The following is a 131,059-nucleotide window of genomic DNA, read 5'->3' as shown; positions in this document are numbered from 1 at the left end:
GATGCTAAATAATTCAGTGTCTTTCTGGAAGGTAGCAGCCCTACAACCTTTCAGTTCTCCTCACCAACCAATCTACAAAGAAATGTTGCTAGGAGAAACCATGGAGGAGTGTGGGAATGGCTTGGCTTCCAGGCATAAAAGTAACTGCTGGTATTGACAAAGGAAAATTAAAATAAGAGACATACAGCTGTAAAAGAAAATATATGCTCTACATGAAAGAACATCAACAGCTCCATCTGTAAATTTTCACTCACTCAACACGTTGGAACATGTACAGAAAAAGATAAAAGGGAGTGACAACAGTGCAAGTAACAAGACTTAGGTAACATCTGACAAGGTGGTAACAAATGCTCTGTTTTAGTGAAGCATGGAAAGGAAACCAATCTCACAGTACAGCTTGAAAAGCCAGGCCAGTCACCTGGGAAACAAGAAAAAAGGCAAACCAAGAAAATAGGCTATCAGCCTAAGCCTCTAAAACTACCACAGACCAGTAAGTTAGTGGTTAATAGCCTCTAAAATGATAGAATTTTCTGCACCACATGTGGAACAACAGGCGTGTGAGCCAACCCTAGCACTGAAGAAGATTACTGGAGCAGGAGGTTCAAAGTATATTGAAATGAAGACCTTTATAGGCATTTCTAGAGGCATTTTTCTGACTCCAATGAGCAGCTCAGTAATGGGTTTGAAACAGCCTGTCTTTCCATCCTGAAGTTAGGGCAAACAAGAGTTTATTGCCATTTAATGGGCAAATTTCCTCTTTCTCGCGAGCACAGTCAGGCCTGTGGACAGGCCTTCACGATGGACCTGGGCTGAACCCATGGACCTCCAGCTGTGAGAAATAAGGTGCCAAGGACCACAACCAAAGGCAAAGTGCGGCAGTGTCCTTCAGAAACAGTGGGAAGAATAATCCCTGAAGCAGGCTTGGACTGCCTGCCGTGGAAGGCGGCGCAAGGGGTGAGGAGAAGGCTTTTGACAACTGTATAAAAGTGCAGGTTCGGAGAAGCAGCCAGGATTTTTGAAATAGTGTTCCCCAACCCTGTGAGATAAGGGGAGTGTACCTTGCTAAAAAGCACGAGACACAGCAAGATGCTGCCAACAGCTTCAGATTGATCGGGAGAGCGGGAAGAGCCGATGTTCGATTTCTCGTCAGAGCACTTTGCCCTCCCTGTCACTCATTTTGCTCTGGAGCCTCAGAAGATCTTTAACCCAAAACAGGTGGTTTTGTCCCACTAATGACACTTAATTGGAAACCTTTTGTTTTTACAGAGAGACTCTTAGTTCTCCTCAATAGGCGGATCGAAATAACGTGAGGGAAAAAGGGATTTAAACTGAAAGACACGGGTGACATTTTGTCCATGTTATTACCTCAGCATTAAGTAGTTTATTTTTGTCTCTCTGTCTTGGGGAAAAATGATTTGAATTTGTCCTTTTAAATAAAAGAAGATAGAGAAATTTTAAACGGTTTAAATAAATACACAGTAAAAATTACTCTGGAAACAAATGAGAATGATTTGAAGCTACATAATAAAAAAATAGAGATATAGGAAAAATTCTACTTTTTCATTTTGAAGTCCATTTAGAAGGCTGGGAAAAGGTGTCTACTTCAGTCTCTTCTCTGAAGCCAGGAGCAAGTGTACAATGCAGAAAAAAAAGGAACCAAAAAAACCCCTTTATTTTTCTCTTTGATCCGTTCACGGATCCTTCAGGACAATATAAGAGAGCTTCAGACATTTTCTTTCTCTTAGTCTTGCACTTCTGGAAGACCTTTGAATTTCACATATTCTGTTTTTCCCAGTTGGCTTTTCTTTCTTATCTAGAAAATTTAGTCTAACATCTCTCACCATTTTTAGTCTGTCCCTTGTTTTGTGGCATTATAGACACAGTGACTGTCTCAAACTCACAGTCGAAAGAGAGCAACAATATCCCTCAGATGGCTTTTTGATCTCTTAAACAGCCCGAAATGCAGTTCTCTAAACCTCTCACTAATTTACATTGTTTCACGGGGCCTTCAAGGAAGACTGAGTAAAACTGGAGAGAGATGAGTATTCCTGTTACCTTTCCAGAATGGAAGGGGAGCTCCATTTAAGCCACCCTTAGGTGCTGCTGCCTCCTCCTGTGGTGCTCTGACTATGCCACTGTGACACAGTTGGTCACTGACCTCGTTGCTTCCCTTCCCTCCTTTGGGACCCACACAAGATGTGGGAGCCACTGACTTCCCAGACTGCTCACAGAACTGGTCTTGTGTTCCCCACAGGCATTGCTGATAAACAAATAAGCAATAAAACCCTAACCAACAAACCCCCTCAAAACTAAACCCAAAAAACCCAGCCGAAGAACCCCCAAAAAGCCCCCAAAAAGCAGAGCTACCTTCCTTGTGTGGATGCTGTGTTGATTAGCACAGATGTTAATGGCTGCCACAGGGATGCTAAAAGGTAAAAAAACCCCAGCTTCACCTCAGCTTTACAGCACAAGGCATAAAGGGAAAGGGAGGAACAACAAATATGTAAGAAGACAGTCCAAGGACCTGATTCACTTGTAGCAACTGAGTTTGCTGGCAGCAATTCCCGTGCTGTGGTGGGACAGCAAATCCTACAAATACACGATACTGCTTGCTTGTAAAGTACAAGAGACAACAACACTTTAGGTGTATCTGCTTGAAGGAGGTTAACAGGGATGCCATCTCTCTTCACAGTTCTGTCTCTGACTCTATTTCACCAGGTAAAAACTGTCCAGCAACAATTTATCACAACCTCATTAGCAATCTCTGACAACTGCTTTTTCTCTAGCTTTGCTTTCCCTCAGTTCTCACAGTCAAGAAAGAGGCAGTTCACAGTTTTCTCTTCCCTGATTTTCTTCTGTTTGTTGGTGAGTTTTTTTTTTATGAAAGCCCGCAGTATGTAATGAAGGATTGCTGCCAGGAGCACACTGTAAAATGTCTGTGTGACGATTATGTGAGAGGTTCACACAGTCTTTCACATTCCACAGTATAGAAGGGAGCCTTTGGGGCACCTCAAAAAGTTTTAAAACACTTGATTTCATTCAGGGAAGAATCAAAGAGTTTCACTAGAAGAAATTGTCTTTGCACACATAAAAAAAATGAAGGTTTCTAAAGGGATCTTTTAGTTAGATGACAGAAAACCTGCATTTTGAAATACCGCAGGGGTTCTTTTAATAAGTCACTGAAAAGTTCCATTTGACAAGTCAAACCTTGAATTTTTTTTTCATACTTATTATAGCCAAGGAGGTGCTAACCTAATACAATGGGCAAAGGAGTGTCATCACAATACAATAGACCAGACAGAGTTAGTACAATGCTGGGCAATAAGGGATCTCACTATAATGAGTGAGAGAAGCAGTGTCTGCAGCATAAGAAGGATGCTTCAGAAAAGAGAAAAGAAATGTGTTTGGTTTGTTACTGGTCATTTCATAGCTGCAATTGTAACCCAGTGCAATGACCTCTAGATGCTTAAGAGTCTTCTTTAAAAAGCAGGATGATGATTTCAAAGGTTCACAGGCCAAAAGAAATCATTATGGTACCTAAACTGGAGGCCTCAATAACACAGGCTATAGATTTTTGCACAATTTTGCCTCTATCTACCCTGATAATTCAGAGTTACATCAGTGGGGTAAGGCTGAGGCTCTGTATTGCTCACATATATATAAGCTCTATATTGGTCACATTGATGCTCTGTGAGAGCTACAGAAGTATTTAGAGGATGAGTTTTCTCTTGACTTCCGTTTAATTATATTTGTTAAAAATTCGCATAAATTAAGTCCAAAATCCCTGCTTTTTTGGCATACATTTCCATAATTATTTATTTAATTCCATTTATTATATTATTGGCCCTCAAATTACTTTATTCCATTTATACTTACTCTCAAATGTCAGGGCTCACTAGTTCCACCTCAGGATAATCCTGTAGAAAGTATGAAGGGTGTTTGGCTAGGAGAACATTCCCACCCACCACATCATTCTAAAGCACAACATGGGCAAAGGATGCTCACAGGAAATCCATACAATATGCTCTATGTAAATCTCCCCAGGTTTTCAGCAAACTACACTCTGCAAATTTATGTGACCTACTTTTGCAGATTGCTCAACACATAATAGTACTCTTGCTGTCAGTCAAACGAAAACTGCAAATATAATATATGCCCTTGATATGGGAAAAAGAGAACGATGGATAACTTGAATAAAACCTGGGCAAGGTGTGGAAGAGAATGGCACAGGTATGAGTCCAAATTTACAGCCCAGCTATGGGAATGCTTGGCTGGGGAAAAAGTGCTGCTCATTCACTTCAGAGCAGAATGAAATATGTGGGGTAGAATGGTGACATTAAGCATAATTGTAGTATACAGAGGTGCAATTTGGATCACTTAGATATACATATGACAGGCATCTGAAAGTCCAAGTAGCACCTTTCCTGATCACCCAGAAGCTCCAGTAAAAAGCTTCGTACAAAACAGGGACATGCTTGAAAATACCTGTCAGCAATCATAATGTGCAACACACCAACTTTTCTGATGTAGATTTGAAGAGGTGACAAAGTATGTTGGAGGTACTTGGTGCAGTACACTTTAAGGAGTGCACTTCTGGACCTGATTTTTTAAACATTTTTAATAGCTTAGTACTGATGAAAAATGGCTCTCTTATTTAGCACAGAAAAGCTGTAGTGGTATATAAATTTTAATTCAAACATGGCAAAACACTGCAAAGTTACAAAAAGAATGAATACACTAGAATGAAACCACCTTGGCTTCAGGAAGGCCCAATTTACAGCTACTAAGAAAAAGAAACTGTGAAATATTTCTGAGTTCCGAGTACTAAATGACCTGCAGGAGTCCTAAAACTTAGTTTTGTGGTTGAGGCAGTGGGTTAAGCCTGAGAAGAACTGGTTTCAATTTATGGATCCATGCTGGTCTTGGAGCAAATCACACTTAATACAAATTGTGGATAGTATGTCATGCCTGTTGGACTATAAATGTTTCAAGGCAGGGAAAACCTCTCACTAGGTGAAGCCTCAGCATCTGCCTCAAAGAAATATCTGTCTTGACTGAAAGGCTGAGGTATTTCTGTATTAGAAATACTGATCAATAACAAAAACAAATATTGCTGTCTTTTCCCAGCCTCCCCTGGTCGCTGGAGCTTATCTCGGATGTGAGACTGGGTACACAGATTTTCTCCTGCACTTAGCTTTGTTGTGATGCTGGAGGCAGACAGCTCCTGATTGCTGATCAAGATCAAGAAGGCTGGCAAAGAAGAAAATGAACCAGAGATGTGAGGGAAAACAGGAAGAAGGAGGAGCTGATGGAAGAAAATGAGCTGGTGAAGATATTCTGGTCTGCAGATGGTGAAGGGCTTGTCCCAAGCAATTTCCACTTCACCATCTAGCACTAGTTAGAAGAGAAAGTTCTCAGGGAACTAGAAAATGTTGTTTTCACCTCCAAAATAATCCAAATATAGGGCTAATGATTAAGGGGAAAAAATCTGATTATGTAGTCAAGCATCCAGAGTTCAGAAAGCAAGTAGAAAGCATAAGAAACAGCAAGGATGAGAGCTCTAAGTCTCTTTTTTCTAGTCAGCACTCAGTGAAAAAATTAACCCTTGCTCTGAATTCCTTTCACCTTGTTCCTGTGTTTGATGCTTCATGCAGTCCTCACCATCCTACTTCTCACATCCTTTCCTTTCAAAAATCCCTGCTCCTGCAATATTGCTGTGCCTTGCTTCTGGGCATAACCTGGCACATGGGATGAGGGATAATGGTTTCAGTGGACATATCTGCTTTTTGTTCTGAAGGGAGGTGGCCTAGGTTAGAAAAGGAATTGCCCCCTCTCTGTCAGTGTTCTACTCTCACTTCTCTGAGGGACATTTGGGGTATAATGTGGTGGGAAGACGTGTTACAGATGGATAAAACACGGTGAGAAGTTGGTTTTATCTGCCTCAAATTAGACATGGAGACAGAAAGGACAGCAGTTTCTGGACATTAGGAATAAGGTTTACTTGGCAGGGGGTTTGAAACTCGGTCACATATTTTTTGTTTAACAGCTTACAAGATAGTGTATTGTAAGATTGAGTGAGTGTTTATGATCTGTGTTGGAAAAGGACTACGGGATGAAAGTTGCTGCTGAATGTTTTCAACTTATGCCTGAAAAGCTGGCAAGGATGAAGGAGGCACTATTTAGTTTGGCCCTTAACCCTGGAGAACTGGACACTGACCACTCTACATCTGCTCCGTGGCTCCTCCTGGGGCGGAAGAGAAGTCGCTGCCATTTCACAGCAGGAATTCAACACACGGTAATTATTTCACTCTGATGTTTTTGGAGGAGGACAGCAACTTCCACTAGGTTTATACAGGCACATGCATTTATTGCTAAGGGAATGGAGCTTTCCATTAAGTGCCTCTCAACTCAAATAGCTCTGATTGTTCTGTCTTAAAGATGTGGTGTGTGCTTTCTTTTGTGAAAGCCTGTAGGAAAAGACCCATACTACCAAAGACAACTTTTCTTGCTTCTTATCCTTTAAAGGTTTGCAAAATGTTCTTATTTAAAAACAGTTATCTTTATGTAGTAGCTGGATCTTTTCATAAGCTAATAGTTGTAAAGCACTGTCTACTTTGCTTAATGATACTACTTTCCCAATATGAAACAGGGCTAATGGGTGTCAAATGTGAAAGTAATATTCCTGCAATTTATCACTTAAGCCTTCTTTCACGCTTTTGGGGTGAATAGTTGTATTTATAAGGGGAAGTTGATTGCCTTGAGTGAATTCTTTTATTCTTCTACATTAACAATTCATGAATGAAGCCAATAGCTGCAACACAATCTTCGGTTGCTTGTCCCACCAGTAACCTCAGCTGTATCCTGGAGGGTAAACTCACACTGCATCCATCAACTGTCTCGGTGATCTGTAGCACAACCATGTGAACTGTGGCTTACACTGTGTTCTTGTTTGCTCCCTTGACTTCTGGCAGTGGGGAACTCCACAAAAATGAATGAACTGTTACAAAGTTTTCTGCTGTGCTGTACTTCACACGATCGGAAAGTTACGTTATTAGAAAGAATATAGACACTTACTCTGAGGTTCAGAACCAAATGCCAAAGGTCAAGTGATCCTTGAGCACCTTTCTTCTCTGCTCTGCTCCTCTCTCAGTCACTGTTAAGCATTGGGCCAGTCCAGTTAAAGAGATTCTGGGAGATGAAAGAGATCTCAGTTAGGGGACATTTTGGACCACTTAATTTTTAAAATAACCCAACCCCAACCCAGCACTATAAAACTGAACTGAGAAAGGCAAAGAGGCCAGCACTTTAAAGGTACACTAAGATTGCACCTGCAAATGAGTTCATTCACTTCTTTCCATGAGCAAACCCGGTGCTTCCATTCCCAGATGAGAAATAAACGCACAACACTGAGCAGGTAGACATCCAAATGCCCAAAATAGCACTTTGTACAGCAAAAAAAATATTAATACTGCTGGTTTACACCCCACCCCCCCCCCAAAAAAAACCAAACCCCAATGAACAGTTACTCATTGTTTTCAGGAAAACAATAAATGAGGATGCAAATAAGTAGATCCCCCTTTGCCATTGAAACTGTATTTAAGAGTGGCTGCTGTGGCTTCAGTTCTTTTGACCTCAATGGCACAGAGGAGATACAATCTGCAAACAAATAATCTTTCGTAAGATAACAAGCAGAATATCTGAAAATACAAGTCTGAGATGACTTCTTACAAATGATCTTAGAAGAAGAGGAACAGGTACCAGAAAAGAAAAAAAAAATAAAAAATGAAAGAGGTAGAGAAAGGAATGAAAGACGTGCAGGTTGTATGAAAAAAATGCTAAGAAAAGTCCTGTGGAAAAGAATTGATTTTTCTGATTCACCACTGATATTTCTTAGAAGTTCCTGAGGAATTTCATGTCCATCTGAACCTAATTCTCTTTTCCTGGAATTATACACAATTTAAACAAATATTAAACAAATAAAAGTGTTTAATTTTATCTGAATTATTTTTTTAACTTTGATTTGAGGTATTTTCTCAAAGCAAAGACATCAAAAATTAAAATAAGAAGTACTTGAAAATAAAAGGATTGACTAATAGGGACTTAAGCATCACAGCTAAAATTGAAGAAGGAGAAGAACAAGTAATGATGGCACCTTTCACAAAACAGAGCAGGAACAAGGTCTGGGATGTGGAAAATTCAGGCTTAGATTTCACCTCTCCCAAAGCTGCAGTGCAGACATTAATCTATTTCTCCTTTCCTATCCTCACATAATTTATTCAGACAAACATTCAATAAGGGTTTGTTCACATGTTCACTTTTCAACACGTTACAAAACAATGTCTGTAGACCCCAGCTGAGATCAGGGTGCCACGTACACCAGAGAGCATCAGTGAGATGACCTCAGTGCACACGTTGGAGAGAGAAGATCTGCATCCTGTGGCCATACACAGAAAGACTAAAGGTTTCTTGTTTGTCCAAAGCAATCCCTGGAAAGCGGGGTCAGAAATCCCAAGCCTTGGTTCAGTGGTTTTTCTGAAAAACGTTCCGTAAGAAACACCACAAAGACTGTCTCTGATGTCCCTCCGCCCCTCTGCTCCTGCAGCTGGTTGTGCTGAGACCCCGGGAAAGCTCTGACCAGATAACCTTGATTGACAAAACATTTTACACGGACAAGGGCAAGGTAAACTTCCCTGGACTACTCTGCAGTGTCATAAATGTTTGCAGAATTGACTGTTCCCTCCAGAGGCAGCCCCGTGGCTCGCTGTCCTTGCTGCATACAAATGAAGTCACTGCTCAGCACAGCCCGGAGCCTGTGCTGGGGGGTGACCTCCTGCTTGGTGACATCCATCAGTGAAATGCTCCATGGTAGGGGCTGTCTGAAAATCATCTGGGATGTGAATTTTTACTCTGATTTCACTAAACCCCAATCGATAAGGGCACGTAGCTTTGGTGTTCTCATATACCTGCTCCCTGAATAAAGCAAATGAAATATTTGTGCAGACTTTTGGGATTTTGTGTTTGTTTTTTTTTTTTAAAGGCCTGACCAGGAATTGGAACGTGTCAGGAGCTCTAAGGAGGGGGCTGCTGACAAGCATCATTGCCTGCACAGGAACTGCAAAGTCCTCCCTTCTGAGCAGAGGAAAAGGAAAATCAACTGAAATATGAATAAGCACTTAGAAAAAAAAATCTTGAAAGATTAATTTGTCATAAGTCAATGTTGCGCTCTCTGATGCTGGACCCTAATGAGCGTGTAATTCTGATTAAAATAAAGGAACATTATAGACAGCTGTTCAAATATAAGCATATATCCCAGCTATATCTATATTTGCATAGGAATTTGTGAAAAAAAGTTCTCTGGGCATGATAATTATAAGTATTTTATGGAGGAATTTTGGTTTTTCCTTTAAAAAGCAAAACCATAAACCAGTCTGATTATGTTTTAATTATGGAAAGATTAGGTATGGAGTAGAAACAATGGCTCACTTTGTAATCTAATAAGAAAACTGGGACAAATCAAAGGAAAGTGCAAGTAGCAGTTTCAAAGCAAAAGGAGATTCCCCTGTATTCAATGTGTCATTAAGCACAATGTGCCCTGGCTACTGAAAAATTTCGGTGACTAATTGAAAAACTACTGAAAGAAATTGCCACTGAGGCTGATACAGAGCTATCCCACTTGGACCTAAAAAAGATCAAGTGCCCCTGGTGGCAACGCTGAGAAAATACAATAAATGCTTATTATTGTCTGAAGTTCATTCTTAAGTATTGTCTTTCAGTTAGAGACAGGATGTGTGGCTTTGTAAGAATAGCAGTGCCAGTGTGAGACAGGGGGGTTATTATCCCTAAATGTTACATTATTGGTCTTAAAACATTCTTCTGCTAAAAAATACACACCAAGATAAAAACAATGGTAGTATACTCAGGAGAAAAAACAATGGCTTTAGAAAAAAAAACAACTCTGGGAAATGGAGAGGAGGTTTTGCAAAAGAGCTCTTGTTTTGCTTTGCAAGGGATTACGTGGGACTGAAGACATGAAATGTCCAAGAGCAGAGACAAGAGCACTTAATGAGCTATTCAGATGTTTGGTAAATAGATATATGTCTTATGTCACGGAGAAATGATAGTAACTTTCCTTGCTCCGAGTTTTTGATTCTATTAAGGGTTTGGGTAAAAAATAAACATATCTGCTCATATTTATTATTGTTCTACTGAGAGAAAGACATTTGACTGAGACAGTCAGGCTTTCCAGCTACAGAAGTTACATGCTAGTCTTTGGTGTTCAATAAGTTTGTTAACCTGTCTCAAGCATTAAAATTGGTTGGTTCCCTGTCTAGACATCCTTCATCTTCTCTCCAGTTCTCTTACCTTTTGCTCCTGTTTTACTCCCTAACTCCTTTTCCAGCTGTCCACAATTATAAAAGTAAATGATTTCAATATGATGCAAAAGAGTAAACAAACCCTTACCCTGCAATTGTTCTAGGCACTGTGAAAGAACAAATAATCATTTTGACAGGTAGACAGGAGACAGGTCAAAGTGATCTGCTGAAAATCTGCCTTCAAGGAAGGTTAGCAATGCAAAGCTTCTTTCTCTTTTCTTCTACCTTTGTTTTCTTTCCTTCCCCCTCCCCCTCCAAAATTTCAGGGTGACCCCACAGCATTCACAGATACTGAGCTAAAAGAGTCAGTGACTTTGTTCACAGCAAACCACTTCTAAGGTAGATACTGCAGAAATATGTAATCTTTTCTGTATTTTTTCAAGTAGTAGTATGAGATCCCCTTGCTTTTGCATAATGATATAAAGAGCCATTACCATTTAATTAAAATATTACAATAAAATATACTCTGAACAGTAACTACTTAGAGATATGACAGTTAGAAACTTTATTCCAAGAGGAAAAGTCTGGACACTGGAATGAGAGTAGTTCAGTTCACCAACTTTTGCTTTCTACTTCTCAATATTGCAAGGAGAGATCCCATCCAGTTAAAACAAGGTACACGTTTGAAATTATAATTCAGAGCCCTAAAATATTGAGCTTGAAAAAACATGCAAGTACTGCAAAGTATTTATAGGGAAATCTAAATATGTTACATGTGTATCTATCTCTATATGAATAATATATTTTAAACTTCTTTTTAAGGACCTCCTGTCTCTTTTTCTGGAAATTCATTAACGTTCTCAAGCTTTGGCCCTCCCCCATGATATGAAGATTAGGCTTTTCTCCCTTCTGATGGCAGCTGGCACCAATCATCACTTTCCAGCTCCTGCCCTCTTTTAGCTGGTATGTGGACAGTTGGGACAAAGGGCACTTGGGACACCTGTCCTGGCACTGAGGGCCTCGTGTGATTCCCGGGGATTGCAGTGGGAGCTGGGGCAGGGAGAAGGCAGGGCCTGGGAGCAGGGTAGTGGCTGGAAGTCCTGGTGCCCCTCTGAGCGGGGCTGCCACGTGGGGAATGGAGGTGTCAGGGTGCACTGATGGCCCAGCACTGGTCACAGGCTTGGACTGTGTCTGTGTGTGCTGCAGGGTGGTGGATTCCAGGAGGCACCACCAACCCACATCACAGACCTTTGTATTCTGGTAGCTCTCAACTACACATTTGCTCGTGTTATTACTTCTCACGCTGGCAGGCTTAAACTACCAAGGGTAATTCTGGGACAAGCTACAATTACAATTTCTTTATGTTGTGGAGACATGACCTTTGACTATTTGATTGCAACTGGCTCTGAATCAGGGCCTGAAGCCAAAGCTTTGTCGCTGGCATAACATGTAACACTCTCTGCAGAGCCTCCAAGTATAAGCCATCACTTCTCTGATCTAAAATACACATAAGTGCAATGAGCTGCGAGATCCTCCAGTGTTTCACAGCATATAGAGGAGATTTATTATCAAAGATTTTCTGTTTGCAGATAATTATATAGAAGGCCAAATTTTTAGCTTCCATGAAGTGGTGAAGTATAGTGTGGAAGAAGGGGTGAACTCTGCATACACATGGGGACATACCTTTTCCATGTGCTCCCTGGTAGTTCTAAGAGGATAGACCTCTGAAGGAGCTGGAAAAACCTGACACAATGGCTGTGGGTTTACAGTCCAGTTTTGGTTGAAACATGACTGCTAGAAGAGGTGATATGGGCATTCCACATTCTGTTGCTAGAAAAATTTGGGTCATGCCTTTTACATACAGAGTGAGGGCAAATTCTTATTAGTAATCCATACATACAACAGTGTTGCAGTTCTGAGTTCATGGAAGAACTGTGGCTAAGAGTAGTTCAGCAATCAGAGTGCTTCAGGGGGTATGTCAGCATCTCAGCTCCAGGCACAACATGGGGCTGTCTGGATCACTGAGACTCTGCCCTGAGCTCTTCTGTGCTGTGTAAGCCAGGGACCAGCCTGCTGCAGCTCCAACAGCACAGTGGGCCTGTGAGAGGAGCACTGCAGCCACCAGTGCACTGAATAACATCGAAGCTATCAGCATCAAAAAACAACCCCAAAAAACTCTCTCAAAAGCAACTGCCTTGTCAACCTTCACACAATCCAGTTTGTCTGTCACACGTGCTTTGTGAAAAGATCAACCTATTAAACTCCACGGAGTCAACTTCCCACTTACTAAAAAGGGAACAGAACACAGTGAATATATTTTGGTCAGGCACGGTACAATATTTCTTCCCCACTACAGTTATGCTACAAATGCACTTTATGTGAGTAGATCTCGTTAGACAAGCAGGCGTTTGCAAAACATTACAAATGCAGCAGAGTATAATGAGTACACTTCCAGAGAGGATATTCTAGTACCCTCCAGGCCTTGATTGGGCAGCTTGTTTAAACATCAGGTTAAATCCTTTTTAAATGGAGTGCCTTATAGAAGTTTTTGCAGCAGTGCACTTAATGACTGCAAAAAAACCTGTCAGGAAAGAGAGCGAAGTCAGTTCTCATTTTCTTCCCCTTTTTCAGCTAACCACTCTAACAAACCTAATTCCCGATTTTTTTTTTCACACACATGAGTTCCGTGTGGACTTAAGACGCAAATACGTGTTTCCTTCTCCCTCTCTCACAACAAGCATCCCCGCGGTGCTGCCCCACCTCCACCGCCTCGGGCAGACTCTTGTGCCTCCAGACCCAAATCTTATGCCCCCTCCGCCTGGGGATGGGTTTCCCCCAGGCCGCTCAGTGCCCAGCGTTTTCCAGCTGTGCCCAGCGGTTTCCAGCTGCGCCATTCCCGGCAGGTGGCACTCGGGCTCCGCGCCTCTGCGATCGCGCCCTGCAGCGCCGGGACGGGGCAGAGAGGCTGAAATCCTGGGCTTAAATCGCCCTCAGCAGCATCAGCATCTCTGCCTCGAGCGCTCGGCGGGGGGAGGTCCCAGCCCCAGGGCCGGCAGCACCCTTTCTACAGCCAGGGGAGGCTCGTGGCTCAGCACACATCGCTGCAAACCCTCGTGGAAGCAGAATTTAAAGCACAGCTTGTTATCCTCAGGGGGAAATCTCTACATCGAGAGGGGAATATATATATATATATATATTTATTTATATATATATATATATATGCATTCTGTAACTCCTAATGGGAGTTATGTGTGTAAATCCCCAAATTCCAGAGTACAAAGATGAGAGTGTCCCCATAAGGGTCTGAATTATGCATTTGAATTAAACCCGACTGCTGGGAAACTCATAATGCTGCGGCACTTGTTATAGATTTATACTTACTAGGACTAAGTTTCACCTGAAACAACAGAGCCTGAAGTGTTATTTGTTCCAGCACATTATTTTGTTAGATGTGATAATCAGTTCACAGCAGGGCTGTGAGAGGCTACTCGGCTTGTTGACAATTCTGGGTTCCATCCAGCTTCAAGCAGCTACTGAAACATCTCCAAAGGTCACAGAGGGGACTCCAAAACCCAGCTCTGCTGTAAGACGTGGCCAGGACACGTCTGACTGTCCCAGTCAACAGGACAACCCTTTCCCAGGGGCAGAGTTGCCTGTTCTGCCAAGTGCTCTCCCAGGCCAAAGCAAAGAATACAGGTGAGACTCAGCAGAGGTGCTGATGTTTCCAACTCTATGTATTTTGCCAGGTGGATGAGATTTTTTTCTTATGAGCTAAATGCCTAAAAACCAGTCTGAGATGGAGGACAAGCTGAAAATCAGTTCTCCTTGACTTACTGGGCTCCTCTGTAGTTTATTTCAGTAATTATGTGACCTAAGGGTATAACTTCCATTAGCATCACCCTTGAATGGGGAAGATGCCTTTCACAGGAGCTTTTGTCCCACATTTATCGTCTCAACCTCAGACCAGATTTAATCCCAGGGTATCTCTTCTCTCAAGGCTGCACGTTTTCCCTCATGTTTGGAAGGAAGGAAACCCTTCCTGACCCTCACGTGCCAACAGCTGGATTTGGTGAGCAGCCACAGTGCTGCAGGAGAGATGCCATGGGGCTGGGGGGTTCCTAATGGGGAAACACATGCAAAGAAGCCACATCTATGGCTTCAGCCTGCCCTAGGTTACCTTCATCACCCTACTATATGGCCCAGCACCCAAGGGGATGAAAGCATAGAGGACAGCTGTGGAGGACCCGAGGCAGCAGTGCACTCATGGCAGGGAGGGGTCCCCTTTCCAGCTTACATGCCACAGGGATGCAATGCTGCTGGGTGCCAGCAGGAGCTTCAGGACCACTGTGTACAGAGACTGCCACAACCACGGTTGGAAACAACTGCCAAACAGCCCCTTGCCCCCTCCAGTTCTGTCATATTTTCTCCTCCTTCTTGTCTCTTTTTGTATCAGTGCTCAGGCTCTTCATTCCTCTGAGCTACCCCACAGGAGAGCAGCCTTGTGTGCCCTTTAATCCTGCACAGTCCCAAGGTCAGGCTGAAGCAGAGCAGCACGTAATGCCACCCTAGATTTAAATACCAATCACAGAGACCAGGAGTTGCTTTATTCTGAATGAACCCTTAATCTATTGAGTCATTTGGAACAGCGCAGTTAATTATTTTTAAACTCCACTCTCCTACCTTAAGCCTGGGTGTGACTCCAACAAATTCACTTTCAAATCCCTTAATGGAATAGAAGTATTGCCTGTCCTCATTAAAAACACCACAAAAGCCACAGCAGCAGTGCTGCGTTCCTTGTGATGATTTGTTTTACTGATAGATCAAACGGCCTGTTGACAATGGTTGACTGCATCCAACAGCCTCTTCTAATAAGATAAAGTTGTACATCTTATTGATTACAAGGCAAATTGGGTTTTTGTCCCTTTAAATTTTTTATTGGCTAAAAAAATGGAGGACTTAGGCCTTTGAAATTCCAGTTTGCCATGACATTACGATGAATTATAATCCTAACCCACTTGTGCTTCCTCAAAGGCCTGACCCATCTGACTGCCTTGCAAGCATGTTATAAAATGCCCTGCACTTACATACATATTTTCAGGAGCTTTTTATTCAAGAACTGTAGCAGACTGAGGAAAGAGGCTGAATGGGTAAGGGATCTTGAGGTCCTGGAATTTTGAGGGTCTTGCAATATCTTTTCTCAAGCTGCAAGCTCAGAGCAGACATTTTCAGATAAGGTTCTTAGTTTTTCATTACACAGGAGGTGAAATTTTTAATCCTTTCTGGCTCTGAAGATCTGTGTTCCTGAACATCCTGGGGATGGAGCTCACATTGCTGAAACAAAACTAATGCTTTCTAGATTAATATTTAGGGTCAGATCTTACAGAAGCTCAAGGCAAATCAAGGAGGTTTTTAAAGGCCAACCACCAAAATCAGGACCCCCAAATCTGCTCTCAGCATCTTTCTTGCAAACTCAGATGTCTCCCTGCCTGAACCCAAGCTGTGCAGGCATCTCGAGCTCTGCCTGTGCCTTTGCACATGGGGATCTGTGGTGAGGCAGTGCCTGAGGAGCTCTCAAGTCCTTTGTCTGGCACTGTTTGAAGGGGGAGGCCAGGGAACACCTACAAAAGAGAAAGGGAGAGAGAAGAATTTCTTGTCCCTTCCCTGACATGTCTTTGTGGGTAAGAAAGCTGGAGCACCTGACTGTCAGTAAAGCTGAACAGTTGAGACAGCAGCAAGAAGGAGCCCTGACTTCTGGTCTCAGGGCTATTTTTGTCCTGTCACTCTTCCTCCTCTTTTCCTGCTCACCCATAGCTGTGACAAATGGGGGTGGGGGGAAGTTTTGGAAGGAGCTGCCAGAGCACAGGCTTCCACCTACTGCCTCAGTGCATTTCCAAAGGGAGAGATGTTTGGGCCCCTCTTGGCCCCACGATTTTTTGCTTCAGCAGCTGAGATTTGTCAGGAAAACATATCCCAACTGTGCTGAGTACCAGCTCGTGGGCTGGTGTCTGGCAATCACTCCCAGGAAGTAAGAAGTGTAGCTTTGAACCCTTACAGCAGCTGGAGCATGTCCAGCTCCCTGGACCCACTGCTCCTGGCTACAAGGCACTTCAGAATGAGTGGATCAGTGTCACCATTGCTGTTGGCTATAAATTAGAAGTGTAAAAACCAACCCTTGCTCTGTTATGAAGCAATGGATGTAGGTTGTATCTCCCAGAAATGCTGGATCCAGCACACATGACCTTCCTAGCATTCACATCTGCATGGAGAGCTCAGAGTATCCCTGTGCTCCTCCATTTCCTATCTAGGTCTTGTAAATGAGAAAAATAATACAAAATATCAGGTAGAACACCAACCTGAAAACATCACTCTGGACCGAGCATTTTATCCATGTGACCCTTTGCATGTTCTCATCCTCAGTCTCTTTGAGTAAGGAGGAAAACACACACACACAGAGTCCACAGAGGTGACACGGGAAGCCCTGGATTGGAAACTCAGTTTCCAGTTGCTTTAGGGTGGGCAATTCATGAGCTGCTGCCCAGAAAGGGATGAGGCACCACAACCCAGGGCTGTTTGCCCAGGACAACTGTGGGACTTCGACCTCAGATGAGCCTCTGTCCCCACATGAGGACCAGCCCCCAGCTCTGCACATCTGCTCTGTCAGTGTGGAAACTGGACCTGAAATCCAGCTCTTCAAAGTGGCAATATTTCCAGGAGTGGTGACCAACTGTTGACACCCACAGCTTGGCACTTCTATACCTTATTTTATTTTAAGCTTAGTATCTGAAGCAGTTCAGTAACTCCACCACAGATTTGAGTGGGAGTGTTTGAGCTTAGGAGACTGGTTTGAAAATGTTGACTCAAGTGCATGGGTTATTCCCAGGTAACATCCACTGAGTCACAAAGAGGATCAGTTAAAAGCAGCTTGCAGTGCAACAGCTCATGCTATCTTAGTCCTACAGGGATTGAAAGTCCTTTGGTTTCCTGTTTGTTGATCGGGTGCTTTCTCCAGTGCTCAAGTCAGTCAAAGGAAGAAAAAAATTAACAGAGCTTCATAGAAATATTGCATTCTTTCCTAGAGTGGAGGCAAAACAAACAGAAGTTTAAAGTAAACAATCTCTACCAGCGGATCTTTTCCCCTTTTATTGCATGAATTACAATGCCCTTCAGCCAGCAGAAGGCAGAGAAAGTTCTGCCAGGAAAAAGAGTTATTTGAAAAAGTTTACTTTAAACTTTTGTTTGCTTTGCTGCATGCACACACACACACACAAAAAGAAAAAATAAAAAAGAATAGAGACTCTTTCTTCTTCCACTTCAGTGCTAGGCAGAAAGAAAATGGATTTCTCTTTATCGACTGGTATGTGGTTGGCAGAAGTAAAGGCAAGTTTCCTCATGGTCATGCCTCTGTGCTCAACCATGACCTGGAAGAACACTGTGAGAGGTAAAGCAGGACTGTCCTGTTCACCAAGGACATGCAGAGCAGTGTAAAAGAACAGATACGAATATCTCTTATCATTCCACTGAGATAAACAAGCATAAAGCTACCAGAGTCAAACAGCATAATTTTATTCTAATATAACTCTTCAATGAAACTTTTCCTTCTAAATCTCTGTCCCTTTTGTAATGATGACAAAAATTACACAGTCTCTTTTCATTCTCACACTTGCAAATCTGGAGTAACAGGAAAAGAGCTAAAAAAGCTCTTTGTTGGCTAGGACAAAATTCTGACTAAAAAGTTATATGTTCTCAAGACAAAACTCATCACCTATTGTGAAAAGTGTTCCCATTTCTGACTGGTTCTAATGTTTTCATTTGAAACAGGCTCCTTGATCAGAATTTAATAAAAGTGTGTTGTGAAATATGCAGAGCATTTTATAAAATGTATAAGAAAAATAGGGTGGTTTCCTGAAGACTTTATAATAGACAGAATAAGAAAAAGAGACAAAGGAAGATAAAAAGAGATTTGTAGCAATGTATAAGCAGGGGGGATAAAGCTGAATAGCAGTTGGATTAGTGCAGCATGAGTTTGTTTTTAAAGTACATCCCTTTTCTGCACTTCCACCCTCTCCTGTTTGCCCCACAACCCTGACCTTGCTCCTCCCCGTTTCAAAAGAGCCGTCCCTTCTTGTTTCCCTCCTGACCTGCATTCCTCACTGATGGCTGGAACGGGGCGATAAAGGCACCAGCAAACCCCGCTTACCCAAGATCAGAAGATACTGGAGGGTGATGTTAGCAAATTAACTGATTGGTATAAAACAAAAGAAGGGGGGGGGGGGGAAGTTGTCAGGAAGCCGAGAACTTTTGAACCCGTTTAAACAAATAAGTGGCAGAGGAGCAGCCTTATCTGTGACAGGAACAGCGCCTGCAAGAGCCAAGCCAGAGCTTGGAAGCTACGACCAGATGCAGCCTCTGAGAACAGCCCCTGGTAGGGGAACAGAGCTGCTTAAGAAAGAGGAGTTCTTGCCTTGCAAAAGGCAGGACACGATGGGATGTTCCCTGCTGCTGTTTCTGCCCCTCACAGACATGATCTCCACACCCTCCAGCCTGCAACACCTGTAAGGAGACACCAAAGTCTCTCTGTGCACTCCCTTTGTCCAAGGGCCCTGTGCTGGTAAAGAAAGGGTGCTGTACTGCAAATAATTGCAGTAAGGCTTTGAGACACACACAGGCTCATTTATTTAGTACTACTAACTGGCTTTCCTGCTTCTCCACCAGCACTAAGAGGGTTAATGCCTTCCTCCTGGGCTGGCCTCCAGAGATACTGCCCTCTGTGGCTCCAGATGGCTTTCAGAAATCTCCAAAGTTTTGCTGCCCTCATTGGTGACAGATGTGGGAGTTACAGTTTGAAATTTGGGGTCCCTAAAGCATAAAGAAGTCTCAGGAACCCCCAGAAGCACTCCCAACTGTGCCAGTGGAACAGATCACAGGAAACACGCTCTCACATAGTGCTGAACATGAGGCTTTAGTACCAACCACATCACTTCCCTTCTCCCCCACCACTTTATCTCAGAATTCCAGTGCAGCCTTCCCTTGGAGCCCCCTGCTTGGCTTTTGCTGCTCCCCCAGAGCCCCTCAGCCTGGCACCTCACTGCAGTGGGCACACTGCTTACAGGCCTGGCAGCACCGTCTCCTGAGCTGCATCCCACATGGCACCACCATCCCGAGGGCACAGCCTGCCTCAGCCAGAGCCACAGGCTAATTCTGCCCTGGAATCAGCCCTGCTATTCCAGCACATTTATTTCAGCTGACACCTAAAGTAACCTGAACCAGAACACATCTCAATCACTGCTTTTGTCATGACAGTTGGACATAATTTTTCATCACCTCTGTGCTTGAGAGCTACCTCCAGAGCATGCCTTTGTTCCAAGTTCTGTTCCTCTTTTCCTAATGTAGAAAGAGGAGATCTGTGAGGTGGCTGCAGCCCTGGAGAGGACACTTGCTTTGTTAAGCAGACTGGAACACTCACAAGCAGAACCTGACAAGCAAAGCCTCTGAGGTCAGCTGGCACTGGCACCACACAGGGCTTGGAGAACAGATTATTGCTTCATTGTCATTACATACAGCCCTTGACCAGCAGCTCTTGTGCATAGAACTGACATTTGTACCATCCTCCATTAGTATTGCTTCAATTTTGATCTGGGGAGGAGGCCTAAAGTAGCCATGAAACACGGGGTCATTTCTGAATGGGCTTGAAGTAGATGGCACATAGTAGGGAGAATCTAACTTTTTGCTCATTCAAGTAGTTAAATAACACTGACCCCCTGAAAGGATGGCTTACTTTAAAGCATGGGTTTATGTAACTGCTGTACGCTTCCTATGACCACAGAGCACATTTCTGCTCATCCTTCTCTGCACAGACACACAACAGGCACAGAGAAAATACCTCAGAAATGGATGTAGGCTGAGGTTGTCAGACCCAGAAGGATACTATTCATTTGTAGCTCACAGCCCATGTGTTCCACACACACAATGTCTTTCTGAAGAAAACAATAATTTTAAAGGAGAAAAAACCCAACCAAACAAGGACAAAACCTGACTAAACAAGACCATTCAAGCCATGCAACGGTATAAGCAGGTCTCACAGGCTCACATGGTTTCATGAAAGCTGTGCCCAGTCACTGGGTCTTTCCCTTTTTCTCTCTTTTTCCTGCTATTCCTGCAAGATTATACTGATTCACTAATCTGTTATGCTTTTAGTCTAGAAATGTTGCATACAAATCATTCATTAAAAAGATAACTTACAGGATATAAATGGGAGTTGCTTTAAGATTCAGTTGATTTTTTTTTTTTCACTTTTGTTTACCTGCAGGGGAGACATCCTTGCAAATTTACCATTTGATGCTTCTCTCATTTTCCCAATAATCCATAATCTATTTGTGTTTCCTCTAGACCCCAACCCTCCTCTTCTCCAGCAGTATTTCCCTTTTCTTTTGACAAATTCAGTTATTCAGGCAGGGAAATGTGTGGTTCTCTAGACAACATCACTCAACTATCTTTTTTGCCCCAGAATTTATTTTTTTTTCTGTTTTTCCCCCTTTTTGAAAACTTTACATGTTAGAATTAGGACACATTCATGCCTTTGTATGGTTACCCACCAAGCATCCCTGTTTTTACCTTTGTATCCTTGTTGCAGCACTGATGTCCCTTACTCCAAATCCAAATGTTGTGCTCCAGTCTTCTCAGCTGGGCTGGGGGTTGGATGGGGACTGGAAGGCAACTGCAGACAGGGTGTGGATGCACCACAGGGGGAAGGTTTTTGGGTATTTATGTCCTCATCAGTACCTGCCAGAGGACACATATTGCTGCCTCATCTATTTCCAGAGGGAGTGCAGGCACCAGGAACTGCTTCTGAGAACAAGGAGTCAACCCCCAAAGTCCTTAAGAATTGTGTTATAGGCACCAAAGCAGAGCTAAGCATCAGAGGGAAGATTATCCTTCACTAAGACATGCACTGTAATTTCAATGAGGATATATTCGGCTTTTATCTGCTTCAATGAGACCCACCTGCCAAGGAGGGGTACAAGCTGCCTCTCCCTTAGCTGGCATCTGCACTGCATGGGTTACAGCTGCTACTATTTTCATTTAGGGCCTAACCCCTTGACAACAGAGCACATGACTTGTGCACAGGATTTGGATGAGTCCTAGCTGGGCATTTGCAGTTGGTATTCTGCAGCTCTCTTACACAGGGAGGAGCACATTTTCAGTTTGAGGAGTGTGTGACCTGATCTTCCCTCTCTGACATAAATGAGCTGCTACCACACGGTTAAGGTGGGCATTTGTAAGTGGGGTGGAAACCCCCATATGTTAAGTGGCAGAGACAAAATCAGCAATGGCTGAGGAGTGGCAAGAAAAACAATTTGAAGTTCACTTCAAAGAGAAGAAAAGGCTCATAAACATGACTGAATGAAAAACAGCTGAACGAATTCCACCACTGATAATGAGCAGGAAGCCCAGTGCTTGGGATCATGAGTTTATGCAAATCTGTTATTACTGCAAATTGGCATCCTAAGACCCTGATCATACAACACTTGCACATATGCTTAACTTTATGCACATGAGCAGCCTCATTAACGCCAGAGACTTAGTCGTGCATAAAACTGAGCAAACACATGAGTGTTTGTAAGACTGGGATTTAAACACAAGGGAAAGAAAACAAATTTACTGTATCATCAACAATTATTTCTGAAACCCATCAGAAGCCAAGGTGGTGCCAGAAGTCTGCATAGTGCAGAAACATTCAAAGAGAGAGAGGAGTGGGACTTTGAAAATTGCTGCCTTTAACTCAATCCATTAGACAAAATAATGGTGGGTCAGGAAAATATCCCTGCTTAGATTCAAATATAACTGATTTTACAAAATAAACTGCATTGTCTCTTAAAAACAGTTTGAAAACTTAGTTATTGTAAAGAAGAGCTGTTTATAATCAACTTGGATTTGACTAAATTATTCAGCAGTGTCTCACAAAAGTCTTACAAAATTAATTTAAATGGTGTTAGGTTTATGTGGATTCAGAGCTGACTGCAGCATTTATATAAATAGTTACAATAAATACAAAGGCTTAAATTGGAGGGAGGTGCCTATTGCACTGCAGTGAAGACTGGTGGTCAGTCTTGGAGTTAATTTTCATTAGAATATTTGGCAATGCTTCAGAAAACAGAAGAGCTCCCTTATGTTAGGAAATTTGATGAAAAGATGCTTTTTCCTTGGGAATCTAACGGAGGAAACACAATAAATTTGAGTACGTACCAGCAAGACAAGAAAAAACAAAGAGCTGTAAAACAACATCTGTAGAAGTAAAGCTTCTGCCAAATTTAAAGGGATAGTTCAGGAAAAGGAATTCTGGGAAAAGTGCAACCCTGCACTGGGGAGATGTAAAACAAGGCCTCTCCAAAACATAGTTGTTATCACAAACAGAATCAGTCAAAATTCATGTTTATGTTTCATGATAATTTCTGTGTGCTTTTTAAGCATTTTCTTGGTTACACTTTGAAAAAAATGAGTACATTCTCAGCTGTCACTTTTACTGCTACTTTTTGGTGTGTCGGGATCTTTTTCTCGTACTTTCTGTCCCTCTCACCCAGCAGCATCGCTGCCGTCAGTTTAGCTGTGCAGCAGCAGAGCCGATGTAATTACCGTGCTTTGTGTTAGTCACACCTTGCAGCTCGTTTGGAAGCGGCAGCTCCGCGGCCCCTCGGGTTCCGTGGCCCTGGACCCGACTCCTGGCAAAGCCTGGGCGTGCCAAGGGCTCTTGGTTCTCCATGAGGTTTGTTCGGGAGGGTTGTCATGGAGATGGACAGGCTGCCCACGGCCAGGGCTGTGAGGGCTGGGCTGGCAGGGAGCCAGGCAGCTCGTGAAAATGCTTCAGCACGGCGGCACTCGGCGCTTGGGTTGGGTTTAACCGGAGCACGGGTGCTTCGGTGATCAGCTGTTTGCCAGTCTGCATCCATCTCAAAGGCTTGATTTTATGTAAAAATAGCGCGGGGGTGGGGTGTGACTCTGGCGAGGGAGCATCTTCACTTCTGTAATCTCACAGCACTGAGTGTATGAGCACAAAGTGAACAGAGTAACACAGGCTGGACCAGGGTCTTGTCCAGGAGCCCTCCTCCCACCACCTCTTATCCCAAAGGAAAGAAGGTTTAAACTTTCTTCATGGGTTAAGTTTTGACTTTTTTGTCTCACCTGTATGGATTTCAAAGAAGAAGTTAGGACTGAGACTGGATGTGGCATCAGTGCCATGGTCTGGGAACCACGGCGGGGTTGGATCAAGGGTTGGACTTGGTGGTCTCAGAGGGCTTTTCCAACCTGACTGATTCTATGATTCTATGATTCTGTGATTAACTGAGTGCGATTATGAACTGGCCTTTAAGGAACTATCATGATAAAGACATAAAAAATGGTATTATTGGTGAGAAGAGCGATGCTGGAGGTGTAGCAGCTGGAGGAATCAGACCTGAAAATATTTTTTCATTCTGCTTAATGTCAAAATGTGCAACATTGCTTCATGTGGTTGGTCAATAAGATGCACAAGTCTGCAAATTCCTGGCTTCAGAGTACCACCATGACCTGTGTTGAAGGTCTGTGACACCTGGAGAGTGAAGGAAAGCCTGAAATAAATTTGCACAGTATTCATCCTGTTTTAAATGCCTGCCTGCTTCATTCCAACAGGTAAAGAGCACAGAAGATCTGTTTATCAGCACAGCTCTAGCAGCTTAAACCTCCCAAAGGATGTGATGATAATATTGCAGATTCTTCTAAATACTTCTAAAACTTCTAAATGTTTTAGTTCTTTGAGGGAATATTTATTTCAGAATAAACAAGTCCTTACCTTATTTATTATATACTGAAGCCCACCTTGACATGCAACACTGAACACAAATTTCTGTTTGACTGCTTTCATGGAAACAGTTCTTCATCAAGCATTTACTTTCAGAGTGAAACCTTAACATTTTTCTTTTTCTCTGTCTGGTCCATCACTGATTTGTTTTTATTTTTTTTTTAATTTTTCCCGTTGGCCCTACTGGACGTGTCACATGCCTCTTAATACATATAATTACATTAAAAAAATGTTGAAACAAATTTTTATTTTTCAAACCAGTCAACTAGTTATTAGTTGATCTGATAAATAGATTAGATGAATTTGCTTTTGTAAAAACAGTTTGTTCAGCTGATCCTTAGCCCTTGGGGTGCAAGTCTGTGTAACAAAATCATAACTCATGCCCGATTATTATTTTTCTGATTTGATATTTCACACCATAGGCTCATAGAACAATTCAGGCTGGAAGGGATCTCGGGGGGTCACCTCACCCACCTTCCTGCTCAAAGCAGGGTCAGGTGTGAGATCAGGTTGCTGAGGGCTTTGTCCAGTCTTAAAAACCTGCAAAGATTTTAACACAATCGCACAAGCTCTCTCTGGGAGATCCTTTCCAACACTTTACTGTCCTCATGGTGAAAAGGTTTCTCCTCATGTCTTGCTGAAACCTCTCTTTTTTTCAGTTTATGCCCATTGTCTCTCCTCTCTCTCTTGGCTTTGGGCTCGTGTAACCGAGGGGCTGTGACAAATAAACCCTTTAATTTCTTGTCAGCATGTCTGCATGCATTAGGAAGGACAATTGCAATATCCTTCAGGGTCTAAGGCAGTGAATCTAAACAAAATTCTTCTGCTCTTTATGTGCTGTATTAAAAGATGAAAACTCATCCTTGTATGTAAGGAAAACAGCATTTCAGTGATGATCTGACCCAGAGACAGGAGACCAGTTTCCCTATGAAAGATGTTCTTTCATTACAAAGACTATTGTAGCCTAAACATTTTATGATGTATTTTCTTTCCAAGGAACTTTTTTCAATCTCACTGAGCATGCTGAAGTCATTACTAGAGATGCTTTGTCCAGACAGTCTTACTGTAGGTTACAGTTCTGCAGGAGATTAAAAATTATGTATTAGTAGATATCCTTCTAAAAATACTCTTTTAAGTAACATGTATCTTCATCTTCCCAAACCTAGAAGAACATATACAACAGCAAAGGAAATATAGCAAATAATTGAGGGCAAATGATATATAACAATGAGAACTTTTACTGCTGTATTTATTTAAATGAATGGAAATGTCAAAATGTGAAAGCAAAGCACTTCAGTTTGTTCACATATTTTACATTCAAAGGACCAGCAGATTTTTAGTTTTTCAGAAAAATAGACTCCTGTTGTGGTTTCAAAAAATTTGACAGAGACATGGAATATACTTAATGAAGCCTGTCACTGCAATGCATACAATGAAAACCTTGTGTATACAGAAAAAAGAAAAAGAAAACCAAACAAAATTGACCGTTACTAAAAAAAGAGTTCCTTTTAATATAAATAAAATTCAGCGTGGTGCTTTATTTTAACAGACAACACAGCAGTGGGATTTATTAACAACTACATATTTACAGTGCCTCACTGGTAAAAACATTGGGCTTCGCCTGAGATCCCAGGCACTTCCTGAGAAGGCAATGTGGGCAGGAGACTGCTGAGCACTTCACATAAACTGGGTGCTAGAAGGCTGAAATTAAAGCCTGCTTTTAAAGTAAATAAGATGCCATGGGTGGAACTGTTGATGCATCATGTTCATGCTCTGATCTGCCAAAGAGCACTTCAAGTGCTCCCTTTGCTTTCAGCAGATCTGTGGATACTCCTAAGGTTGAGTGCAGGATTGTTCCAAACCCAGGAGCCTCAGAGGAAGACAACTGCTTGACTCAAAGGTGCTCTGAGTAGAGAAAGCTGTTGTAACTGCAATTTTACAGGGGCACATTACCTTGAATTTAAATCTGTATTCTTTTGCATGGCTGATTTCTACCACTTTATTTTTAATTTGATCCTACAAAGTCTGGATTTCAAGTATCTCTTTGAAGTGACAAACCTGTGAAAGGATCTTCTTCCCACAGCCTCCAAAATCATAGTGCCAGTTTAGCAGATCTCAGCCTTTTTGGAAATTAAATAAAACAGGAACCAGATCTTTTTCAAAGTATTCACAAAATAATCTTTCTCTTATAAAATGGCTGTCCCACCATTCTTGTATCAGATCTGACCTCAGCTCTTTAGATCTAAACAGTTCTTTAGAAGTTATAAAAATAAAGCATTGATTAATATACAAATATATATTTCAGAGTGATAAGAGAATAATATTAAACAAATTCCTTTTTTAATCTACTTTAAATTAAAAGAAATGTTTTCAAAAGTCTAGGCCGAAGCAGATCTTTATCTATTGACTCTTTAATGGAACCCATTCCCTGCAGATGGTCACATGCAACTTAATGTAAGAAGCTCATTACTACAAAAGGACAGTGAAACATGTTTCCACCAGCAAAGCAATTCCTAAAATCTGCCGTGCCAGTTGGTTTTTGATATTTTGCTTTCAAGAATTGCAGATATTTTTAATATTGTTGAATTGTTGAGCTTCTTTAGAAATTAGCTTCTTTCCCTGGTCTTTATTAATACTTGTTTTGCAATAATCCATTTTTTTTTGGTATACTGTTTGTATACAAAATAATATAAATGTTCTGCAGGAATGCACACATATGTACAAAACCAGTCAGTAATTCAGTTAAGAGATATGCCTGCTCACTGGGTCATTTCATGCTTTCAAAATACCATATTTTGCTGTAATATCCATAACAACAACACGTGGGTTGCTCCCTTCTTCCACTGAGATGCTTATGGGTGTTTTCCTTCCGTTTATCTCAAGCAGCCGAAGCAGCAAGGAACATTTTTGAACAACCTGTAATACTCTTCCTGAATCTGAAATAAAAATGTTGAATTCAAATAGGAAATAGGTTTATTGCTAGGTCTAGACGTCTTTAAACTCATTTTGTACTGCTCCTGCCTCTAGATGTTTTAAGGTGGGGCTGGTTTTGACCTTAGGACAGAACAGTGAAGAAAGCATCGTCCCGGGGTAAGTGTGGGGACACACTGGATTATTTCATCAGGTTAATGGCACTATAACCAGTTTTACAATTAAAAAAACCCATTTCCCCATGTTTAACACATTAGTTTTAAAGCTGGGAGGAAATATGTGAGCAGGTAAAAACTAGACAGAGGTTCTGTCTCTGCTGGAGACAAAAGCTCAGTTTCTGGGCTGGCACCTGACTGTGTAGGTACATGAGACTGCCTGGGTCACTTCCCACAGGGACTGGAACACTCACCTTCCTGGACAGTACACAAAGGAAAATGAAGATGAACATCCCCTGGAATGCATTGAAGATTGTAAAAAGGTAGGCAGTAACCACGGATCCCTGGACCACGTGCAGCACCCCGAAGATCCAGGTGGCCCCGAGGAGGAACAGGAGGGCGAGGGCACCTCGGGCACAGGACCTGGGCAGGAGAGAAACGTCGTGAGCAACGTGCAGGCACAAACCACTTCCCTTCTGTCTCCACTTCGGGTCAGCAATCCCTTGGCAGCTGCAAAGGCCTGAGAAGTGCAAGTGCACGGGCTGCTCTTCAGGGTGTGCTGCAGCACCGTGGCACGGATGGGCTCACGGGACCCCTTGGGAACAGCAAAGGAGTAAAACTGGAGGGCCTTAAAACACTGGCTGCTTTAATCTTCAGATGTGTTCTCTCTGGTGTACTGCAGCACCATATGATTTGATTTAAATCTACTGTTAGTGTAATTCCCCAAGGAAAAACATATGCCTGTTATGAAGCATTCCCCCCACTTTTCCTCCTCCCCCTTATCTTCCTCAAAAAAATAACCCAGAAAAAATGTACAGTATGCTCTGAGGTCAGTGCATGTGCATGACATCAAAGGATTCCCTGGCTGCCTCTCAGGTTCACTGCAGAGGTGCCAGTTGTAAAACCAGACTTTCTTTCTTTCATTCTTTCTCTTTAAAAAAAAAAAAAAGAAAAAAAATTATTTTTGTTTTTAGAACACAAATACTCTCAAATAGCTCCTGGGTCAGCATATTGATGCTTTAAAATTGTAGGAACTGATTGGCTATGTCTTTTTTTTTTGTTCCAAGATGCTGTAGAGCACTGTTCACAGACTTGAGCAAATTACAGCATGTTGTCTTGGAAATGAAGCCACTGATTACTTTCTTATTCATTCTCAGCTCAGTCATTGCAGGACTTCCTTTGAACAGCAGACATTTTTAGCACTGTTCCCCTGAAAATGAATAATTTTCAACTTCATTAGAACCAGGTCACCACACGAAGCTATGAAGGGTGAGGAATAAGAGAAAGTAATCAATCAAACAATTGCTAAATCCTAACTATAAATCTAGTGCAATGCATTGAAACTGCAGGAGTGTTCCTAAGCAACACAAACAGTGAGTTGTTTTCAATGTTCCCTGTAGTACACTTCAGCTTTTCCTGCACAAACGGTTTTCAAGGTCCCTATAAATCAGTTTTAAGGAGAGTGAGTTGATGGAAAAATCATAGCAGCATGCAAAGTAAAATCCTGGAGAGGATCTACCCCATCCCCCCAACACCACAGGAGCACGATGTCTCACTGCAGACTTTTCCAAGGAACATGAATGGCTCGAGTCTCTTATCTCTGAATTACTTGTTACTTCCAGGCAAATATTTTGGTCCCATTTCAGGCACAAGTTTTGAGATCTGTTTTGGCTTGTATAGAAGCTATGGAAAGAAAAAAAAAAGGACAATTCCTTCTTTAACCTTGCCATCAGCCTTTACCCTCTGGTTGATGTGGGCTGCTGGGATTCCTCATGCACCTCTGACACCCCCCCAGTGTTACTGTACAAGGTATAGCTGGATGGGAATCATGATTGCAAAATGTACTTCCAACTATATATAAGGGGATAACAGGAAAAAAAAAGATCCTTCTTTTTCTACAAATCTTTCAGGAGATTAAACTGTTATTTTTGAATACTCACTATCACCTCTGCCTGCAGTCAAACTTACAGAAGGGAGAATTTGTGTTAAATGGCAAACTTACCTTATATTTTCGTAGCAACTAACTTCTGGCTTTAACATTGCAGTGTGTCGAAACACTTTATAAATAATCACTCCAAAAGCCAACAAATTAACCTGTGGGGAATGAAGAAAGGAACTTTTAGTTCAAACCAGGACGCTTTTGAAGGTCAATAACTGTTAAACATTTTAATGAAACAAGTCAGATAAAGTTTCTGTGTCTCCGAAACCTCCAGAATCCAGGGCCAGGAGGGGAAAAAAAGTGTTTTGATCCACTTCCATTAAAAAATATGGGCCCTGCAATAAACATTGATCACACAGGGATGGAATTCCACCTTATCTCAACTTTATCACTACTAACAGTCTGCAAATGTCCATTGATTTTATTGGTAAATCTCTTTGATTTCCTGCTGAGATTATTTTCCCTAAGCATAGATGTAGGGAAAAGGGAAAGATAGAGAGGAAGGAAGGAAAGGGAAGCAAGGCAAAGAAAGGAAAGGAGAGGAAAAGGAAAGAAAAAGGAAAGAAAAAGGGAAGGGAAGGAAAGAAAAAGGAAAGAAAAAGGAAGGGAAGGTTTGGGAAGGGAAGGTTTGGGAAGGGAAGGTTTGGGAAGGTTTGGGAAGGTTTGGGAAGGAAAGGAAAGGGAAAGGGAAAGGAAAGGGAAAGGAAAGGAAAGGAAAGGAAAGGGAAAGGGAAAGGAAAGGGAAAGGAAAGGAAAGGAAAGGGAAAGGGAAAGGGAGAAAAATCACCAAACCCTCTCTATCCCATGGGTTTTCTCTTCTCTGTCACGTTGATCTTGACAAATATGTGTCTTTTGTTGCTGAATAACATTAATAACATCATACATTCTGAGGTCTTTAGGGTGTGAAAACTTTCAAGTGGCACAAAAAAACTTTGAGGCTTGCACAAAGAATTTTTAAAAAAATCTAACTAATTGAGAGGCTTCTTGCTGTGTATTCTCTCTTATTTTTCATGTTTGTTTCATAGATGAATAATTTTGATTTTTTTTTCCCCTGCTGCCTGTATAATGGCATTGCTTTATTTGAGTTTGAAACAGAGAAAAGTAACTAAAAGAAGCAGTTTTGCAAATGATGCTCAATTATAGTTCTGATCCTCTCTTTGCTTCGCTAGGCTTCACTGATCTTTCATTTAAATTTATGCTGCATTCCTTTAAAAATGAGGATGGTTGCTTTCTTGCTTTTTAAAAAAGTATTGTATTTTGCTTTTCAGCATTTAACATCAGAATCTATTTAAAATGTTAGTAAATGAACCAAAACTTCACTGGATGTCATTCAGATAGTATTTGTAAATCCTTGGTTGTAATCTCTTGGTTGATTCCTGTGGGCTTCTAGCTGTAGGCTAAATAGAATTAATGCCCTTCCCAACTAGTTTCTCCAGGAAAACTGTATGATTTTTCCCCCTTCTTCTTTTTCTTTAAATAAAAAAACAAAACAACAAAACCCCTCACCCCTGAAAAGAAAACAAAAAGCTGCTGTATGGACACAGCATCATTGCAAAAGGTATCACTTTCATTTGTTAACACTCGTTAGCTATGTCCTTAGAACATTTTTGTTGTGTCAAGGGGGGAGCATCTGATATTAAAGCAGGCTCTACTTTAATTAGCTGCATGCTCATACTTTAATACAGCATAATATATTTACAATTTGATAAGACAGGAGATAGAGCTGATTAGCAGTTTAGGGAATTAATCCTTCACTGAATACCTTGTACTAGCGCTGATCATGAGAGCTATTCTGAAGCTCCTTATATTTAAAATTGTAATCTATGATATCTCCTAAACCAGCAATTTTTCAAAGTTAATTATAAGTCAGTCAGCAGTTGTGGGTAATTATATGCAGACTTACTTTTTATCTTATATTTGTTGGCGAATAATATATCAAATAACTCAGTGCACACACTGTAATCTGCATAACCCACCTAATGTACTTATTAAGCTGAAAAAGGTAGCTGGAAATCAAAGTACCAGGAGCATGGAGAACACACATTCCTACTTCTTCAGGAGCTGAGATGGAGCTCACAGCACAAACCAACATGGCCCAACTTCTCCTCTGGCAGCCCCTCACCACGACCACTGATGTCAAACTATTGCCAGGAATAGGTTCTGGGAGAAGCTCCTGGGCCAACTCCCCTTATTTTTCAGCCACATGAGCAGCTGCAGAACCAGGCAGGTTTTGCTGAGCAAGGCTGGGGCAGCACTTGGGCTCCATTTCTCTCTGTCCCAGCGGGGCTCCTTTACACAAACACTGTTTGCACTGTCCACTGCACAGGATAATAGGATTTGGCCCTCTGCATTAAAGTAATACCCATTAACCACGATCTTTTCATTCATCAATCCCTTCTAATGGGAATAATCTGTCCATCTCAGGGGAACAGGAGAGGTTAACACGGGCTCCTGGAACCAGCTGCCAGAGCACAACTGCTGCACCACACGTCTCAGGTAGCCTTGCAGGAGGCAGTGTTACAGGGTAATGAGGGTGAGCTTAACTTCTGAAGCACCAGGTCATTTCCAAGATTTATTAAAGCCTCAAGTCGGTCTTTGCCCCGTTTTGAAGCACTCCATTAATAAAAAAATACCTATAGCGAAGTGAAAGTGCCTAGACTGCCTTTATGCAATGTTTGGTGTCTCAAACCAGAGGTTTTTAGGCAACACAGCATTTTTTCCTCTTTTTTCTCTTCCCCCCACCCCTTTTCAACCTTAGCTAGAGGCCTGGGCAACTGCATTTTGTTCTTTGAGGGGGGGACAAAACGTGATGCAAAAAAGTAGTTGCAACTGTCCCGTCACACGGAGATGCAGCAAAACTTGAGGGAAAACAACAACATGAACTCATGGGTAAATCATCCAGGAGAAAAAAACTAGCTAATGTAAATAATGTGTCAATTGTGGCCTTTAGAGAAAACTGGTAATCCAAAAGGTATTCTAAACTTAATGTATTCTGCTTCAACCCATGAACGTACCAGTAGCCTCAACTATTTCTGGGAAATGTAAAGTAAAAAGTTCATATTGCGTGGCTGGGCTGAGTAGGAACACTGAGAAGCTGGACTTGGAAGGACTAAAGGGGAAATATAACTGATATCCCCAAAGAGTCATACGTATTCCAACAAATGTAATGGGAAGTCAAATCACCTAAAATGCCTGGCCAAAGGTACAAGCGCTTGAGACATTTGAATTTGTACTCAAAACTGAGTTTCAAGTGAGCAGAAATTGAAGTAGCAGGCTGTAAAAGTCATCCAAAATATAGAAAAAGACACAAGGAATCCTAGATCCCCAAACCTTCCGTCTGGAACAAGCTGAGTGACTTCTGGATGAGAGGCACTGAAAGATCTAAAAAGGTTTCAGCTGCCACTTGCCGCCAAATATTGTTTTATACTTACTTCGGTTGTAATCGTGTGTTTTCATTTTTATAATTAAAGCACAATCTTCAGATCTCGTTGAATAAACCTTCAATGACATTATAATTAAGGCTGCCTTGAGGTGACAGGCAAGGTGAATGAGAATGAAATGGCAAACATAAGGCGTGCTGTCTCCGGAGAGGGAGCGAGCTGGAGCGGAGCGGGATGTGCGGGGAAGTGTGGAAGGAAGCGAGCTCAGGACAGGCAGGGCCCGGGGCTGGAGAGGGGCCAGCCTGGGGACAGCTGCGGGGACCAGGTACCTGTGTAATGAGCAGAGTTGCTCTGCAGCTCTGGGCAAACCCCGAGGTGGCCGCAGTTTGATGGAGTGAATAACGATGTTACAGTGTGACACCGCCAGCCCTCGTGTCTTTGTTTGCGGTGTTATTACACGGCTGAGCAGTCACAGAAACCGCTGCGTGTCCTGAGAGGGGCTCCTCGGCAAGCCTAATAGTCTAAAGGGGAATTGCATTGATTCCAAGCCCAGAACTGAATTTTTTAAAAATTTTATTTCTTTAATAAACCACTCCAAACTGCTAGTGGGCAATCAGTGCCCTCAGTCCTTACTATTTCACAAAGGAAACCTCTGGCTTTCTCCCTGCCAGCCCAATTCTGTGAAGTGCTGAGCATCCTCAGCTCTGCCTCCCTGTAATTCAGTGGGAATCATGTTTCACTCTTCATGCTCAGGTGCACTACAGGACTAATTTTAATAATTAATCTATTCCTTTTTTTCTTTTCTTTTTTTAAGTGGTTAATCAAAGACAAGTGCTGATACAGAAACAGCCTCCACTCACAGCATCTTCAGGGGAATCAAGTCTCCTTAAAGGTATTTGTAAAAGTATTTTTAGCTTTCTTAAATTCTAGAAATGTTGTGGTATATTTATGAACAAATGGAAAACTTAAAATGTATTTATGTGAAATAGGCATTGAATAAGGGCAATTATTAGGATCCCATGGAATCAGGATTCTGTAGAATCCTGGGAAACTGCATTTATGTATTGTATAACCCCAGATAGTCTCTAAGGAGACACAAATCTCTATGAGTTGGATTTTATTGTACCCCTGTGACTGAGTTTAAAGGGAGGACTGTAAGTGTTCGGTACATCTCTCTCAGGGACGTCACCTGTGTGAAGGGTCAGAAAGATTTAGGACTTTGGAGTGACTTCTGGCCCCATTAAGCCCATGGTAGAACTCCAGTTAAATAGTAAAACTTCCACTGCCACCAGCATTGTCAAAGCTTTACCAGTACACACCACAGAAAATGCCAGTCTCAAGGGATTCACTGGCAACTGGGCACTGCTGCAGGTTCACTCTGCAGGTTAGCAATGGCATGTGTCATGGGTGCACACTGGGGCACAGAACAGGACAGGGAAATTTTCCCACAGCTGTTTTGGGGACCCCCATGGTGCAGTTCCCATGTTCAGAACTGTGATGCTGATGAGGAAGATCCAGCAGGCGCAGAAGGAAGAGCTCAGAGCTACCTGGAGTGGTACAAGCCCCAGGGGCAGATCTGACCCACAGCATCAGTCTGCATAATTTCCTCTTGTAGGAGAGAAAAAGCAACTGAAAATTCAAAGAGATTTCCTAATCACCTTGTCAATAACAAGGAGGCTTTGCCAAAAGAATTAGCTCTGTTCAATTAGTCATACGTATTTTAGGATAGGATGGGCAAAGCTCTGTGTGGAGTTAACCTGCCTCCACCTACAGCTAGGATGGCTCTGGGAATCTGTTTGCAGGTTTGCATCCCTCCCTCTGATCTCCTACTGCCACGGCTACCTGAACAGAGTGATCCTGCACAGGCTCCTGCAGGGAAGGAGAACTGTTGTGGTGTATTTATGAACAAATGGAAAACTTAGAATATATTTATGTGAAATAGGCATTGAATAAGGGCAAGTATTAGAATCCTGCATTTATGTATTGTATAACTCCAGATAGTCTCTAAGGAGACACAAATCTCTATGAGCTGGATTTTATTGTACCCCAACAGTGGGCATGGGTGGACCAGGATGCTGCTGCTCTGGCTTCTGCTCCTGGCAGGCTTGGGGCTGCCACAGCAGAGAGCACTGAGGAACAATCTCATCTGTCGTCTAAGAGAATTACAAACTTCTCTGTTGATTGCTAACTGTGTTCTGGAAACCAAGTAATAATATAAAACTGAGCATGTAGCTCCTAAATGTTCCAAGCCGTTGGAGTTCTGCTAATAGCCCATTGCTTAGCAACTGCTATATTTAAAATAGGTCCTTAATTCCAGTGTTAAATGTACGTGTTTTACATACTGGAAGGGTAACATAATGTTCTGTCCTCGAGTAAATATGATGTTAGTGCTTCACACTGCATGAAGCTCTCTCTGTGTAGGTTCAAAATGATAGTTATTTTTAGTTGAGTGCTGAATAGTATGAACTACACAAGATTTAATAAAACATGCAAAACATCTGTCTGCAAATAAAAATATTTGCACTCATGTTGAAGAGCTGTAGTTTCTTTCATAATTAATTACAATTAAATTGTAAGCTACTGAGTGAAGTGATATATCATCATTTTGCCCCTTCAAGATAGCTGACAGCTGTCAAATTTGACAAGACATCTTTTTTCCTTCTCTTCCCCTTTCCTATTTCCAAGCAAGACAAAAGAGCACTTGAAAGCTCAGAGGGGAATGGTCCATCTTTCATGGTGGTAGCTCAGTTAGCACCTGGGCACCTGGTGAAAGGAAAGGGATCAGGATGGGGCATTCAAAAAAGATTTGTCCAACACTTTTTTTTTTGTTGAAAAATGTCAGATCATTAGCACTGAAAGACATTTACTGTTTTAGACTGTGCTTTCACCAACTAGGACAGCTTTTCTGAATAAAACCAGAAAGGACTCTCCTGAACAATGAAAATCCCTGTGGACAGGGCATTTATAAGGGATGTTGGAGACATGGGCACAATTTTCTGTTCGACTTAATATTCAGACTGGGCTATGACCCTTGGTTTCTCCAGGCTCTCTACAGGTTGTTCACTGCTACTGCTGCATCTATTCCATGCCATATAAATAATTAAATATTCACTGGAGCAGGGAGACCTGGATTTCCCTCATCCCCCAGTTCCTCATCCAGGATTATCTAAAGACAGGTTTGTTTTTTTCACACCGGTGTAATCGTTTAATATGAGACTGAGTTTTTTGAGGGTACTTCCAAGACACATTATTTATAGAATGAAAAAGGAATAGGTAATTTCATATATGGTATCCCCGTGTAAAAGATACACCCCAGCCTTTCAAAAGTTATTAAAACATTTCAAATACCAGCCTTTAAAGGCTCTCTAGTGTTACAAAGAAGAGAAGGTATAAGAAAAAGGTAGCTAATTCTAAAGACTCAGACATACTAGTTCTGATTCAGTCTGAGCACTTTACATTCAAACTTCAAAAACGAAACCCCCAAATCATTCCCTTTCCCTTTCTTGGTCTCCGTCTCAATAATTGATGAAACCATCTATATGCTGATGTCAGATCTCACAAAAAAGAATGAGAAAATTTCCCCTGCTGCTCTCTTAGGCATATACTTGAATTTTTTACATATATCATATTGAATTTGGCTCTTTCAAAAAATGTCTGAAGTTCAGAGCAGCTGTATCTGTATCAGTCTGTACAATGACCCTCATTATGAGCGTTTGAATTAATGAGCTTGTGATGGTCTGAGTTCTGCCACGGAGAGCAATACATTTCTGTCTTTCTGGCTCTGTGGCTAATGGCTGGGTAAAATGACAACATCCAGTGGGTCATCGTTATTTCAGTCAGGGGAGGATGGAATTAAGCTATTTAACAATACAACAGTTTAAGCTTCAAAATGGAAATGTATGCTATATTAATTGCATAAAATTGGACACAAGCTGGCAGTCAAACAGTCTGGGTTTGTCTCCTGACTGATTTATCTCATTACCATGTCCCCAGTGAATATATCTCCTCAAATGCTTTAAGTATACAGCAGCAGTCTTCTCTGGGAGTAGAAAATGTAACAAAAACATTGATGAATCCCCTTTAGGCTATATTTTGGGGAAATAGTTTCAATTATGCAGGGTTAGAATGTTATGGTTCTAAGATTTTAATGATTTTGCTTGTTTTAAAAGTTAAAACATAACTAAACAAGTTTATTTCAAACCCTGTCAGGAAATATAAGATTTTCACATAGGATTGCATATGAGTACTTCAAAGTTTTCTTTTACATACCTCGAGCTATAGATTTAGACTCAATTAAGTAGTTCCTTTATATTTTTAGAACACTTATAACAAGTTGTAAACAAACAAACAAACAAACAAATAAATAAATAAATAAATTCCTATGCTTTTCATCAGTGTAAACAGCTTCTCAGACTCGTAGATTCTATGTTATTTCTCATTGGATTGCAAAGCTAAACACATACTGACCTAAATATTTTTATTTACCCTCAATTCTGCAGCCAAGGGAAGAAGGGATGAACCAACAGAGCTGTACCTGAGCTTAGCTATAAACATTAGCCCAGTTAGATCTGGTGGTAGGACTGGGGTCTATCTTGCTCCCAGTGTAATTAATTACTAGATTTACTCTTTTCCTTTTCCAAGAAACTTTTGAGAAGGTGCATTTTCTTGTGAGTTGGTAGTGACATAAATCAGGCTGTTTAATGAACTGATTCAAGGTGCATCAAAGACTTCAGACTACACATTCCTCCCTGCTATGGTTTCTTTGCATACACAGAAACCTTTGTTATGCTGCATTTGGAGCCTTATGCAGGATTTTTACCTGGCAAAGAGGAGTGAAATAGTTGTATATTATATTTTAGCACAACTTTCTTCAGTGAATGGGGGAGCTACTGGGAGGGAGGCAGCACCAGGAGCATGACTGAGATGTCAGGTCTGAAAACAAGCTATATTTGCCATTTTGGAGGTGTCAGTATTTGGCAGAAAGCTGTCCATGCCTTCCACAGTTTGCCAAATCCTCCAGAGGATTTGGCCTTTTGCTTTTTCAGAAATATCCATGATTCTGCTGTGAATGTGGTCCCAAAATCCCATGCTGTGCCTTATTCAAAGACACAAAAACTTCTTTCAGTGACCAAGTGAGATTTCCAAGCAGAGTATTCATGTGCAATTCCCACTGTGAATTTAAATTCACTTCTCTAAGTACCTGTCAGTGATAAATCAAAGGGGCAGTAGAATAGTGGAAGAAAATCTGATTTGAGTGAGAAAATGTCACGTGGATGCAGTCATTACTTAATTACTAAGAAAGTCCTAAAGACATCATCAGTCTATGCTAACTATCTAAAGCAAACCTACAGTGTCCTTTCAATGAACATTTTGGGGTAAGCATATATGTTTATAGCAATTGTGCTTACTGCAAGGCAATGTAAAGAATCACCCAAGAGGATATTAAGCAATAAAAAAAACCCCAAGAAACAAAACCCAAAAAAGCCAACCTATTTCAGACTCTTGACGTGGCTTTCCTGAAACAAAAATTCACTGTGGCTCATTACACATGGATCCATTAAAAGTGTGGGCACAGTTTATCTTCCTGGAATTGAAGGGAAGAGAGACATTACCCTGCACTGAGCTGTGGAATGGCTCAGGAAAGCTGCACAGCCAGCTGGCACCTGCAGGTGCTCTTCCCTTTCCCCTTGGCATCCACCTGTATTCCCTCACCTGCTGGGTCTGGTTGCTTCACTCCTGGTGACAGAGGACATGCTCGAGGCTCAAGTCTGATGTCCTTTCAATGGACATGAGGGACAACTTAATGTAATTTTCCTTATAACATTACTAAGCTGATTTTTAAAAAAAAATACTTTTATTTGGAACACTTAATGTACTTTTCCTTATAACACTACTAAGCTGATTTTTTAAAAAAACACTTTTGCTTTGAACATCTTTCACCCTCATGTGATAAATTTGTTCCTATGTGATGGCACAGGATCAAGTAATTTTCGTGTTATAAACTAATGGCCACAGCCTCTTTTTTCCAAGTATTTCCAGGAACCTTAGAACGGGGGCTTTAGTGGCAGAGGGAAGGAAATAAAAAACCTTAATTCAGGCTCTGGTCTTGGTGATAAACTGCATCCACTGGGTGTGGAAATATGGAAGCTGTGGTTTGGAGATTTTAGCTGATCCTGTCCACTGAGCAGGACAAGCATTTTCTGACTCAGTTATTATTTAGCACAGCAGGTATTGTTGTTGCTGAACAGCACTGTGGTTTGAACTAATCTGTTTCTAACAAAGTTGCAGACTCAGTCTTTAATGCCACTATATAATTCATTATCTCCACTTTATCCACAATGGCATGGGAAATGCAATGGAGACACCTTTAACTGAAGCCACAGAGGGGCTAATGAAAAGGGGGCTATTACTCTTTAATAAAGAAGAATAAAGCCATTGCTAGTCCCTGTAGGAAATTTATTTCCACTAAAAAGGCAGACTGAGGAACACCAGTGGATATAAAAAAATGTTTAAACCAGCTATTTTCCGAAAAACCTACAGTAAATGGTAGAGTATATTTTTCTCATCTATCTAAGAAATATAACTAGGCATTTATCACAAATAACCCTTTGGAAAAAAACCCCACAGAATTTTCAAAGCATAAATATTCACTAAAAAAATGTGAGATGGTGTTATATTTTGTCGTGATGGCAGTCAGAGGTCAAGCAAATTTTTGTTAGCAATTTTTAGCATATCCAGAAATAGCAAGAGTAACAAATACAAGATGCTTCACTGAAGGATGGGGATGATAAAGTGAGGAAGCCCAAAGACACAGTGGATTTGATTGCACCAGTGTGATGTGACTGACCTCAGACAGGCTGCTTTTTTCAAAATTATATTTTTTATTTTAATTTGTTTTTTTTTTTAAGTGGTAACAATGGTCTGTCAGACCACGTTCAATGTTGAAGCTTGGGAAAATGTAAAATCTTAAATTTTCTGAATATTTATTTCTCAATAAGAGAGATGTTCAGTTTGAATAGCCTATATTAAGTCCATGAAATCTGTGAGTATGTGAGAAAACAGCAGAGTAATGGATTTGCCAGGAAATTTTTCTGCATTCATTGCAGCAGTATTACTAATCCTGAATCAACCTAAATGTACAGAGCTGAATAAGTATTAGAGCTGTCCAATAAGATTTGATAAATGCACGATTCCATTAATTTTACCTTTTTTTGTTGAATAAATTATTTGACAAATAATGGTAAAATTCATCAAATAAATTATCTGATGAATGTATTTTTTAAGTAATCGACTGGCTCTAATGAATATGCAGGCAGTTCCTTAATGAAAAGCATTACTCTACTGTTAGCCAGCTTTCATCACTCATATGTCACTTTTTTTTGTATTTTGCAACTGCAATCTGTATATTTTATTCATTTACCCATTCATTTATACAAGAAAGGTTCAAAACAGTATGGTTAATCAATCATTGCAGTTTTTAGAATATTTTTGCTTTACAGTTGATTATTCATTACATTTATTAAAAAGGGCCTGGATTTTCTGAGGACAGCACTCCCAAGAATTATTCTTGGCTTGTGTGTTCCAAGTCAAGTGCACAAGAATGCTCTGAAAATTGCAGGGTTCATTTGTAAGCCATTTTTATAGTTGCAAACATTACAATTACCAATTGTTTCAAGAAAACTGGGACTTGAAGCCAAGCCAGACACCTTCAAAGTCCCTGAAAACACTCATTAGGGGAGTAAAACAAGGAACAGGGTAAAGGAGCTCTCTTCTCACTGCACAGCACTGGGATGTTTGGATAAAAGCCATCCAGAGGATTATTTGGATGATGTTCAATTTTGGAAACTCTCCAACCTCAAAGAGCGAGTCTGTATTTTGTCATTACAGAGGTGATCCCAGCAAATGATTCTGATGGATTTACACTATCAAATGGCAAATTGCACCTATTAATGTTACAACATGTCACACCTCTGAGGGCTGGCTCCTCACAGGGATATGCCAATTTATTGTGACAGTGGCAGTGGGTGCAGCAGCAGAGCCTGCACGACTGCAAAGGTGCAAATCGTGTTTTCATGGCTGAGCTGGAACTTGCTGCACAAGTCTCAGCTGAACAGATTTGATGGGAGAAAGTTGTAGGACACAGGCATGTTAAAAGGGTTGGCCATGACTGCACTTGGAGTTGCAGTGGTTCTCTTCCAAATTTTCATAACTGCACTGTTAAGAGTCTTTTGCCAACCTTTCCAAACACCATCATTTCATTAGTGGGATAACTAATATGTAACTGTCCCTCAACTAGGTACATAGGTACAAATTGGCCAACAGGTCCAAGGAAGTGATTCTTCCCCTGGACTCAGCACTGGTGAGGCCACCCCTGGAGTGCTGTGTCCAGTTCTGGGTCCCTCAGCTCAGGATGGATATTGAGGGGCTGGAGCAGGTCCAGAGAAGAGCAACAAGGCTGGGGAAGGGACTGGAGCACAAGTGCTGTGAGGAGAGGCTGAGGGAGCTGGGGGGGCTCAGCCTGGAGAAGAGGAGGCTCAGGGGAGACCTCCTCACTCTCTGCAACTCCCTGACAGGAGGGGGGAGCCAGGGGGGGTTGGTCTCTTTTCCCAGGCAACAATTAGCAAGACAAGAGGGCTGGGTCTTCAGCTGTGCCTGGGGAGGGTTAGGTTGGAGATTAGAAAGAATTTCTTTCCAGAGAGGGTGCTCAGCCATTGGAATGGGCTGCCCAGGGAGGTGGTGGATTCTCTGTCCCTGGAGGTTTTTAAGAAGAGACTGGATGTGGCATCAGTGCCATGGGCTGGGAACCACAGCGGGGTTGGATCAAGGGTTGGACTTGATGATCTCAGAGGTCCCTTCCAACCCAGCTGATTCTGGGATTCTATGATTCTAAGTGGAAGGACTTAAGCTGTGTCCAGAGAGTTTAAAAGATGAAGTTTCCAAAACACCAGTGGTGCAGAATAAAGCCCTTACACAGGTCTGCTTCCACTCAACAAGCTCTGATACCAGAGGTGGGGACAGCCACATTGAAGTCCTCCACAAGGGGAAGGGGTTTATTATTGACTCACATTACATGCTCATCGAAACTGCAGCCACGTTACCCTGGCAGCAAATAGTTATTGCCATTCTACACATTTCTTATTACAGGGAGATTATTATTGTAACAGTGCATTACAATAGAAAAGAAAGTGTTCTAGGGCTTCTTTTTATTCTCCTTTTTTTTTCTGTACCTTTTATCTCTGGAGTTTATATTTGTCTTTGCCTGAATCAGACATGGGTTGTGCTATGTGTGACTGTTTGTCCCTTAAAGCTTGAGATAAACTCACTTTTCTATTAAAAAGTTTAAATACTTGTTATAAATAATTTCTCCATACTTGTATGCTTTGATCTAATCTACTGCATAGTTTTAGGTAAAATGGTTGTGGTTCTAAAGATTACAAATATTAGGAGGAAGAAATAAGTTGTAGAAATTATCTTCAGCTTGCAGCTTGCTTTATAAAGGTTTAAAATGCCCTTTCTTTGCTAACTCCATCTAAAGAGCTTTTGACTCACTCCTTTTCATGTACAGTCACCAATCTTATAACAATAATAATAATTTTTAGATGGGATCAATAAGGCCGTTGCTTTGCACTTAAGACTTCTAATAGAACCTTAATATTAATAAGCAAACACCTTCAGAAGTAGTGTTTCTGCTTAGGCAATCAGAGGAGAACTTAATTTGTACTCCTGATAAACACTTAAGCTCCCTGTGCTTCATTATTGCTGCAGATTTACAGTGCAAGAGCGTGTTTGAAGCAATGTGCCCTGAGACAGATAACCCATTGGTACAGGACTGGTTCTGTTCTTCATCATTTACATGCTGTCTCAAAGGCATATTACAGTATAATCCAAACCACAAATCTCCTGGGCCCCTAACACACAGAAATGGAGAATACCATTTGGGTACAAGGGCATCTGTCCTGACGATGAGTTTAATATTTTTGTGCAAGAATCAGATTTGTGGTGAGGAGCTCTCCAGAGATTTGGTATCCACACTCTCCAGGCTGTCTTGGAAAACCTGCAAATTCAATGCTATTGGTAAATGAAGCTCAGGATTAAAGGTAAGCTTGAAGCTGCCAGATTTTTCAGCTTTCAATATGAGGGTTGCAGTGTCCTATCTGGTTATCCCAGAACAAAAATGACATTTTCATTTCAGAGTCCTTAATTAGTATTCGTTTTTCTTCTTTTTCTTTAATTAGCTGTGGGCAGAATGAAAATATAGGAAAAAAGATCAGCTCCTGGAATTAAAAGGACTTCCTGAGTGGCACTACTTTGGAAGGAGTTTAATCTTTGTCATGGTGGTGCCCGTGCAGTCTGCTCAGCAGGACTGGACAGTGGAAACAGAATCACCACAGCAATGTGCCTTCCACAGAGAAGAGATCTCACACCAACTTCATCTTCCAGCATCAGTGCCTATTTTCATAGGCTTTTCCATATTTTACCTAGACGATTACTTGGATAGAGCGTGGGCAAATTACCCAGCTCCCTGCAGTCCTTGAAAACATTCCTCTTGCATTTCAGGCTTCAGTTTGCTATCACTCCATCAAAACAAGCTGTCCAAACCCTCAACTTCCCCCCAGAGCAGCTGAAGCAGCTTGCTGAAAGCAGGTTGCCTTTCCCCCCGGGTCTAGTGGTGCGTGATTACGAAGAGACAATAATAAAGGTACGCGAATACTGGGAAAACAAGTTCGCACAAAATATTTCTATAACATGCAAAAAGTAGCTGAACAACCACAGGATTCTTTGCTGTCCAGCTACAGCTCTTCTGTGTGGCTTTGCTCAGGCAAAGGAGTGAGGGAAAAGGAAGAAACTGCCTGGCTGCTCTCCTCATCCATAGGATGCACTGGCACACAGGCCTGTATCAGCTTCTATCACCTCCCCTTTTCCTTTTAATTTTCAGGGATTGCTGGAAGATCTGGAGTGCTCAAAGAACAGCTACAGGCCTCAGAGCCCAGCTTGCAGGATTTGCTTCTGCAGCCAGCCAGACTTAGAGCAAAGCCACTGCAGAGCTGCTCTGCCTCTGTGCTGTGTCCCTGAGATCCCCACTGGGCACAGCTCGGCTGGAGCTGTAAACAGGGTTACAGATGCACACACTTGGGGCATTGTATGTGCTCTGATAATGCAGTTTTCTTGTGCTAACCGTGCAGGGATACATCACAGTGCATAAATCTTCACTTGAAGGTAGATGAGGAACAGGAATGAGAGAAACAACAGAAAAATCCTTGCCCCGCTGCCTCCATGGAATGAAGAGATAAGGTCCAGGGAGGAAACAGGAAGCTGTAAACTTAAACCTAAGAATCCTAAGAACTTCCTAATAAAGGATGATGCCTCCCCATGATTTTGTTTTACTGTGGTAACCTGCTGGCCACCAGGGCTATCTGAACCCAGAAGCACTGAGCCAGGGGAGGTCACAGTGCTTCACTCCTCTCCAAATTTGCTGTGCTCACCAGGAGGGTGAGACGGGGAGGCATCACCTTGCACTTGCACCTGGTAGGCTGTTCCCAGCTGTCCCCAGTCTGCAGTAGTAATCTGGGGGGGAATTCAACCAGAATTATACCTGACACTTTATCAAGCTTTGAAATGTCTAATGCCTTGAAAGAAAACTGTTTTACTACAAAGCTGTACGTGTTAGGCATTGCCACTTCTTTTTTTTACAAATCCTCACATTCTCACCAAATAGCTTAAAAAGCAACAAAGGGTTATAACTGACTTGACCACAGATGTCACGGAGCCTCACCATTGTACCTTCTCCTTCTGTTATCTCCAGCTATTGCCAGATCACCGTCAACAAAGTCATACACAATAATGCCCCATTACAGCTGGAATGGTTCCTTAAACTTTACAGCACTTAAAAATGCTCCCAAGGCCCCAAAAATGTCTCGATTCAGAATTGAACGTATAATACCTGCCAAATTCGCAGGTTTGAAACCACTTCCAATAAGAATTAAAAAGACCCTCTTCACAGCTGAAATAGGGCTATCAATACTTGACTTGTCTGCCCGTGTGAAATAGTGGGTTCTTTTCTCTGACGTCGCAATTTAGTTCAAAATGGCTTTGATGATGACAGGGTACATGCCAATGATAAAACCACAGAGATGACAGTCTAATCTTACAAAGATGACCGATCACTGATAAGAGATTAAGTCACACAACATTTGAAAAACCAGATTATCTGTCTGCTAGGATAGTGCCTGTGCAGACCTCCTGCTGAGCCATGCTGAGATGCCAGCAACATACAAAGATGCTTCTCCGTAAAAACCAGAAATGCTTCACAGAATTTCTCAAGCCATTGGGATAAAAGAAAGAAAGTGAGCAAGAGAAAAACCCCTCTGATATTACACTGAGCTTTTTTTGTCAAACATCCATTTTTCAGACTAGTAAAGTATTTAGATGTACAGCATATAAATAATTCAGAGGCACTATAAAAGGGACTAAATTAGTCAATTCTGCCCTATAATTAGCACTCACAGCTATGCTGGCAATGGGTGGGTGATTATTAAACACCATTTATTATCGGTTTTATGTACTACAATAAAAAAATTAAAATTATACTTACAAGAATTATTAGACATGCCGGTCCTATAAAACTCCATATAAAGTTATTCTTAGTGCTGAGCCAACATCTGAAAAATTAAACAGCAGAAAATGCCTTGAAACGTGCTATTTTGATTATCTGGGGCCAAGCAGGATGACTTGGACACAGAAACAGCGACTTACACTTCCGTGGTGCCGTAGTACTTGTATCCCAGTGCAGCTGAAATTCCGACCACCACGGCTGGGCTGACGTAGCCAAAGACATAGAAATTCTTGTGCAGGAAGCCCTTGTTGTAGATGACTCCCACCACTATAAGGTAGAGGTGAATGCCTTCAATGCACATCCACGCAAAAGCAGCTAGAAGGAAATAATGGAGCAATCCAGCAGTAATTGAACAGAAGAGCTGGAAATTCAACCAGAGAAACGAGAGTCATAATTCTATTCATATGCCTTTGTCAAGATAGTATAACAGTACACACACAGCAACTGAGTGACTCTGAAGTGGTGACTTAGCAGCCCATTTGTAATGGTTGACAAGATCTGGGCCTACACCCATGAGCACACTTGGTCATTAGTGTTGTCTGTAGCAATGTGGAAAATAAAGAGACTACATTCAACTTCTAAAACTGGTATATGTCTCCCCAGAAAAACTGTATAAACGATTTGACAAGGTTTATCCTATAGTTATAGCTGAGTAGTCTACATGCTGATCTACACAAAGCCCATTTTTAAGATTTTGATAACAGTTACATTGTTATCACCTTGTAATTGCATCGCAAGGAATTATTTCTGAAATAACTTTTGTTATAAAGAGCATTTGTAAAATGATATTTTTCAATCAATCAGTACTGGAATGCTACCTCAGGGACAGCAGCTCATATTTTTTTCAAGTACTTTTAAATCCTATTCAGCCACTTATAGTAGGGGTATTTTGATAATTTATGCACAACTTTATTTCCTAAAACCAATCTGCGATGCAAAAATCAACAGCTCGGCTTTCTGAAAAGCTCAGACGAAGGCCCTGCTGCTTTAAAGGACCATTTTTTATTTCCTGTTACTGTGCTGGGAAGTTGGGGTCACTGCTGTAGGTAGGAAATATAGGGAGTAGACAGAAGATCATATCTTACACTGTATATTTCCTGTGCAATACAAAATCAAGACACGAGTGAAAACTACCCACCTTATTATTGTTCATATTAATTCCAATCAGAAAAATAAGTTCCGCCAGGAAAAGGCTGCAGCAGAGGTTTTTGTGGATTGTCGTTCTAGTGCTTTGAATTTCACTGAAGAACCAGAATGTAAAAATGCACATGGAGAGGCAAATCAACGAAATAATTATTCCTAGCTGAGTGATTCTTGTAAGAATGTTATAATTTGTAACACCCTGGGGGAAAATTATAATATAGTATTTAAAAGAACAGCTTTATACCTTCTCAAGAAAAGACCTCATTCTATAATACAGCTCTTTTATTCTGTTCTACAAAATATTAATCAAAATTGTTTGTAGAGTTTCGCTGGAAATGAACACTTTGGATAATCCAAAAAGTACTGGGGTTTGGTGAGACAGGTATAATTCTAGGGGAAATTAGTAATAAACTGTATATATTCTGCTCTTGCATTTTCTGATATTTCTTAACAAAACTTTTTATTAACATCAGTATCTCCTAATAAGATTTTCAAAATCAGATCATTTTAGTGAATGACAAATACACTGGCAGTGGGACATATATTAATATGACATGAACATTTTCTAATATAAAAGGACTTATCACAGCAGTGACTTAGATAAGCAAAACTGAATAACTGTCTTACTGAATTTGCAACATGATCAAAACAAGACTCTGAAATAACAATCACTTCAAGCAAATGCTATTCCAGATACACAACGTGAACATTCTCCAAAGAAACACAGGGTATTTTAGTAGGGGATGTGGGTATTTTCTGTGTAAGAATACAGTTTCTTTTGCCTCTCGCTATTGTCACAAAGAACATCTGAAATACGTGACTGTACATCAGCAAAAGGAGAGCATTCAGCTGGCCATAAAATGTCTCTAAGTATTTTTTTCTTAATAAAAGATCAGAGATTATTCACCTCCCAGCCTTTCTTTTCAAAATAACTATATAAGTACCTGCAAAGGTTTTAAATTTGAACTGGAGACTTAGGATGCTATTTAGCAAGCAGGAAACAGCCTCTATCAGCATGAGATTCACAGTGTGAGAGAACTGCCTCAATAGAGTATATTCATGCTAATATTCTGCTTGCTGTCAGTTCTGTTAAAAAGCTGCCTCCTGAGGCAGGACCTAAGCTCCTGCAGATCCCCACTGAGATCCTGGAAATCTGTGGGGCTTCTTAATATAAGAAGGACATAAATTGAGTGGTCATTCTCCTGATTTTGTGCTGGTTGTGAGTTTCACGTTTAATAGTCATAAACTTCAAATTGATTATGCTGCTGCAAACTCTCAGGAGAGACTTTAAGCAGATTTTTAGATGCCAAAGTTAGGCAAATGGGTAGCAAAAGTTTTGTGAGAGAGAAATTCAAGGCCATATGGTTGCTGACCACCAATGAATGGCAGATAAATCCCACAGCAGTCTTAAAGTGGGATTTAAAATGAAAAGCAATGCTCCAAAAATAAGCACAACAGACTGTGTATTTGGAACAAGATACTTTGCTGCATCACTGCTCTGTAATACTGCAGAAAGGACATAAGGAAATTCAAACACATATGGGAGGAATTTTGTTTGCTCTGTGCACAATAAATTGCGTGTTTGCTGAATAAAACCAAGAGACAACCTAAAGGGGGAAACTACGTGGGTTGCACCAAAACAAAAACATAAGGGATGAAAACGGGGAAAAGTATCAGGTAAAACACTAAATTAAAATAGCACTTACAACAGAGCCACCTGAGGACATCAAAACAGCAAAATGAGTCAGATGATTACATTTGCATGAGATATGAGTGGAGTTGGAATGTGTCAGCTCACAGCCTTCTGTAGCCCAGTTGCCATTCATTGTGTCCGCTGAGTAGTTCCAAAATGCACATTTAATGTCTTTATCTGCAGTCTGGAACAGAAACAAGATGTTTTACTGATGGCAAAAGGCAGGATATTTCCCATCAAGAGACCTTTCTTACGCCAGCCAGAGCAATTCATTAAAAATTGTTTGTTGCCATTGGAAGGCTGGGAAACAAAAGGCACATTCTGCAAGGCCTGTTCCAAGCAATTAAAACATGGTTGGGGATGGAAACATTTTATCCACGCAGCTAAACCCCCACCAAACATGCAGTCTAATCAGATTACTGAACTCTTCTGGCACTTGCAAAGATGTTGGAATTTTTACCTACAGAAAACATTGTTAAATATACACTTGCACCTGCTGAACATGGACTAGACTGCAAGGTTACAGTCACATTGCTTGTCCTGCTCGTGGTCCATTCCAAACGAGCAGTCCAAAACCTGAGACCTATTCTGTTCATTTTACAAAGTAAGCTGGGATAAAGCCAGGCTCATCCCACACCTGTTGTGTCACCTGCCATACGACAGTGATGAGCCAGACCATTTGTATTATTTAGTACAGTTAGTGCTCACTAAATCCAGTCAAAGATAAGGTCCCAACTGAACTATAGGCTTTATAAATATATGTAAATTTATATACGAGTGATTTCTAACTCAGAAGGCAAGTAACAAATTTAAAAGCTGTGTAACCAAGGTCAGAACCTTGTCTCTCTGCTCACCTCCCTACAGAGCTGTTTTCTTGTTAAGTTTCTGATAATTCCTGGTGCCATGTAAAGTGATTCTTCACATATTAGTGAAACCAGCAAAAATCTTTATTTGCTGGAAGTAAACCTCTCAGTTCTAAATAAATGTGTTCAGAAATAACAAAGTTTCAAAGCCATGGGTTCTGCTATTAACTGCAGGTTAACTTTTTGTGTTAACTTTGAAGCATTTCTTCCCTTTTTTTGGTATACATGCTTAAATGTCTGATAAACTTTCAGGAAAAACCCCACCTAAATACAGAACAGTCAAGATCCTGTAATGTTCTCTGACTCAGGCATCTACATTTTATCCGTACTACAACCCCACAAAGATTATATTGTTGCCCTTGTTTTAGTCCCAGAGCAATTTTCCTCTGTATCATATTTAGTATATATTGTGCTTAGCACGTCACATTTGAGATTAATATCATTAGAGTAATAAATGGCAACCTCACACGAGCAAACAACAGAATCATGTCTCAGTTTATCACACGCTGCAGGTGTGGTTACATCACATAAAATGATTAGCTAATGCTTTGTTTTATTTGAAGCTGACAATAAAAATAAAACAAACAAACCAACCCTTACCTTGGCATACTTTAAGGTAAATGTTATTTTCTCGAGCTCATAGAGCGTGGGTGGGTTTGAGCTAATTGCAACAGCTATAACTGATGAGCTCACTGTCTGTCTCTGCTCTGAAGGATCTTTTGAGGAGTGGTTTTGAGGTGAAGAAAGCAAGGAACCAATGTTGCTGTACCGCAGAAAGACAACTGCCACCGTGCCTATCGATCAATCAAACACACCATGCTCAGTAGTTTGTGGGTTTTTTTATAGAGGAACAAAATTGAAGACATTGAGGAAACAATGAACAATAGACATTATTGCTGCTGTGGCATAAAACATGCAAAGCAGATGGAATGTGGAATACTTATAAAAATGTTTTAGGGACAATGAAATATAGCTTTATTTAAAACAATGTAACTGCCATTAGAAATAAAACTGCGTGTTTGCACTGGAAATACTGATTGGAGATATGCATATATATTTTTCCTAGAGTAATATATGCTTGCTGCTGTTCTGCAACTGGTTACACATATGGTGTCAGGGCTTACAAATTAAAATGTCTCAGATCTGAGGTAAATACTGGACCCTTCTGAAGCACCTGGCTTGCTTTGACTCCCATTATAGTGAACCAATATGGAAGACAACTAAGGAAAAAGGTATTTTAGGACGCACTGCTGATCTTAAAAAATGTAGTGACTTTCTCCCTGGTATCAAAGTAAACCACAATTTTAGATACTGATAGGTGGTGAGATACAGATTAGATAGAAGATGAAGATTTAAAAAATCCTTTCTGTGTTTATCGTTAGGTGGTTTAATTCCAGAGCTGTTTAAACACATTTATTTATCTTAAGTGCTGACAGTAGTTGTAAGCCCTTTCTGTAGCACTCTGAGGTCCAAGTCAAACCTGGGTCCTGCTGGTTTTGGTGCTGAAGATTGCATGTTTTTGCCCCAGTGAGCTACTCTCTAAATGAAAAAGATGCACCAATTTTTGGAGGAGAAGTAGCAGAGAGAGTTGAAGGGGCCACTCCAAAGTCATAGAGCAGATCTATGGCTGAGTGAAGGATAAAGCTCAGGTACCAGTGTGAAAACTCACTGGATACTCACTGTGCCACTGGAAATGTTGGAAATGTCAGTCTTGAGACAATAAAGGGGCAGGAGAAATGGTGATAAAAACACTTTGTCTCCTTTGTGGTTAAGCAGTGCTGAACCTCAGTCTTGGTAAACTGCACGTTTATTGCTAGAGGGTACAAGTCTATCCAAGGTGTTTATTAACCCCTCTGCTCTCTAACCTTTGTTTCTTACCATTAGGATGAGATTCCTTTCTCTTCTTTGGCGAGATCTTTATGTAATCTCCCCCTGTGTAAACGTGAGGGTGAATGTGTTTCATGTGGTGTGAATCAAAAGCAAAAACCTTGAGTGCTGTAAAAGAAGAAAAATGCAGTACAAATCACAGCTCCATTATGGTCTACCATAATTTACAGTTGGGTTAATAAATGTGTTATTGGATTGCATAATTACTGTGAATTTGAAGAATATATCATTGTGCAAAATATCTCAAGAAAAATGCTATTAGTATAACACGTTTGTTTAAACGTCTGTGTTTTTTTATTTTCATGCATACATTTTGCTCTCATACTTTTTACTTTTTTCATGAAAAATATGGGCTCTTATTTACCTTGCCTTAAATTAGGTACTGGAAAAACACAATGTAGGTTACTTTGGGAAGAGCTATTGCTTTATTAAAAATGCATTTCTGAAAGCAGCCACAAATCACAATTATAAAAAGCAAAGCATAAAATTCTCCACTGAATACTAACATTTGATAAAAGCCAATTTTTGAAGAGTATATATTTTATAGTTATCTATCCACGCTACCAAATGCACATTGCACCATGAACTAATGATGTGTCTTGTCAGAAAGCAAACAAACAAGCATCACCCCTCAGGACAAAAACTACATTAGAGGCCATTGAGCTCTTTACTTGCTTCATTACAGTGCTGAGTTTCAATCACCCGGGATGGGAACAAAAAAAAAAGTCAATCAGGCCTTTTCCTTTTTTAAAACAAAACAAAAAAACCCAACAACAAACAAATCCAAAACTTGACTGATGGAGGAATATCACTAAGCTAGACCATCTGCATTGCTTATAGCACAGCACACAAAAATAATATGAGCTATTCAATAGACCAGCTGTCAGAAAATGTCTGTCAGGGCATAAGAAATAGTTTTATTTGGCTGGAGTTTTGAAAAGCTCATAGTTCAAGGGCTTGCACCATAAAAAGCAGTGGAGAGAGAGAGACAGACATAACGTTGTAGGCCTTGTCCCAAAATAGTTATGTGTGGTACATGAGACCTGGGAAAAATTTATTCATGCTGAAAGACAATAACAAAAAATGTTAGTGTTTGGGTACAATTTGGAAATGAGCTCACACACAGTTTACCATTTTGGAACAAAAATAAACTGAAAAAATCATTAACCTTTTAATGTGGAAATTCCTCCCCGTTCTCTTTATCAGCTCTTTCTATCACCTTGGTGACTGATACCCACAGTGCCAGCAGAACCTGCACCTGAATCCTCTGCTCCTGACCTTCGCAGCCTCAGCTTCCAAGCAAGGGAGGTGGGGAAGGTGGGGTGAGGTGGGTGAGGAGCAGGGGGCCTTCACAGGCAGTACATGACACAGCATCAGGCTTAAGTCTGATTCCACAGAGCCTATGCCACAGAAATAATCCCATTCCCCCTATTTTTTCATCACTTTGTGTTATTTATTTTCAGAGAAGTGAGGGAAGAACAGGTGGTTTGACCTGTCTCAGGGCCACGGGAGGAATCTTTCTCATGAACTCATTTTATAAAACAGCGAGCCAGTAAGAGGCACTGAAGGACTGTGCTAAATCTGAAGTAAGAAATCAGATCACATGCAGTTTGGGGACATTCAGAAAAATAAAGATGAAAGAGTGGCCATTGACAAAGGAATCAGCAATGCTTTATTAGGATTTTGAACAGTGGCTGGTGTTAGCCTTACTCTGCTCCCAGAGAAGGAATGCTAAAACCATTATTGCCACAGGAAAGCCAGCAGGTACTGGTGGGAAGACACCAGCTCACAGGCAGCAGGCAGGAGAGCAAAATGGTGCAGTTGAGACCAAGCAGTTCTCCTCCTGTGGAATTCCTCTTAAAATGAGAAATTTCTGTTGACAGAAAGCCACTCAAGGTTGAACTCACTAGGTAAAGTCCTTATTCAAAGTTCACTTATAATACCTTCACTGAACTGAGTAAAAAAATCTGTATAGAGCAAGTCCAATTTTCATTCCACTGGTGTTTTTTATGCATATAAGATGCATAGGTTAATTCTGTGCTTAGAAAAAGGATCCAGATTCACTGTGAGTGTGGCCATAATGAGAGATTGAAAGAGAATCTGAAAACAACTTCCCACAGACTTCCATTTTTTTTCTGGGCTGTGGACTCAAATGTTCAGCCTTCGAAAATTGTGCTACCTACGCTGAAAGTCAGGTGCTGAAAATCATACAAATTAACACCCGTGTCTTTCACACGACACCATCTCTAATCTTCATAATTGTGCTGAAAAACTCCTCGGCGTAACCCACATCTAAAGTATACCTTGGATTAATTTTCTTTATCTTACCTATGTCACTTGCATTAGCATCTAGCTGTGTTGCCTTTTTGAAGCTCTGTGACACGAGCAGTGTTGCTTGCTCTGCAGTGTGCAGCAGCTTAGTCAGGCTCCTCCTTTGGTTGTCCGCAGGAAGGGCTTCCCAGACTGTAAGTTTGTCTTTTTGTAAAAAATTGTTCACAGTGTTGACCAAAACCTGTAAATAAAAGCGTGTGTTTGAGGAGAGTCAGGCACTACCTGTGGAACAAGGACAAAGCCCACAAAGCCAAGGCCTGACCCACTCACGTTGATGGTGGTGTTAGGAAGAGCTTCGCTGCTGGAGTCGGGCGTGACCTCCCACGGGGGGTAGGACAGTGCTTCCACGTAGGAAACCACGTCCACGGGGGAAAGCGGGCCCAAAGTGCTTTTATTAATTTCCTGCAGCATCTCCAGAGGTGTTTTTAAGTGACTGATCTGCAAAATGCCAGAACTCACATATTAACGAAGCAAGTAAAGTCGTATTTCTGCCGTTGAAAATAGACCCGGTGCAAACGACTGATTTCTGTGAATTATCACGCTGGTTTTTAAGGCACTTGTGCATAAAACCCCCCACTACTTGAATCAGCAGGTTGACCTATAAAGTACTGCCTAGTATAACCCTAACAAGTCATGTGCTGTCATTACACTTCTTTTTCCCCACTGCAGCTCAGTTTTACTTATCCTGATGTCTCAAAGTGAATTAGTAAATGTTCTGCAAAAATAATTAAATATCAGCGATACGATCATTCTGTTGACTTTTTTATTAAATTTTAACTGAAGAGGTAGGAGCAGATGTGCAGTATTTGTATATTTTTTAGTGCTTTTTTTTTTTTCAAGTGCAAATTATAAAGAGGTAGTTGAGTGGACTGTACTGCCTATTTCACCTTCACTGATTCAGTTTATGAAATGCTAAATGCACTTACACCAAACAAGTAGTTTAAAAGTATAGGCAAGAGAGGGTGAGACGAAGATTAAGCTTGCAGGTTTCAGTCTCATGGCTGAATAAGAAAATTCTTACTTCAGAATACTGAAATCTAATAAAAAAACCCCCAACATCTGATTTTGTATGATCCATAGTCTCTGCTGCTGAGCAGCTTTTAGAGACCTTGCTTTGTCTTTAACTGCAACTGAATAGAACTAGAACACAGGTTAAAAACCAGGCTAAAAATCTGACAGTTATTTACATGAAATTAAAGTGTTTTGACTTATTTAGTTTAGTGATACACTTAAAAAAAAATCTCACTCTAAGATCCTACTGTGGCATTTACCGTGCCTTTGCACCTAAGTGTGATAAGCATATATTATATTTGATATAAGTACTACATTGCAGGCAAACATAGAAAACATGTTAACACAATGTATATATAACACTAGGTTAATAAAAGCTTTTAAATTAATATCTTTCTGAACCCAGTAACTTCAGCAAGCTGCTTAATATCAAATTCAAACATATACAATTGTTTTTAAATTATTTATGCTTGTGCTTCATTTATCCTTTAAAAATAGACACTAATGTAGCTGTAGACTAATGAGTAGTGCGTTAATTAATATATTTTTTAATTTGCATCAGGAATCTCTGTTTCTGTGAAAAAAAAAATGAGCCTGGAGTCTCTGTTTCTACAAGTTCTGTCTCACTTTACACGGTATGCTTTGAGGAGTAAATAAACCAGCACACCAAGATGTTATGGCTCCCTTTTCTATTTAGTCACTTGTTGACATTACTTTTGCAAGCTATCTTGCTGCCTTTCCTTCTGAACAAGCAAATAATTGCACATCAGTAAATGCAGCAGTGTGTAACTTCAGAAATTACAGAAACAGCTGAGTGATTACCACACTTGTGAATTTTTCATGCATCATGATTCACTTGGCTGGAAACAGAACATGCAGATTCCCAGCAAGTTATTATCATGATTTGAACATACAACCCAGTTCAAATAATTTGAAATTATTAAAAAGACTTGTGTAAACATGCTTAAGTTCAATTGTATGCTCCAAGTCCTTGTTAAAAGCTGTTTAAGAACAATTATAATTGAAATAGCAGTTTCAAACAGAAACAATTAAAAGATTTGGAAATTAATCTATAAACCAATGCTACTTACTCTGGCTAAAGTTCTATTAATATGTTCAGTTACACAGTCTTTGAATAACTCACACTTGGCCTTTGGATTTTCTGTAGAAATAAAAAAAAATTAATTATACATCAGAGTCCTTGCAATATTTAATATAATCTAATTGTAAAAGCTCTTGTTTAGGTCATTCCCCAAACCACCTGCATTCCTGAATTTATGCACATAAGACACAGCACCCCATTCTCAAACTTCAATTACAAGGACTTTATTTTGGCCAAAGTTACAGCACTGGATTGGACTGTCCCCTTCCAGGGGACTTGGACAGATGGAGTCAAGAGACAGCTCAAATTTACAGAAAGGGACACAGATCTGACAACTGTGAGGAGGTGACTATTATACCAAATGGGTTTCATTACACTGTTTAGCAAAAATACATTTACAAAATTATTCTATTCTCAGGAATTGTAGATGCAAAAAAAAGATGCCTCGCCTCTTTTTCATGTGTTGCTGATTAATCTAACTGAAGATAAATAGGCACTGGTGGGTTTCTCAGAAGATGTATCTCTATAATAACACATAAACCTTTATAATACCATGTACCTTGGCAGGAAGTGCCATCATTTGGCTTAAACTGCAATTTTCCTGTAGATGGTTGATAACCTTCCTTACAGGAGCAGCTAAACCCTCCATCCACGTTTTCACATTTTGCATGGTCTCCACAGGCAACAGTTCCTCCGTTGCTGCACTCATCTACATCTGCAAATATCATGAGAAATGGAATTTTTTATTAAGTATTTACAGACTAACACCTTGCTGCTTTGTTGATAATAGCACCACACACTACAAGCAGTTTCATAATAAAATTTCATGTAATAAAAAAAACAGAAGCTAAAAACGTGCTAATAATGGCAAACCTCCCCTGCCAATTATAATACTTACAGATTACAAGGATAAATCATAATTGATCATATTTTTATGCCACCACTTTTATTACTATATAATACTACATTGCTCATGTTTTAAAACCATATTAATTCTATCAGAAAAAAGGTAGTTGGCATGATGCAAATCATCTGAAACCCATTTTTCAGAGATTAGACTAAATAGATTTTCTAAGCTTTATGATTCAGTTAGGAAAAGAAAAAAAACTAAACCTGCAGACTTTTCTTTTAAGTTGCAGCTTTGAAAAGATGCTGCAAAAGATCACTCTATCTCGTTAATCTAAGAATTAAACTCTGTGCCCTTTAAAGTGCTTGGCATGCCTTTTCTTTTTTTTTTTTTTTTTTAAATCCATGTTTAAATTACATTTGCCTAAACTGTATTTTATGCTTCTAAATAGTTTGTTATTAGGCAGACAGGTTCATTAACTGGGTGGGGCACAGTCCAAGAGTAAAACCAATTAATTCCAGTAAGGGAATCCATGAATTGATCAATTTAAGGGAGCTGGGCACTAACTCCCTGGCCAGAATACAGATTATTTTGCATTATTTGGTTGGCTGGGGATAAAGATCAAATAACTCAATGGAGAAAGTAAACTGGGAACAACACCAAATAATTCTGAAGAATGAAGTAATGGACTGTGAAGTGCTGTGCTGGAAAGGAGAAAAAAGTGAACAGCTCTGGGAAACGTATATCTGATGAAAAGAGTTGAAAAATGAAGAAGTGATACATGAGCAGGTTTAAAGTTACAACCTGAGAACTGAACTGAAGGAAAGTAAAGGTGGTGTGGGGAATGGATTAACCAGAGAGGATGACAACCCAAGTTAAGAACTGGTATGACTCTTAATTTTGGGAAGGAATTGGTGGAAAAAGAAGTGATTAATGGATCAGTGGAGGAGAAGAGCTGCTTGGATTGATAGGAAGCCTCTGCCCCACCAGATGGGTGTTAGGGATAGACAGACAGAAAGCAGATATGGGGTGGCTGGGAATGCACCATTGGTGTGTAGGAACTAGTTTCACACTCTGCTTTTGATACCAAGGATCTTGGTGGTTTTCAAAAAGGAGTAGAACAAAAAGGAGCAATAACGCTCATAAAATAAGAGTATTATTGAAAAATGAAAAAATGAAGTGTATGTCTATGGGTATATCTAGGGAATGCAAAAAAATACCTGAAGGATATGTGGGGGCCACCTGCCTGTTTGGACAGCCTTTTTTGTAACTTTGGAAAACATTCTTTACTAACGGTTGTGTGGTTTGATGTTTGGTTTTGTTTTTGTTTTAAGGCTTTGTTTCATTGATACAGGGCAACAGTTAAATGCATATAAACTTTTAATAGAGTATCCCAACATTCCTTCTGCTCACAATTCTAGGGCTCTTCCTGGGATTCAAGGTGATGGTTGAGGTCCCACCTCACTTTCATATATGTGTGTTTCCCAACAAGCTGTGTTTTCAGCCTGAGCTCCAGAAGCTGCCATGGAGAAGCCATTCAAACTCCTGCAGGGCCAGGAAGGATTTGTGGGGCTGGAGGTGCATTTGCCCTCCCCAGCACAACCACCACTGCTCCACAGGGACAGCCAGCAAGGAAGCTGTGTGTTGGAATGGTTTGGTGCCAGCGTGGAATTTTAAAGTATGAGGTTAAATTACGATTATTTGCATCAGGGCAATAGTTTGTTTCCATATTTAATGCCCCAAACTGCAAATGTTTCTCTTTAAACCACCCAGTTTTGCATTATCCATATTGGTATGGTTTTTGTGACCTCAGTATTCATAATCATGGAACTAACCACGTTATACATGAACCAGTCTGACAAAAAGGGAAGGAAAAAAGCGTGATACAGTGCTACATACAGGATACCTCATAATTAAATGCTGTCATTTAAAGCCATAAGGCTGAAGTTCTTACTCTTGGCATTTAAATAACCTCTCACATCAGTACATTATAAAGCTTTGTTTGAAACAAGTGGGTGCCTGTCCGTTCCTCGTTGTGTGACTGTGCAAGACAGAGAAACTTTGAATGAATTGAAGTGGCAAAGGTGACAATCACAACAATGCCAGTTTGTATAGGGAGGACACACATCAGCCTCATACCAAAGGTTTCTCTGGCCTTGTCAGCTCCATGGAGGACACGTACATCTTAACAATGCATTCAGCATGTAATGCAGTGCAAAACCACTAGCAATTCATAACAATCCTTGCTAAAGCTTACAATAACTTAAAAATAAATGGATAACTATGTGAATGCTTTTCAGGACACCGTTTGCTAAACATCAGGTTTCTATGGGATTTTACTGATGCAAATGTTTCAAAGTTATGACAATATTTTTTACTTTTCATAAATCTTTAGTTCAGTAAAAAACTTATCTGTCAGTAGTGGGCAGTCACACGAATTACAATTTTTTTTTTGTAATTATGTCAGACCTTAAGTGTAATGGAGATTTTAGAGAGAAGGCAAGATTATCCAAAACAACAGCAGAAACTCAAGCACCACGGCACATCTCTGGCAGTGGGACAGCTCTTTAAAGTCTGATAGAGACACTCTGTTGAATATATGCAAATAGACTTTCTGCAGCTGAGTTGCCCATATGGAACGAGTCCATATCACGCCTATCTAATTTACTGTTTCCAGAAGAAAAAAAACAGCTCCTGGATGACAAAATTAAAAGGCAATATGCCTGATCTTGCAAGGTACTAATCAGCTTCGTGTCCCTTTTAAATCAATGAGATTGTCAGGGGCAGCCAACAACTCGTGACAGTTACAAGAATGCAGCTTTTAAGATCCCGCTTTGAAATGCTGTCTGCAGTAGCTGTAAGGCTTTTGTTTCTTTGCATTTTGTAGTTATGCCTTTTTAACCAAACAGGCAATTGGACCACACGCAGACAAACAGCTTGTCAGTGCTTTCAGCAACCCGATTTTAGGGGGGCTTTGGGGCGAGGATCTCAAACGGTCCTCCTTGATCTGCTGTGGGAGCAGGAGTGGGGCTGCCAAGGCTTGCAGGAGCAGTCTTCACAAGCAGCATTCCTGAGGAAAGGTTGAGGACCAGCAGCTTTTTAAACAGAGGAGCATTTGCCACAGCACTGTAAAAAAAAGCCCTGGCCTTTCAGTAAATATTCAAAACAAATCCTGGAGCTGAACTTTGAAGCTTTTATAACAGCTCCAGTCAGAAAAATGTTATCACCAGCACCACTTAGGCTAGTGTGAAAATAGATTTATAACCTTTTATTTTATTTCTGTGCTTTGTCACTCCTCATTTACTGCAGCAGGCAAGGAAATTCCAATTAAATTAAAAGTACTGAGAACAGTTATTATGTTCAGTCTTGCCAATTACAGGATTGTACCTACATGGCTTTGATTCTTCACCAGTCAGTCAAGACAGCTTGATGTCTGCATTATACCTTCTGCTTATTAGTAGCTTGCAAGTGATTGAAAAGTCCAGTTGCAAAGGACTGGATGTTCCCTCCCCGCGTCTCCACACTGTGGAAGGCAGAGGCACACACAAAGTAGGAATGAAAAAGGCTGTGAATGGCACAGCTAAAAGCAAAAGGCAGCAGTGTGGCACAATGCCAGATCCCATCCTCTGCACGGCTCCCTCGTCACAGCAGAGGATGGGATGGAGAATGGGTGCCTTCCCAGCGCTCTCAGAAATACCTGAAGGAAACTAAGAGCACGTTCCTGGAACAGGCGGAGTGGTGTGGATGGCACTTTCATTTCACAGAGGGCCATTTTCATGTTTTTAGTCTGCTGGCTGGGATGAAAAAAGCAGGTTTGTATTTCACTTTTTTATCTGCAGCCGAACATTCCATAAAATGTGAAGTCTAAGGGAAAGCATGGCTTTTACACAAATCAAAAAATGGATTTTAATAGCTCGCTTTCGTGACATCAGAAAAATATCATCTTCAGAAATACCACGTCTCTGCATTCTTATTTTTTCCTTCTCCATTTCCTTTCTTCTATTTTCCTCCCTTTCCCCTCCTACCCTCCAGTTCCTCCTCTAGCTGCATGTTTCTTTGTCATCTCTTCACCAATTCTACCTGATAACATGGATGAAAAACTGCTGACCCTCAACTCCAAACTCAGCATTCTGGTTGGATTAAGGGTGAAGTGACACTTCTCAAAGCAGCTGTCCCAAGCTTGCTTTCTATCTACTGTTTTGAGAGGGATAATCACTTTGTACTTAGAAGCTTATTGTAGTTTCCAGAGAGGGAGAGGAACACAAGTGTGTTCAGATGGGCTTTGAAATGGGCTTTGCACAGACACAGTGATGTACCAGACTTGCACTGCTGGGGAGTCCAGACAGCTTTGATGGCATAAACAAACAGGCTCTATAACGGCATACTCTTCAAAATTCAACCACTGTATTTTTGAAAATTACTGCCAGGTACATATATATACACATACATTAAAACAAGATTTAAGACTTTGAAGAATCTGGAAATATATTGGGGCCCTATAAACTTGGGTAGAATGCATATCTGGGAGCTCCGTGCTGTGATTTGTGTTGGATTCCAAATTTTGGATATGAGAAAAAGCAAAATTTTAGGTTTAAACAAAAGCCTTGGGCTGACAGAGACTGGGAAAAAAACTCCATCTAGAGTCCAGACAAGGATCCATTGATGTCACGGGTTTGGATTGTCCTGCCCAAGCCTGGAGAAACCATGCCCTGATCTCATCAAACCTGCGCAGAAAACCTCTTGTGTTTTCTCTCTCCCCTTGTGTTACCTGTTCCCCTCTGTAAAATGCCCTAAGATGGGTTTTTTCCCCATGAAGTAATTGTTAAGACCCCAAAAATTTGTTAATCTGTTTTTTTCCCTGATGTTATCCTTGTGAACCCCCTCAATTTTAATAGAATGAATATGCAACCCCCCTGTTGAATATGTAGACCCTAAACCCTTTAAACATGAACTTGTAAGTCCAATAAAGCTTTTCAGCTTCTTGCCTCCCTGGGATCATCTTAGCTTTACTGAACCTCTGCAATTTGTACTGGATAGCTTGCACTGTATTTACAGTGACAACTTTGATGTTTGCTCCAGCTGTGTGTAGTACACCCTGAATGCACTACTCTCAGCAGTTTGTGTGCAAGGCATATCTACTACCTGTAGCTGATCCATTGGGTACAAAATATCCTATTATTGTTTCCATGATAAAGGATAAAGGAGGAAATTAATTGTGGATCATAAGGTTGTCTTCAGGACTCACATCTTGGTAAAGTAATTGGTACACTTGTTTAATCAGAAAAGGTGCCCACAGGTAATTTTTTTATTTCAGTGTGAGTTTGGAAGCTCTTGGTTCCTCCATATGGATTTTCAAAAGGAAGAACAACAGTGCTAAACTAAATCCCAGCAGAGGATATAAAAAGATCAATCTACTCACTAAAGAAAAGAGAGGTGGAAAAAAAGAAGTTATCACACTAATGGTAAAAAGTTAAAGCGAGACAAAAACAGTCAGAGAAATAACTTGGAGGACAAACTACTGAAGCTGAGGAAAGGTTGTAATGCAAAAATCAAAACCTGGACCAGAAATGGTGAGAATATTTACAGCTCAGTGTGCTAACAGTCTCCATCCAGGCTAATTTAAGAAGGATTCATAGCAGCTGGATAAAGCAGAGCACTTTTAGATGGATGTGAGCAATGGGCAAGAAAGGTCGATTAGATCACTTTCTGGCTTAATATGCAACCATTCTGCTGATATTAAGAGCAGTAAGAAGAGAGGTTGTCAGCACTCACAAGCTCACAGGAGACATACCTAGAAGGAGACACAGTCAGCATAAAGGTGTAAAGGGCAATAGATTTATTTCTCATTCTCTCATTCCCTGAGGACTCTGGCAACATACAGAGAAAATTACCAGGAGTTCGAAAAAAGAGAAATAGTTACAGTTCTTCCATTCAAAGGAAATCCTAAAGGATTGCATAGTTGTTCAGAAATAACATTTTTCCAGAGAACTTTTCCTCCTCTTTAGTCTTGAACATGTTCCATCCAATGCTACAGAAACAGAGGCACAGGAGGTAGGATAACTATTGATCTCGCTCATTGCTTTTGATCAGACTCGAAAAATTACCAAAAATATCCCAATCAAAGTTTCCAAGCAAAAGATATTTGAAGTATAGTAGGTCAAATGTATAGAGAATTTTGCTGGTCCAGAGTGACCTGAATGCAGAATATTTTGTCACTCTGCTTTGTTTCAAGAATATGATCAGCTAGCTCACAGATCAGTGAAACAGTGGCATAAATGGGTGAATTTTTGTATTGTATTAACTCTACATTCATTGTCTAAAACTGTGACATGTGGATTTAAATATATTGCAAGCAGAGTCAAGATGGAAGTGTTACTGAAAACAGCTGCTGTGTTGTCAGTGAGAAGTGTGGGCCTGAACTGGAATATTAAGTCTGTACCAGTGCAAATTATAGGAATTTTATACCGAGACTCCAAACTTCCCAAACATGAAAGCATTTTGCTAGATTTCTATAATTAACAGAAGCAATAAGAGTGACAATGTAAAGGGAGCTGGCAGACAGTAACAACTTACCCACGCAGGAGGTTCCATCATTAGGTACAAAAGTTTCTTGACCATTGCTGGATTTGAAACCAGGCATGCACATGCAGAAATAACTTCCCACCGTGTTTGTGCAGTTGGCATGCTCTCCACAAGGCTGAGTAGCATTTTCACACTCATTATCATCTGTCAAGACATAATACAGAGAAATATATTTGCATTTGACGATTGAAGAGAGCGGCGTCGAATGAGCTTAATTTGGCTCTGGTCTTTTATTTGTGTGAAGTTTTGAATGCTGAGCTGGCACTCTTGGTGTTTGTCTATATAGTTTTCCCATTGCCAAGGATGTAATCAGGTGTTCAGCAGCACTCTTCCTGCGTGAATCAACAAATGAGGAAATCAGTGGGATACTGAAGCGAATGGTTTAATTGGATATGCGCTTGGAATAGAGGATTGAGACAAGTATATGTTCTGCCATGGTTGTATTTGATAACATTTTTTCCTATCCAAGAATCTACAGGTAGAGAGTCACTCTGAGGATGCACCTGGGAATTTAGAATCATAGAAAGCAGAGCTCAGAAGGATATAAAGAAGCCCCCCCTTCATTCACTGATGTCGAAGTAGAATCAATATATATCTAAATGCACATTTTTATGGCCTGTTTTTAAAGACCTTTTGTGGTATTTCTCAGCAGTACCAGACAACAAACTCACAAATTCATCCTACTGACTGACCTGAGTCCTCAAGTATATTGTTTTTACTCAGTTATCACAAAGACTAAGGTCTTTGTGAAAGACCAAAGAAATGAGGAAGATTCACGGCTTGATCCTTCCCTCTTAGCAATTGCTGCGTAAGTAATCATTTTTGTACCTGCAAACTTACATCACCTATTTTACGTGGCTAATCCCATGCCCCCAGTGGTACATCACAAAGGAACAATAGACACAAGTTTGAAGACTATGTCATCTCTGCAGAGCCTCAGCATGTGCTGTCACTGTGAGCACAGGACCCAGAGAGCTTGACCAAAGGCCAAACAAAATCATAAACTCCTGCTCTGAACCACAGAGTTGATCTTCTGCAATGACTCAATAAAACCACTTCCTCTCCAGAAATCTTCCAAGGTCCCTGTTGTCTATTGAATAGTTTTCAGACCAAATTCAAGAAAAGTTTCAAAAGCTTTCTTATCCAGGCACTCCATATATCAAACTGAAACACTCACAGCACTGATAATTCCATTTTCCCAATAGCCCATTTCTCTTAAGGCACCCCAAAACTTCGAAACAAACAAATCAATGAAACTCTCCCAAAGAAGCACTCTGGGTGGAATTCTCTATTTTCTACATCGTGAGAAAGGAAAAGAGTTAAAAGCTTCCTGAGATCTACTGGGATTTTTTTCCTGTTCTCAAGAAAAAGGTACTCATAACATGATGAATGACAGGAAAGAATTCTAACAGGGAGAGAAATAACGATTTATTGCAGAAGAGAAATGATTAAGGAGCATGACAGGGAGAAGAAATATGATTTCAGAAAAGGCACCCGAGGATGAGTTTTAGAAAGGTGCTCCTGCTTCCTGATGGTCAGTGTTCTCACAAGATCTTTACAGAGATAGTGTGCAGATAAGCAAAATGTCACATAAGCCAGGGCAGTGACAAGATTAAAGTACAGCAAGAGGCACAAAGCATTGCAAGAATACATTTCTGGAACATAACTTAGTCACAACCCCCAGCATAATTCTGGAACAGGACCTTTTTTGAGATTTGAAGTCTGACATGATTTTGAATGTGACTCAGTCGACTCAGACATGCAAATATCAATTCAGAACTGCAGTTTTCCTCGGGGGAATTCGGGTCAACGGTATCAAATGGATTACGCTCATTAAAACTAAAATTGAATGTAATTTAATGAGGAATCCAAGTATAAAAGCGCTTTGCCAACACACGTCAACAATATTTATTCTACAGCTTTGGTATTCATGAGAGTACAGCTGAGAACATGTATAATTTGGATCTTAAAGAATGCCAAAGTAAAACCAAATTAGCTTAAGTGGAATTATGATAGGGAGGAAAAAGTGTGGTGTTGATCCAAATTCAAAAACAAAGGTATAAGAAATTGAAAAAAATCTGGTGTTGCAGAGACCAGGTCCCAGAACACTTTACGAACCTTGACAACAAGGTCCACTTCTAATATAATTTGTGTGTGTCTGTTGGACTCCCTTGCAACCCAAGTTTGCTCCCAGACCCCAGCATTTAATGACAAAGAAAAGTGGACTAGTCTGTTATAGCTGCCAAGTCAACTTGGTCTTGGGAAATATTACATATTCTAGAAAACAATATGTACTGACTTTGGAAAGCTCAGGGGATAGGAGCCATGGAAGATGAGAAGTAGAAGGACACCAATTATGGCAAGACTTGATTCAAAGTAGAGGAATAACAGGGCTAAGGAGGCTACTTGTGACATGCAAGAACTTTTCTTTTGGATTTTTTTCCTAGGAGTTCAGCTGTAGTCCTCAATATCCAACAATATTACCCTTTTTCAGGTGGTCCAAAGGATTTATAAGCAATATTAAAATGACTCATACAGTGGTTATCAATAAATTTACTACAATTATGCCTAAATAACTTCACTGGATGATTGGTGTTTTTGCTCAATATTTATGATGGCTGTAAGGGGTTTAATGGTGACTATATTCCCTCAGCAAGCTTGTTTATTGAGAGAGCCTTTCAGATAATTTGAGAAACCTTTTGAACATTGAAGGAACAGCAGTAACTTACACTGCAAACACAGGAATGAATATTTTAAAGAGTTAAGTTCATATGAAGCTCTCTTTTCACTATTCCCATGGTCTAATGTAATACTCAGCAGACCCTGCTGGGGCATAATTTACTGGACCACATCCTGTTTCCATTGAAATTAATGACATAAAAGTCACTGACGTCAGGAGGCTGTGGAAAACTACTGGGTTAATGAGAAAGGCAAGTGAAGAAAAAATTTAAAAAAAAAAAAAAAAAAAAAAAAAAGGGAGTTTCATATACAGTCTAAATTTTTTTTTTCCACACAAAATATTACACAAGATCAAAAATGATGGCAAAAATATCATTGAGTTCTCTGTGTAAACAACTCGAATTTTTTATTCAGACAGCACTCCAATGTAAAGCCCAGGGGCTTAAAGTAATTTTCCAAATTTTGCATGATTTATAATATTATTGGATTTGCAATTTAAAGGATGTCAGGAAAAAAATAACGGGATTTATAGATGAAAAAATGTCTTTTTTTTTTTAAGCAAAATGTTCTGCCTATACAGAAAGGATACTTTAAATGACAGCACTCATATAATCCACCTGCTTTGTTGCTACCTAATTTAGCTGTACCATGTGCATTCACTGGTGCAAGGCACTCATTGAATACTGCAGGCAATATCTCAGGAATACACATTCCTTTAAATATGTGTTTTTTTTTTTTCCTCCAGTAAACGATGAAAAATTTGGAGACTTTAGAGACAAGATGGCCAAACGACAAAGTTAATTATTATGGCTAAATGGTAATGCTGCATTCAAGTTTGACATAGAAGGCATTTCCTGAATAGCTGCACTGTCTTAAGAAATGCCAGTGGGGATGTGGGGAGCAGGTTTTTGGGATGGTGGGTTTGCATGATTTTATTTTTTTTTTCATTTTTTTTGGTTGGTGTTGGTTTTTTTGTACACACGGGAACGTGTACCTAAATATTGGTAGGATGCTTACATTGTACAATTGTAGAATTAAAATCAATTTTCCTTTCTTACCTTAAAAATACAGCTAGTAGTATGTATTTTACTGTACATAAATGCAATTGTGGTTAGATGGAATCGACTGTCAGCTGCATGTCATCTGCCTCTACTGGTCTCTTGAAAATGTATTAAGGATTATCAAAAGCAAGAAAAACGTGAAAGGCTGATATACCCCTTTCAAACTCCATTTTGATTTGAGCTCGTAATTCTGTGTTAAAACACTTGCACACCTGAGAATACCATTGGTTTAGGATTGAGCAGGATTACTAAGAAGCTTGGGCATTGATGGAAGACTTCCCTGGTCACAGAAGACTATAAATTGGATCCAGTGTTTGAACAATCACTCTTTTACACATCAGGTAACATTAATAATCAGGTAATATTAAGTAAAATGTGAATGAATTTTGTTTAGCATTGATACAGTACATTTTTACATAGAGAGCATTAAACTATTTTAGATATTTTTAAATATACCAATACAAAATGGAAGAATCATTTGAGGATTTTAGGGCCATGATGCAGTTGGAAGCTACAGGAATCTGATAAGGTCTTAGGCAGGAAAAAACCCAAACCCAACCAAACAGGAAATTTCTTTTGTTGTATTCCATATCCTAATAAAGTACAAATTTTACCCTCTCATATATTGTATTTTAATATGGGATGGTTATAAAATTGTAACCTACAGTAGGAAAACACCAAGGCAGCTACAGCTACAAAGTTACATAACATGTTATTATTGTGACAAGCACGAGAAAATGCTTTGAGTTTTCAATTTTAGATATAAGATTTTTATAATGCCATTTGCATATTTTGCATGAAAAATGTCACGAGGAAAAGTCCTATGGTAGTGGATTTATCAAAGAGCTATGAAAGATTCTTATTGCACTGGGCATGTATCTGTGATAGACTTTTGATGGTATGATGACATATAATATGAAGAGTTAGTTTTGGGGTGAAACTTGTCATATTGATTCACAACCACACAGAAGGTTTTCCTCTTAATAAATTTCAAAGTGAATTGTTTCTCCCTCAACTTCAAGTAACAAACAAACAAGGCTGAAACCCCCAAAGTTAAACAGAATGATTTGTGCATTTTCAGCCCTCCCCAGTCCATGCAAAATGAGATTTTGGTAGATGTGAATAGTGAGTAGAAACTATATTTTGGGATCTCTGGCATGGAATGAAATCAATCAGACAGGCTGATGGCCTAAATTAATTGGCAAACAACCCGATGAGAAAACTAACAACACTGAATTTGGAGGCTGGTCACCTGAGTTTCCCCAAAGCCAAGCAGGAACACACATAGGGGTGTGATTTTCATAAGTTTAATGAAACTTGATGTTACAGTATAAGGACTAGAAGCAGCCCTTATATAATTCTATTCAGTGTGTTTCCCTCATGACATAAGACAATGCAATTAAAACATTAATGATTAATTTTGCCCTAATCTGGGTCTGTGGAAACCAGGGTTACCTCTGGGGCAGACCTGTTGAAACAGGAGGCCAGGTCCAAAAGAGTTAACTAAGAAATCTGGGCCTGCTAACAAGCTGTGAACATCCAAATGATCTGTAGTTGTGTTCTACCTATTGGACCAAAACTTAAGAGAATGGTAAAAGAAACACAGAATAGGCCTAGAAGTAATAAATTAAGATGCAGTAAGATAAAGTAGACATTTGAATAGAAGAAACAGGCTGGGAGCCAAGGCCTTCTCCAAGCTTCAGTGAGCTGGTTGAGAACAATAGAAGAGAAGGGAGGTCAAGCTGAGGAAGATGAGTTTAAGCCCCCAGACCCATGGAGGAAGGACAGAACTACCCCCAAGATTGAGGGCCAAGAGAAGCATCGCCCCAAGCCCCACCTGAGCTCCACCTATACTCCACCTGTTATTAATATGTATAGACAGATGTAATCACTTGAATATGGATTTAATCATACACGAAAATTGTATAAAAAATGCTGATTTTGTGTGAAGCCTTCGAGCAAGGTTTTCCAGCAATAGCTGGCTTGCTCCCAGTGCTGTCAATAAATACCTTTGCTGCTCAAAGACCAAAAGCCTCTGGGCAGTTCTTTATACCGGATTTTTTGGGTTCACCGTCTGCCAGGATCAGTGGTGGCAGCTCAGGACACAGGAACCTGAAAAGCGGGCAGCAGTGGGTGGGAAGGAAATGCATCCAGAGTGGCTGGGGAATACACTGATCCAACGCACCCGACTGCTCTCCTCTGACAGCAGCCTCTGCTGCCAAAGCTGAGATGGAGCCCCTGGGGGAAAGGAGAACTACCCTTCCCCAGTGCAACCCTCGTGGGAGAACAGTGCTTGAAGTGCCTCACTTAACCCCTCAAAAGCGAGGAAATGAAAGGCTTCCTGTAAAACAAATTCCAGCGCTGCTCACCCTGCTGTGCTGAGCCTGTCTGGAGGCCTCAGAGCAGTGGGTGAGCTCACACACAGCACTGCTGTGCTGCAGGACTGTGCATCTCCAGCCATCAAAGGCCGAGTTAGGAACAGCGATACCATTAACAACCTTGCCTCTCCTTTCTTGTGATTTGTTTCCATTAATGGCAGTTTAACACAATTTATTTGTGATTCTCTAAAGATTCAGCATTTGAGCTTGGTCTAAATCAGCATGAAAGAGCAGACGCTTAGAATAACCACTTGAGGCTGTAGAACTGGGCTGAAAATCTCATTTAAATATGAATTTCTTTCATAATGGACCTGATCCATCTTAGTCCTACACCAGGGCAGGGAACCATGCAGTTGCTGCATAGGAAATCTTGCCACTGCAAGCTCTGTCTGGCTAAGATTTCACAATTCCCTATCCCCTTGCAAGAGCTTTTCACATTGCCTTCTCAGGATGTTTTTACAGTTTGTCAGGAGTTTTTAACTGGTTTGAACTTGGTGGGTCTGCAGCTAGGTAGTCTCCTAAAAGTTATTAGTACAGCAAACAATTATTTTCTCTCACAGTCTTCATAGGCTGTGTGGATATGCAGAGATGATTTTGGATCAGCAGTTCTTTCATGTCTGGATGAACTAAAGGTCCTCACAAAAGAAAAATCCCTTAGTCCCAGGTTAAGGAACAGGGCAGAACAGTGTAAAAGAAGGAGGAAAGGAAAGTTTCCCACATATTAAAATCACACTCAGGTTGAGTTTCAGAGACTGGACAAGGTTTAGACAGGTTAATATATTATCTAAACTATTTCTCTCATCTCTTGCTGGTGTTTCCAGACATTATAAATTAAACATGAAAAGAATTTATTATTGGGTAAGTCCAGTGATGAAACTCTCATTTGTTTAGCCATACAGAACAACCTGCCTTTTCAACACTTGTGAAATATCAAAAAAAGAAAATCTATAATTTGGGATCACTCATATATGAAGAATGGGGTTGTGGTGGGGGATATATCATTGAAAGTACTAGTCCTTGATTGGAAACAAACCATTTACCCAGGGCAGCATCTGTAAGGTGCTCAAATTAGTGAAACAGAAGGAAAAGGGGGAACAAATAATTGAAGGGGGGAATAAATATTGAGTGGCCCTGTCCCAGTTTTCCCTCAGCACTGCTTCCCTGGTACCTCTGGAGAGTAGGGGACTGTGTGCAGTGCAGAGAGAATCAACACTCCCATCAGTTGCCCCGAGGAGGCCTTATTGCTGCTTTCTCCCAAGAACATGGCACTAATTCATCAGCTGAGCACCTGGCCTGATGAGCTGTTAAAGTGCAAGGCTGAAGAAGGAGAGAGACTGCAGCAAAGTAATATCAGAGACAGAAAAATGGGAAAAAACCTCAACCCAACAAGCCGAAGATGGTCTTCTGGAGTTCCAAGACTGGCTTTGGAGGTGAAAAGTCACGACTGGATGAATTCTTTGGAAAACTGGCAAGTAGATACTGAATAGGATGGGATAGAAAAATAATCCCAGTCGCACACAGCTCCCAGTTGGATATACTGTGAACTCAAACAACACAACGCTCCCATCCGACAGGATGGGAATGAGTAAGACGTCACCACTCAAATCTAAACATTTTGGTCCCATGCAAGAGATTAGACAGAAGGAAAACACCTTAGCAAACAGTTTGATTAAGAGGGAAGAAAAACTTCCTGGCAACACTTTCCCAAATCACAAAACAAAAAGAAAAGAAAGATATTTATTCAGAAAACACAGACAGGAAACACATCACCACTTTACAGCTTATACATGAAACCCACCATGGTGCTGTCATGGTGTGAGTAAACAAGATGTGAAGAAGGGTGCAAGTGAGAGACAACACAGTTTGAAGGAGGCAGAGGAACATTGAACATGATCTGATCAGCTTTATCAAACCCACTGCACACATGCAGCAAAGGCTGTGATAAGAAATGGTGCTGTTTTGTGTCAGGATATGGGCTTGTCATCCTTCAGTTAAACAGAACTACACCCTGGGGTCTTGAATGTCACATGGCAGCAGCAGCACTGTGTTCCCACAGCCAGGGCTGGAAGCACCCAGATGCACTCGTGCTGCTCTGGGAGCCCCTGCAAAGCACGAAGGGCAGGGTCACATATTTAATGTCAGTGGCACTGGGAGGAGAGAGCCCATTGCACAGGGAGCACACAGCGATGCTCACCAATGGGTGAGTACTTGGAGCTCTGTCATGACTCGTAAAAGAACTTTTCAGGCACAGAACTAGTTGTTAAAGGCATGGAAACAAGCAGAAGTCAAGAATGAAGATCACATTGCTCTTCCTTTCTTTACCCCACGCTGATCAAATTACAAAAACCTGACCTCAACATTCTGGCAGACGCTCTGTGTCAGGTTTACCACTCGAGGATTAGACAGAATGTAATTGAGACACATCATTAGTTTCTTGGTTTGTCTCCTTCAAAAACACAGAATTAATACGAGGTGAAGTGCAGCTGAATGGGGATACGCTGGATTCAAGCTCCTGGCAGTGTGCAGGTGTCAGTGTTTCAATGCTAGCAGCAGAAGGCTTTTAGAAACTTCCCCACTATTAAATTACATAATTCCCAATTCAGCTTTCCTTTTTGCTGCTCACTTGTTTGTTTTCACTGAAAATCACCCTTGAACTGAAAAGTAAGACAGCATATGTACAATCAGAATATTTTTGCTTAAAGGAAAGTAAGTAACACAGCACTTCCCTGCTGAGAGAGCTTTGCCAGTAGGTAACTATGCTCCCTGCAGAACTGAATGGGCAGCCCAAGTAAGAAGTTCTGTTTTGACACTGCAACTGGAACTGAATTAAAGAAAACCCCAAAACAACCAACAAACAAAACCAGAAATCCAACCAAAATCAAACCAAATTCAAACCAAATTATAGCCAGACAATATCTGCACTGTAACTTCTTGCAGACTTCCCATTGCATTTTCTGTTTACCATACTGCTGGCATAGAATCAGCACCATCCATAAAAGTAGGTGTATCAGAACATGAGGGTTCATCTAAATAATGCATATTTATTTATGCTGTGTACACATATCCCTCCAATACTCTACTAGACATTGTATAATGGTATTCAGGAAAATAAGACTCAAAGTTTTTCAATTCCCAATGCACCTGGTTCTTGTTATTTCTAACACTAACTTCTCAAAACTCTGTTTGCAGAACTTTCTAAAATACAGACTCAGTATGACACATTTTTTTTTGCATGTTAAACCAGAACCATAAACACTCTTCTCTTAGAGGACATAATTCTCCAGTAGGAGAACCTTTCTTTTGTAAAGAAACTGTACATTTCCATGCACCAGATCTTGTGATCCATCTGACCTTCATCCAACAGATGTTAAATGCATCTTAAGGAAGACAATATAACCATATCAGGATTACTCTGTCCATATCTAAATCCCAACAGCTACCAGATACATGTCTCCTACAGACATTTACCAATTTAGTAGCATTTTTGGAAGGGAAAAGAAGTACTGAACTCTACTGAAAACGTTTCGCTAAATCATGATTTGAGTGCCTTAGCTCTTAAATAAATAGCTCAAAATAAAGACTTCATGTCTTTATTTGGTCAAGAAGGGCAGATCCATATGTAGAAAGGACAAATGGGCTCATCAGTGTTCAACTAGAAGTCCCTCTTTATGCTTTTGAATCTGCTACCTAAAAATAGGTGGTACATTATGAAGTGCAGCTGCCATTCTACCACATTAGTTTTCAAAGGACAAAGTTTATTGAAGATAATTTCCTGTACATATCTGAAGCAGTATTAAAAAAATAATTCTTGCTTTTGGGATCTGTATACTACGTTCCATTTTGGATTTAAAAAGCAGAATACCATAAAAGATGTGGTAAAATTGCTTTGAGAGAAGTAATAGCTCAAATAACATGGGAGGCCATAAAACAGTGGCTACAGAAGCTTTTTCCATTGTAGAACAGTATTCATTGATTTCTGAAACCACAGGCTAATTTTGCTCTGAGTGGACAAAGTACCTTAAGGAGTCCAGTCTGGGCATCAGAGATGAAGAGTTCACTCTGTACTTTGGTCAAACCCAAGTTAAAGGGCTAAAGGCAGGAGTAGCTTGATGAAATTTGATTGCCAGCACTCTTCAGGAGATTAGATGATGTTACCTGATGCTGTTCTGTGAGACACATGGACTTATGTTGCTCTAAGCTAATATTAAGGTTAGTTCATTAGAAGAAGATAGCACAATAGCAAATAGTGGATTTATTTATTTTATTTTTAAAGTCAATACTGTTTCATTCTTGTCAAAAATTACATGTGAGCTATCCATCTTCTACAGTGGACCACAGAGCTTCCATGTAGCTTGATGACTGTGCTTTTCATATTAGGCCTATTTGTAAGTTATCCCATTTAAATGTTCTGGAATTCAATAGCTTCACTGCTGGAGAGGAGACTAAATCACAAAAGGAAATAATTTCAATCTATAACTGAGAAAAGCCATTAATTGCTGGAAAATATCCAGTCTCCAAACCTGAAGATATCAAATATGGTCTGGCAAGGAGGAGACAATTAGGCTGAGGAATTCTACCCAGAGGGAAAACATGCCAGCATTACTTCAGCTAGACTAATGACTACAACAATAACCACTGAAGTATTTCCAGCTACTGTCAATGCTGCAAGTATTTAACTCCATGGTGAAAACATCTTAACTACTGACAATGATATTGTCAGGGACTTACCCCAGTAGATCATTCCTGGAAAAAAAAAAATCACTATAAAATCATACAGGGTTTAGTGTCATATACTCCCCCTCATCCTCCCTCTTTTTTCCTCCTTCTGATGTGAATTAAAGCTAAATGTAATGATGCAAGTGGAACTAGGGGTTATAAAACTCAAGAGAAGTTAGGTCTGTGCTACTGCTCTGCTCAGGTAAAAGGCTGCAGATTTTTGGGCGATAATAATAATTTTCCTGTATAATAACCAAATATCATCTTAGTGGAATTTTTTAACTTGGAAAGCATCTAGCCCTCCTCCTTTCTGTAGAAATGTCTTCCAAAAACCAGACTGTTCTTAAGGCTGCACTTCCTCTTTCATCTCTCCCTCCTGAAACCTGCAGCTTTGAAGTGATGGAAATTGTGGTCTCCTCAGGCCAAATGGTCTTGATAGCTCTTTCTAGACCTTTATTTCTAAGACATACAATCTGGAAAACTTTAGTTTCATGTCAAATGGCAGAATGAGTTAACCTGCTCAGGTTCCTTAATGAATTCTGAGAGTGAGGGGAGTACATAGCATCCCAAACCAATTTAAAGTGACTTTTCCCTTGCTGACTACACTAACAACTCCCCTGTTCAATAGTTATTACATCCTAGGTTGAAATATTCTGTTTATTCATAATCACTGTTGTCTACACAAATTTGTCATTTTCCAGTGAAGGTTTTTATTCTTAGGTACAGGGGCTAAGGACTTTATTATCCCAAAGATACAAAACGCACTTAGTAGGCAAAAATATAAAAGTTCCATTAAAAACATATCTAGAGTTTGGACAGAAGTAATACTTATAACAGGGAATAAGGTTGAAATGTGGCACAAGTCAGGCCTGAAAACACTTTCAAGTTTGTCTGCCGTAATACAACCTGCCACATAAAGTGTTATTATGTGCATTTTATGCCTGGGAGTACTGACAGGTGGGAGGGTGTAGATATGTTGTATAAATGCTGTGTATCTTTCAGCAACTGGAGATACTAAGATGAGAGAAGCCACAGAAAAGGAGGACTGTCATAAGGTGCTGAATAAAGGCATATAAAACACAACAGATTTCCACAGAGTGCCATGCTGAGGATCTGTCAGAGAGGGAGGCACTGCACAAACTTCCATTAGTGTTGTTTGCTGAGCATTATTCAGCTGCAAAAGTCTCAACTGAAAATGCATAAACTTGCTTCCTGAGGAAAATCACTCAAACCCACAAAAAATAACTTCCCTTCATCGATTGAAATAAACCTCTCAAAGTAAGCGACTAAAACTAAGTTCAAGAAAACACAATCAAGATAAATAGTTTGATTATCAAACAGACTGAACTTGTAGAAACATTGGGCAGATTTCCACAGCATTTTAAGTATCCCTGAAATTTGGGCTGTTTATTAGGAAAGTGGAAAAGTGCTGCAAGCTGCAGTAAAGATGGTTACTTTGTTTTTAATCCAGGAAAACTATTACATCACGTATTGTTCATCAAAAGAAGTCATTGCCTTTTGTCCTCTGCACCCGTCTCTGAACGTGCCAGCACAGGCAGTTCTATAGGATATCCTCAGTTTAGCTCTGAGAGTCCTAGCTCAGTCAGAGCACTGAAAAATGCCAGTTTCTGTTTGTTGGGAAAGGTTCTCTGTGGTTGGATTGGTTGGAAACTTTACGTTATAGCAAGCATTAAACATTTCATTTGGAGTAGGTTTACATCTCAAATCTAAGTTCAGACTATGGACACAGAAAAGCAGTGTTTAAAAAGACATTTGTTTTCAAATGGTCAAGATGTTAAATAAGAAAATAACGAATTAGAGCTCAAATTCTTACTCCAGCTGTCTTGGCTCCAGATCAGGCACTGCAAAGTTGACCTCCAGGACCTCCTCCAGAGACCCACTGAAAGATCTGGGATAAGAAACAGCTGGAGCCAGGGAAAAGGGCATGTTGGGGATGGAACAGCATGCCATGCTTTGGAAAGGCTGATATTTTACAGAGGTCTGACTGTTGTTCGGAGGAGGGTTTTACCAGTCCTCAAATCTACCTAGGAATTTGAGTAAAGAAAAGGCACGTCTTTGCTCTTTTCTGGCGACATCCATGTTACATCTGTTAGAGGCAAGTGGCAGAGTCACCCTGTGAGTTAAAGCTCAGGAAAGAGGGAAAAATTGTTTTCTAAGCAGGCTCTACTTTTAGGCCATTAAGCTGCAAGATAATGATGGGTTTCTTGAGGAGCAACAAATCTCTTTAGAACTTCATTTTAGCCAAAGGCTGCTCTGTTGTGATATTTTATGTTTAAACATACCCTACTCTGACAAGCCACTGAAGTCTTTAAAGTCTTCTCATCTTTACTGCAGACAGTACTTTGATCTCAGTGCCAGAAAAGGTCAACATAAGAACTTCAGAATTAGACTTGTTTACATCCAACATAAAATACAAATAAATGAATGTGGCAAGGACATCCCAGGCAGATTAAATAAGGCCATGTTTTCCTAGTTCCACTCAAAATGTTTTTGTTTTTGCCAACCATTGTGCAAGCAATGTCATCATCAAATCCAATGAAATTCACTTATTGAAGCGCTTTCCCCCTCAAAATATTTCATCAATCAACCAGGAGGGCTCTGTCGAAGGATAATTGCAACTTGGCGTACCAACAAAGAGCATCCAAACGTCCTCAGCTTCCTTATCTGTACAATGGGCAGGGATGACAGCCATTTTATTAGCTGAGATATTGTTACCCCCATCAGATAAAACAGTGTGTTTTGTTGCTTTGATGTTTTCTGTCACCAGGGCAGAGCTGTCGTGTTCCACTGCGTGTTTAGAGAAGGGCTGTGGTGGCAGCTTGTGTTCCCCCACACCCCTGCCTCCCAACACCTCACAGAGCCAGGCAAGGGCTGGGCCAATTGCACTTTATCAGAAAGAAATGGGAAGAGCCAACAAAGTTTCCTCTGCAGTTATTTCTGGTTGAGGCAAAATTGTGGAGTCATCTCTTGTTTAAATTCTTTTCCTCGAGGAAGAAAAGATCGCCAGAGTGAATTCCCTTTGAAAGCAGCCAGCTGAGAAGGCACCCAAAAATGATTTCAGCTATTCCTGTTCTACTGTCTCCACAACAGTATTATTAATCCACAGAATATTTAGTGAACTAAAATAACATTTGGGGTAACTGCTTGTATTTAATGATTCTCCACAATAACAACTATTATAGAGATCAGAAATATTGTATCTGGCTTCCACATGCTTGGTTAGATCATGCAGACTTTGAAGGCTAACAAAAAAAAAAAAAAATCTCTCAAGCAGAGCAATATGCAAACCCATTTAATTTTCTATTTAAATTCCTCCTGACAGAGTGGACTTTTCTTGAATTTCAAAAAAGCAAGGCTGTTAACCAAACTGCGAAGGTGGAAAAGTCTGCTTGTCAACACCGGGCTTATCTCGCTGTACTATCACTTGGGCAATAATTATATGAAGTGCTGTAGACATAATTTAATAATTCAACATTTGCCAGCTGCTACTGAAGACTTCCCATCTATACTAAACACGGGGAAGTGCTCTGGGCTCTCCAGTGGACTGCATGACAAACACTGCCCATATCTTCCGTGGCTCTAGCACAGCACTTTCTGCTGAGGGATGTTGTCGGGGTGATAACGGGAACAGCGCAATTAGAAGTCATCAGCCCAACAGGAAATCTCATCTTTGGTGGCTGCTCAGCAAGGGGTTGCCCCTGATAACAAAGAGCAAAGTAAGCAAGTGTAAACTCTTCTGGCAAATAGTGGCATCTCTGTTGACCTTCACAGTTCTACAGATGCAATGTGTCTCTAGAGAGTCAAGGCATTTTCATTGATGTTGAATCAGCCTGGACATGACACCTCTCCCTGCTGTGCCTCCCTGTGCTCAGGTAACTCCCAGACACAAAAGGTTGGTCCCTTCCTTTACGCAACTGTCTCCTTTCCTGATTTTCCACCTTCATCCATGCTCCTGAAGCCACCTCCACAACTGGAGGTTGTGAGCTGGATGCACCCTTGAATATGTGACCTTGAGAGACTTACAGATTTCGTTTTCATTTATTGACATTCCCATAGACTGTGGGTGGAAACCTGTAGAAACACTTAGCCTGCCTTTGTCTCGGTTCCCCATCTACAAAACCCTTTCGTTTACCTTGTCTGTTTTGATTTAAACAAAACAGGCTCAAACCCCAAAAGGTCACATTTGCTTTGATAGCAATATGAACTCATTTGGCACCTTGATCTTGTTTGGGGTGAGCTTAAACCACGTAATGAATCTTAAGAAATGAAACAAACTGAAACTTCCTTTCAAACGCTGCTCTCCGGAATGTTTTTACTTTGAGCGAAGGATGGTGCAAGATTAAGTTGCACAGTTAGAAAGGTACCTTATTTCCCCATTAAAAAGCAGAGTTAAAAAGGAAATTCTGTCGTGGATTCAAGTGGTTGGGAGATTTAACCTTGAATACCCTTTTGATACTGCAGAGAAGTTACACGTTGCTCGTACTTGTCTCTAAGCCCTGTGCTGTTGTTTCCCCTGTTGAGCACTGGAGAGGATCTGGAGACACAGAGGGGAGCTCCTCCAGCCCAGTCAGCCCAGCCCTCCTTGCAGGAACCTTCCCAGGCAGATTGAACCCTTACTTAAAGCAAAGTTTCCTCTCCTATGGAAAAATTTTTATAGCGTAGAATTTAAGGTAAAAATTGCAGACAAAAAGAGGGTTGTAATAGTGCATTTTGAGCAGAATTGTTTGTTATTTTTATGCACCTCAAGGCTACGGTGCTCAGTCTTTAGAAATGCCTCCAGTGTATGAAATGAATGCTTTTACAATATTCAGTATATTTTTTTTTTACTTAAAGCTTTAACTCCTGAAATCACATTAACAACTATAATACTTCAAGCTTATACAAACCAAACCAAACCCCAAGCATCAGACTCCTAGCAACAGAAAGCATCTATTTTAAATAAAAGAAAATCACATATTTTCGTGTTTCCACTTTCTCTGTTTGCAGGGTACATGCACACATGAGATCTGATTCACAGATAAGTAACTTGGCAAAAGAAGCTTCTGCAAATCCAGTGGTCCTACCACTTCTTTCGTGAAATTCTTTGGTTTTCCAGTTTTGCAGACACACCCTGGGCATACCACCTATCAGATCTCTTGAAAATTAATAAAATATTAAGAGTTAAATAATTCTGCCTCCGATTCACTTCTGAAAACCCCCTCACAAGGATTTGACATATGATAAACTAACAATAAAGAAAACAGAGACCAGCAAACAGTCAAGGGAAAGTCAAGGGCAGAGAAATACTCATTTCACTATCTGTCCATATTTCTTCAAACAACAGCTGCTGCCACACTTCAGACTTGCAGCTCTGACTAACACCTACTGACAGACTCAGCTCATACCTGCCTACCTGCTTCAGGGAGAAAATAACTGTGTGACAGTCCCAACTTGCTGTCTGCATTTAAAAACATGGAAGCACTTACCCTTCCTGCTTTTTTTTCTCCTCCTGCTGCTGCAGCTCATTGCCACGATGCCTGCCTACACCCCAAAACAGGCTGTCAGTGGGAACCTCAATGCTGTTTCCACTTCCTTCCCTTTTAATAGCTAGTTCAAGAGAGGGGTAGTAGATTGGCATCAGGAGCATTGGGGCCCAGGAAGCTACTCAGCTGCAATTGAAATCCTGTGTGTGTGTCAGGTGTGACGAGTTCTGAGGAAAAAAAAAAAATCAGAAACTTCCCCGAACGAGCTGCAACTGCCAGAATCACAGCAGGGCAATGAAAGGGGCCCTTCAATGAACAGAGTGCTCCTTGGCCATTTATAAAGGATTATTCAATTATCTAATAATGAAACCTTTAGATAATGAAATATTTTTTGAAAGGTGGAGGGGGAAAAAACCAGCAACAAGGACTTTGCTTGAGCAGATGTAAAACTGACACATCTGCCTCCCTCGACACTCCCAAATTGCCTCTTTCAATATGTTTCATTTGTTCTCCTGCCAATTGCTGATCTCTTGTCAATTCACTCTCAAACTTGGAAGAAAATTAAATGGTTTGATGACATATTGGTTTCTGTATTTTATCTTTGAAATGCAAAATATACATTTCAGTGATCTTAGGAATGTCTCACATCTTTGAAATCTTTGCAATTGTAAGATGTTGGACTTGATCTCCATCTGGAACAAAAGAGCATAACTCCACCTAACTAAATTAAGCTAGACAGTTTATCACAGCTGGTGATCTTGTCCGTAGTTTTTCCACAGATTAACACAGAACACATCATATACTTACTTAGAAATATGCAGTGTGAAAGGTGTGACTCCCTATAATGCTTTAGGTATGCTTGAAAATACCTATACTAGATGATTGCCTAAAAATGCTTCCCAATATCCTTAAATACTCAAAATGAAACGACAGACCTGTCATCACAGCAAATCACATAGGGAAAGAAAAATGATACCAGCATTAACTGCGTCAGCCACCTGCTCTATAAAGGTTATTAAAATGATGGGAACAGTATGTTGACTATTCCATACACGCAGGCTAGGACCCCCAGCAGGTCCAATATTCTATACTACTAGTTGCAATTTATATGCCTATAATTTATGCTATACTATAATTCATAGGACATTTCTCAAAATGCTGGCTGGAAAAGACTGGCTACTGACTTGCTCTGTGGCCACTTCTTTAATCACATGACAAAAAGATTTTGGCACCAAAAGCACTTTGACAAATTCCTGTGCTGTGCTCCTTGATATGCCCTGGGCTGTCTTGACCCTGCCAGCAATAAGCAGACCAGTCTCTATTTTTCAGTGGTGCCTCAATTCCACTGGGAACTCTTTGCCAAGGGGTTGGGGTCCTACCAACACCAACGGGAACCTGTGCTACGATCAGTGCAGCTGCAGCCACTTTTCTTCAAACACAGGAAGAAGAAGAAGAGAAAGACAAGGAGGTAGTGGCAATGCCCTCTTCATTAGCACTGTTTTAGTATGCAGGAGTTTAGAGGCAGTCCTAAACAAACCTGGAAAGCACCCTAGTCACCCAGTACCTGAGCAGAACTGCACCCCATCCTTCCTGCTGAAGCTGCTTCAGTTGGCAAGAGCAATTCAATCACCCTGAGCCCACGAGCACATCTCTCCAGCCAGGCAGGTAATGTCTCATGCCATAATCTTGATTTCAGGTTCCTGCCCTAGGGATGCCTAATGTATTTTATCCAAGAATTGTTTAAAGTAAAATAATCTGTCATATAAATGAATGGAAAAAGGCTCATTTTTGGAGCCACCGTCACTGTGGCTGACCAGTATAGATGGAAGTGCTTACATTTAGGCACTCTTGACTGAAAACTGTGGCTTCCTTCTCTTTATGCTAAGTCTACCCATCTGTAAAGCAGACACATTACAGTTTACCTAACTCAGAGAAATGAGATAATACAACTTTGGCAAAAAAAAAAAGGCTCTATCGCATTGCTTTACTAGACATAAAAAGGTAATATGAATATATGATTTTAAGTCAACATTAGGATAGTGTAGACTCCAGGACATTTCTCATATTGCTTTGGCTGGATGACGTAATTAATTTTCTAACAGGTTCCTTGAAGTGCTTGATATTCCAGAGAGCCAGCCTGTGCTACAAGGTGTACATAGATAATCTGCTGAGAAAAGAAATCATAAATAACCGTTTATCCTGCATGGTTTTATTCATGAGAGCATTGTTCCAAGTGGTGCAATCTTGAGCTATGGATTGGATCTTGGGGTCATATAGCCATGCCAACACCCCTCAAGTTAGTCTGCTTCAAACATTCTTTAATTCCAGAGGACAAAGCTGGTGCAAAATCTTTAAGGCTGTCATATTTGGTTTAAAACATCCTTCTATTTTCGTTTCTTTCTTCTTTTATTTTTACATAAGAAAAATGAATCTTATTACACTATTACCCATAGTTTCCTAAGTGAGTAGGCTGAACAGGGTATTAACTGCATTAGCAGTTAATTTCCAGGGTGGAAGTAACAGCGTCTGCCTCTGATTGTCCCAGCACAGGAAGTATGACTTTTGGGAGCTCTCAAAGCGAGCACCCAGCACTGCCAAAACCAGGAATTTCTTGAGCAAATTCACATTACTTATTTTTTCCAGGAGCTGGACTGACATTTTTGTGATATGTACAGAGTGTCCCCACGTTCCTTACAAATCAACCATCACGTACTTTGGGTAGCATTGTTTTCACAGGATAATCCTTGGTGATGTACAAAATGAAATCTGTTATCTCTTTGATGAATGCCTTTTAAAGTCCAAGGATAAGCATGGGTGAGCAACACAAAGGCAGAGAAGATTTGCAAGCAGTGACAAGAGTTGACAGGAAGGAAAACCAGTTTCTTTAGAAATGGCTTCTCAGAGGTTGTCTCCCAATATAATTTAAATGTCTGAATCCACACCTGTGCAGTATATGTAAATTAGTACCAAAGCTTCATTAGATACCATCCCTAGAAATTATTTAAGAGACATAGATCCCAAGGTCATGCAGACATTGGCCAGATCTTGCTAGACTGGATGCTGAGAGCTGTCTCTCATGACAGTCCTGGATACTAAGCCACTGCTAAATGTCTGTCTTGACACAGATTTATTTTGTGTGTGCTTGAAACTGAACTATGTCACATATTTGGCAGGAAATGTAATCCTTTCACAAAGAGGATTTGATCCTCGGTGTGATCTTGCCATTCTCAGGCAGGAATAGCTCTTGGTAAAGCCAGTGCAAGGTCTGTCCATGTATTTCTGTTTGAGTAAGGGACAAGCCCCAGACATGGGGTTATGAGAGCAAAATCTCCTATCCTCACTAATCTACATGGCCCAAATGGCATGAGAAGAGATGGGCTACAGATTTAAACTGCATGGTGCACACCCATGATGCCTACATCTGAATTTATTCAGAGAAACTGGATTATTTTCGGATTATTTTCTAATTATTTTCCAAAGCCCCAAGTGGTGTGTGACGCAAACAGCACCACAGGAATTACTGTGAAAGAAAGCAAGGCATGGCTCCTGGTTTGAACAGCACCAGACAAACTCACTGAATGAATGACAGCTTAGACATCCTCCCCTAGAGCTGTCAGCTGCAGAACTCCCCTGTCAAACTGACTCCCAGTTTTGAGACTCTCTTTGACTTCCCCTGCTCCTTTCTTCTGTTCAGACCGTGATGGCAGCCCTCCTCCCCCTGCTATCCACCACGCCAGGCCTTTCTGTCCCTTCCTTCTGACTGTATCTCCCAAACTGTAGCTGGTCCCATGTCTCCACCACTCCTTGTCTTCTGGTGGCACTGCTCATGTGAGATATCCCAGTGCTGAAAGTTGGAATTTCCTACCCCCTTTGCCTTAAAACTCTAGGTGTGAATACCAGCAACTGCTGATAATACAATATATGCAGGCTGTAGCACAGCATTTGATACAATGGCTCATAAAATCTTATTAGAAAAATAATTTATAATGTCTTGGGTAAGAGTGCTGCCATGTGGATTGAAAGCTGGCTGAAGGAATGTAAACAAAGGATAATGGGTCGTGACAAGCAGCACCGCACTGAGCTGTGAAGAGACATCCAGTTGGGTTTCCCCAGGAGCTGATATTAAGCCCAGTTTTATTTTCTGCGTTTATTAATGCTCTGGAAAAAGAGATGAGCATTCTGAGAATAAAATTCGTGGATGATACTAAATTACTATGATGTTGGTAACACCAATGAGGACAGAGATATTGGACAGAGGGAAAGCAGAGAGGATGGAAATGGTAAGAGTCAGTGACCAGATTTACTTCTACAAATATGTGAGGGAGGGTTTTATGTCTCAGCTGATAATAATGGGAGGCCACTGACACACCAGACAAAAGCCATTTAAATCTGCTCTGTCAAAGGCTGGAGCAGAGAAATGACAGCAAAACCAGCTAGGAGATAATTATTAATGATAACATTTCCCCCAGAGATCCCACATCTTATTTCTCATTTTCTGGTCTCAATAAATTTCTGTGTTTGGGATTTTTCACAAAACACATGAAGTTTCATGCTACAGAGTAGCAGGCAACAATGTAATACAAAGCCATCTGTCTTCACAGCAATCTATTATGTCTCATTTTTGAGGAGAAACCAGTGGTAAAAATCTCACCATTTTCACTGTATGCCTTGTACCTGTATACTATTAACACAAAGAGAACAGAATTAGTAAAAACTAACACGGAGTCACTAAGCTCTTTCAGGAATTTCACTCTCCATGAGCAACCCAATCCACCCAAATGGAATCTGCTTAGAGGTGTAAAAGTAAAAATAAGTTCTGCAGCTGCCTGATAGATCCTGTGTTACAGAATCATAGAACCATCAGAGAACGGTTCAGGACTGAAGGGACCTTAAAGATCTGGTTCTAACCCCTCAGCTCTGGGCAGGGACACTTCATTAAATCAGGCTGCTCATGAAAAATAAGATTTTTTTCTGAGCACTATGCTCTGTGTGCTATGGAGACACCTGTGAAGGTATGCCATTGTCCTAATCCATTTTAGTGATACCATGTGCAGAGTGCTTAAATACAGCATACTTTTATTTATTTCTCATCCATTATGGATGACGAATTGGCTATGGATATAAATTTTGTGAATCAAGGTTTTGGAACTTTTATACAGATTAAATAAATTCAGATAGTTTCAATGTACATAGACAGTATGGTCTATATATATGTGTGTATTTATAAAGAGTGTTTTTCTACTACTTTATAGCCCAAGGAGCAGAAAAATCTAAATAGACTGTAAGTCTACTCAGACTCTTCAGTTCAAATAAAACTTCGACTCTATATTTCTCAAAATTAAGCCAAGCAAAATAGAAAGGAACAACTCACATAAAAAATGCTTCTGAATACTAGCAGCAAACAGAACATTCCACAAGACCTGTAATGCCTGAAACCTGGCTTCCCACCATTTTATGCCTTGGGTTTGTTTGATTTTAGTGGCTGGGGAAATGCAAGGCCAAGGTTAAGTTATTTTCATGGCACAACAAAAGCAGAATTACCCTTCCATATGGATTCTTCAGTATATTTGAGTCTTTATTTATTTATTTATTTATTTAATTTTAATGGAAGACAGCAGAGTTCAAAAGGTACTGAGGATCATCACACTTTGATGTCACTCCCACGGTGTGCTGGAATAGAGTTCATTTCTTCATGGTAGCTAGTATGGGGATTTATGTTTTGGATTTGTCCTGAAAACTGTGTTGATAACACAGGGATGTTTCAGAGTGATGGCTTTTGTCTTCCCAAGTCACACACAGTGGAGCCTTGCTGTCCTGAGGATGGCTGAGTACCTGCATGCCCATGGGTGGTGAATGAAGGCCTTGCTTTGCTTTGCTTGTGTGCACGGCTTTTGCTTTACTCATAAAACTGTCTTTTGCTTGATCAAGTAAGTTTTCTTACTTTTACCCTTCTGATTCTCTTCCCTATCCCACTGAGGAAGGTAAACTAGCAGCTGTGTGGGGCTGAGTTGCTGGCTGGAGTTGAACCATGACACAGAGAAAACCATATCAGGTAGAAGGCTTCATTATTCCCTACTTTCTTTCCTGACTGGTAAAGACTGACATGGAAAACTGGAGAAAAATCAACCTAAGAGTTTGTACATAACACACATGGAGGTGTCTTCAGGTTACTTCAAGTCATGACAGAGGATGACTTCAGCACAGGAGTGAAAACCATGTCTGCTCCAAGTACGAATCCTGAATGTCTGAGGATCTGATTTCAAACACACCACGGCACAGAGCAGAGTCTGTCAATGATTGCCATAAGAGAGGAAATGAATCAACCTTTTGAAATACCTACCACTGCTCGTGACTACAACTTTGTCATTTAAGTATTCCCAAAGGGACTACTTAGGGAGCAAGGTTAAAAATTTCCAGGAGGGATTTGGTTGTAGTGGTATCCAAGTAAATACAAATTTTGGTTTTGTACAGTGCTATTACTTGCATGATACAAAACAGTAGTGTGTGACTGCTTTATTTTCTTGAGGGAACGTTGCATCTCAAAATTTTTAGGACTGGTAAGGAAAAAACCTTTGGGCCTGAATCTCATTTGCATTTGATGAAAGATGGTATAGTTACTTTGAATTTAGAGAATGTCTTTCAAATATGATAAAAGGTGTTTTGAAGGTGTTCTATTATATTACAATTTTCTCTCTTGTCTCAAGAATTGAGCACATCTTTTCTGTAACATATTTGCAGGGACTTTTCCTTCCACCAAAATTTCTACAGAAGTTAAACCCAAATTTGCCTAGAAAAGTTACGTTGAGCTAGTTTCTGGTAGCAGTCTGGCAGCATCTTTGTATCTGCACAGCATTGTGATTATCTCACAAATTCACAATAACTTTAATTCTGAACTATACTATTTTCCATAGAGGCAATATCTTCAGTGCTAGTCTGAATGCTCGGAATGTTAAGTGTCTGGCTCTGGCTGGATTCCCTACATTTTCTGTCCGTGAACACGTAGCACATGGCTCTTGATTACTACTTTTAAATTGATCTGTGTCTGCTATGAAAATATATTGCTTCATAAAAGTCTTTCGGAGTATCAGCTTCCAAATTAATGATTTTTCTCTCCAGCTCTGACTTTGAGAGCTCACAGTACAGAATCACGGCAGTCCAGCTACTTGAATCAAATTGAAATCCATCCATCTGCAATTCAGATCCAAATTCTTTCAGTGCTCTTGGCTCATCTCTAGGTAAAGAGCAGCTGTTGTCCTGTTAAAGTGACTGTAAATAATTCTAGCTTCAAGCTTCAACAGCGAATTCACCCTGCTTCACTGGGGACCACTTAATCCCCAGGATGTTCCTGGGTTTGGCCTCGGGCTGGTGGAAGCGGAATTCTGGTGCCGCAGCCGATGGAGCTGTGCTGCTCTACACCCTCTGCCCTGGCAGAGTCAGTGCCCAGCAGTGCCCTGGTGTGTGCCAACTCTGCAGGGCAGTGTGCCCTCCTGGGCACAGAGGGATGTGGGGACAATATGTTGAGCCAGAAATCCCGATTTGCTCTAACTGCACGGGGCGGTCGCACCCCGACACCGCACGTGAGGAAGTGACAAAGGCCAGGGTTTCTTTTTCTGGCTGTTTTCTCATTTTGCACCCCTGATAAGCCTGTCACTGTGCTTTTTTTAGGGGTTACATGTGTTCTGTAACACAAACAGTACCACACCAGAGAAGGACTTGTTTATAGCAGAGATTCAATAAAGTGTTTAAAGGAAGAATTTTCTGGTAAAAAGAGATGGGCCCTAACCAAGAAGGAAGGTACTTGTTAAAGCAACTATATCAGAATAGCAAATGAATCGTGATGGGATATAGCACTATTTGGAAGGATGTTTTGAATGGAGCTGTCAGCAAGTATTTTAATAGCAAGTCTTCAATTTCTGCTTTATGAGGTTTTTAACCACCAAGAAGAAAACATAAGTAACAAGGAGGGATTTAGGAATTGTTTAGTGTTTGGCTGTTTGAAGGAAGAAAAGAGCCCTCCACATGCATTGCAACTAATGAAAATTGCCATTATGGGTTTTTTTACTCCATTTGTGGATGTTAAACACTATAATAATGCAAAGTCCTTATGATTCTCTAAATCTTCTCAATAAGGAGGATATTATCTACTTATTTAATTACCGAATCTCTGATGGCAAGGAGCTGCTACCACCAGCAGCTCCAGCTCATTCACATAGTTCCTCTCCCTAATTAAAGGGTCTTTAGAGTTAAAAATAAAGAAATAAATCAATCAAAAGCCCAAACTGACAACAGATGATAGGAAAATAAAAAGCACTTCAGATTTTCAATTGCTCGGCGTCTGCAACTGGGAGCATTCTTTTGAAACAGCTCAGTCCTCCTTTAGGCACCTAGGATAGAGCCAGACAGTTCAACAGTGCTGAACACATATTTCTTTGGAAAATCCACCCCTAACTGTGGCTTTTTGTCCTACAGCCATTGTGGCTTGCCAGACTCACTCGTAAGTCACCCACCTCCCTGTCGGAGGAATGTCATCAGCATCACCCCTTCTGCAGGAAACTATAATAAAATACCTCACTGTACTCCTCCATGCTCGTGTCATTGCTTACTGCTACAAGAACAGAGGCAGCAGGTCTATTTTTACCACAGTGACAGTGAAAGCAGCACTAGCCCTGCTCCTGGATTTCTCTTGCAGCACTCGAAGCCAGGTGTCCATATTGCAGCACAGACCCCTGACTAGATTGAACATCAAGCTCAAAATGGAATGTTCCTGTCTGCGTGGCATTCCTTGAGGGTAATGTGGCATTGTCAGGTTAAAAGTTTCCTGAATGTTCATCAGACTAGGGCCAAAATGTGAGTAATAATTCAAGTGCACTTTACAGCCAATAAAAGCTGCAATAGCTTTCTCTGAGAATAGAGAATAAAGCCCAGAGGTTTTTTAGCACATCTCTTCGCTCCAGCAAGAAGCTTTTGGTGGTATTAGCATAGCACCCGTTTCTTCAAGAGGAAATACAAAAAGTTCAGCTAAAAGTTCCTTTCTCTGCAGCCTACAGCTGTGTAAATATTATCCCAGCCTCTCCTTTGACATCTGCCTAAACCTCAGACCTCACGTGCAAAATGATACAAACAGAGCTCAACACTTCTGTGACCCTCTGCTGCGTCCTGACACGTGAAGGACCGAATATTTGACTTATTTGAGACCAGTGATGCTGCATGATGCATCCCTGAAGCGACCTTGTTTTCTGAAGACAGTTTTTCTATGGTTTCCCAGGTTTTAACCACGGAGCTGAGAATGATTAAAAGCTTTGTGGAATCACCGCACCAAGATTTGCATGACAACATTAAAAAAAAAGAAGCCAAATCATAGCTCTGCATCATTTACAACTGCAAATCCTGCATAGTTTCTATTTTGGTCTGCCCAGATGAAAAACTGTGTTAAGTTTTAGAAACTTCTCCTCATCTCTGCTTTCAAGTCACTTTTGAAGGCTATTTGCCTTTCCCATTTTCTCTGTGGTAGCTAAGGAGATGGAACTCTTTCTGTATGCACCAGATATCTCTTACACAATGGGAGAGAAATATTGACATTTTTATATTGCACAGTGGGTCAGATTTATGAATTGATGCATGCTTCATCATAGCTCTAAATAATGGAATATTTTGGATAGGAACAAAGGGTCTGAAACTGTTCATCTGAGTGCCTCCAGCTTCCTCTCCCTTCTGAACTTCTTGCAGCCTGATTTTGGAAAGGGTGGAGCTTTCTCAGGATCAATGCTACCCCCTAAAATGATTTATTAAAGAGAAAAAGTAAGGTACAGCCTTTACTGTAATACATTTTTCCACCTACTCCTTTCCCATCACCACAAAGAACAAAGCAGGGCTCAGAGCTCCTATTCAGGTCCACAGAGCTTAACTGGACTTCTCTTTCAGTCCATGCCAACAACCTAAAGTTTCTCTGGGGTTTCCTTGGGGCCTCTGATGTTCCAGAGATCAGCGATGAAGACTATCATATGATGCACAGATCACTGCTGCAATAACTCCCTGCCCTCCATGACACTGCTGATGCAACCTATGAGCAAAGGCTCTGTTGCCCTCAGCCCTTTTGAGCTTTGGGGTAGCTCAAAACCCATTATAACATTAAGAGGGGCAGTGAAGATCACTGTACTCTGTCCCAGCTGGGGACTGAACACGAGAAGATAGGACAATTGTTGTGGGAGTGGCTCCTCTGCACAGATGGGGCAGGAGAGAAACTGTGGTGGTCTCCTTGTGGAGGTTGAATTCACCTTTTCTCTTAGTCTTCCACTGGTAAATTTCTGCCAATGAAAACCTCGGCCTAATTTAACATTTTTAAAAATTGACATTCAGACACTTTGCCACAAATAAAAAAGTAAATATATAAACATGCAAGTCACCATCTCTGCTTATGTTCTCCCTCACTGTAACTTATGTAGATTGCTGCCTATGTGCATGGCTTTCATTACAAATAAAACATAAAAGCCAGTGCATATCCTGAAGAGCTATTTTTCTCTATTGCCACACCATTACATGAAACCTAGTAACATAAACAAAGATTAGTCTCGGCTGTTTTGAACAAATAACCATTTATTGTCAAGGCTTTTCAGGAGCTTTCATTTTCCTTTTTTGAAAAACAAGATCCCGTGCCAACCTAACAAATGTGTAAGATTAAGTAATAAGCTAAAGAATGGGACACCCTGCCACACAAGTTTATAGACAACTTCAGACTGTCACAGTTGTGCAAGTCCAAGCTAAGACAAACCTAGCTAAATAAAGCAGACACAGTAAATCAAAACCCCACCAGGGGAGTCCTGAGGAGGACAATGAAGCTAAGATGATCCCAGGGGAGGCAGAAAATAGGGATCATTTATTGGATTCACGACTTCATATTTAAAAGGTTTGTGGTTTGCATATTCAACAGGGGGCTTGCATGTTCATTCTATTACAATTGGGGACATTCCAAAGATGAGGTAAGTGGAAAACCCTTAAAACACATCTTGGGGTCTTAGGAATTACCTCATGGGGAAAAACCCATTTTATCTCAGAGGATTTTACAGGGTGGAACAGGTAACACAAAGGGAATGATAAAACACAAAAGGTTTTCTGCACAGGTTTGATGAGATCAGGGCATGGTTTCTCCGGGCTTGGGCAGGACATTGCAAACCCGTGACATCAATGGATCCTTGTCTGGACTCTGGATGGAGGTTTTTTCTCTGTCAGCCCAAGGCTTTTGTTAAAACTTAGCGGTTTTCTTACAGAATCACAGAATCATAGAATCAGCTGGGTTGGAAGGGACCTCCGAGATCATCAAGTCCAACCCTTGATCCAACCCCGCTGTGGTTCCCAGCCCATGGCACTGATGCCACATCCAGTCTCATCTTAAAAACCTCCAGGGACAGAGAATCCACCACTTCCCTGGGCAGCCCATTCCAATGGCTGAGCACCCTCTCTGCAAAGAAATTCTTTCTAATATCCAACCTAAACCTCCCCTGGCACAGCTGAAGACCCAGCCCTCTTGTCTTGCTGAGAGTTGCCTGGGAAAAGAGTCCAACCCCCCTGGCTCCCCCCTCCTGGCAGGGAGTTGCAGAGAGTGAGGAGGTCTCCCCTGAGCCTCCTCTTCTCCAGGCTGAACAGCCCCAGCTCCCTCAGCCTCTCCTCACAGCACTTGTGCTCCAGTCCCTTCCCCAGCCTCGTTGCTCTCCTCTGGACCTGCTCCAGCACCTCAATATCCTTCCTGAGCTGAGGGCCCAGAACTGGACACAGCACTCCAGGGGTGGCCTCACCAGTGCTGAGTCCAGGGGCAGAATCCCTTCCCTGGACCTGTTGGCCACCCTGTTCCTGAGCCAGGCCAGGATCCATTGGCCTTCTTGACCACCTGGGCACACTCTGGCTCATGTTCAGCTTCCTGTCCATCCACACTCTCAGGTCCCTTCCTGCCTGGCTGCTCTCCAGCCCCTCTGTCCCAGCCTGTGGGGCTGCCGGGGGTTGTTGTGGCCAAAGTGCAGGACCCGGCCCTTGGCCTGGTTGAACCTCATCCTGTTGGAATCAGCCCAACTCTCCAACCTCTCCAGGTCCCTCTGCATCTACTGGCACAAGGCACAAAGCAGCAGCCACAGTTGTGGTGAGCAGATGAAAGAACCCCCTGTGTTCACTCTGGCCGCACCACAGCAGTTGAGGCTCCGGCCTCTGGTGCTCGCCGAAACCTTAACTCCAACCTCAAATCTCCATTTTAAACTAATCGTGAACCTCCTAAACTCGGCCTGGAGTAATCACACAACAACCCATCCCTCAGACAATGAGCAGAGATTGTTCAGCTTCCTTGTACCCCAGCGGAACGGCAGCTTCCTTCCTGCCCGTGATTGTGGCCGTGATTAACGGCGCGGTTCAAGGTGAAGGAAGAACGCGGTTCCAGGCGCGCGGGGCTTCCTTTAACCTCAGCAACACACGGTGCCAGATATTTCAATTAGCGCGTACCGAGGTCACAAAATCAATCTCTTATCGCCGAAAAACACACCTACTGTAAATTTCATTTTCGAGCCACAATCTCTAAATTAAATCTGTGTACCTAAAAAAATATACAGTGCGAAAATTGCAGTCCTTCAGCCCCCTCCTTCTCCGGCAGCCCGGCAGCATTTTCACAAACATCACCTGGCTTTGTGCTCTATATTTAGAGCACAATGTTTGGTTAGATTCTAATCTTCTTGGAGAACGTCATTATCTCTTTCTTTGGCAAATAGAGGCCCAAAGTGTCAATTACCTTCTTAAACTCTTTCTTACACACAGGGCTGAGCTGGGTTTGATATTCTCTCTGCCAACAGCTCAGTTGGCAATTTTTCAGTCATACACTGAAAAATTGTGCACCGGCATATCATCCCAGATAAATTACACATTTCAGATGTGGTTACATACAACCTCACCACTCCTGGCTAGTTTATTCTGGCTGAGGAAAACAAAAAGACCAGCAATTAAAATAAGGAAAAAAAAATTAAAAAGGCCCCAAAGAGAACACTTTTCTGCTCTTGAACTCTGTGAATTCGATATAGAGTTACAGAGACAAAAGTAAAATGAATATAGCAGATTGCTGGGATATTATGTGTGCAGAAATGACATCATCTCTTATGTGTGTAATTCCTGATGATACTTCCCTTGTTACGTGGGTAGCACTGACTTCATAGCCCCAAAGGCAGCTGCAGAGTCTGATGGGTGCAGTGGACTCTGCCATGTGCAAGTCTCAAGGAACTGGAATGTGTGGAAGCAATTTCTTTCCAATAAATCCTGGTCTTTCCTTAACAAAGCTAATTTCAACTATGTGACCACAGAATGAGTAAAATTGACAATTTTGAGATTGGATTACACTTTTTTTAATAGAATATTCTACTTTTTATTCACATGCCTTCTTATACATAGGTCCATGTGTACCCAATTGTGTGCATTTAATATACCTGTATGAGTATACATGTTCTGGAAATACTTTCCATCCTTTTACTTCAGACCAGCAAGTAAAAAGACTGTATTGTTACTGTTGGACCTTCTGGGACCACTTCAGGAAGGGAATCATATCTCTGGTAAACACAAAGTAAGCAGACTCTGAAATTATAAGTTTAAAGCTCCTTAAATGAATTTTCCCACATCCTCTAGACATGTAACATATTGATTCTTAGTAGCATAAAACAGGATGAAAGGAGTATTTTCTCAAGAAAGGAAATTAGCATTATTTGGCAAGGGTTAAAACACATTTTGAATTAAACAAGTAAGAAACCACTCGTGTGCAGCTGATCAGCCTGAAAGTTTGGGTACATTTTTGAGAGAGACAAATAACTCTTTTCTACCACATCATCTACACACTTTTTAAAATCTCTTTTTAGACACAAACAGGACTGATTTAAAAGAGAGACTGGATATGATTAAAGATATAACAAGGGGAAGTTTGTTTGTTTCTGGTCCTTTCAAAAAATGCATTACTGCATTTTAGTCATGCTCCAAGTATCGTTTCAAGAAAATGTAAACAAAACCCATAAAAAAAGATAGGGAACAGAAATGACTTTTTTTTTTTTCTCAAATCTGTGAATGTAATGAGTCTATCTAAAAAGTCCCTAAAATGGACTTTGTCCAATGCTTCTTAAAGTCAGGGTCAACCTTACAAATGGTTATTGTGGGTTGTATCTTTGGCTCAAGCAAACTGTGTTTTCTGGCAGTGAGGAGAAGAGCTAACCCTCTGAAGATTCCTTCTATCTCATTCAAGTGAGAAGGTAGGAGGGATTTTTTTCATATGAGTGAGGAAACTGGATTTAGCACTTTGGATGCATAAAACGCTTTGAGTCCAAATTTTATGGGCCCAGCCATTTACAGAGGTAAGAGAATTGGAATGAGACAGCCTCTGCTGTGTCTTATTCAGCAGGATTGTATTGCTGCTGCAAACATCCTGCACTGTTTTCTGCCTGACTCATGTTCTCATGCATCACCAGGCACTGCTGCAGTACTCTCTCCCCTTTCAAATTCCTGATCTGCTCTTAAATGTTTCAACCGAAACATAAAATTTCAAAAGTAGCTAGTTATAATAGGCAATTTCAGCTTTAAAAATTAAATTCAAGCCTACAGAAGCTGTTTTGACTAACACTGTTAGCCAAGGGCATGGCTGTTTTCAGGAGCATAAACGTGGCTCTGTCCTTTGCCACTGGAAGGCAACCATAGAGCAGCTGGTTAGTCCCCAGCAGTCTGCACACATCACAGCCATCAAGCCCTTCCCAGATTCACAGCAAAGTGTGACATCTTGCACATGAAAAGGCAAAAGCCATACATAAAGCTGTAGGTCCCCAAAGGAGCAGGAACCCGCTCTGTTAACGTTAACACCCACGCTTTCCCAGGCTAATGGCCTGTCATGCACCAGAATGTCAAATCCTCCCAGCTATTTTGTCCAGACTTTTCAATTCCATGATCTGCCTACAGGTTTAACCTGGAATATGGGATCAAGATACGTCAGCTGGGTAACATCTCCCAGCTCAGCAGTCGATCTCTGCACTTCAAGAAAAGTAGAAAAACATTCCGCTACCTTATGAACAAAGAAGTCATGTGAGGGAAGAAAACTTTCTGTCCCCTGGAGAGGAAGCTTGAAGGCATGGATTTAATTAAATATAATACCTATATATGCAACAAACAGGATAGTGCCTTCCTAGCAATTCTTGGGCTCACTGAAAAGCGGACACCTAAACCTGCAGTAGGAGTTCTGAGTTTGAAGATGATTCCTGCCCTCTCATGCTCTGCTTTTACCATGTTCCACCCTGAAACCATGCAAATGCTCCAGCAGAATTTAGAGGCAAACCAGCAGAGACTGGGAGATACAGGAGGAGAAGGGAAAAGTAGAAAGGGTAAGGAAGAGTGAGATGAACCCAGAGGCTCTGAGGAGCACGTCAAAAGGGCTGGGAACTGGTGGTCTGCTTTGGCCTCCTGCACAGCACATCCCAAGGTTTTGAAGCTGTCAAACACCGAGTGGAGCCCTGTTATTAGTGTTTGGCTAAGGCATATCTTTCTCCTGCTGTGCTATGCTAGAGCAGCTGCAATCTGCCTTTTTATAGCTTGTGGTAACTGATAGCAATGAAATGAATTTAGGAAGTGTGTGGATTGGATCTTCCGTATCAGTGATTTCAGACTATTTGGTAAACACAGAAGTGACATGCAGTGATGTATGCCTGCTGGTACCAAAAAAATAATAATAAAAAAATTCTCCTCTGGTGAACCAGCATTTGGATTAGATCATTTTCTATTGATGAACACTTCTGGATAGAATAAAATGATTATATGCAGTAGCATGTTAATTTGAAAGTAAAAATTCCCTCAAAATTATACACCAGTTGGGTGCTACAGAATGGCAACAGTGACACCAGTGAATCAAACCAAATTCAGTGACTGCAATAAAAGCCAATGGTGAGACACAGTGACATCATGTTAGAGCCAGGAACTGAGTTCTCACAGACAAGCTCCTTTTCATATAGGCAAAAGCCAGAGAGTTGGTCATTTGACCCTCAGTAAAACAAGAAAATGTGTTTGTGTTCAGATATTGAGTAGGCTTTCAATTTGTTTCAGCAGAGTTTACACCACTTGCCCTGTGTTCCAAGAAGGATTCTGTATTTTGATATAAAATACCACTTTACACTGATGTATTTTTTACCTCTGGAAAACGACAAATCTTCCTACATTTCACTTTAGGAATAGAGCTTCAGCACAAGGTTACCCTGACAGCCTAAGTCCCTGCTCAGTATTTCTGGAAGAGCTGTAACTATTTTACAAGTCAGACTGATTAGTCTTGCAGTATAATTTGCGAGTGACATTTACAAGGGAATATTGTGTAGGGATATCTGGGAGGGATATTGTGTTCAGGCTTTTTCCTGCTTGCCTGCCTACCCTCCTGGAACAAACAGCGCTGCTTCATTTTCCTTCCGTATTTTAGAAAGTTAAAGTAAACACTGTGATCACGCTGTTTACTTTAATTTCCTGCAGTGTGCCAGCAAAGCAGCAAATTGGCAGGCAGCAATCAAGAAGCAGCCAGTATTGAAACAGCAGAGCTGCTTAGGAAAGCATCACTGATGCCAACTCATTTTCCCCTTTGTTTTTTAAAAATAAAATATTGGCTTCAGTGAAGTTTTACTTCCACCCCAATCTCCTCTAAAAGATCTGAAATTTTGTTTGTTTCCTTTAATTTTCTTTTGGAAGAAAGCTGGGATTGTGAGCAACACCCAATTTAGATGTCCGACTCTTTTTATATCAATGCATTTACAAAAGTGGTAAATGTAGTGCTATTTAACTGTAAAAAATCCACGGTATTTTTGCATAAAAGGAAGTTAACTTGTCCATAAATCAGTCTTATCTGGATATATTTTTATGTTTTATTTTTATACCAAGAGCTTTAGCCCATGTTGCTTCAATTAGGTGTATGATAATGTGAAGCTAAAACCTCACTGATTATATTCACAGAATTCACATCTGCCCAAGAACAGAGTACCTAAAAAGAAAATAGTTCTGTTATCAGAGGTCTTTCTTTCTCATCTAATACTACACAAAACAAGAAATATAAATACAAAAGAATGAGTAAGAAGACTGGTATATATTTTGTACCTCAGAGGTGTAAAACTTGACAAGGTGACTCATTTATGGCTTTCTGAAAGATACTGTATAGAAGGAATTTATTGCTATGTAAGTTGTAATTCCAATATATAAAAGAGGCCAGATACCACAATCAGTTTTTCTCCTGACTATGTGCATTCCTGCACATATTCTTACTGAAGACAACAAGATGATGAAGAGGATTAGCTTTTTGTTAGACTGGCCAAAGTATGCCTTCAGAAAGTCCAAAACATGACCTAATTTAAAGTGGTTGAAATCTTGTGGGAAAGATTGTAAGAGGATAATTATTTTAAAAGCCATGACTTTGACACCAGGAAATTAAATTCATATCTATGTGTCTTTATCTATACACAGCAAATCCAATAATCTTGAGCTCTCTGCAGTCACTTAGCCAGCTGGCAAAGGGAGCAAAGTCAAAACTAACAAACCCCATTCCTAAGGTATGCTGACATCAGTGATTCATGATTCATCAATAATGGTGCTAGGAAATAAATGTAACAGGACATTATTGCCTCTTGCAGCACAGTAAACTCAGGGGAAAATGTCTAAGTGTGTCACATTGAAAAGACAGGGCTAGCAAAGAAATAACATTTACAAGGATTTAAGAGGTGTTACAGGTAAGTGAAAGTGGAGAAGCGGATGTAAACCTTTCAAAAACAGTGAGAATGTAGCTATAAATAAAAAGGAAGAGTTTCTAATCTATAAAAGCTTAAGAGGACTAACCTGAAAACTAGCCTTTCTTGTTCAACATTTTTACAAGGAGAAAGAATTTGAATTGCTTGCTCCAGAGTAAAGCCTCAAAACAATGACTGCTCTGGTTTAATTGTCTACCAGGATAAGCACAATGAAGAAGTTGGTTCCACATTTTGCAAAATTACTGATGTTGTTGACAGTACCCATGACTTTCACAACCTGTCTAAATAACCAAAAGGGCAAACACATAAACACAATGTGCTAGATACACTCTTTAGAAAATGCCTGTATTAGCACATAATTGATGATCACTTTTGAAGGTGACTGCACTATCATTGTAAAAGCCCAAGATTATTAACAGAATAAAAATGGGTAGCTATCTCCAGAACAGCAGATACACCTGCTGCTTTCTCCACACAGAACAGCACGATCTCATACATCATTAAACACCCCAGGCTTTGCCTTACGTTTTCATAGCTTTAAACTATTTATGATGGGGTGTAGCCTATATTTCTAATCCTTTATGGAGCCCACCCAATTAAAATTCAGGTTACTTTTTTATGCTATTAGAGGGCTGCTGCACAATATTAATAATGCACCGTGTAACACGCTGCCCTAGAGAAACATCCTCCCTCTTCCAGGGCCAACAGCCACACAGTTCTGACACGAGCTTTGCTGCTTAGCTGCAGGGTAAGTGACTTTGGTGGCTGTTGAGGTATTTTACCAGAGAAAAAGTTGGTCTCCTGACAAGAGGCTTGCTTCAGACCATTGCCACTCAACTGCAAAGCACCACAAGTACATCTGGTATCTTGTTTGCCTGGACCGATAGTGGAAAAGTTATTCTAAAGACTGAGTTTCCAGACACTGAGTATAATTATTAATGAACAATTAATTTAACCACAAGATTTGTGAATGCATATTTCACTGCGCTGAATTTTCTTTAAGTGCTCAAAAATGTTTATTTTTTGGATTTTGAACGTTGGTTTCCCTAAGAAAATACAGGTAAAAGAGGAAGTGAGGAAAAGGTACTGTATGAGTCAAAAAGCCATGGAAGGTAAGATAAATCTGTCCTCACCCAAGTGGATTTCATAATATTATAATGGGTACCTATATAATGGATGGATTTAAGAACATCAGTCATGTCAGTGAGAACAACAGGTACCTTTACTGAAAATTTAAATGATGATTCATAATCACAGCTTTCTAGAAAAGTACAGATAATGTAGTGGGTACCTTATGATGCTAGATAAGTAAGTGCTGGTTTGATTTGTTCCAGGAAGTATTGCTAAAATTGGCTTGGTTTTCCCTTTTTTCTGTATTATTCACAAGTATAGGCCCTTGACTCTGCAAACATAATGTGCACTTGTCTTTCAAATCAGCCAACTTTTTATGGTAGTAAAATTGAACCAGTGCAAATGCCATATTAGTGTTTTGAAGGCCATTTCTTCTTATTGTCTTTTGACCAGAGATAGATTATTTTCAATAGGTAAATAATGATTAACCTATATTTAGGGCAAGGTGAGCCCTAAATTCAAGAAATATATTTAGAAACTACATGACACTTGATGCAAAGATGAGATTGAGAGAACAGTGTTTGCTCAGACTTAAGATGGGAAGGCAAAAGGGAAATACTATAGCTGCCTACAGCTGCCTAATGGTAGGTCAGCAGGGATTATAGAGGAGATGAAGCTGAACTATTATTAGAAATGTTCAGTAGTAAGTGCACATGGGAGGCAAAAGTTACAGGCTGCAACAAGAGAAACATCAAACTGATATCAGAAAAAAAAAATTTCAAAATAATGAGGATCAGACACTGGAGCAAGGGCCCAGAGAGGCACAGGTTTCATCCTTGGAGATACTCAAAGCTCAGCTGGATGAGGCCCCAAACCACCTTCTCTAAGTTGAACCTGCTCTGAGTGAGGAGCTGGACCAAATGACCTTCAGAAATCTCTTCCAAAATAAGTTATTCTGTGATTTTGTGATTCCTTATTCTTTATTGGTTTAGCCAGCTATATTTCTTTAAAGCATTCCCAGCTTACAAAAGGATAGACAGCTCTCTTAGGAAAAAGGCATTCTGTATTTTGCTAAACAAGCACACTTCCAAGTACACTGTGGTAAATGAGCTATAAAAATCCAAACTACACATGGGCTGCTCACCTGTGCTCAAAGCAAACCTGCTAAGCACTGACTGCTAAATTTCCAAAGATGCTTGAAACGCAGAAACTGAGCAAATAGATGGTTACTATTCATAAGTACTGCTCAGGATACTGAAAACTGACAGGATTCATATGAATTTCAACCTGTCTGCATCTGGACACAGCTATACCTGACAGTGGAAATAAGCATTAGAGCTATTCATAGCAGAGAACAACTCAAATATGAAGGCAGGAAAAATATCATTCTCTTTGGATGGAAGATAGAGGCATCCAAAAGCAGACCTCTTCACGGGATTTCTGGCATATTTCTCTTGCAAACAGCTGTAGTGGAAAAATCATCACTGGCACGTCTCTGTGGCGCACACAGAGCTCCTCAGCCTCCTGGAGCAGCCCAGGAACTGTGTTATTGGATTATGATCAGCTACTGGGAAGAGTGGCTGAGTGCTACATGTGTGGGAAAGGGAGGTGAGGGCTGGGAAGCAGCCACTGGGCCACCTCCAAGCTTCAGAAGTCCTGAGTCACAAGTGAAATTGCTGCAGATAAATCAGCAAAGATGGCACTAGCAACTGTCACGGGAAAGGAGAGCTGGAAAACGGGTCATACTCAGCTGAGGTGTGTGGTATGCTGAGAGGAAATTGTAGAATTTCTCAGAAAACCTTGAAGATTTCGGCTTTGAAAACATGTTAGTGCGTGCTGTCGTGACATAAAGTTTAATCCTTGAGCTAAGGGGCTCTTAAATCAGGTTTTCAAGCGAGCACGTAACAAAAATGCATATAGGTAAAGTCTGTTTACCGTAGCAGAATGTTATTCCATTGCCTGTGTACCCCTGGGAGCAGTAGCAGCCCGTTGTGCCACCCTGGACTTCACACCTGGCATCTTTGTGGCACGTCATGTTACAGCTGGCAGAGGTGCAGCCATAGTCCAGCAGACTGGAAACCAGAACTGCAACAAAAGGAAAATCAGGCTTGTTTCATTATCTAAAAACATAATTCTCATGAGCTCTAAAACAAGATCTGGGCCACAGATTTGCACGAAATGGGTGTATTCCTGTGAACTTGTCATCGCAGACTCAGCTCTGCTGCAGGATGGGGCAAGGGCCACCACTACAGGAGCTTCTTTGGTAAAGCAGCAGACACCATAGATTGAGAATCTGTGTGTGTTCTCAACCAGTATAAAACTGGTAAACAACACAGAAGTTACTCAGTGATCTGGGGAAAACACTTGGATGGCTTTCAAAGCTCTCTGGTCCTTTCCGGTAAAGCACAGCATTTATTTGCACTCTGAATTATGTACTGAGTATAATCCAAACTGCCCTACACACCCAAGGGAAAAAACACCAGAGAGGGTTCCCCTGATCAGACTTTTTATGTTTATAAGCAGTTTTATAGCTAACACATAGGCGTGGTCTGAGAGATTAGGATGATATGTTGCATATTTAAAGCATTATGACAGCGTGGTTTAAAAACTTATCCAAATTATTTAAATTTAATCCCTTAAAGTGCCATTTCCTTGTTATGAAAGCATTGTCTTCTTTTTTTTCCCACCCCCTAGATGATTCCTAAATGGCATAAGTACTTTTCAATTGTACGAATGCATATGATTTTCAACACAAAGAAAGAAAAGGAATCTTTCCTTTTGAGAAAACTAATGGCTTACTGTGTTATTATAGACAATTATTATACACACCCTGTAATAGGTTACAAACAAGGCATTTAGCTCAGAAGGGAAAGTAAGGTTTTTACTTTGTACTTTATAAATTGTTAGCAGGACATAATGAAAGTTGGAGAACACAAAGATCCTTTTGGATGCTGAGTTTCCCTGCAGTTCTGCTTTTCCCTACCTGAATATTATTCTGGACATTTGCTAGCCTAGTATTACAATTACTTGATTAATTGCTTCATGAAATCTCACTTAGGCATTGTTTTCTTGGACAAATTACAATTTCATGGAGAATTCAAGAGATTATAAAATACACACAGAATTCAGGTATCACCCAATTTCATCTTTTCCCTGTGTTTTCGAGAGAACATTTTCCAGAGATTAAAACAGAAACCTGTGGGATTCTGTTGTCATTTTACTGTTTATAGCATGTGAAATCTAAAAATCTCCCAAGCAGATAGAGAGAGAGAAGAAAAAAAAAACCAAACTAAACCAAACCCACAGAAACTCACGTTTTTTTCTTCTTTTTTTTTTTTTTTTTTTTTTTTTTTTTTTTTTTTTTACAGTACAAAACCCACAGTGAGATAAAGACAGGCATTTGTGGGATTTGGTTTTTGGGATGATGCTAACCATGCAATTGCTGAACGCAGTAGCAACACTGATCAAAGCTATGGGGACTTTCAGTCCTGTGTATCCCCCAAGTTTCCACCATCCCCAATAGACCGATTTCCCCTTGCCAGATCCCACTCCCTTCTCACCTGCCACTCGCTCCCCGGGGACAGGGATTTCACCTACCTAGGAATGGAAGCAGTTTCATTGGTGATGCTGTTGCTGTGCAGTGCCTGGTGCAGAGCCTCTGTGTCACAGAAAAAAACCTCCCTGCCTTAAAATATCTGACCATGTGCAAAATACACACATATGCCCGTCAGGAGAGCGATGTCCCGGTGCAGGCGCAGCCCCGACACTGCCCTTTGTCCCAAGCTTCACGCTTCCAGAAGCTCCTGAGGCTCAACAGGCAGGACAGGAAGGGTCAGGAGGGGCTGAGGACCTGCTCTTCTGGCAAGTAGGAAAGCAATGAGAAAGCCAAAGGGAATCAGGAGCCTGCAGAGGATGTCAGGGAAGATTCGGGTTGAGGAGGTTAGAGGAGCACGGGGTAAAGGAGCTGTTTGGGAGAGCGGGTCTGGAGCAGGGGGAGGATGAAGCTGGAAGGGGTGACAGCAGCCTGCTGGCAGGAGAAGTACAGGAGCAGCAGCAGAATGGAGCAGCAGATGAAGGAGGGTGAGGAAGAGGTGGAGGAGATTAGTAACTTGCTCAGAGTTTATGACCTCAGAGGTAACGGTCTACAAGCTTCCTTCCACCTTTTCCTGGTGAGAGGAGTATGTGTGAGCCCCAAGACTCCTTTTTTTGGTTCAGTCTTGACTGACTGCGGTTGTTCTTCCCACGGCTTTCCTCAGTTTTGAGATGGATCCTTAGTGCAGCTAGGCAATGTTGCTTTAAGGGTCATGGGCTGTAAGGGAGGTACAGGAAATCACTGAACTCCACTTCAGGAGGAAAACAAAGACATATAGGCAGGGAGGAAAGAGGCAGGAAGACAATTGTATGGCCAGAAATCTCAGGAGCCCAAGAAGAACCAAGTTTCTATGAGTTCGTGGGACTGAAATAGGGTGTTGTGTAATAGGACATATTCAATATAGCCAATTTATTATTATTTATATATTTTTATATATATTTAATATATACATGTTTATATAGTTATATATTTATTATTATATATTCATTATATTTATTATATATTCAATATAACCAATTTGGTGAAGCAGGCACAGTGCTGGAAGAGTGGAGAATCTCTCTAAACTAAATAAAACAGACTTGAGGCTGTGGGATGTCACTGTGGCAAAATATGCCATGTCTGACTGGAGAGTTTTGAGGCTGGCACTTTGGCAGGTACCAGGTGGGAAAGCATTATTGGCCCAATCTTAGGAGTTATCTCTGGAGGTGGATGTGGTAACATTTTTTCTAAACTTTTTAGGAACAATTTGCTTTCCGTCATTTTCCAGTTTCATGATCAGTGCTGGTTGGAGTTGAGTGGGTTAAACTCTGCTCAGGTCAGGGAGGTGTGAGGTGTAGGAACGGCATGTAGGGGTCTGGTTGGCACAAGGCACCCCTGGAACACTTTGGCAAAGAGAGAGGAAGCTCCAGGAACCGGATGTTAATTTTTGACGAACCGCAGAAAAACGAACAAAGGGTGCAGGTGTAGGAAGACTTTGTGAGGGGGACAGGACTTAAAGGGTAAGAGAGGAAGGGACTAGGAATTAGTTTGTTTTGTTAAGTTTTCCCGTAATCTAATGCACGGAGACAGAGGAACAGAAAATCAGATGACCTGAGCAGAGCTTTGATCTGCACGTCCTGTCCCTTGTACTGTGTTGTAAACTTGGCTGGTCTGAACTGACAGATCCTGCTGCTAAACTTCAGTGCACTAATAAGGGCTGTGAAACCCATAATGCAGAAATTATATCTTATCGCCCTGTGGCTTTTTATTCCCCAGGCTAAAAGGTTTTAATAGTAAGCAAGAGGAGAGAGTAGGAAGTTACAACCTAAAATTCAGGTCTGAAGAGCTGGAAACGTATTTTTGAAAAGTAAGAGATGAATATTTCAATATGGTTTAGACATCAGTTTTCTGCAAGGGGTGTTTGGATAGACTGTTTGGAGAGCAAATTCATAATCACAGTGATAGTAAATTTAGAGTAAAAACTTTAATTCATTTTCTGATTCAAGGCCTAAAGAGAAATTGTGGATTACTCAGAATAAACCAATATTCTTACTATTAGAAGACAAATATCTCCTTTCCTTTTTTTAGGAAAACTCGTGATAACTTGCTTTTTTAGTAGTCAGTGATTCAAACTTATAAAGGTGACTTATAAAGGGGACTATGCCAATGACATGGGAATACTTTCCATCTGGAATAGTGACTCCACTCCCAGATATCATGGATGGCATCGAGGGCAGTGCACAGGTCTAATTGGCAAATGGTTTACACTGTGACTGGCAATGGAGCAGGGAGCACATAAAGAAGAAAGATGTGGAAGAACAGAGCAAGGACAGCAGAAGGTAGGCGAGGTCAGGAGGAACTCTGGGTGATAAAAGGAGCTTCGATCAGATTTAGAAGGCAATAGGGAGACAGAGAAGAAGAGGGATTTACAAATATCTTAATGAGATCTCAATACTGGGAGCAGTGGATTACTTTTGCATTACACTACTTTAAAAACTGGCTAATGTGAGTGTCATTTAGAGGCTGAGGACAGCAAGGTCGCAGTAGACATGGATGTGGAGAAGGATGGACTTGACAAAGATTTTATGGGGAGAATGAAGAGGAAAGGAGAGATTTCTGAGACATTTTGGAGATTAAACCAGGAGGATTTACTGATAATATCTATTGGCACACAGGGATAGGATTTAAACAAGTGGAGATGAGCAGGTGAACACATGAGAAAGCAGACACTTTCAAATTTGTGCTGTCACAATTTTCAAAATATGCTGAGAAAAAAATATTGAGGTGTCACAAAACTGAAGTATTGATGGGTGCCTGTCTTTGTAGGCAGAGAGGAGGGACATGGACAAACATGCATATTCCTGGAAGACTGGAGAATAAGTCTAAATAAAATGGCTACAAGAATGTGGAAAGTCAGTACTGCAGAATCCATGTCTGCTTGCCTTGAAATAAAGAAACATTAAAAATAAATGGCTTGTGGAAACACTTCAAAAGACAGTCTTTCCATTCTTACATGGGAAGCAAAGCCCCAGTTCTATACTTAAATGTGTTGTTCATTTTATAAATGGGCTCATTTATCTTTGCATGACTGAGTCAGGAGGGCATAAGTAAATGAATATACACAGACTAACATGCTTGACTTCAAACCACATATTTTTGGTTACTGATCACTGTGATTACAGTATCTTACGTGTGACTATAGAATTCTAAAGTTGGTTTTTTTGCTGGTGAACTTATAGGAAGACACCATCCTGCTTTTATAAATTATTGGATATTTCCAAGCTTTGCATCATGAAAAAATGTGTTTATTCGTGATGATTTTAAAGGTAAGTGGGATGCTGATTGTGCAGACAATGCTATGAAGCTAACACCCACAGCTGATGACTTCCTAGAGCTCAGTCTTAGGTAGCTTTCAAAAAATAAATACAGATAAATATGGAGCAACAGGTTTCATTCCAAACACTGCCTATGATGCCAACAAAGGAGCAAAACCTGAATAGAGCTGGTATGAGGTGTGTTTCTTTTAAATGAATATAAGCATGGTCTACTGTATTAAAGGTATTAATTCCTTTGGTGAGAATTTGAACTGCTTGCACAATATATAACAAAGAATCTCACCAAATTTGGTGCTCCAATATAATCCACTCCGCATGTGCAGAATAGCCACATGCATGTGCATGCACACACACATTTATCTCTATCACATAAGCATGTAAAAGTATCAGTTGCCGAATTGGGATGATAAATACTTAATGCCAGCAATAAAAATATGGTCAAGATCTGTCAGCCTTTGCTTTTTTTTTTGACTAATGACTGTTCTCTTGAATCACCAAGTTTGCTGCCAAAAGGAACGTGTGATATAAAACAGAGGATGCACAAATGCATTGGATAAAGCTTTTTTTATGATGCTTGCTGTTTTATTAATGTATCAAATTTATTTATTGGTTTCAAACCAAATCCTATCTCTTCAAGAATTCATATGGTCTTTATAATACTTCAGAAATGTTTCATTTATCCTTGTTACTAGAGTCAGTATAGTTTGAGGTTTTATTGTCTAGTCCTTAAAATCTGGATAAAATTGAAAATGTACTTAAATGTCAGATAAAATAATGAATTTCCACGATTGGTTAAAATTTGAAAATATCTTTCAAACACAGACTAGTCTCTCACAGGGCAGCCTAACTCAGAGGACTCCAGCCCCAAAGTAGTGCCAGTGTCTGTTTTATAACTGTGTCACCTCACCTTCCTGTCTGAGTGCTTCACAAATCCTTATCATTTTATGTGCAAACATCATATTCCACCTGAGCATACAGGGCTGAATATACCTCTTGGGATGATGTAACTTCAGGCAATTCTGAAGCAATAAACACAGCAGCTCACATAAACATATGCATGCACACATCCTCCTAAATCTGCGTGGCTGTGTCCATCTCAAGGAAATGGCACATTTCAGTGCTCAGAGCCACTTTCTTTCTGCTCTTTGTTTTACCCTGGATGAAGTCATGAAATGAGGGAATTTGAAGTGAATGCAATGTTTCTGAAAGCCAGATTAACCACCCTGAAATTCAGCTCTGTTTCCGCCTCTGGTCTAATACAGCAGAGATGCACAGACCGAGAATAAAGATCCCCACAGCTAAAAGGGATAAAGTAATTCAGTTTCCATGTCTGTTTGTGTTCTCCTGGGACTGGTCATGCTATGGTGGAATTGTAACAGTAGTCACATCTCTGCAGAAGGAATAGAGTGAACTCCATGAATAATTACACCAATGAAATGCCAGACTACCAGTTGCTTTTAGTACACTCATTTTACAGCAGGGCATCAGAAGCAAAGTGCTCTTACAGTGCAGTGCTAATATGTGAACCACGAGACAACCAGACTGGCTCCTACAAGACCACAACTACATCTTTTTTTTTTTTCTTTTTTTCCACATGGGAGAAGAATTCTGACACTTCTTGTTTGCCTACCACACGGTGCTGGCCTGACCTGTCCAGGTGCCTACCCTCACAACATTACAGTCAATCTTCCAGCAGGAAAATGTTCCACAAAAACCACTCTGATTTTTTTCTCCTCAGGAAACACTCTAAAAAAATGGTTAAATTATGATATGGGTTTGGGTTCTTATCAAATTAACTTCCATATCTATTGAGGGGTGACTAGATCCTAAGCAAGGATCTAGTCAGCAATGCCCTGAATCACAGCTCAGAAAACTGGTGGTGCTCTGCTGCTTTTGTGCTCTGCCCCTCTTCTCACTGTCCTGCCATGGCCAGAGCTCTCTTGCCCCTGCCCTCTTTCCTTCCTTACCATCTTCCCCCAGCTGCATCCCTTTATCCTTTCTCCCAGTGACTCCTCAGGAATGTGTGCATTTCCTATCCGAGAGCTCCTGCAGAAGGAAAAATGCTTGAGGACCAGGGCGGGGAACAAAATAATACCCAGAAGAAGAAAATAATGAATGATCATTTAGGACTTAGAGTGGAAAGTTCATCATATGAACTGCCAAGAGTGCTGTAAGTCAAACCCAAACACCTGCATTACAAACAACAACCATACAAAACCTGACTTTTTGCATCATCCCCTCCTAGGCAGAAAGTTCTCTGAGATGCATGGGCCAAGAACTAAATTATTCTGTAACATTCTTCCTCTGTGATATCATCTCCTCCATTTAAGGTTTCAGGAACATGATAGTTGTAAAGTTTGGAGGAAAGCTGGCAGTACCTCACAGAGCACAAGTGAAGTCTCTCCACTCAATGGCAGCACAGATAATGCCTTGACAGAGAGGAGGAACAGGAGGGACAGGTCCTCAGGCAAACCTGCTATTATCTAATTGCTTTTCTATCATCCCAGTCACTTGGTAAAGTGCATTGCTCATGGGGACTGACTCCACAAAGAGCTTCCTCTGGACTCTGATACTGCACGGCGGAGAGTTTGTAGCAGCTACAGAAAAGTTCAGGCTTTGTTGCTGCATGGAACACTGACCTGGAGCCATGTTCTCACCCACTTCAGGCTAGAGGCTCATGTTTCTGTGGTGTTGGAGTACTGATGGCTGAGTTCTGGCGAGTCCTGTTGCTGTGGTTTAAAATTAAAGCCAGTAGTTTGCTGGTTTGACCCTCTGCTAGAGACCACCACAGCAATTGATCTCAATTGCTTCAATGAAATTGTTAACATCTTAATATAAGCCTAATAACCCATTGCTAAACCTTTCTGTATATTCTCTAATGTTTGATGCTGGACTTCAGCATGTCTTGAAGCTTAAAATATGCCCACTACAGAGTTGCATGTTTTGTATGATGCTGATGCTCTCTCGACTTAGAAAGTAGACTTACAAGTTTATCTTGCATCCTCCAGACCACTTTTCACAGGTGCCTGCCCTTTCCTCCTGAGTTGTTTAATTATGTCCTTTCAGAGTTGCCTTTTAGTTTAAATTGATGCAATTCCACCTCCAACAAGAGAAATTAACTATAAATAAATAAATCTAGTGATTTTTTCCCCCCAGCTTACACTCCTGCACACAGTTCTAGAGGTCCCTATTTCTATCTTACATTAGCCCTGCTTACAGCTGCAGTAGGACTGAATATGTCTTTCTGATCTGGGCTTATCCCGCCCCTGGCTTGCAGCACTTTTCCTCCCTCACTTCTGCAGCATAGTACATCCATCCTAACCCAGAGGTTAGAGCTAATTCACACCCCTCCAAAACACACAAGTAGTTTAAATTATTTCTTACAGTGTTCATTATCTTGTACTTATCTGCATTGAACTTCATCTGGTATCTTGTTAGTCAGTCACCCAGGTTTTATTAGCTCCTCCTGAAATTCCTTACTTTGCTCCTTGGTTTATATTAACTTAAATAATTGTGTATTGTCAGCAAATTTCAGCACCTTGTTATTCATTCCATTTCCCATATCATTAAATATGAGTGGTAGGCAAATAGTGGAGGAAATTATTCATGAATATTCATTTGAAGTTAAAAGCAAATTCCATTTTCACAGCACTCGTGACCAGCCCTCGTTCACTTTCTGCAAACAACTGAGTGCTAAAGATTTACTGGTGGAAATGCGTCCAGGATATTCACATCTTATTCCCATTTACGAATAATCCCTCCAAGAATTTCCACCTGCATGTGACACCACGGGTCCCTGACCACCTCAGCCAATTCAAGAATCAAGAGTCTCCCTCACCCACACAGCAGAGACTGCACTGCTCACAACTGCATTTTAAACACTGCCCTGTGTGTTTCTGAAACAACATAATGAGACGTGTCATAAATCACCATCACAAAAGAAGGAGCTATTTTTGTAAGAGCAGCTAAGAACCCATCCAGTCCCTTAGAAATTTTAATGTTCTGCATTGTACAGCAGTGCTAACCCAGACCGAGGTTGTCTTGGGAATCCATGTAGATGCTGGGAAGGGAAAACAGAAGCAAAGCCTGTGAATGAGGCAGGGAATCTGCAAAAATGCAAAAATGCATAAGAAACATTGTTGTAGCAGAGTGACTAAATTGATTTGTCTTCCTAATGCCAAAAGACTGAACACAGGTAGCTGGTGAGCAGTTTGGTTTGATTGCCCCCATCCTTTATTCCATATTAATTTTAAATGGCATCAATACTATGTTAAGTGTGCATATAAGAAAAAGAGCCCTGTCAGCTGTTTCAGTAAATTCAGATCTATGCTCCACATCAAGCTCCGTGTGAACACAACGTCAGAGTTCTCACACACACTCACAGAGGACCATTGGGCCTTTTGGGAGATTAGCCTGAATTGTTTTAAGGTCTGCTTGTAGGTATAACAACGAAAACAGAACAGAATATAATTTGCAATGCTCAAAAAGCAGCTAGAAATCCATGTTTGCCTCAGTCAGACATAGCTGTGCATGTGAACCCCCAGGTGTGGCAGGCAACTCCTGCCTGCAAGCTAAAGTTGGTGGAAACTTTGCTTATGCACAGCTATAGGGCTTGCTCTTTAAAAGAACTAAAATACAATGAGTCTATTTATGTACTGGTTGGACTGTTACATTGAAGTCTTCACTTAGTAATTCAGATGTTTTCAGATTAAATATTTAAAATATTCTCAGAACCCACTGCTGCTATATGTGTGTGGCACAGCCAGTGCTGATTATACCATATGACAGAGCTTTTTTCATAAGATTGCAGGAAAGGAGACGTGCAGATACTCATATGCAACTTCCTTCACAGAAATGCCTGTATTTAACGTGGAAAAAGAAAGGAAATTAAAATGAGATTCTATTGTTTAGATGAGAAAGTGCAAAGGTTCATGACTAAATTAATGCAATTCTGACTTTGACCCTTAGACAAAGCATTTAAGAGCTTTCCAGTAGTGACATCATATTTTCTTGGTGCCCTCACCTTAGTTTGCGTTATTTAAAGAATAAACCAACTATAGATTTATAGTATATGTTTGATATATTACATGTGTTATAACCCTTGCACTTATCACAGCTGCTTTAACTAATTCAAATGGAGATATGCTGGACTTCAGCTCACAAATCCCTTCCCCACAGCCTCATAGCCATGATCCTAGAAATATCTGGACACACAAATGGATGCAGTGTGTTTCAGGGAACTAGAGGGATATATACATTTGCTATTCTATATTTCACATTGTTTGCCAACCTTCATTCTTTAAAATTCTCCCCCAGGTATCTGGAGTTATCTTTTGTTTCAGTATTTTCAAAGCCTCCCTATCAAGGAGAAGGTTTCCTTGGAGATTTTAAGATTTTGAGTTGACTGAAGTCGAGGGAACTCTGCTGCTTTATGCAAGCTGAGGATCTAGTTTGATAGTCTCATCTTAGTGAATACAGAGCAGCATGAATTTATCCAAACTTCTGAAAGCTGCATGAATAAGTTTGCTTGAACAATTCTGCTGTATCCCCTCTGTATTTACAGTGTAATTTAGCAGACTGAAATTAATTTTTCTTCCCTGATTATGTTTTCTGCAGGCACTGGAAAGGTTGATGAGCACAATATAATTTTAAATGATGTGCCTTGTTCATGCTTTTTCTTTATGTTCCATTACTGTAGGATTTGAGTGGAACCATATGATTATAGTCTTAGGCTGTCATGCAAATGGACTAATTTTGTTCCATTTCCCATTCCCCTCACTGTCCTTGTCAGTGCAATGGATAAATCTTGCTCTGTGTTCTGTTCCTTATAGACTTGCAAGGCTGTCATCAGAGTGGATTAATCTACTGCCTGTGTTATCACAAAATTCTCTGTCCTAACAATGACTTATCCCTGAATTTAAAGCTTGATATACTTTATACTCAATCTGTAGACTTAGTCTTGCAACAAAAGTTGTAATGAGAGCTAAAAACGCCAGAAAAATAATCCATTCTTATCACAGCCTTTGAATTGTAATTTCATGGATTTCCTTGAATACAGTATTTTACTGAACAATACTAAGAGGGAACATGATAGAATAACGTACTTGAGATTTCAATTTGAAATGTCACCTAAAGTAAACTTCCAAATTGTTTAATTAAGTGACCATAACTGTATTAGAGATTATTGCCAGCACAATTGCTGTGCAAGCAGTTCCTTCGATAAAAGCCAGGATGTGGACAAACTATTACTCAACAGCATATAAAATCACCATTAAAAATAATGATAATGGTGGGACTAAAACCTAGAATAATACAATTTTTAGAGTTACTTCTTCCACATGTAATCCCTTAACTCCCCCCTTCATGCTTGGTTATTTCATGGTTTTTAAACTGACATGTGGTTGCTATGCATGCTTGTAATTTATTCTTTTCTCTGGGTTCTCCCACTGGTGTACATTACCAGAAAAAGATGTTTTAAGCATTTCTTTAAAATACATAATTATGTGTGTGTTCAAGACGCTGGATGAAATAACGAATGTCTGATATTTCTTGCCCTCTGACGTAAGGTATACAAGGCCAAAAGAAACTGATTTAAGCTACTCTGGATAAAAATAATGCCTTCTAAACTTTAAGTTTTCTTGGTATTTTATTAGCATACTAGGCTTGCTTACATGGGAATTTTAAAACGAGGCAAAGAAGTGAGTGCTGGGCTACGTCAAACGGAAGCAGGGGCTTCCACTCCGCTTCCTAAAGCTGATTTACAGAAATTCCCATGTTAACCATTTCGTTTGCAGGTTCTATTTGTTTGATTTCGTAGCTGGCAATTTTGGCAAGGAACCCCCCCTGCAAACTTTTGCACTTCAGCCCCGTGATTTTTCTCGCCGTTCTTTACGAGACGCCTCCTACAACTGGCAGGAGGCCTGAGACTGGCTGTGTTAAACTGCCATAACTCAGCTGTGTTTTGCCAGCTCTATTTCTAAACTGCCATGAGAGCAGCCTGGAAGACACACTGCTCACTTGCAGCAGCCTTTAATATAAACAGGATAATGTCGTGTATTGGCACTCACACGGTCGGATGGATTTGGCTTTGTAGCTTTGGAGGAGCAACATTATGGTTTCAGGAGCAGGAAATCTGGAGGATGAAGTAAAAAAGCAGTGTGTGGTTTGTGGTTTGTTGTGTTTTGGTGTGGTTTTTTTTCTTTTTTTTTTTTTTTTTTTTTTTTTTTTTTTTTCTTTTCTTGGAGGCTTCTCTCTGCAAATGTGTTCAGAAAGTGCTTTCCTTGGCGAGCTGTCAATGCCTGGTAGGATGAAATCCTGGGAGGAAAAGCACTGCAGAATTTTATGCTGGAGAAGGTGATGATCCTACTAAGATGTTTGGTCCTCTTTTAAAGCTACAGAATATCCACATGAAAACCTTTTCCTCCCTATAATTTCAAGCAGTGGGATACCCTCATTGCCAAAAATACCCAAGAGGGAAAAACTTGAAAGGCAGCAACCAGAAGCAGGGAGTGTACTCGGTAGCATGGATGTTCTGTACAGGCATTAAGGAAATTAAGCTGGGTCTGTAATGGCCCACAAATGGAAGAAATCCTAGACAACTCACAAAATAAAGTCTGTCTTGAAATTGGGCACACTAAAACAAGCTGGCTGCCTTGCCATGGGCTGTCCTTTATAACACCCACACATCTCACTTTGCAGCATAAACAATGTTTTAAGAATTACTGAAACTTCTTAAGAAGTGCTCCTGGTTCACACATTAGCCCATCAATGCCCACAGCTACACGTTCTGATCTGAGGATGCCACACAGATTTCGGCCCCCATGCTCTGTCTCTGCACCATAGCACTGACCCACAGCTCCAGATTCCAGTCCTGACTTTTCCAAGCTTCCCAACACAGACACAGAAATGACCGCTTGAAGAGCTCTCACTCGTCTGCCAGGTCACAGAATTTCTGCCAGGTCATACAATTTATGATCACTGTGAAGAGTCTCCACCTGGTCAGATCTCAGCATTTATGCAGAAAGGGTGTTTTCCTCTCGTTATGGTATCTTGGGAATCTGCCAGCTTTTCTTGTGTTCCTGTTTGGTTGTATACAATGATTTTTGAGAAACTTTCCTGTGTGTTGGAAGCACACTGTATGTGTGCACTGCAGAATGCCTTGCCAAAGTGCTCTCCATTTTCCAAGGAAACAGGCAGGTGTTGGGAGCACTGACTGAGGCCTGGTCCTGTCTTGTCTTCAGTCACTATCACAGAACATTTTTCCTTGGACTTGGCACAGGGAGCAGGAGCAGGAATTACCATCTCGGCTTTATTTACTACAGCAACATCTTGTAGACATTTGCTTTTGTGACACCCCTCCAGATGGGACTGAGCATGCAGCTCTTTGAGTCCCAGAGCTCTACAGATGTCCAGATGGAGGACTAGAGAGCACAGCAATCAGTGTGTAATTGGGTAAGTGATAGACCTGCTGCAAAGCTGCATTACCTCAGCCTTAAGGAGGATTAATTACAAAGGACCTATGATGCCAATTAATTCTCTTTAAAAAGTTGTGTGTGGATTCAAGGCACTTTAAGTCAAAGAAGCTGAAGTTAATTCAACACAATATGCCTACATAAATAAACAAGTGTTGCAAGGAAATAAGCATCTTATACAGCACAAAATGAAAATATTGAAGGTTTTTTTGTAATTATATTCAAAAAACAGTAAGAAACTGCTCCCCCTGCCACCAGAGGTTCTAGGCTCTGGGCTGTTTCACTCTCTGAAACCCAAACCTAACCCTAACACAAAGCCAGACTAGAAAGTGTGGAGACAGCAATGTTGGGGCCCCACCTTGATCCTCCTGGCGTGCATTTTCCAGCCCCAGTATCCTGGGGCTCTGGGCTCTTTCACTCTCTCAAACCTAAACCTAAGCCTCAGCCTAAGCCTAACTCTAAGCCTAAATCTAACCCTCAAGATTTGCAAGGAAGCCTAAGAGAGTTTTGTTCAATTAGAAGGTCACAGAGACGCTCTTGCTGACACATGGCTGCAGTCTCCATGGAATAGGACAGACACCAGGGAGGGGGGAACATCACTGACCAGGTTAAGATGAAAACTTTTTTGCAAGCACTAATTGGAACACAAATCTTTGTACCATAAGAAACCTGACCCACGAATACAGCATGGGAGTTTAATTGATTAAGTCTGCCAGCTTCTAAAAAAGCCAGAGATACGTCCAACAGTTTTATTAATGGCCATGTGATGCTTCATCTTCCTTAGAGATGCAGGTATAATACACTGTGTCCAACAGCAGGAGCTGGGGCTGGCAGTGACTGAATATCCCTGACACAGGGAGGTTTCCCATTGCTCCATGAAGGAAATTGCAATAAATTGTATTATACACAGGCTTGTAGAATACCAGGAAGTCAAAGGAAAGCATAAACCCAATCAAACCATCACCCCATTAGGGGAATTGCTGTTTTCGTTTCATTGCCATTTTTCCGAATTTCTACTCTAAGAAGATAAATTTATGGATCATAAACTCGTGCTGAGTGGCACACTCACCTTTAGATGGGTGCAACAGAGTCTATGGGTGCACGAGGAGGATGTTGGCCCCTCTGCACAATGCTTATCAATATGCTTAAGCTGCTTTCTCATTATGACTCAGGTAGGTTAGTTTTAAAATTACATATCCAGTAAGTCACCCTACAGATATTCTCTGTCCCCCTGTGAATCCTCTTGCTTATTTTCTCAAAGTGAATTGTTTTTTTCTCAAATCCTGGACCAACATTTATCAGAGTCTAAATCTGAACTTTTCAAAATTACTGTAATTAATTGAAAGCCTGTCAACTCCTCATCTATCCAAGGGCAAGTATAAAATCTTGCAATGAAGTGTCATTAAAAATTATGGTATAAATTAAAGCTGAACTAGAATGCATTTGTCAATCTTTCCTCCTACCTACCCCCAACTGAAAAAAAAAAAGACTTCATGATCCTATAATCCAAAATAACAATACTCAGGTATATATCATGATTCATGGTATCATGCTGTTTCATTAATATTACTGCTATATGGCTTGTGTTTTATTACTGGAATAATATTTAATAGATTGGTCTTTCATTTTGCATTGCATACCTGGTCTCACATTATAGCTCAGAGATTTATTCTTTAAAGGAGATAATATGAAAAGAGGAAATAAAAAAGTTGAATCAATAGGCTTATGTTTCTACTTTGTGTAGAACCTCATGAACCTTTTTTGATTTTCCAGCAATTCCAAAAGCCCCTGAAACAGTTCCAAAACACCTGAGTCAAAATGAGAAAGCATGAACTACCTGAAAACATAAGATAGCAGTTGAAAAATTAAAATTGCAAAGAAAAAAAATCTTCAAGTAGAAAAATCCTTTCAAATTGAAATACTGAAATATCAAGATATTGAATCAGAGCAAAGCACTTTAACTTCTCTTTCGGTTTTTATTTAAATTTCCATCAATCTCTTCTTGACAAAAACAATTCAGAGAAATTGAAATGGAGCCAAGGAAAAATTCATTGCCACCCAATCAGTGTTTCCCAACAAAATTTGACCTAGCTTTCTCCTGAGACTTGGCAAGGAGATTAATTTATTTATGAATTTTTCAAGTTTATTTTTTTATGTTTTTCTATTAAAAAAAAAAAAAACCAACCACAACTGGGGAAGAAGAGGTTCCAGCATAAATATATTTGACAGCTCATGGAGAGATAACTTGCTGCTATTAATCCTGCTGGCTAATAACAGCATAAATTTACCCTGCACAGGGTCCTTCTTCTGAGGTATGAACAGTCAGGTCTGGATATATTAAATAAACAGTGAGTGAGTTGTTAAAAAGCAGATGCATTGAGGCTTTGTGGGTGTGGGGTCAGTGTGAACCTTTGTTCAAAATGTCACAGCAACCACTTTCAGGGTTCAGGGCATTGCAGTGGAGGAGCAGAGATTATAAATATTGCCATTTAATTAACATTGTACAATATGTTTCCTGCACAAGCTGACATATCTGTCTATATTTCAAGGGGTAGGTTTATACAGCAGTGGTTGGAAATGAGCAGATTTACTGCAAACACTACCATAAATAAACTTTCCCAAGCCAGAGTCGGTAACACAAACAAATGATTATGTCTGTTGTCTGAAACGCAGCAAAAAAAAGGCAAAATTGTGGCAGGTGTGACACCTGATAGCTAAATTGAAATTTATAGAATGCATATGGCAGAACTTCATTTTTCTTTTCCATTTAGTGATCAAAAACTAGATGACAGACAGTGCAAAATGAAAACAGATGAAACGAATTTCCGCATGGATCCTGCCAGGTTTCATTTGCTCCACAAGTTTCTTGGAAAGTCCAGAATCTATTCCCACGTGCATGGCCAGAATTTGCAGATTCTGTGCTTTACCTCTTCCTCCTGCCATCTGACAGTTTGCCAAGTCCTGTGTGCTGAAGAATGATTGCGAGGAGAAGTGTGTTTATTATGGTACCAGGATCGTTCTGTCAGCCCTGATAGCCTAATTCTTATGTGGAGTATAAATAAAATAAAATAATATATAAATATATATGCGCCCATGCACACATTAATTATAAAACTTTTCAAAGTCACAGTCATTATAATGCTTTCTCTGATGAAAGCAGAAAGACTGGATAATGAACGGAGTGGAATGGAAATTTGATACGAGTTTTGAAATGCGGGCTGAGGTAAAAGGTGAACATAAGCAACAGATCCTTTTACTCGTCTGATATGAAACAAGATTCTCTGTGGAATAAGTTTCAGACAGGCATGGAGAATTTATTTTTAATCAGCTTTAAAATACAGTCTATAATAAGCGTGCCCTTAGGCAGTTATACTGTGCATGCCATCATAAAAAGAAAAAAAAAAAACAACCCCAAAACAGAAAAAAAAGCTCACAATGAGGTTTAAGAAAAACGGTCAACTGGATGTTGGGTTTTTTAATCCGTGGTTGTCTTTGCCCCTGCTGAGGATTCCTGTCTCATCTTTTCATCGGGAGGGTTTGGCAAAGCCACTCAGCGGGTGCCGTACGTTGGGAGCCACGGAAAATCAATACAGGGGATGCGAAGGCAATTTTTAAAAGCTAATGTGTGAAACATTAAAAATCCATGCAGTATAAACCATGTATAATCTTCCCCAACTCCCCGGCTCGAAGGGATCAAACGGCAGAAATTGTGGTTTGCTGCGAACTAAAGTGAAATAACCTTTAAGGCTGAAGATTGATTCTCTTGGGGAAAGTTTTTACAATATGGGATATTAAGCACTTCAGATAGAAATAACATGTCTTCTCCTAACAGGGAAATACACTTTTGAAAGGAAACAGCTAGGCAGTGATCTTATGGGCTGAAGGAAGAGAATTAAGCTTACAGGGGGAAAAGCTCAAAAGTTACACCTTTTCATAAGAAAATTGTCAGATAGTTTTCGTTTCAGAGCATGACATCATTCAATTATGGCTTTTAATTAGGACATACTCGTTAGAAAATTGTCTAGTGTTTTCTTGGACACGACATATGTCACACAGCATTAAAATTATTTTGGTTAAAGCTTTATAAACCTCTGATAAAAAGATTGCCTTTTGCAGAGTTTTCGTGCAGGGAGTTATCCCACTAAAATCAAGGTGATTGTTCCGGGGAAAAATCAAGCAAAACACCAAAACATGCTACAATCTATCCCAAAAAGATGAGAGGTGGGGAGTATTTCTGTCTTGGCTGGGTAGCTGGAAACATGAAGAACAGAGAGATGAGGGGACATGCCAAGGTTACGTAGAGAGTCTTTGTCAAGGCAGGATCTAAATATACATCTTGAGAGTCCTAGAGGGCACAATATCATCTCATTTTGAACCAAAGTGCTCTCTCTAATTCAGTGCAATCTTCCAAAACAATTATAGCCTACAGCAAACGCACAATATCCTTGAAAAAAAATTAACATGTGTGTTGCATAAAATTCCTAGCACAATTATCCTCCTAGAACACTAGTGTGAAATCAAGAATAAATAAAGAGGTAGGTAAAAGGAATCAGCAATATGCAGAAAACATTAAAAATTGAGAATCTTCACCAAACCCCAAAGAGAGAATTAAGGCAGCCATTCCTGCACTCAACCCTACCAACTTGCCCCTGTACTGGCTGACTGGATTAACAGGGCAAAAGAATCAAAACATGAGCCTAATTGGAAATTGTCTCAGTTTCTGTACAAATACATACACAATGTCTCCAAAGAGATGTACTTTGTAACTTTGCCATAGGAATAATAAATTTCACTGTTCCTTTCCTAATTATTTCATTGAGACCTGTGGAAGTCCCTTGTTAAAACTTTTGCTCTGATGGAAAGTCACACTTTTTATTATTTAACATTTCAGTATTGTGGATTTTGTATTTGAAGAATTTCAACTGAAACATTAAAACCCTTCTCCTTCAGAACAGAAGTGTATTAAGTACAGAACAGATTTGCATAACACTTCTTAAGAGAGAGAGAGAGAGAGAGCACGATTAAAAATGCCCCTAACACACTTGAAATGCATTCTAGCAGTCAAGAACTGAAGGAGGAAAATGAGATGCTTCAAAATATAATGAACTCCTCTATGCTGAAATATTAAAGAAAAAAAAGAACAGAATTTTCAAAAATGTCCAGGGGAAAGGAAAACAAAAGGCTAAGGAAGATTTCTGAATGACAGAGAAGGGGAAACATCCACCAAGGTCTAAAGCATGGCAAAATTACTGTGTAAACACTTCACACTTTTAATAGGAATGAATAAGAAGCAGAGATGCATTGGATGCAAAATCCAAGAAAACAAAGGGAAGACATAAAACTGCTCTTCAGTGAAGGGAATGTAAACATACACTTAAGTTAACCAAAGAAGACTTCAGGATCTGAAGGTCTTTGCTGCCTGGGGATAAGGGACTGGCAGAGATGATAACTGGGGGCATGTGACAGATTTTGCAGACCAGGCTGCACTCCCCAAGTGTTAAACAAAATGTGGTGCTCGAGTTTAAGCAGAGTGGAAAGGATGAGTGACCGGGACATGTAAACTTTTAACCTGGCTTTTGTTCCAGGTGAAGAACTTGAGAGGATCACAGAGGAATTAATTTATGAGAACTGATGGAGTGGAAAACATCTCAGCAGAGTTGGCTGGTGTTTGCTGAACTCAGGCTAACATCACCAATCGACTTTTTCCACATACTGAGCTGAGCAAAAAAAAAGATGAGGTAAAATTAATCTGGACTTCAGCAAGATGTTTTGATCTAGTTGCAATCAGAAGAGCCACTGAGATAATGGAGATGAATTGCTGGCTCAAGATGATGATATGGTGGATGGTGATTAGTTTTCAGATAGAGTATTACCAGGCTGAGTCATGGTTCAGCTCAGCCAGCACCGTGCTACATAATCTCTAATGATTTTAAGGCAGTGATTAATTTGGTCTTGATCAAATCTGCTATTGGAATTTGGAGCAGCAATATATAATTATTGCCTTAGAAATACAATATAAAATGTTACACACGTTAAATGCATCTGAGGAGGACTCTGGGTATTGATGGAGCAGCAGTTTTGAGCTCTCACGTCAAGGAAGGGAAGAGATGATGAGTCACAATTTATAAAACAATTTTTTAAGTGTTACTTAGAAAATTATTACAAACGCAGTGATGGGGATAAAGTGGATGAAGTAGGAGAAGAGTACACATAAAATGGCCATTGAAAAGCCAGTTTACTCCTGGGATGAATTCAGGGGGACATAAGCTATGCTTGCTGCATAGTGATGTGTACTTGGCTCGAGCTGAGTAGAAAACACTACCAAGCAGAAGCACTTGCAGTGTCTCACTAATTCCAGGAGCGTGACAGACTGCTTGCAATACTGAGTGGGAGAATCCAGGTCAGCAACATTCCCAATTCAGAGAGAAGCTTCAAAGCAATTCTAAATTGCCTGATGACATTTAGAATCCCACAAACTATGCATTTCATGTCCAGTGGATTTTTTTTGTAAATGGTATCACAAAGGGAGAAGCGGTTCATGAAATGGAAATTCAACATGAAATGCAGATTGCCCTAGTTGAGATGCCATTGAGCCTACCAGCCCTACTTTCCTTCAGCTGGATTGGTTTGATGGGGGAAGAAATGCCTCAAACCAGAAATGCTGACAGTAACAAAGTTATGCTGATTTGCCTCAGTGTGCTCATTCAGAAATCAGTCATCCCACTTCCAGTCTAGATCTGCTGGGACTGGAATACTAGTTTTTCTTGTCCAATGTTTTCTAGATTTTTCCTCTGTATATACAAATTTTTGCATTCCCGTCCCTCTAACAGGACGTGTTTTTACTTTTTCCTGTCTTGTCTTCCTGGCAGGAAACTGTATCAGCCTCTCTGTATTTAGTGTAAAAAGAGATTAAAGAGTCAAGACCGTGACTTTGGACAACATTTTGCCATGACTTATATTCACAGTTTGCTTCTCAACAGTAGGTACCATTTCCAGAGTATTTCTCCTCTGCTTTTTTAGTGTCTTTTCTCCAGAAAAATGAAGAAAAATAATATCCTTTTTTTTTTTTTTTTGAGTATCAGCCATCCTGACAACAAAAGAGAAGGAAACCAAGCTGGCTTTATTTTAGCAAATTAACCATATGCCTGACATCAGTGGGAGATGTGCCCCATCGAGAGAAAATAATAGTCCCTGGTTTTATGGAAATCTATGTCTGAGAGAAAATAATAGTCCCTGGTTTTATGGAAATCTATGCCAAGCTATGGGCTTGGCTTCTGATCTGCACACAGAACTTTTATCAATGCTTACATTTGTTGGAACTATTCCTCTATGCTTATGCTGATAATTACCAAAGTAGATGAGAAAAAGAAGAAATACTGGTATATCCCTACCTCCATAGAAGTGAGCTATAGCATAGCATAGCATAATATAAATGGAATAACATAATATAAACATAATATTACAAGGTTATGGTCCAAACACAGTAGTGTTCTGCAGTTCTTGGCACAGTTGAAAGACAGAAGCCTCTCCTTTTGCTACACATTGGAACTGACAATCCAAAGATTCTGCCTCCAGAAATATTTGTACACGTTTAACTTCTAATAGTAATCAAAACTTTCCAGTGGTGTCATCACACATTTAAAGTTGAGGACAAGACCAAAGAACTCAGAGGGCCAGAAATACGAGCCAGGGTTTACCCAGAGAGAACTGAGGTCCAGAGGGATTGAGTTGCCAGGAGGTGACTGGATATCAGGAGCAAAGCTGAGTTCAGACCTCTGAGATCCAGTCATCCAACTAAAGCACAGGAAATCACATTTCCTCTGTTCAATCATTAGATAAAAGGTGTGATTGGAGAAAAACTTTGTTTGGGAACATTTTTTCCTCCATTTTGGGGCAGATTTCAAAAGCAGTGTCTTTATTTTATAACCAGACCCATCAAACTCTGAAGGGGAAATGCCCACGGAAAGCCCCAGTGGAAGACTGTGATTTTCCTTTTGCTTGTTGGGGTTTTTTTCCTCCCCTAGCAATAATTCCTAAAATATCTCTTTTTTATATCTGAAGTAGACAACAGTTTGAAATATGCATACCTGTTTCTAGTGAGCTGGAAGCACAATGTAACTATGATTTTATTACCATATCTTTTATTCTCTGGGTTTCTATTTCAAGGGTTTGATCAAAATTAATGTGGTCTCTCTACCCAATGGCATTTATTTTGGTTATAAGATTAGAAATGTAAATTTGCAATAAAACAAGAAAATAGGAAGCTGTTTTTAATGAATATTTTACACATGACTAATTAACAGAATCCCCTACAGGAATTTGGAACTAATAAGGAATTGACTGAAAATAAATTAAAAATTAATAAAGGGGTCTCCAAACAACTTTGTTTATGAGCATTACCAGTTGCATTCTTAGTTATGAATATTTCAAGCTGCTTTGCTATTCAGGATGTTTTATTCTTGGAGTGTTCATAATTTTAGAGGTGATTAGACAGAAAAAAGAAGAACAACACAAAACAAAATGTCTTGAAATGATAAAACCTACCTGGGGAAAACTTGCTAATGCACAAATAATGGCTTAATATCCAATGTTTTTGTCTAATAACACCTGCAGTATGATGTTCCTCTTAATCCTTACCTTCTAAATGGAGGGGACAGAAATGCTCACTAATTCATTGGGAAAAATGAAACACATGAATGCCAAGTGTTCTTATATGCCCAATGTAATATTTTAGCTAGCTGAGAAGCCTTTGAAACAAAAGTGATTTGAATTGTCTGTATTGCCTTTGATATAAAAGCTGATCTAAAAACTTCCTGAGAGAACTTAAGCCAAACCATCCAGCACCTTTAGCTGGGGGTGGTTAGAACATAAACCCAAAGAATGGAAAAGAAAAGGAAATAAATGATCAATTCAAAGTAAATAAATAGGTCCATTTCACTGTTAGATGATCTGAGGTGATCAGATCAATCTAGGTGTCCTAATACCAAAGGCAAATTACAGCAAAGCTAGAATAAAATAAAAAACACTGAGGGTTTCTGTTTGATTTTGTTTTTTAAATTCAAACTAAAATGACACCATGGCAGATTTTACTCAGCTGGTCATTTTTTTAAGGGCTGAAACCTCTTCTTGGATCATATGCTGTCACTGGGAATGGAGTTCCAAAAATGTGTCACAGTGGATTTTTTTTCCACCTTTCCATGCACTAATTGCTTTTACACTGTCGCTGCCACCTGAGAAATTTAGAGGAGCTCAAATCATGAATTAACATTTAGAGTGTGATAAAATCTCCAGATCTCTTGAAAATAGAGAAAATGATGACTCCATCGTTGTCAAATGCACCCCCCTTAAAGTCAGTAAGAACCCATCACACCTGAGGCATGGCAGTTCTCACCATAAAATTACAGCTTTCTGTTCCAATGCGTGGAGGGACTAGAAGTTCTCTATTACACAGAGGCAAATCACGTATTTCTCTGACCAAAACAGCACAGATCAATTAATTTTGCCTAAGCTTTCAAAAACAGAAGTACTTCCCTGTGTCTTACAGGCTGAAACATGAAAAAGTCATGGGCATTTTGCAATAAGACTTGACCTTGGGCAGACTGGGATGAAACCTGGGAAAGGTCCTAAGTCTCAGAATTCTTATCTGAACGTGACAATCTTCAGATATCCTGTGCTAGTAGTTTAAACTAACAATATGTACCCTTGAAAAGCCAAGGAATTCTCTCCGGGTGTGAAGTCACTGGTTAGTCTCTGATCTCTTTTTCCATTGTCCTTGTCTAACAGAGAACCAACCAAATAAAGCTTCAAATAGTTTTCACCAATCTGTAAATGTGATGTGTTCCTTAAAAATAAGTAACTGATTGTGAAGATTTGGTTATCAGTAAAAGATTTTAAATAAAACCTAAAATATATCCACATTGTAAAAAGAAATTATAGTTTCTGAGGTTTATTGATAAGGCCATTTATTAAGGACTTCTGAGCTGATTTGCTCATTTGAAGATAAGCTCTGAACAACTTTTGTTGGATATTCATTCAATTCTCCACAGCCTCTAGTTCATTTTCCCCCTTCCTAATGGAAATTTTTTTTTTCCTTTTTCTTAGTTTTTTTAAGGTAAGAAAAACACCTCTTGTGTTTCTGAGTGGCCTGCAAAGAAACAACTGAAATTTAAAATATCGATAGCTGCCACTGAACACTGACTCCAGCCACTGGTGAGAAGGTTTTATTGGAAGCAGCAGCCTGTTTGTTCCCTGTTGTTGGGAATCCTTGTGGCTGCAGGTAGGGAGTGAACAGCTGGGGAACAGTTTGACTCACAGATGCTTCACTGCTGCGAGAGAGGCTCATGGTGAAATTCGTGGGGGTTTTATGAACAACAAACTCATGGCTGTTCCAGCTCTGAACAATCAAGTTGCAAATAATGGTTTGAGGTTCCAGGACAATTCTCCTGAGTTGCAGGGTGTTGTAGTGGGCTGTGTGAGCATGATGCTTTTTCCCCACAGGAGTGGTGGAAGGAACAGTGTGGCAGCAGGATCAGAATCAGGAATCTTCCCCTGGACTCAGCACTGGTGAGGCCACCCCTGGAGTGCTGTGTCCAGCTCTGGGCCCTCAGCTCAGGAAGGACATTGAGGTCCTGGAGCAGGGCCAGAGAAGAGCAACGAGGCTGGGGAAGGGACTGGAGCACAAGTGCTGTGAGGAGAGGCTGAGGGAGCTGGGGCTGTTCAGCCTGGAGAAGAGGAGGCTCAGGGGAGACCTCCTCACTCTCTGCAACTCCCTGCCAGGAGGGGGGAGCCAGGGGGGGGTTGGTCTCTTTTCCCAGGCAACCATCAGCAAGACAAGAGGGCTGGGTCTGCAGCTGTGCCAGGGGAGGGTTAGGTTGGATATCAGGAAGAATTTCTTTGCAGAGAGGGTGCTCAGCCATTGGAATGGGCTGCCCAGGGAAGGGGTGGATTCTCCATCCCTGGAGGTGTTTAAGGACAGACTGGATGTGGCATCAGTGCCATGGGCTGGGAACCACAGCGGGGTTGGATCAAGGGTTGGACTTGATGATCTCAGAGGTCCCTTCCAACCCAGCTGATTCTATGATTCTATGAAGGACGTGCAGCCGCTCCTGCCCTCCCTGTAGCCCCCCAGACCACACACAGTTCCCATCCCGTGACAGGTAAGCACCAAATTCAGCTGCATCTTTACACAATCAGCTGCCAAAATGTAAAAATTTTGATTATCAAACCTTTCAAAGCATTCCATCAAAGAAGTAAAACCATTCCTTAAGGAAAATCATAGAATCCCAGAATCAGCTGGGTTGGAAGGGACCTCTGAGATCATCAAGTCCAACCCTTGATCCAACCCCACCGTGGTTCCCAGCCCATGGCACTGATGCCACATCCAGTCTGTCCTTAAACACCTCCAGGGATGGAGAATCCACCCCCTCCCTGGGCAGCCCATTCCAATGCCTGAGCACTCCCTCTGTAAAAAATTTCTTCCTGATATCCAACCTAAACCTTCCCTGGCACGGCTGAAGACAGATGAGAAGATCAAATACAGTTCCTGAGTGACATTTTGCAAGAGTCCTTTTCTTTAAAAAAAACCCCCAACAAACAAAACAACAAGAACAAGAAAAAGAGAGAGCAATTTGTATATATCTTCAAGGTTTTGACGTATATTAATTCCTGAGAAAACTCTGGCAAATCTTTCTCACAGGACACATGTAACAGGGAAGTGAACAATAAACCAGACTTCCCAGGTCATATTGTTTAGTTCAAAAAAACCCTGAAAACAGACAGAATAAGCACTGAAAAGTAAATGAAATTTTTGAAGTCTCTCAGGTGTAACTACTTCAGGTTCTCATCTTACAATGAGTCTTCATAGAGGCTATCACAGGGTCTAACTCTATAATTTGTATTTATAGTGCAGCAGCAAGCAGGTGATCAGTAAAGGTAGCAGTAATATGCATTAGCCACTGTAGAAATTTTTAAAAATGATATCTCTAATGTACTTTTATGACTAAATAAAAGAAATTATTGAATGCTGGAAAATGACATGCAAAATAGCCTTTAAGAAAATACTAATCATACATACACTGTCATGCTCCATGGGAGAAAAATAATTCCTTTCCCTAAAAATTAAAAATAAAGACTAGTAATGATTTGAAAGCAGAAGTCTGTCTATGTATGAAGAGCTAAAAACTATAAAAACCAGATTGAATAAACGTGTTTAATTGACATTTCTAGCATCTGGTTTATTTTCATCTTCAATTAGGAGCTATTTCCAAAGAAATGAAGTGTTTTGGCTCTGAGTCAAGTTAAATTTTTCTGGATTTAGTTCATTTTTATCAAGTGCAATGTTACTACCTTCTATTTATTTATTTATTTATTTATTTATTTATTTATTTTTATGGCTCACTATTTTGTAGCACATCTTGCATATGTGGGTGAATTTTAGATCAGTAATGAAGTAATATGCATTAATATTTCCAGTCAAATACACTGTAGGAATGCCATGAAACTCTGACATGCCTTCTTATCCTTCCCCACTTTCTCCCTGCCCCCCAAAAAAACTCCTCCAAACCCAACACTAATTTCTTGCAGTTATTTGGACCCACTGTCTCTCCAATGTACGGAGAGTTTTGATTCCTGGCACAGGAATTTAGTCTTTTCCTTCAGTCTCCCAACAGAGCTCTGCCTGTAACAAAATGAACATAATTTCCTTCCTTGTCACGTGTCAAAATTCACACCCTGAATCAGTTCAGGGGCCTGTAAGAAACCACTGCCTGTCATCTACTGACTACCTGGAAGCCTTGCTAATAAATAAATCTGATAAATAAATAAATAAGATGCAGCTGCACAGGATCCTTATTTGAAAAGAAAAGGTTATAAGGTGTGAGAAAGCACCAAAAATGTTTTGTCTGTAATGACAGTACCTTGACAAGGACAGGGCTTTTGAAAACAAATCCAACTATTCACTGTAGCCCTGAGTTCAAACAAGGTGTCTTTTATTGCTTATTTTCCTTGTTGCATTAGTGAAGGACTGTAATGTAATTTGCTAGTGCCACCTGCCCTGCTCAAATACATTAAAATAAGGATTCTTTGCTGTTTTCTGAAGAACATAGCCACTTTGTCCTTTGATCTCAGGCTTGTATTAAAAATCATGTCTGGATGTTTGATTTGTTTTTACAATGAGTAAGCAGACAGTGTTTTTTGCAGTGGGCTTCCATAATCAGATATTCACTTCTATCATGCAATTTTAAATAAAGCATAAAGTGTTGGCACGCAGGGAAAGTACAAAGCTATTTGAAAATGAAGCACACTGATTAAAAATGAATAAATATGTTCAAATAATGAACCTGACTATAAAGGAAGCCAAAATCTACATTCCAGTGCAGGAACACAACATGTTTACCTTAAGTTTCTATTTAATTCTACTCACAACTCTTCTCAGTAACACTGAAATAATGATAACACACCTTTCAGTCTCTTTCCCTTATACATATATATATATTTATATATATATGTATGTATGAATTATGGGAAATAGATACTAGTACTGACATTTCTTCTGTAAACTTTGATTCAGAGCTCAACCCTGCAGCCTGGGAGACTGAATTACCTCATCCCAGTGTTTTCCAAGAATGGTATTTCTGTGCTCACAAGAACTGAATCCCAGGAATTGAACTGAGAGTGAGGTTAAGTGCTTACACCTGCCTTGCCTGGGACCATCCTGCTTTGATACCATATTTAGCTCCTTGTAAGAGATAATTAAGCCCCAAAAGCACTTTCATGGAAGACCTTTGAGCGTTCATGTACATCAGATCAGGGCTGGAACGTGTAGGTTGCTGATCAAGACCCTTTCTCTCATAACATCAAAGTATTTCTTTTTTATTTCATGAACAGTCCTTGAAACTGCTCCTCAATCCACTGAGAACTATAGCAGAGCCAATTAAGGTGTCATATGAAATTTATTGGGCATTAAACTAAAAAATCTATGTTTTAAGTCTTGCCCTCATGCAAGCTGGCTTTACCTCTGGACTGACCTATAGCAAACAGTCAAGACCCTCACAAAGGGTATGATGGACCATTGTATAAATGGAAACTTGCAGTCAATCAGAAGAGTTTGCACTTCACTGACCAGCTAGGATGAGGAAAAGATCTGTAAGTGCAATTCTGGAAGTCAGGGGAGTTCTCACACATCTTGTTTACCTGGACCAGAAACTGAAATGCCTGAATTCCTCAACTTTGTGGAGCTAAATTTAAAGATGCAGCAAAATCAAATACTGCCCTAAAACAATCTGCCAAAACCTTAGACAAAAAGAGAACTGAACATCTGCCTGTCACTGGCATTTCTGAATTGTTAACAAGTTGTAGCAAAACCAGCCTGCATTTCACACACACCCTCAAAGAAATTGTATTACTTTTTGCATAAATATTGGTCATTCTAAGGGTACACAGTAGGTATAAATGCTACATACTTGCCAGCATGAATTATATATATAGCAGTTAAAAATATACCTAGAAGAAACAGGAGAATTTAATCTATAACCTCTATAAATGGTAGGATTGGATTTTGGCCAGTAACATCTTTTATCCAGAGCCTTATCAAGTAGAAAACTCTCCTTCCTGCTGAATGGTACAACTGAGGGTGGGAGGACGGCATGAAAACTGAGGCACTGTAAATACACTGAATTATTTCTTTTATAATGGCGTATTGCTAATGACTCCCTAGTTAAGATTGGGCTGAGATTTGCAATTAAATCAAGGCTGAAATACCCTTGTTTCACACTTTAATGGCTGAGCAGTCTCTAAATTTGGCACAGTAAACTTCAGAGTAGGGTTTTGCTTGTTGTTTTCTTTAGTAAAGATTTATTACACGGTTATTAAATATTTGCAGAGGAAAGTTGCAAGGGAAACAGCCTTTCTTTTGTGTCTCATTTTCTTGGGTTTTACAATCCTTAAGTACAGCAAACTTCACAAATACCTAATTGCATATATATGTACACACCTTACATCTGTTCATGTATTTTTCTCCTGGTAACTTCCTGCCAAGGTAGACACTCCAGAAATTCTAAATGAAGCACAAACTGCTGTTTTGCTAAGCCAACCAACCAACCTACAGGAGCTGTTTATAGAGGAGACCCTTCACCCAGGCTCTTGTTCTGATGAAGAGAAGTCCCCTGTCTCTTGGATTCACCAGTCCCTTTTTCCTGTGTGGAGCTGGGCAGCTCATCACATATATAATATCATTATTTTTGTATTAAAGCTTGCTGTTACAATTGTGGATTTTTATGAGCGTATACTTTGCTCCATAAAACTGGCACAATCGTGAGGGTCATGGAAAAAACCCCACTCTGTTTTGTTGTAGAGATGCACAACAAGGTGGCAGAATTAGACAACTGACCCACAGCTAATCATAAGGACTGCAAAAGTGAGTTGTGAAATTGGATAGAACCTGAGTTAATTATGTAGTTCATCATTCCTGCTCTGAGTATTTTCATTGCAGACCTCCTGTTAGCCTCATAACTCCTTCACCTCCTCCCTTTTTTTTTTATTCCAATGGCCAAGTTCCCTGCTTAAGGACAGCCCCACTCCCAGGGGTCTAATGTGAGTTGTTGCTTTTGTGCTAAATCAGAAGGGATTCACCAGACTGAAGCCAGGCAAGAGGTGAGGATTTGAATTAGACCAGGTTAAGAATCTGAGGTTTAAGGTGGGTAGGGTTAAGGATGAGGCCAAGGAGAGAAATAATAAATCAAATGCCAGCAGAATATTATGTAACTTCAGAGCTTATTTGCCTTTCACAGCTTGTATTACTGGGATGTACAATCCAATAACCCCATCCATGGAAAAGAAAGCAAACAGCAAACCTGTATGGGCTTCATACAGTACAGCAAATATTTGATTTAATGTATAATATTACGATTGGATTATGAATAAAAGGTGGAATTTCTCTTTGATTAAGTAGGGTTGGGGTGGTAAATGAGTAGCCTCAGACCAAACAGCTTGTGAAAAGAATTAGCACAGTTCTCGAGAAGCCTAGCAACTAGTAAAAAAAACCAGAATAAAACCAAAGAACACTAAAAGAGCACAACCAATAATTCCCAGCTTCAGAGGGACAGGGAGACTGCAAAGAGCAGTGAACCCAGGGTGCAAGTGAGAGGCTGCCACATCCCACCCCACGGGGAGCACTGAAAAGCTGGGTGCCAGAGGGATTTTCTCCTCTGTCCACTGTGTTTCCTCCACTTCCTCTACTGTTTGTCTGTGTGAAAGACGCTTTTTTTCAGTTACATAAAAGGACAAGAAGAGATAGAGGATGGGAGCAGGAAGTTATGCTGCCCAGATAATGACCCTTTCTTTGTTAAAATTCCTAAATGTGAAATCCCAAAGAGAACAAATTCAGCCTCTCATCATCTATTTCCCTTCCTCCTTTTGTCCGTGTTGCTGTCAGTCTCTTTGACACTTTCTTCTTCAAACACTCCCTATCAACTCTAAGATTTCCCAAGAAGGAGACTCTTTTATGTTCTCCATCATCATGAGGACACCATACATTTCTCTGGGTCAATGAACAACTTTCTCTCTGACCATTCAACCTGACAAATAAATTACAGTCAGACTTCAGAAGAAAATAATACTTCCATGACCAAGATCAAATAAAAACCATACCAACAGTGTATGATTCACCACGGCCCCTTTACTCATTTCAGTGTTGCTGGAAATGTAGCTTATCAATGTTAACCAAACTAAATATTTTCATGCTTTTAAAATAATTTTAAGATTTGGGTAATCTCTGATGTAGAAAGCCTTTGATTATTTGTCATAGCTTCCACTGATACAGAAGATTTAAAGAGAAAAGCTGCCAGGCCAAGCGTAGACCAAAGTAAATTATCTATTCAGAAGCTGCAAGAGACACCACTGGTGCACTTTATGTGAGCACAAATGGCAATAAAGTGCTGCAGGTCATGGATGGGAAAGCAAGTGACTGTCAGAAAAAAAATCTGGTGATGCACTACAGGCTAAGTAGGAGGCAACTGAAGAAGTGAATATTTAGACCCAGGACTAGGAACAAATATTTTCATGGTAAGTTAATTTAATTTTTTTTTGATGGAAACATTTGGAAATTACAATGGCTGCAACAAAAATTAAACTATAGATTTGTCTTGAAGCCTTTATTTAGGTTAGGGCCCACAGTTTAATTCCTGTCCTGCATCATATACCAAAGTGACACCTAAAATGAGTGAACATTGCAAGGTTGTCTTAATATTTGAAGGGTTAGGTGCATAAAGGGTGTGGCACACACAAGTAGGTAAACAATATGAATTTAAGGTGCCAAGGTGAGTTATAGGTGGGATTTTATAGGAACACTGCACTGAGATGTGCACAGCTTGCCCAGCTACTGAAGAATATACACAGCAAAAAAGGGAGGAGATAGGAAATTGCCTATGAAAAACAGGATATTCAGTGTCTCTTCTAAAGTATCTATAAGCTAAATAAGATTTTAGATGTAATTTATCATAGTTTTATACAGTATAAGCGTGAATAAGCATTTTTGGGTTTACTAGAACAACTATGTAAACCCGTAAGCTGAAAAACTTACTCTTAGATAAGCAGCCTCCTACAATTCCTCAGCTGAACCAGAACAACTGCCAGTTAAATACAGACATTTCACACAGCTAAAAACAGGTACCTGGAACTCAAAAAGTACTAGAAAGGCTTTAGCATCAGATGCTGCAGCTTCCTTCTGTAAGAACAACAATAACAGCAGTGGTTCATAGTCTTGCAGAGGTGTTCAGCTGCTGAAACAAAAAGATTTTGATGATGCAAATCTTCATTAAACGTTTTAAGTCCTGGGAATTTTTGAGTAATCTGTGCTTCAGGGAGAATTTTTTTTTTTCCATTTTCCTAAGGTTTTTCAAATTCTGGAACTTCTGTGGGG

General features: G+C 40.4%; 1 protein-coding gene across 2 annotated transcripts; it reads right to left on the bottom strand.

Annotated features, from left to right (window-relative positions):
• Window positions 1-25,364: 25,364 nt before the first annotated feature.
• On the bottom strand, window positions 25,365-101,856 carry ADGRL4 (adhesion G protein-coupled receptor L4). 2 transcript variants are annotated; one of them, XM_027744048.2, is made up of 16 exons: window positions 101,366-101,853; window positions 99,704-99,853; window positions 62,613-62,765; window positions 55,752-55,907; window positions 55,182-55,252; window positions 53,350-53,517; window positions 53,077-53,260; window positions 50,740-50,856; window positions 49,462-49,655; window positions 48,012-48,182; window positions 46,301-46,504; window positions 45,303-45,523; window positions 45,142-45,208; window positions 29,233-29,324; window positions 27,485-27,653; window positions 25,365-27,080 (listed from the first exon to the last, which is right to left on the bottom strand). In XM_027744048.2, the coding sequence occupies exons 1-16, from the start codon at window positions 101,469-101,471 to the stop codon at window positions 27,018-27,020; spliced, it is 2,286 nt and encodes a 761-aa protein (XP_027599849.1). In that variant the 5' UTR covers window positions 101,472-101,853; the 3' UTR covers window positions 25,365-27,017. The 2 variants fall into 2 exon arrangements, with proteins under 2 accessions (XP_027599849.1, XP_039240671.1); XM_039384737.1 differs by lacking the exons at window positions 25,365-27,080; window positions 27,485-27,653 and adding an exon at window positions 28,221-28,913 and having other exon boundaries at window positions 101,366-101,856.
• Between the last annotated feature and the right edge of the window lie 29,203 nt (window positions 101,857-131,059).

The sequence above is a fragment of the Pipra filicauda genome, unplaced genomic scaffold (genome assembly GCF_003945595.2).
Source record: "Pipra filicauda isolate LSUMZ 115617 unplaced genomic scaffold, ASM394559v2 scaffold36_size6622888_pilon, whole genome shotgun sequence".
Classification (NCBI taxonomy): Eukaryota; Metazoa; Chordata; class Aves; order Passeriformes; family Pipridae; genus Pipra; species Pipra filicauda.
Note: the sequence above shows the minus strand (reverse complement) of the source record. Positions and strands in the feature narration are given on the sequence as shown.

What these genes read in the sequence shown, in the direction of transcription:
- ADGRL4 (XM_039384737.1), bottom strand. Translation starts at nt 101,471, where the DNA reads ATGGTCAGATATTTTAAGGCAGGGAGGTTTTTTTCTGTGACACAGAGG. An exon ending in TGGAATAACATTCTGCTACG is followed by an intron (nt 62,766 to 99,703) that starts GTAAACAGACTT and finishes ATGTCTTGACAG; the next exon opens with ATGATAATGAGTGTGAAAAT. An exon ending in TGATGGCACTTCCTGCCAAG is followed by an intron (nt 55,253 to 55,751) that starts GTACATGGTATT and finishes TTATTTCTACAG; the next exon opens with AAAATCCAAAGGCCAAGTGT.